General features: G+C 33.1%; 1 protein-coding gene and 1 pseudogene across 2 annotated transcripts; both read right to left on the bottom strand.

The window, feature by feature from the left end:
• Positions 1-43376: 43376 nt before the first annotated feature.
• On the bottom strand, positions 43377-137170 carry LOC145254787 (coiled-coil alpha-helical rod protein 1-like). 2 transcript variants are annotated; one of them, XM_080113573.1, is made up of 21 exons: positions 137096-137170; positions 133647-133770; positions 132954-132987; positions 125997-126404; positions 119719-119894; positions 116471-116606; positions 110918-111025; positions 106125-106177; positions 98524-98611; positions 95862-95972; positions 91808-91914; positions 88567-88679; positions 85534-85642; positions 78528-78649; positions 72757-72827; positions 68107-68224; positions 61275-61376; positions 58922-59073; positions 58007-58145; positions 56053-56139; positions 43377-43618 (listed from the first exon to the last, which is right to left on the bottom strand). In XM_080113573.1, exons 1-20 carry the CDS (start codon positions 137118-137120, stop codon positions 56054-56056), a joined length of 2382 nt encoding a protein of 793 aa, XP_079969699.1. In that variant the 5' UTR covers positions 137121-137170; the 3' UTR covers positions 43377-43618; position 56053. The 2 variants fall into 2 exon arrangements, with proteins under 2 accessions (XP_079969699.1, XP_079969700.1); XM_080113574.1 differs by lacking the exon at positions 43377-43618 and having other exon boundaries at positions 55916-56139.
• LOC145254944 (5S ribosomal RNA) lies at positions 60984-61102 on the bottom strand (annotated as a pseudogene).
• Positions 137171-144179: the final 7009 nt, after the last annotated feature.

The following is a 144179-nucleotide window of genomic DNA, read 5'->3' as shown; positions in this document are numbered from 1 at the left end:
GAAATTAGGGGTGGGGGACTGAAAATGATAATATAATGGATTGATTATACAATATTTAAGATCAACTTGGTAGATAAACATTTATGGACGAGAAAAAAAAAAAAAAAAAAAAAAAATTAAAGCTAGCATTTAATACAACAGAAATACATAAATTAAATACTGAAATAAAATGTTATTAATATTTGAATCTTAAAATAAAAAGTGCGAATTAATAGAGAAAATCACTTATCACAACAAAGCATTCCGTCTCCAAACTAGTGAAGAATTTAACTTTTAATAGCGTTCAGAAGATTTTTTTTTTAAATTAACCGTTAAGAGAAAGCGTGATTTTATTCTGAACTTTAACTAATCACGTTTTAAGTAACTTATGATATAAAACAAAATCGGATGGGGGGGGGGGGTTCTTCCGAAGTTCGTTGGTGACGTTATAAGTAATTGCGAGATAAGATGGGAGCCAGAAATTAGGGGTGGGGGACTGAAAATGATAATATAATGGATTGATTATACAATATTTAAGATCAACTTGGTAGATAAACATTTATGGACGAGAAAAAAAAAAAAAAAAAAAAAAAAAAAAAAAAATTAAAGCTAGCATTTAATACAACAGAAATACATAAATTAAATACTGAAATAAAATGTTATTAATATTTGAATCTTAAAATAAAAAGTGCGAATTAATAGAGAAAATCACTTATCACAACAACGCATTCCGTCTCCAAACTAGTGAAGAATTTAACTTTTAATAGCGTTCAGAAGATTTTTTTTTTAAATTAACCGTTAAGAGAAAGCGTGATTTTATTCTGAACTTTAACTAATCACGTTTTAAGTAACTTATGATATAAAACAAAATCGGATGGGGGGGGGTTCTTCCGAAGTTCGTTGGTGACGTTATAAGTAATTGCGAGATAAGATGGGAGCCAGAAATTAGGGGTGGGGGACTGAAAATGATAATATAATGGATTGATTATACAATATTTAAGATCAACTTGGTAGATAAACATTTATGGACGAGAAAAAAAAAAAAAAAAAAAAAAAAAAAAAAAAAAAATTAAAGCTAGCATTTAATACAACAGAAATACATAAATTAAATACTGAAATAAAATGTTATTAATATTTGAATCTTAAAATAAAAAGTGCGAATTAATAGAGAAAATCACTTATCACAACAAAGCATTCCGTCTCCAAACTAGTGAAGAATTTAACTTTTAATAGCGTTCAGAAGATTTTTTTTTTAAATTAACCGTTAAGAGAAAGCGTGATTTTATTCTGAACTTTAACTAATCACGTTTTAAGTAACTTATGATATAAAACAAAATCGGATGGGGGGGGGTTCTTCCGAAGTTCGTTGGTGACGTTATAAGTAATTGCGAGATAAGATGGGAGCCAGAAATTAGGGGTGGGGGACTGAAAATGATAATATAATGGATTGATTATACAATATTTAAGATCAACTTGGTAGATAAACATTTATGGACGAGAAAAAAAAAAAAAAAAAAAAAAATTAAAGCTAGCATTTAATACAACAGAAATACATAAATTAAATACTGAAATAAAATGTTATTAATATTTGAATCTTAAAATAAAAAGTGCGAATTAATAGAGAAAATCACTTATCACAACAACGCATTCCGTCTCCAAACTAGTGAAGAATTTAACTTTTAATAGCGTTCAGAAGATTTTTTTTTTAAATTAACCGTTAAGAGAAAGCGTGATTTTATTCTGAACTTTAACTAATCACGTTTTAAGTAACTTATGATATAAAACAAAATCGGATGGGGGGGGGTTCTTCCGAAGTTCGTTGGTGACGTTATAAGTAATTGCGAGATAAGATGGGAGCCAGAAATTAGGGGTGGGGGACTGAAAATGATAATATAATGGATTGATTATACAATATTTAAGATCAACTTGGTAGATAAACATTTATGGACGAGAAAAAAAAAAAAAAAAAAAAAAATTAAAGCTAGCATTTAATACAACAGAAATACATAAATTAAATACTGAAATAAAATGTTATTAATATTTGAATCTTAAAATAAAAAGTGCGAATTAATAGAGAAAATCACTTATCACAACAAAGCATTCCGTCTCCAAACTAGTGAAGAATTTAACTTTTAATAGCGTTCAGAAGATTTTTTTTTTAAATTAACCGTTAAGAGAAAGCGTGATTTTATTCTGAACTTTAACTAATCACGTTTTAAGTAACTTATGATATAAAACAAAATCGGATGGGGGGGGGGTTCTTCCGAAGTTCGTTGGTGACGTTATAAGTAATTGCGAGATAAGATGGGAGCCAGAAATTAGGGGTGGGGGACTGAAAATGATAATATAATGGATTGATTATACAATATTTAAGATCAACTTGGTAGATAAACATTTATGGACGAGAAAAAAAAAAAAAAAAAAAAAATTAAAGCTAGCATTTAATACAACAGAAATACATAAATTAAATACTGAAATAAAATGTTATTAATATTTGAATCTTAAAATAAAAAGTGCGAATTAATAGAGAAAATCACTTATCACAACAACGCATTCCGTCTCCAAACTAGTGAAGAATTTAACTTTTAATAGCGTTCAGAAGATTTTTTTTTTAAATTAACCGTTAAGAGAAAGCGTGATTTTATTCTGAACTTTAACTAATCACGTTTTAAGTAACTTATGATATAAAACAAAATCGGATGGGGGGGGGGTTCTTCCGAAGTTCGTTGGTGACGTTATAAGTAATTGCGAGATAAGATGGGAGCCAGAAATTAGGGGTGGGGGACTGAAAATGATAATATAATGGATTGATTATACAATATTTAAGATCAACTTGGTAGATAAACATTTATGGACGAGAAAAAAAAAAAAAAAAAAAAAAAAAAAAAAATTAAAGCTAGCATTTAATACAACAGAAATACATAAATTAAATACTGAAATAAAATGTTATTAATATTTGAATCTTAAAATAAAAAGTGCGAATTAATAGAGAAAATCACTTATCACAACAAAGCATTCCGTCTCCAAACTAGTGAAGAATTTAACTTTTAATAGCGTTCAGAAGATTTTTTTTTTAAATTAACCGTTAAGAGAAAGCGTGATTTTATTCTGAACTTTAACTAATCACGTTTTAAGTAACTTATGATATAAAACAAAATCGGATGGGGGGGGGGTTCTTCCGAAGTTCGTTGGTGACGTTATAAGTAATTGCGAGATAAGATGGGAGCCAGAAATTAGGGGTGGGGGACTGAAAATGATAATATAATGGATTGATTATACAATATTTAAGATCAACTTGGTAGATAAACATTTATGGACGAGAAAAAAAAAAAAAAAAAAAAAAAAAAAAAAAAAAAATTAAAGCTAGCATTTAATACAACAGAAATACATAAATTAAATACTGAAATAAAATGTTATTAATATTTGAATCTTAAAATAAAAAGTGCGAATTAATAGAGAAAATCACTTATCACAACAACGCATTCCGTCTCCAAACTAGTGAAGAATTTAACTTTTAATAGCGTTCAGAAGATTTTTTTTTTAAATTAACCGTTAAGAGAAAGCGTGATTTTATTCTGAACTTTAACTAATCACGTTTTAAGTAACTTATGATATAAAACAAAATCGGATGGGGGGGGGGTTCTTCCGAAGTTCGTTGGTGACGTTATAAGTAATTGCGAGATAAGATGGGAGCCAGAAATTAGGGGTGGGGGACTGAAAATGATAATATAATGGATTGATTATACAATATTTAAGAACAACTTGGTAGATAAACATTTATGGACGAGAAAAAAAAAAAAAAAAAAAAAAAAAAAAAAAATTAAAGCTAGCATTTAATACAACAGAAATACATAAATTAAATACTGAAATAAAATGTTATTAATATTTGAATCTTAAAATAAAAAGTGCGAATTAATAGAGAAAATCACTTATCACAACAAAGCATTCCGTCTCCAAACTAGTGAAGAATTTAACTTTTAATAGCGTTCAGAAGATTTTTTTTTTAAATTAACCGTTAAGAGAAAGCGTGATTTTATTCTGAACTTTAACTAATCACGTTTTAAGTAACTTATGATATAAAACAAAATCGGATGGGGGGGGGGTTCTTCCGAAGTTCGTTGGTGACGTTATAAGTAATTGCGAGATAAGATGGGAGCCAGAAATTAGGGGTGGGGGACTGAAAATGATAATATAATGGATTGATTATACAATATTTAAGATCAACTTGGTAGATAAACATTTATGGACGAGAAAAAAAAAAAAAAAAAAAAAAAAATTAAAGCTAGCATTTAATACAACAGAAATACATAAATTAAATACTGAAATAAAATGTTATTAATATTTGAATCTTAAAATAAAAAGTGCGAATTAATAGAGAAAATCACTTATCACAACAACGCATTCCGTCTCCAAACTAGTGAAGAATTTAACTTTTAATAGCGTTCAGAAGATTTTTTTTTTAAATTAACCGTTAAGAGAAAGCGTGATTTTATTCTGAACTTTAACTAATCACGTTTTAAGTAACTTATGATATAAAACAAAATCGGATGGGGGGGGGGGTTCTTCCGAAGTTCGTTGGTGACGTTATAAGTAATTGCGAGATAAGATGGGAGCCAGAAATTAGGGGTGGGGGACTGAAAATGATAATATAATGGATTGATTATACAATATTTAAGATCAACTTGGTAGATAAACATTTATGGACGAGAAAAAAAAAAAAAAAAAAAAAAAAAAAAAAAAAAATTAAAGCTAGCATTTAATACAACAGAAATACATAAATTAAATACTGAAATAAAATGTTATTAATATTTGAATCTTAAAATAAAAAGTGCGAATTAATAGAGAAAATCACTTATCACAACAACGCATTCCGTCTCCAAACTAGTGAAGAATTTAACTTTTAATAGCGTTCAGAAGATTTTTTTTTTAAATTAACCGTTAAGAGAAAGCGTGATTTTATTCTGAACTTTAACTAATCACGTTTTAAGTAACTTATGATATAAAACAAAATCGGATGGGGGGGGGGTTCTTCCGAAGTTCGTTGGTGACGTTATAAGTAATTGCGAGATAAGATGGGAGCCAGAAATTAGGGGTGGGGGACTGAAAATGATAATATAATGGATTGATTATACAATATTTAAGATCAACTTGGTAGATAAACATTTATGGACGAGAAAAAAAAAAAAAAAAAAAAAAAAAAAAATTAAAGCTAGCATTTAATACAACAGAAATACATAAATTAAATACTGAAATAAAATGTTATTAATATTTGAATCTTAAAATAAAAAGTGCGAATTAATAGAGAAAATCACTTATCACAACAACGCATTCCGTCTCCAAACTAGTGAAGAATTTAACTTTTAATAGCGTTCAGAAGATTTTTTTTTTAAATTAACCGTTAAGAGAAAGCGTGATTTTATTCTGAACTTTAACTAATCACGTTTTAAGTAACTTATGATATAAAACAAAATCGGATGGGGGGGGGTTCTTCCGAAGTTCGTTGGTGACGTTATAAGTAATTGCGAGATAAGATGGGAGCCAGAAATTAGGGGTGGGGGACTGAAAATGATAATATAATGGATTGATTATACAATATTTAAGATCAACTTGGTAGATAAACATTTATGGACGAGAAAAAAAAAAAAAAAAAAAAAAAAAAAAAAAAATTAAAGCTAGCATTTAATACAACAGAAATACATAAATTAAATACTGAAATAAAATGTTATTAATATTTGAATCTTAAAATAAAAAGTGCGAATTAATAGAGAAAATCACTTATCACAACAAAGCATTCCGTCTCCAAACTAGTGAAGAATTTAACTTTTAATAGCGTTCAGAAGATTTTTTTTTTAAATTAACCGTTAAGAGAAAGCGTGATTTTATTCTGAACTTTAACTAATCACGTTTTAAGTAACTTATGATATAAAACAAAATCGGATGGGGGGGGGGGGTTCTTCCGAAGTTCGTTGGTGACGTTATAAGTAATTGCGAGATAAGATGGGAGCCAGAAATTAGGGGTGGGGGACTGAAAATGATAATATAATGGATTGATTATACAATATTTAAGATCAACTTGGTAGATAAACATTTATGGACGAGAAAAAAAAAAAAAAAAAAAAAAAAAAAAAAAAAATTAAAGCTAGCATTTAATACAACAGAAATACATAAATTAAATACTGAAATAAAATGTTATTTATATTTGAATCTTAAAATAAAAAGTGCGAATTAATAGAGAAAATCACTTATCACAACAACGCATTCCGTCTCCAAACTAGTGAAGAATTTAACTTTTGAAATCATATTATATATTAGGTACAATATAATAATCAATAGAGAATTAGCTCTGTAATAATAAATCCACAATCTGCATAAATTAAAATATCATATTTAAGCGTATATTACAATTGAGCCACAGTGGGGGTGGGCTATTACTACATGTTGGGTACAAAATAATAATCAATAGATAATTAACTCTAAAATTTAAATATCATATTTAGGTGTATTTTACAACTGGGCGACGCCTAGCGGCCTGCTATATTTATAATTTTAATTCTTTATTACTCACCGAGTTGCTGAGATTATATATTACAAAAAAAATTTTATGATTGATTCATAAAAATGTTAAATATTTTTATCTATTGACAACTCCTAAAATGTTAACATTTACAGAAAAAATGTTTATATGCGTTTTGTTTTTTCATTTTTTTTTTTTTCATTGCTTCGATATATAATTAAATTATGTGGCTTCCTACAGTCTTGACAAACTATGGATACCCACTGTAAGGGTGTCTGCACGTGAAATTTGTGTGGCAAGAGTTGCGCAGTCTCAAACCACGCCTCTCCTGAATAATCATTGTTGCATACCAGTGGCAAGTTGAGGTACAGGATGGCTGGAAACAATGCCGAGATGAGCGGAGAGCACATACAGCGCCTAGAATTCCCAAATGGTCACCCGTCTGGTACTAGCCAAGCTCAACGTTGCTTAACTTCGGTGATCTGGCGAGAACCGGTGTGTCAACACGATTGTGTCGTATATAATTAAATTATAGACAAGATAAAATGAATATAGGTATTTATGAATGTATTTGTCAGTTCAATATTAAGTGAAAAACCTCAGTGTCCTTTATAACCTAGACATTTCGAAGTCTAATGTTTCTCATTAAAAGATTAGAAGGGGGCTAGGTTACAGATATAGGAAAATGTGACCTCTAGCTTAGGTTACATTAGGAAGGAAATCTAGAATAAACATAAGAATAAAAATGAAACGTACGTCCTTGTTTGTTTTATAATCTTACGTCATCACCTGGGACCCTAAAGTGTTTCTATGTGTTTTTTTATTTTTTATTTTTTGTTTTTTGTTTGTTTGTTTTTTGTTTCCTCCCTATTCCTCAATCCGCTGTGCCATGTAATATATTTTTACCATTGTCGTTATTTTCACTTCGATACTTACCTCCCCGTGCATTTATCTTTTAAAATTCACTCCATTTTAGTCACCTCCATCTTTCCCCTCTAAACTTAAAATAAACACTTACTTATATAACAGCCTCGCCATCTCCCTACACTTTGCTTTATTTTATTCATCCTTATGTTCTATACTTCATCTTCCTTCAAAGTTTTAATTTTATTCTACATTTTCCGCCTAATATTTTATTCCTAATATTATTATTAATATGTATATGTATATATATATATATATATATATATATATATATATATATATATATATATATATATAGAGAGAGAGAGAGAGAGAGAGGGGGGGGGGAGAACCCATAAAATGCTTATATTTACAAATACAATGTATCTATGTAACTTATTGCTTGTCAAGAATATATATTTTAAAATTCATAATAATCCGTTCATTAGTCTAGGAAACTATATATATATATTTTTTTTTTCTTTATTACATTTTCACCCCAAACAAGGCACATTGCCACTTTAATGTAGGGAGCTACTATCAGGGGAAACATCTACTGGGGTACTATGTAGGGATTAGGGCAGCGAGATGTTGGTTCACGTTGCACTTGAACTTATGCATGTCAGTACAGTTGGGGAAGCAGTGATCTGGAATGGAATTCCAAAGTCTAGCAGTTCTGGGGAAGAAACTACTGGAGTAGAAAGATCTTTTACATCTAGGGATCTCTACAGTGTGGGGGTGGGATTTTGCAACTTGTCGGGTCTGTCGAGGGTGGTCACGTCGTGGGGGCACCAGTGCTTGCAGTTCTTCAGAGCATTCACCATTATAATACTTGTAGAATAGGCAGAGGGATGCAACGTTTCGACGATGGGACAGAGGCTGAAGTTTAGATGCCAGTTTAGGGCCTATCAGATTGGCGACTCTCTTTTGAACCCTGTCAAGGAGCGAGAGACTAGTAGCCGATGCACCGGCCCAAATATGACAGCAATACTCCATACATGGGCGAATAGTGGCCTTATAGAGGTACAGGATACTTTCGGGTGTTAGAAGTTTTCTAGCACGGTAGAGAGAGCCCACCTTCCTCGCAGCGACCCTGGCAATGCCCTCGATGTAATTGTTCCAACTCATGTTTCCTGTGAACGTTAGGCCAAGGAGCTTGAAAGACATACTCTCAGATAAAGAGTTGTTGGCCATTGCTATTGGTGGTAGAGAAGGTTTCTTGTAATTATTGAATGAAACCAGTTTTGTCTTGGTGGCATTGAACGTTACCATTCATTTTTGTCCCCATTCCACTACTGATTGGAGGTCATCCTCTAGTGTTTCTGCCATTACTTTAGATATATGTTCATTTGTTTTCCTGTCATGCCTGCTATAGAGTGTGGTGTCATAAGCATATATACCCATCTCAGAGGCAATTTTGTCAGGGAGGTCATTTATGAATATCAGGAACAGCAGAGGACCAAGGATAGATCCCTGGGGCACTCCCGCATTTATATCATATTGTTTAGATGTACGACCGTCGAGGACAACCTGGATTTTTCTCTTATCTAAGAAGGATTTAATTATGTTAAGTATTCTACCAGTGATACCGTAAGATCTAATCTTCCTGAGGAGACCCTCATGCCATACCCTGTCAAAAGCCTTAGATATATCTAGAGCTACCGCTCTGCCCTCTCCCGCTTTGTCCAGTGAATGGTATATGCGTTCAGAGATTACAGTGAGGATGTCTGCCGTGGAACGGCCTTGTCTAAATCCATATTGATGGTCGGTCAGAAGTTTAGCATCTGTAAGGTGCTGGACTAGAGCATGGTTAATTAAGGTCTCAAATATTTTGGCAAAAAGTGGGAGGAGGCTAATAGGGCGATAATTTAATGGGTCAGTTCTTTCGCCAGAATTCTTGAATACTGGTACCACAGAAGCAGTTTTCCAACAGCTCGGAAAGCAAGATTCATTAAGGCATTTGTTGTAGAGTTTGGAGAGAACTGGAGCTACTTCGGCTGAGCACTTTTTTAATAGCACAGCTGGGATGAGGTCGGGTCCACATGCTTTGGAAGTGTCAAGGTTTTTTATGATAGCATGCACCTGAGCAGGGGTTATTTCCAGATCGTCTAGCGTGGCGTCTGTCCGCATAGGAAATTGAGGTAGGGGGTGATTTAGAGGGTCCAGTGTGGAGTTTGAGGCAAACCGACTGGCAAGCATGTTAGCCTTCTCGGTTGCTGAGCAAAGAACCTCGTGATTGTTGGTTAGTGGGGGAATTGTTGATTGCCCATTATTTACTACACTGTTACTACACTATATATATATATATATATATATATATATATATATATATATATATATATATGCGGCTGTTTGTGTGTCTGTGTGTAAATATTTTTAAACTCTATAAATTAGGACTTATAAACAATTTATTACTTATCTAAATGTTCATTGTGTGTTCCTTCCTTATCGAGTGCACTTACTATCCTTAAGAGTATATCTGAGAAAATTGACCACATCCTGTCTGCTCATCCTTCGGCTTCTTCGGGCCACGGTCACAGTGTGTTATCTGTTCTGATGTTACACTTCACTTTTTTTTTGTCCTCGGTCAGTGGAGGGGAAATCCTTCATGACTGAGACAATTTTTATTTTTGTTCCTTTTGGGGGGAGCTAGATTTTCTCCACATTAAAACCGACCTTATTTCTAACTCTGCCCTCGTGTGGAGGCAAGTAAATAGGTACACTTCACCTTTTTGTCCTCGGTCAGTGGATGAGAAATCTTTCATGACTGATACAACTTTTATTTTCGTTCATATCTAGAGTGCTCCTTTTTGGGGGAGCTTGATTTTCTCCACATTAAAAACCGACTTTGTGTCTCATTCTGTCCACGAAGAGAGGCTAGTACCTATTTACTATGCCTCCCCACGGGACAGAGTTAGACACCAGGGTCGTTTTTTAACGTGGAGAAAAGGTACAAAAATAAAAAATTGTCTCAGTCGTGAAGGACTGATCCTCCACCGAAACAGAACAAAAAATAGAAGTGCGGCATCTGAAGAACAGATATTACACTTTGATCTTGACCAAAAGGCCAAGAGAGGCTAGTAAATAGCTACACTTTTCAGTCCTCGGTCAGTGGGGGAGAAATCCTTCATGACTTAGACAATTTTAATTTTTGCTCCTATCCAAAGTGCCCCTTTTTGGAAGCTGGATTTTCCCCACATTAAAAACCGATCCTACATCTAACTCTTCCCTCGTGGGGAGGCAAGTAAATAGGAACATTCACGTCTATGGAAATTGCAATGTTCACAATGTGGAATGATTAGTCCACTCAAACAAGACAGATGATGAGGGGAGGTTCTGTCACGATTTCTCAATTGCTTATGACCTAACTCAGATTGTTCACGAACCCACCCGTGCGCCCGACACTGACAGTCAGTATACAAGTCTCCTAGACCTTTTTCTCACAACTTGTCCTGGGCTATGTTCATCCTCCGTTCTGTCTGTCTCCACTAGGATCTTCCCAACCACTCAGTTGTTTTAGTTAAAATGAAAATTAAATGTAAGAAGTCCTCAAACGTACCTCTTCATCACACTCTATATCGATACTCTATAGCTGACTGGGATAGTTTTCAAACATTTATAACAGATATACCTCTGCGTTCCATGTTTAAAAAGGATGTGTCCTCTATAGTATGAGACCTGACAGAATGGTTAATTGTAGGTATAGATCGCTTCATTCCCATCAAAAACTTCCAGCAAAAGCCTAACAGCCAACCGTGGTTCCCTCTAAAATGTGCTGCTATCATTGCGCACAGAAATCACTTTTTCAATTTCTTCCAATGTAATAGATGTACTGAAACTAAAGCCGCCTTCAAGATTGCGAGAAACCATGGTAAAAAAGTAATAAATAACGCAAGAGAATTGTATGCTCAGTCCGTCAAGTCCAAAGTAGCTGAACAGCGGCTTGGTTTCCACCAGTTTTGGCAAATAACAAAGTCCTGAACAGAAGGGAGTGCTCTATCCCAACCATCATGGTCCTGAGGTAATCTCGTCAGCATCGGACAAAACCAAACTTTTTGCCAAGAATTTTACAGCTAATTCTATCCTATGCAATTAGGTCCGCCAAACCCGCATATTTCCTCCTGTGTCTGAAAACACACTATGTTGCATACAAATAACTGCGTGTGATGTTATCAAGCTAATCAAAAACTTTGATGCCAAGGAAGCAACTGGCCCTGACGGCATTCCAATTATAGTGCTGAAAAAGCTTCAACCAGAACTTACAAAGCTGTTTAAATGTTGTCTTAAGGAGAATTACTTCCCAACACCCTGGAAAACAGTATCAGTATGCCCCTGTATTTAAAAATTCAGGTGATCGCTCATCTCCCTCTCAGTATAGACTAATAAGTTCACTATATGTCATGAGTAAGTTGCTGAAATCTGTGTTCAATAGAGAAATAGTCAATTACCTCATCAAAAATAACCTCCTCAGTGATATGCAATATGGTTTCCATTCTGCTAGATCTACAGCAGATGTGCTAACAGTTATATCTCATAGGATTAGCGAATATCTCGACGGAGGCTTCCTTTCTAGAGCAATTGCTCTTGACATATCAAAGGCCTTTGATAGGGTATGGCATAAAGGTCTACTCCACTAAATATCCAGCTAAGGTATAGCTCGAAATGTTTTCTCAATTATTAAATCATTTCTCTCTGAGAGGTTCATAAGAGTAGTGGTTAATGAGCAGAAATCAGAAGCTCACAATATTAATGTTTGAGTCCCTCAGAGTTCCATCCTGGGCCCATCTCTCTTCCTGAGATGCATCAATAATCTTCCAAATCACATTCTAATATCATTTGTAGACATTTATGCTGACGACATTACCATCTATGGCAACACTTCAAAGGCAGTAAATTATCAAGTTCTCTATATTCTCTCTCCTCTGATTTTGAGCATATGGTGCAATGGGGAAAGGGGTGGCTGGTTAATTTTAATGCATCTAAAATCAAGCTTCAATCTTTCCATCACCAACGCTCTGATCTTCATCTGGCATCAATTGAAATAAATGGCTCTTATCTCGGGGAGGCTCCATGTTTTGACAAGTTTCTGGTTCTGACCTTTACTCCTGATCTGAAATGGAACGCATACATCAAATCCGTTCCAAGGTCGTTGAAAAAAATGGTAGAATCATTCTACTGCTCCAGTAGATATCTCACTGTCAATGCAATTTTCTACCAGTATAAGAGCCAAGTACGTCCTAGAACGGCGTACTGTTGCCACATCTAGGCATGAGCTGTTGGTAGCAGCTTATCCTGCCTTGACAGAGTTCAAAATAGACTTCATAGCCTAGTAGGGGACACCCTTTTCTCTTCCCTGCAACCTCTTTCCCCACGGAAGAAATGCTGCAAGCCTGTCTCTGCTTCGTGCTCGTCTGAGCTCCAATCTATGGTTCCCCCTTGGAAACTTTCACAAAAAATACCAGTGGCAAATGGAGGTTTAGGACACGATAAGCAGAGAGCACATACAGGGCCTTAAATTCCTAAATGGTTACCCATCTGGTACTAGCCAGGCTCAACGTTGCTTCACTTTGGTGATCTGATGAGAACCGGTGTGTCAACATGATTATGTTATATATATATATATATATATATATATGTATACATAATTAATACAATAATAATTTTTATATATATATATATATTATATATATATAATATATATATATATTTATATATATATATATATATATATATATATATATATACATACATAATTAATACAATAATAATTTTTAAATGCCTACAAACACTAGTGTTTCATTCTTAAGGGAATCATCAGTGCAAGGTTTCACAATTACAGTCAGGAGATTCGAACCCGGCCAAGAAGCCATCTTCGACTCCATTAGCAAGGAAAAAACTCACCGCCAACTTTAACCGCAAGAAATATCGTTGAAATTTAAACATTTATTTTTAAATGTTGAGATGTCCGTCCATAGTGATCTAATGATTATAACATCATGATCTGCACATGTGGTCTTAAGTGATCGACTTTTCATTTCAACAATAAGAATATATATATATATATATATATATATATATTGATAATTATATACGCAGACACTCTTACAGAGGGTATCCATTGTGCCTCAAGACCAAAAAGAGGCTATGAAATATATATACGTGTGTGTGTGTGTGTGTGTGTGTGTGTGTGTGTGTGTGTGTGTGTGTGTGTGTGTTTAAATACACATTGACCATTATTTGGAGTGGGGTATATCGTTACATCCGTGTTTCAACATCGGTTTTAACAATGACAGCTTGTGCGTTCTCAGCTTCTTCGACTTCCATTAAAATTGGTTGATGAAAAAAAAAAGCACACACATCAGAACAACAGATGCAACTCCGTTGTTTAATATGTGCTACCCGGTGGCCCTAAAGCTACCCATCCCCACCCGCTATGGGGTCGTACATCTATTATTATTTTTGTTTCCATTTTAACGATTTCTAACAACTTGCCTCCGGCTTTCAATTAATCCTTGAACTGTAGCGTTATGAGAGAAAACAGGTCAATGGTTGTTAAGTGGCATTCTGGACTGTCCATCCAGAAACTCTGCCATTCTGAGTGTACACTGTTTTTGAATGCGTCAAGACATCGTTAAGTGAGGCTCGGTCAGTGAGTATGTGATATGATCGACGTCCCCCCCCCCTTAAGTTTAAGGAAAATGAGGAAAAAGAGAAAGCGAAATATGGCTAAAAAAGAGGAAATAGGTTTATCAGCAGAACAAAGGTATAGGAAATTGTTCACAAAGGAACACAAAAGAAAGCTAAAATGAGATTGTTAATCAAGGGGTGGCAATAACGTAAACAAAAGATCGGTTAATATATTTTAGGTTTAGTTTTACAAGTGGTAGTGGGTTTTGCAATAGTTTACGATGGTTGGGAACAATTTTCGACGGTCTTGAGTTTGCAATGGTTGATGACAGTTAGAATTGATACAGTAGAAGACAGGTCATAGCTCAGAACAAATAAGGAAAGGATTTGATCAACCGACGACAAAGAGGCCTCGACAAATGACTAGTAAGATGTGGACCCTAGCGTTCAGTGAGTCAGTGGTGTAACACACGCGCACCCAGAACACAATTGATATTTGTTTTGTTTTATTTATTTTTTTTTTGTACTTATGAACCCATGCTCTTCCACCCTTACTTTGAGGGGGTGGCTGATGAGGTCTTCCAGGGAGTCGGAAAGCACTTCTCCTTAAGACAGCGCTTAAATAGTTTCGTAAGTATGAGAGCAAGTTCTGGTTGAAGCTTTTTTAACACTATAATTGGGATGCCATCAGGGCCAGTTGCTTTACTGGAATCTAGGTTCTTTATTAGCTTGGCGACCTCATGCACGGATATTTGTATGTTACCTAGCTTGTTCTGTGTTATAGGAGGAAATATGGGGAGTTGATGGCCTTCGTCGCATAGGGTAGAATTAGCTGCAAAGTTCTTTGCAAATAGTTTGGCCTTGTCTGACGCTGACGAGATGACCTCTGGTCCATTGATAATGGTTGGGATAGAACGCACACTTCTGTTCAGGATCCTATTTGTTATTTGCCAAAACTGGTGGGATCCAAGCCGCTGATCAGCTACCTTGGATTTAACAGACTGAGCATATAGCTCTCTTGCATTTTTTATTACTCTTTTACAGTGGTTGCTGGCAGACCTAAAAGCAGCTTTAGTCTCAGTGCATCTATTACGTTGGTAGCTATGGAAAAAGTGATTTCTGTGCGCGATAGCAGCAGCACATTCTGGGGAAAACCATGGCTGGCTGTTAGGTTTTTGTTGGAATTTTTTAGATGGTATGAATTGGTCTATGCCTGCAATTAATCATTCGGTCAGATCTGATACTATAGAGGACACATCCTTTTTAAACATGGAGTGCAGAGGTAAATCAGATATGAATGTACGGAAGCTATCCCAGTCGGCCATAGAGTATCGGTATACAGTACGGTGGAGGGGTACGTCTGGGGGCTTCTTACATTTCGTTTTTATCTTAACTGATACGACGGAGTGGTCGGAGGATCCTAGAGGATAATGAACGGAATATGAACATAGCTAGGTAGGCTCTCTCTACCGTGCTAGAAAACTACTAACACCCGAAAGTATCCTGTACCTCTATAAGGCCACCATTCGCCCATGTATGGAGTATTGCTGCCACATCTGGGCTGGTGCATCTGCTACTAGTCTCTCGCTCCTTGACAAGGTTCAAAAGAGAGTCGCAAATCTGATAGGCCCTGAACTGGCATCTAAGCTTCAGCCTCTGTCCCATCGACGAAATGTTGCATCCCTCTGCCTGTTCTACAAGTATTTTAGTGGTGAATGCTCTGATGAACTGCAATCACTTGTGCCCCCACGACGCGAGCACCCTCGACAAACCCGACAGGCTACTAGATCCCACCCCCACACTGTAGAGGTCCCTAGATGTAAAAGATCTTTTTACTCCAATAGTTTCTTCCCCAGAACCGCAAGACTCTGGAATTCCATTCCAGGTCCCTGCTTCCCCAACAGTACTGACGTGCAGAAGTTCAAGTGTAACGTGAACCGACACCTTGCTGCCCAAATCCCTACATAGTACCCCAGTAGTTGTTGCCCCTGATAGTAGCCCCCTACACCAAAGTGGCAATTTGCCTTGTTTGGGGTGAAAATGTAATAATAAAAAAAAAAATAAAATAAAAAAAGCTCAGGGGAAGTTGAGAGAAAAAGGTCTAAGAGGCTTGCATATTGACCGGGTGTATCGGGCACACGGGTGGGTTCGCGAACAATCTGAGTGAGATCATAAGCAATGGCAAAATCATGACAAAACCTCCCCTCATCGTCTGTCTTATTTGAATGGGTCAGCCATTCCACGTTATGGACGTTGAAATCACCACATATGTGAATGTTAGCCGAGGGATGTGAAGACAGTATGTGGTCTATTTTCTCAGATATGCTCTTAAAGATAGTAACTCCGCTGTTGTGGGGCCTATAGAGGGCAAATATAAATGCAGTGGTGTTAGCAAGTGCAACCCTGAAGCACATATAGGGTAAATTAGGATCTTCTCTAGAGATATCCCTGCCACACGGGAAGCCATCCTTAATGTAGGCACATATTCCATGCCCATGGCGATCTTGGGGGTCAGATTTAGCTGTTAAATTTGAGTATCCGTTAATTATGAACTCATCTAGGGAAGTGGTCGGCCCTATTCCAGTTTCACTTAGAAAGAATATGTCCGGTTTCGTCTCCTGTAATTGGGTTTCAACCTCTGGAAGGTTGGAACGTAGACCCCTGATGTTGGAGAAGGAGACCTGGTAGTAGGGGTCTACGTTGGAAGATGGGGTTCTAGGTTTAATCGAGTTTTTATTCTGGAGATATTTCATGTTGAGGTTTGGGGATTTGTGGAATAGGTCGGCATACTTGGTTAGAGTAGTACAGAGAGGGAAAGTAAGAGAGAAAAAGACAGGAAATTTATTTTTTTTTTGTAGCACACGAAAAGGTGAAGCCGTAACATCGAGAGGCCCCACCAGAGACTACTGCATGGTCCAGATCCACTCACCAAATGGCAATACAGCAGTCCCAGTACTTTGCGCCTGCTGATAGGACAGCCTCCTTAGTGGTTAATCCAAGGTTCGGGTCCCTGACTATCAGGCGGATAACGTCAGCCCAGACAAACGTTTACCTCCAGCACCCTTACTAGTGACATGGCTACAAGGACAGATAGAGACAGAAAAATTTCCGACATCTCAGACTACTGGTCACCAAGTACTACCGACCTTTAAGCAGCTTTTCTTCAGCCTTTGTCAGAAAAATCACTCATTGAATGAGGACTGGATGACAAAATGTTTAAAATATCATGTCAGCTGATATTTGTACTTGATGATGGAAAAGTCTTTTCTGGTTAATGTTTTTGAATGAGGACTGGATGACAAAATAGGAGAATAGTATTGCAGTACTAGATGGGTGACCACTTGGGACTTCCAAGTGCTGTATGTGGTCTCCGCTTATCTTGGCATTGCTTTCAGTTGTCACTCAAGCAGTGCCGATTCAGGAGGGGTGTGGTCAGGGGATTGCACAATTACATGCACAGCTGCCCCTATAGGGGTATCCTTTGCCTTTTGAGACTGAATGGAGTCATTGAATAGGCACAGATAGAGAGAGAGGAACATTGTTGACAGCGGTTGACAGTAGATGAGTGTTAAAGCATGATTTATTGTAATTGTCTATATTTTTGAGATGAGGTGTTTTCATTTATTGAGATTGTCAGACTGAGTTCCTCATCTTGGTTGTTATAGTCACAACGTTTCGGCCGTTTTGCCCTCCAGCCTTCACTTCATCAGGTGTTTTGTAGGAGTCTCGAACCAAACCCTTTATTGTTATTACGGGGTTACCGTGTTCGGACTCCAGCTAGGCTCTGGGACATAGTTGCTGACTCTCTGTTTTGAATGTTACTTTTCATTGCCTTCGTTCCGGATTGAACTCAGCACCTTTGGGTAATTGTAAACTTTGATACAACGTCTAGGACCACTCCGCCATATGTCACTAGGACAATTCTTAGTTGGTTTTTGTTAATGTTAAACCTATGTTGTTATTCAAGGATTTCCCTCTCTATTAGAGATGTCCAATTGCAATAGTAAACCATTAACTTATTGTCAAAAATGTAATGTAGTTTTTTGTGTGAACTGCTTTGTTTCTTACCATGTGTAAATTTTATTTTGAATGTATAGCATCTTGATTTATAAAATATTTTACATGTACCCTGTGTCCTATTTAAAAGAGTCAGTATTTTGCTTTCTTAATAAAATAATTTTCAATTTGTGTTTTCTAACCCATCTTTAGTCATTACACAAAGTTTTAACTCTATAGTAAAAACATTAAATACCCAGTTTTTTTTTGTTTTTTTTTTACAAGGTAGTCACCACTTATCAAGGCCCGGAAGCCACTCAGTGATAAGGGTTATTGCGTGTACAGTAATCAATGGGATAGTATCGTTGTAATCATTAGTATTGGAGATTTGATAAAGTGTCTTACTTAAGGGGGCGGTTCACCAGGAATTTGTTTATGTTGGACTTGAAGACATTCAGGTTGTAGGCAAACGGAAGAGAGTTCCCCAGGCGTGCACTTCTAATGTACCCTGTGTCTTATTTAAAAGAGAGTCAATACTTTACTTTCTAAATAAAATGGGTGATTCTTTTCAGTTTGTGTTTCCTAACCGATTTTTAGTCATTACATAAAATATTAACTCAATAGAAAAAAATCAGACAACATAAGACTTGATGGCTTAAACAGAGGAAGAAAGGAAAGTTTGTGGTTTGAAATACGTAATTTAAAACTTAACATGAACAAACAGCCGCTGTCACTGGTATCCTTCAAAACTCTTGATTCAACACTCTACCTATATTTGTGTATTCTAAACGATTTTTAGTCATTACACAGTTTTAACTCGATAGTAAAAAAAAATTAGATACCCAGGTTAATGAGGTCCTGGATATGACCTTAAACTATATCCGATGGTGAGGCCCTAGCTTGTGGGCTTTGGGGAGTGTGAAGCCCCCCTCCTTAATTGCCATTGCTCCCAGGTCCACTCTGACCCGGACTGGTAATACCTATTAGGGTCCCAACTATGGGTTAATTAGAAACCGACTTAAAAAACAAACAAAAAAAAACAAATATATTCTATTAAAAAATTGTTCATCAAAATCACTGGATTCGGCATTAAATAACATGAAAAGGGTTGATATGCTGTAAAACAAAAACAACCAACCAACCAACCAGGTTAATGAGTTAAGCATCCAGAGGAAAAAAGGAAAACTTACAAGCGTCTGAAATATGTAAAAAGGGAAGCGTTTGCGAACAACTGCTGTTGCGGGTATCCTTCAAGACTCCTGATTCAATACTCTACCTATATAGGAGTTGGATATGCCATGCCGTCATATCTGCGAAGTTGCTTTGAGAGTTCAAAACCAATTTCACAATCTAGCGGTAAATGATCTGTTTTGTTTTTCACAATCTCTTTCTTACAGAAACTTGTGCCACTTCGAAAGTAGATTGCGGTTTTGACAAGATAATTAAATCTGGAAATAAAATTAACGATATGCCGAGCGCTGATATACACAAAACTGCTGTTGACAGTTTAAGTCTACAATAGCATATACCCATATCACAGAGACACTGAGTGTCATTTATACATACATTTAGAGAGAGATGAGACTATATATACATATATATATATATATATCATTTCGGCCCGGCGTTGCCCGGGTGTTTGGATGTGTCTGTTGAGCAAAAAAAATGTGGAAGTAGGAAGGCAGGCTCGAACCCGTACCCCGAAGGAGGAAAAGAAGGGGGGTAAAAACCTAACGGCTATGCTGTTACGACCACCGCCAAACCGGAAGTGACATTTTTTTACAATTAAGGCTAGGCAATCTAAATGAGAGGATAATTTTCAAAAATAGCGGCGAAAAAAGTGATCCCCCCCCTCTAGAAAAGTGCCTAGTTGGAGGGGAAGATATTAATGTTTTTAGCCAATATTTCGATATTTGTCGTATGAAAGGTCGAACTTTAAAACGATACTGATCTTGGTAAAATCCGTCACCTCTATTGAAAGTTTAAGGCAGACATGCAAACATTTTCGACCCAAACCGATGAATACCCTTATGTAAAATTTCAAATATTTAGACCAGAAATTGTCTGAGTAATTTGGAAGAGACCGCAGAGGTCAATTTTTTTTTTAACTTTGACCCCTATTATGACCCTTAAAATTTATTGTTTTGGGCTCAAATCAAGTTATTAAGTTAGATCCATGTCCAAGGAACCTATATCTAAAATTTCAAGTGTGTAGACCCAAAATTGTCAGAGGAGTTCGGTAGAGTTCTCAAAGGTCAAATCGTTGAACTTTGACCCTTTAATCGCCAAATTTCTGGCCTAAAACCGATCACATCGATTTTTCCCAAATCTCAGTACCCTGTATATCAAATTTCGAGTCTGCAGACTAAAAATTGACAGAGTTATTGCATAGGGAAATGTACACAGATACACAGACACACACACAGACACTTTCACTTTTATAGATATATATATATATATAATATATATATATATATATATATATATATATATATATATATATATATATATATATATATATATATATATAGATGTTTTTATTTGTTTTTATGTGCGATACTTTCTGGAATGAATTCAAGTATTTATACGAAAGTGCATTTTTACCTAAATGCTTGTTGGGAATAACTTTCCCATTGACCAATCTGGTACCCCCTTTAATGGGGAGCGGCATATATATTATTTTTAAAATATAATTATCCACTGACACGTGTTTCGTCGTCCACGACTCATCGGATTCAGCCACTCTGATAAAAATAATATATATATATATATATATATATATATATATATACACTAGGGGCCTACAATAAGTTTCTAGACTTTTTCCGCGTGGACACTTTTATTGATAGTACACACATAAAACTCTAGTCCCATTCAAAGTAATCTCCTCCGTCTGCAATGCATTTGTTGTACCGTTCCAACAACTTCTGGAAAGACCCATGGAAGCCCTCTGGTGTGATCGTGTCAATGACCGTCATCACAACTCTTTCATCTCCTAAATTGTGTCATAACGACAGATTCTAAGGTTTTCCTTGAACTTACTGAATAGCCATAAATCACAAGGGGCAAGATGTAGACTATAGGGAGGTTGAGTAACTGTCTTGATGCCCGTCTGTGACAAGGATGGAGCACCATTGGAACAACCTGTAGCAAATCTTCTGCATCTTCAGTTTCTCGCAAATAATTACGTGCACAGTTCCCACACTGACATCAAACTGCACTTATTGTCTCTATAGATGCACGACAGTCCTTATCCATGAAATTCTTTATTTGGCCAATCAACTCTGATGTTCTTACTTCCTTACTCCTCCAACATCTTTCATCATCCCTCAAAGACTCCCTGCCTTCCTTGAATCTTTTATGCCACTCAAAAACTGATGCTTGATTCATGCAAGATGGTCCAAAAGCAGTCGGGCACGTTCCATACGTTTCTGTGGCATTTTTTCCAAGTTTAAAACAGAATTTTATTGCACATCATTCTTCTAAAGTGTACTCGCATCGAAATTGCATTTTTTAAATTCACCAGTTGTGACAATCGGGCTTTAGTAAGGTGTATTCCAATTCGTGCTGTAGCTGTTAATTTGAACCTTAAATCATAAAAATTAGTCAGTCAGTTCATAAGATGCATAGCAATAACATATTGAAATTTTCAAGTGTATATGACAATTTCAAATAACAATATAAAAATGTCTTAAGATTTATTTGAGGAACCTTGTACATGTATATATACACACAAGTATACAACACAACCACATTTACATGTATATATATACACAAGTATACAACACAATAACATGTACATGTATATATATACACAAGTATACAACACAATAACATGTACATGTATATATACACACAAGTATACAACACAACAACATTTACATGTATATATATACACAAGTATACAACACAATAACATGTACATGTATATATATACACAAGTATACAACACAACAACATTTACATGTATATATATACACAAGTATACAACACAATAACATGTACATGTATATATACACACAAGTATACAACACAACAACATTTACATGTATATATATACACAAGTATACAACACAACAACATGTACATGTATATATATACACAAGTATACAACACAATAACATGTACATGTATATATATACACAAGTATACAACACAACAACATGTACATGTATATATATACACAAGTATACAACACAACAACATTTACATGTATATATATACACAAGTATACAACACAATAACATGTACATGTATATATACACACAAGTATACAACACAATAACATGTACATGTATATATACACACAAGTATACAACACAACAACATATACATGTATATATACACACAAGTATACAACACAATAACATGTACATGTATATATACACACAAGTATACAACACAACATGTACATGTATATATACACACAATATACAACACAATAACATGTACATGTATATATGCACACAGGTATATAACACAATAACATGTACATGTATATATACACACAATATACAACACAACAACATGTACATGTATATATATACACAAGTATACAACACAATAACATGTACAGGTATATATACACACAAGTATATAACACAATAACATGTACATGTATATATACACACAAGTATACAACACAATAACATGTACATGTATATATACACACAAGTATACAACACAATAACATGTACATGCATATATATACACAAGTATACAACACAACATGTACAGGTATATATACACACAAGTATACAACACAATAACATGTACATGTATATATACACACAATTATACAACACAATTACATGTACATGTATATATGCACACAAGTATACAACACAACAACATGTACATGTATATATATACACAAGTATACAACACAATTACATGTACATGTATATATGCACACAAGTATACAACACAACAACATGTACATGTATATATATACACAAGTATACAACACAATTACATGTACATGTATATATGCACACAAGTATACAACACAACAACATGTACATGTATATATACACAAGTATACAACACAACAACATGTACATGTATATATACACACAAGTATACAACACAACATGTACATGTATATATACATGCAAGTATACAACACAATAACATGTACATGTATATATACACACAAGTATACAACACAATAACATGTACATGTATATATACACGCAAGTATACAACACAACAACATGTACATGTATATAGATACACAAGTATACAACACAATAACATGTACATGTATATATACACACAAGTATACCACACTATAACATGTACATAAATATATATACACACACAAGTATAACATTCTCGCATTTACGTTTTAAATAACATTTTCATCGGTTTGTCACATTTAAATTTGAAATCAAATTTTTGTCAGTCGACCATATTTATATCTGAAATAATATTTCAGTGTTTCAATTTTAAATAGTATTTTAATGTTTCAGCCTGAAATAATTGTTTGGCGTTTAAGTTAGTATTTTCGCGTTTTAATTAGAAATAGTATTTTCATCTTTTTTTTTTTTTTTTTTTTTTTGCAGAGAGCAGCCCTTGCTGGGGTGTATTAATTTTTACTGGATCTTTCAATTACTACATCCAGATAATTTGTGATTTAAAGAGTAGTCAGAGAGTTTCTACACATCCAAGAAGGAAGATGCACTCTCCTCTGCCAACTAGACTCCGACCATAACTATCTTCACTTGAAGATATACTCCTCCAAGAAACCTTTTAGCAAACAAACTTTATTTTCTTTTCATGTCCTTTTTAATTGTTTTAACTTCTAGCAACCTACACCCAACAGTGTGGGCCACTTAAATGAATTATTTGTTATTTATAGAATGGCTTCATTTTTCTTTCTTTGGTGACCCTTTTATTAGAGATTATTTTTTTAATTAAGAAAATCTAATTTATCAGGAAACGGGACGTTGTGTTTTGATCCGCCATGTTTTAATAAATAAAGAGAGACATCTAAATTCAAACTATCAAAATAAAAAACAGCTTTGTTATGGCTACGATTTACTATTAAAGTCGCTAAAAATCGTAAAAAATGATTTTATAGATAAAAAATAAAACTACTTGATCAATTTAGGATTTTTGGAATATGACATTTTCACTCAATGACGGGTACGTACATCATAAAGATGTTTCAGTATTTTTTTAATTAGGTTTTATCTGGACTTATATAGGAGTTGGTCTTACAGTTTATGTCAAGATTAGCTCCTGTATTTTTAGATTAAATACTTTTTTTCCGAATCAGAAATATAAAAATTTGTCTTAAGCTCATATTTTTTTTTTTTTTACAAAGGAGTCACTATTTATCAAGGCCCGGAAGCCACTCGAGGATAAGGGTTATAAGCATGCAGTTGTTAATGGGACAATGTCGTAATAATTGTTAGTAGTGGAAATTTGGTAAATTAGATTACTTAAGGGGAACGGCTCATCAAGAACTTGTTTACATTGGACTTGAAGACGACCATATTATAGTCAGCTGGAAAGCAGGCAAAAAGAAGAGAGTGCCACAGGTGTGCAGTTCTAAGAAAGAAACTTTGTTCATGGAATCTACGATTAGGTTTAGGCACAGATAAAGCGTTGGGGAAATTATTGATAGTATTTTCAGCTAGACGAATGTTTCTCGTGAAAGTTTGGCAGGGGGGAGGTGCATAGATTGGCGTTCAAACGAGCACTTGCCATGAAGATAACGATAAAGCAGAGACAGGCTCACAACGTCTCTTCTGTGGGAAAGAGGTTGCAGGGAAGAGAAAAGGGATTCCCCCACTAGTCTATGAAGTCTGTTTTGAAGTCTGTCAAGGTAGGATAAGGTCTTTCTAGCATTTCCTGCCCAGATGTGACAATAGTACCCCATTCATATTGATGGATTAGAGCTTCCATACAAGTAAAGTTCGACAGTTTCAAATTGTCAAACTGTTTCTTCGTACTTTGGGGAAGGGGAACTTCAATCGAAATTGAAGTTGAAATCGACAACGTTTGTTTCCAAATCAATCTGTTTTTGAAGCTATGCTGACTGTTCGAAATGTTTCTGGTGCCAATAATTGTTTTCAGATCCGAAGAGGCGGCTGGCAAACTCATCTTTTCCTGTGCTTTCAGTTAATGAAGATGGCAACCATCTCTGCCATCGAAAGAGGTAAAGATTGTGGGTTGGGGTAATTGGAAGGGTGAGGGTAGTGTTTGCCTAACTCGACAAGCATCAAACACGTTGGCCGCAACAGAGAAAAGATTGCGACTAACGAGAAAAGATTAAAAGTGTTGAGAATTGGAATTGTGACACAAGGGTGGGCGTATTGCTTTTCGTCATTTGAGAGTAACGAGGATTTTACAAGCAAACAGATGGTCCTGTTTACATAAACATTATGCGTATATGTTGATGCATTTGCATGGACAGGATTCACTCCTAAACTAATCAATTATGAATTTTAGAACACAGCTTCTATGTGTACGGAGTTCAAATGTGAACTATATTTAGTTTAGTTAATTTAAGATAAGGAGCGCAGGGGAAGTTTTTCGTGTAAATTCAGATGCGTTAACTGCAAAATAAACCTTACGTACATTTTAGACATTTTCTAGAATTAAAATCATGTAATGAATTTTGATCAATATTTGAATAAGGATTCTAGACATGAGATTTAGTGCCATTATTTCTTTGTTTTAATTTAGTTTTAAAGTAAAAAGAGATGGGCGATCTTCGTGAAATTTTAGATTCGTTTTTGTGAAATGTTAACAATATTATCATCAATTAATAAATATTACACAAATTTTAGTTTTTCTTTTGGGGGAAATTTTAAAAGGTTTTTTAGGAGTAAATATAGGCAAAATTTGTCATTTGAAAATTCAAATATTTCAGATTTGCATTAAATTTGCGTTGAATTTGATCCATAGTAAAAGCTGAAAAAAAAAATGAATCAACATTTGATGCCGAGATAATGACAAAACACAGGATTATCTCCATTTATATAAAGTTTTTATAGATTTCTATGTGAAAGGTATGAGGACGACAGCGAGAAACAGTCTGAACACCTGAGCAATATTAAAAACAATGAGCAACAATAAATTCATGAATACCTTGAAGGAGAGAGATAGATGGAGAGTCATAGCCGTCAATGTTTGTACCAGGCAAGACACGACTTGAATGAATGAATGTAAACGTTTACAAGCGACTAGAGACCACTTGTGGATGTGAAATTCCCATGAAACTTCCACTTTCGGAGAAAGTCAGTTGAACCTGCCTAGAAAATGGAAGACTTACATCAAATCTGTTGGCAATGTTGCTGGAAAAATGGTTGCGTCATTCTAGAGCTCCAAAACGTACCTCACTCCTGACACAATCCTTTATCTATATAAGAGCCAGATACGTCCTAAAATGGAGTACTGTTGCCACATCTGGGTGGGAGCTGCTCAGAGTACCCTATCCTGCCTTGATACAGTTTAAAACCGACTTCAAAACCCATTTTTCTTCTCTGCAACTTCTTTTCCACAAAAGAGACGTTGCTTGTCTCTGTTTTATCGTTTTTGGGGGGTTTTTTTCATGACAAATGCTCATCTGAGCTTCAATCTACGGACCCCTCTTCCAAACTTTTATAAAAAAAACACTCGTCTAACTGCAACCACTATCAATAATTTTCCTAATCTTTATCTATGCCTAAATCCAAACGCAAATGCCATGAATAAAGCTTCTTTCCTGTAACTTCTTGCTTGTGGATCTCTGTTTCGTTGGCATGCTTTTCAGCCAACTTCAACATAATCGTCTTCAAGTCCAATGTAAACAAGTTCTTGTTGAAGCGACCCTCTTGAATAGTCAAATTCTATCCAATTTCCACTAATGATCACTACACTGTTATCTCGCTGACCACCGTTCACTCATTAACCCTTATCCTCGAGTGGCCTTCATAAGTGACGACTTCCTTTGTAAAATAAAAAATAATAAAACAAAAAAAAATAATTTGTTTTGTTTTCTGTAAAATTCCATGAAAAAAACAAGTGAAGCATGCATGGCCCCTGCTCCTCGTGAGTGCACAGTGAACGAGGCATAAAAAAAAATGACAGAGTTCAGTATTTGCTCCCCCCTCCCCAAAAGTCCGCAGGGGACATCAAATCCTGGTGAAAATGAACAAACGGTGCAGTTTTAGGCCTAAGAAATAACTAAGTTAATCATTTGCCCCGCCCCCTCATTTAGCCCCAAAAGTCCCCAAGGTCTTAACATATTTAAATTTGAGTTCAGCACCATGCAAAACTGCTAAATAGACATACACAGAAAATTCTGAACAAATATAGTAAAATAGTCCCAAAAATGGAGTGTTTTTTATTAGCCCTAAAAGAGCCCCCAGGGCACACCCAAGAGTTATCGCGAAGCATAGACAAACAAAATTATATAGAAATCAGTTAGTTACAACTTTTTAGAAAGTTTTATAAAAATCCAAGGCATCAAATTTTTTTAATGAGCACAGAAGTTTTTTAGCCATTTTAACCCAAAAGCCATCCCGGGGGGGGGGGGGGGAGATTGACGCATATATAAAATATGGGTAGAGATAAAGTTATGTAAAACTAAACACCGGTAGTTTGTTAAATTCACTTGTGTCGGGTGGAAGAAAAAAGTCCAAGGAGTATGTAAAACTTTTAGTAGGACTTTCCCAAACCTCTTTAGGTGGCAGATTGTCCATTGTTTTCAGGCTTGATGAAGGCTGAAAACAAGTAGGTCGAGCCCTAAGGCGCTTGCAGAACTAAGTTTGGGACAAAATAAAAGATGGGGAGTTGGGAGGGGGATGTCACTCCAAGTTTAGTGTAATAGCCAGGGTTGAAAAAAAAAGGGTGGGAGAGTTCTCTATCAGGAGAGGAGAGGAAACCATTCACTCAGCTAACTAAGGGAAACAAGGTTTACCTTACTGAGACTGTGACCAGCAAGATTAGGAGCCACGTGTGCCATACCTAGGCAGGGAACACATACTCTGACTGGCTTCCTCTTCCTACACACAAGCTCGCTGCCTTAAGCCATCATCTTTCGAAAGCCACAGGATGTAATCTCTTTTAATCAGTCCTAATCCTGATCTGCCCTAGATTCAACCTCATTTAGTTTGACATCCAAACCATTCTGGCTACGTGCAGGATCATGAGAAACACCATTTGTTTCCCTCCATTCCACAGTGGTTTGGCATTGTACATCACCAGGGACACGTTAAGCAGGTGAGAATGCTCGCGATTGATACCAGCCATCACCTCGTTGACATACCTCCAATACTGACGGAGTTCGCTACAGTTGAAGAAGCCATGCTCCGGGGTTTCTTCTGCTGAGGTCCCACAGCGGGGGCACTCGGGCGAACTCACTAGTCTAGCACTATTTTGTATAGAGTTGAGGGGCAGCGCATTTTGGAATACTTGTCAGGTCAGGGAAAATTCGGAGTTGTTCATTATTCCTATGCCTGGCACCCAGCTCCTCCATCAACAGCCACAGACATTTGACTACCGGGTCTTTAGCAGCCCCCCCCCCCCTCTTGGACTAATTCTTTATGTAGCTGCTTTCTCAAAGCCTGCGAAAGGTCGCTGGACCTTGGTAGCCTCTTGAGCGCAGCTCGGCATTCTCTGAGGAACTGCGTGTCATTCCATGGCCTTTGACGTGCCTTGACCGTGTGATCAAGAATGAGGTTGGGTTCATGCCGATTCTTCCATCAAGGTTTGACTCAGGAAGGCCAGTCTTTCACGATGGCACTTCAAATCCAGGATTCCTAAGTACTCCTTACAAGGAGGTTGGATACAGACCTGTCTGCAAACCCAATGCCTCCCTTTGTTCCAAAGCAGCTTGGATAGGAGGTACTGCAAGAAGGGGAAGTATGGCCAGCCAGTAGAGGATGAGAGAAAAGGCATGTGGTGCACACCTCTGCTCTATCCTTTAAAGAAAGTTTCCTTCGCTGCCACAAGGTGACCGTAGCAGCAACCTTTGACTGTACCTCCAACCAATTCTTTTCCAGCTGGAGATTCTGTCTGAACCACACGCTGAGGATCCAAACTGGGCCATCTGTCCAGCTGAAGGGTGCAGGAAGGGTGGTGACTTCTCTCCATGCACCCAACCATAGGCCGACTGATTTGCTGCTGTTGATTTTGGCCCCTGTAAACGTTTTGTAGTGAGTGAGCGCCTCTATCACCTTTTCAATGTCTTGGAAGCACAACACAAAGACGGTGACGTAATCTGCAAACATGGATACTATGGTCGGCAGGTAGAGCTATTCCACAAAAAAACAAACTTGCTTCCTCACTCCTCTGCTTGTGAAGTAGCAGCTCCAATGCAAGGATGTAGAACAGGGGGGACATCATAATGCTCGCTAGCCTCACTCCAGAGATCCTGCTTAGCTAGTTCTTGACTTTTGCTCTCACTATTTTCTCTTCTAGGTGCTTCTTTGTCTGGGCCTTATCTAGAGCAAGGCATGAGTATATCTGATGGAGAAAGTCTCTAATCTTAGCCTTAAGGCTAATCCACTATCTACTCCCTGTAACTGCCCCCCACTAAAGCCCTCTGTATGAATAGAACTAGCTGTTCCTGGAAGTCTTGTATCTCCAGTAGGGAGCTATTCAACTTCCAGTACCCTGTTAGCTTAGGCCTATGTTAATTTTAGACAGGCCATAACTATTTTATGGTCTAAATAACCTAGCCAGTGGAACTTTGCACATGTTATGAAGTCTAAGTTGCCTCTTCAAACTAGCATCCTATTTAGGTGTTTGGGTAGGAAGATACGTCCATGTCCATATCTCCTGCTCCATTTCCTTGATTCAAAATTTGTCATCAAGTTCCCTACTAGAACTACCTGCTTTGGACACATGATGAATGCATCGAGTCCACAGGAAAAGGAGACCCTCTCCTGAGCGGTGTTGGGTGCATGAACTGTGATTACCCAAAACACACATTGTTTGAAGCCAACATCCACCATGATCAGCCTACCCTCCTCGTCCTTATGCACAATGCTGACCGCAGCAGACAGGATGCATTTCACAAGGGGGCATCTTTAAAGTTTGTGAGGACTTTGATGTCTTTTCCCCCTATTTGATGGAGATTCGACAGAGGTTTAAGACTGGCCCTCTGGCGGGATACCAAGTCCTTGCTGACAGGCAGGGGTTTTCGATTTTGCAAAGGTCCTCCCCAGTTTTGTAGAGGAGGATTTTTGTGTTCTTTCCTCTGTGAGAAGGGGAGGTTGACTGGCATCTCCTCCTCCTGAGTTCAACTATAGTGGGTGTGTGAATAATGCTAGTGTCTGTTTTTGGTGTGCTGTGGTGACTTGTTTCGTGTCGGATGTGTACGAAGTTGGTGTATGTGTTTTTGTTGTTTTGTTTTTTTTTAGTAGGGCAACGTTGGTTGTGTGTGTGCGTTCGCTTACTTTGTTTGGGAGGGTGCATGTTCATGGAGGGCATAGGCCACCTTATCTACTCCCCCGTTTTCACTTCTTTTTTTGTCTTTTTTGGTTGAGCCCAGGAGAGGAGTGGTTTTGATTACAATTTCTATGTTAGCCATTTCTTCCTCGTTGGAAGAGCTCTCTGTCTTTCTCTTCTTCCCTTGCATGTTGAATGCGGGAATATTTTGTACTTTCTCCTGCTGTTGTTTTAGTTACTTTGGTAGCTGCTGCGTCTGCTTCGGCAGTTGCTGTTGCTGCATCTGCTGCTGTGGTGGCTGCTGCTTCAGCAGCTGGTGTGTCTGTTTCGGTAGCTGCTGTTGCTGCATCCGTTGCTGCTGCTTCTGCGGCTGCTGCTCTTGCTGCGGCTGCTGCTCTTGCTGCAGCTGCTGTTGTTGTTACTGCCTTGGTTGTTGAGCTGGTGGCAGTACGGGGTCAGAAGGGGTTGTGGGCTTTCGTTTCTTGCCTATTCCTCCTTTCTGGTTTCTTCTGCTGCTTTGGGTTCCCTCGGAGCTGGGGTTGGTGTGGAGGTTGCAGGAGTGGCAGTAGCTTGCTTGGTGTTTGGAGCTGGAGCTGTCTTGGGAGCTGGGGCTAATTTTGGCATTGGTTGCTCAGAACTGACCTTTGGGGGCAGTTCTTTCCATGTGGCCCTGCTTTTGGCAGAACCCGCAGTGCAGATGACGGCCCTTGTATGTCAGCACTACCGGTATTGCCAGGAAGCCTTCTTTATACAGCCTCATTGCCACTGTGCAGCAGCTCAGGCGCATGCTGGTTTTTGACCATGCCGGGGGCACTTGCTCTACCTCACCAAACTGGCTGAAGAGAGCTCCCAGGAGTTCTGAAGTTACCTGAGGATGCATGTTGAACACCTGTACCCAATTCCTTCTCTTGCCCTGGTATACGGGCATTAGCTTTACCCTCCCACACTTCATGTCTTTGAGGGAGAGTCTCTCTGCATCCTCTCTGGTGGGAAAGAGGATGTCCCACATTGTGAAGCTCTTCTGGTACACGTATAGTGCTGGGATGTTTAATTTGTGGAGGAGCCTTGCTATATCTATGACCTTCACCTTCACTGAGGTTCACGACTTATATGATCTTCACCGAGGTGCGCGACTTGACACACAAAAAAAAAAAACAGCCTCTTAATCACCTGCTAACGCATGCGTCACTGTAACGTCCAATGACAACAACAACGACAACCTTCTCACTCGACCTGCCTTTTATACCACTATCTCAATCCCTTCTCTTGCGCATGCGCCTGTAGATTCCTGACAACCTCGAGACTTCCGCTTATAAAAACCCAAGTTTTGTTGTCACGCATGCCTATACAAGGCACAAACATGAGGGCGTTTGTTGTGTTGGTAAGTACTACAATATCTTCCCTTTTCAGCCTCAAAGAAAATATGGGGCATATTTAGGGTACATCGTCCGTAAGAATGTCATTTGATTGGCTATAAGAATTTTAAAACTAAAATAAAACAATATTGAAATTGATGTAATAAAATTAAATTGAAACAATGTTACAAAACAGAATATTTTTTATTAAATGAGTTTTATTGTTACGGCGAGGGACAAGATTAGCGGAGAGTGTCACCAGTGCTACGAAGGTGAATGTGATAACGTTTTTCAGTACTTGAAAAAGCTCTCTGGATGTGTGAATAATGCTAGTGTCTGTTTTTGGTGTGCTGTGGTGACTTGTTTGGTGTCGGATGTGTGCAAAGTTGGTGTATGGGTTTTTGTTGTTTTTTCTGGTAGGGCGACGTTGGTTGTGTGGAGGATTTTTGTGTTCTTTCCTCTGTGAGAAGGGGAGCTTGTACATCAAAGAATTAGAAATTTATTAAAAATAAAGAAAAAATGATTGACAATGCATACTTGTCCATATGTCATTTGGGTAAATGTTATCTTATATCGAAATTTTGTGGTCGTTAACAAAATTCGACTTTGGTATAACAAAGCGAAAGAAATGGAAAAAGCAAAAGCGACTTAACGATTTTTTAAAACCTTTGTTTGTCTTCTTCAAACTGCAAGACATAAAAAAATGAAAATATCAAAAAAAAAGGTTATATTGTACGCATCCGTTTTTGGACTGATGATCTCCAAAAAAAAAATTTCACTCAATTTGATCGAATAGATTTTTTTTTTTTACAGCGGAAAAACACATTTTTATGAGAGCGTGTTGAAGTCGGCCATTATGAAATTTATTGAACACACCACGGGGAGATAACTCCAGTTAAAGCGCCAACACCCTCCCCATCTTTAATACTAGCTTTTCTTCCTAAACATCGAACTTTTTTCTCGGTATCAGAACAAATTGTTTTATCGCTGTAAAAAAAAAAAAACTACTTGATGAAATTAAGTGAAATTTTTTTTTCAGAGAACTTCGTTCCATAACGGACTTTTTTCGATATTTCATTTTTTAATGCCTTGGTTAAACTGCACAAGTACCCGTTTTTCTAGTACCTCGACGTAAACAAAAACATTAAAAAGTGTCAGAATCAGCATAATGGCGAAAACAAATTTTAACATTTATAATGAAATTTTATGTAACAATAAGATACATCATTTTGTTTTGTTGTTTTTGTTTTATTATGAGTGTGGCGATTTAACATGCGGGAGAAAGATTAAATCATCCATTGTTTAGCAATACGTGGAAATGCCCTTGTAAAGAGTGTTCTGGAAATATAGGGTCTGCCAAACGATTGTGAAAAATGGACCGCATGTTTCCGTGACGTCAGATTTGTGTTAACTATACGAACCATGGAAAAGCAGAAGCGGCTTAATGATTTTTTAAAACCTTTGTTTATCTTCTTCAAACTGCAATTAATAATTAATCTTTGTTATAATTTTTTTTAGGTTTTAAGATTTACCCAGTTTAACGATTAATAATATAAACATTTGTATATTAAATATGAAATACGGTTTTACTAAATATTCTTTTGGTTACCTACGGGCTTCCATATTTTGTCCGATAAAAAGAGACAAATAAAATATGAGGGGGAGGCTACAAAATGCTTAATATTTGTGCAATAATATTTTCAAATTGGTTTTAATCTGGCGATAAAATAGCTGACAAGAGTCATGTTTATATTAAAACTTAATATTTAAAAAATTTAAACACAATTAATTAAAAATCTATGTTGTAACCGAACATTTTGAAATAATGGAATTTTAATCGTTTTAATCTTTTAGATATTAATAAATTTTTACGAAGTTTCTTTTTCTTGGCAATTTAACTGATTATAGTATATATTAATTCGAAAAAAAAAACGCTATTTAAAAAAAAACATAATAATATTAAGTTTATATCAATTTTTTAATTGCAACTTCAAGGTAAATTTTTGTTCAATATGTGTGTTTAAATTTTTTAAAAATAAATATTTTTTTATTTATTTGAACTCTTATGTTTCATAATAAATAGAAATTTCGATAGATTTAAATATATTTTGTTTGAATTTCAAAAAAATAAATAGGGGGGGAACACGCACTAAAAAATATTTCCCCTCATATATTTTACGAAAACTGCATTTTATATGTAATTTCATTGTAAAATGGATAAGTATCGACAAATTCACGAAAATCTTACCATTAGTTGATTTTTGCTAGATTTATTAAACACGGGTATGTTTTCACGTTCGGAATATCTACTATATGGGAACGTTATTTTAAAGTGCCAATTATGTAAACACGATTTTCGTCTCGCAATTTCATTATTTTCGTTCGCTGAAAAACTTTTTTTAAATTATTACTGGTTTATTTTGCCCTTCTTTTAAATAGTGCAAAAATTATACTAATAATATTAATTTATAATAAAGTTACATCGTGTTACATATAGGGTGGGGTAATTCTGTGGTGAATTTTGGCAGTCCCTATGGAAATAATTGTTAGTATTTTAGAAGTATGTACAGTTGCAAAGACTATATATTTTTCTTGAATAAAGTCTGATAGAACTGGAGGTAAAGAACTGTAGAAAAAAGGAGGAAAAAAGAAATTCTTCACCGACTGATGCAATCATGTTTTTTAGGTATGAATTGTTTTTTTTTTTTGTTTTTTTTTTTTTTTTGTTTTTTTGTCTTTACAAAAGGAAGTAAATCCGTTATATTACTTAGTTCCGTAAATGTGATAATTTTACTCCATACATGTCTGATGTGACACAAGGTTATTTTGGAGGAGGGGTGGGGAGATTTAATCCAGTGAGATTCGAACGTTAATATGAAAGAAAAAAAAAGGAAAATATTAATTCTCGCTGTGCTGTTTCTTATTTTATTTTTGTAAGATACACACACACACACACACACACATTAAAAATATATAAATTCATTTGCGCAGGAATTACAGCATTCACCCACACCAAACCTAAACCTCTTGGGTCGAAAATCAAGATGCTTTCCTTTTCTTTTTTTTTTTTCTTTTTTTTTTTTTTGTTAAAAATATGAATTTTTGACTAATCAGGACTCGATTTAAAAATTAGGGTCTAATGTGTTTTATATAAAAATAAATAATTTTTATAAATTTTTGTCTGTCAAATAATTTACGCCGCTGAAGTACACATTTGCCGAATTGTTTTTTAAATGTGCAACAACAATAAGACGTGCCCGTCTGTATGCTCTGTAAAATAAATAACTCACAAAATAGCTTGTACATCAAATAATTAGAAATTTATTAAAAATAAAGAAAAAAATGATTGACAATGCATAGTTGTCCAAATGTCATTTGGGTAAATGTTACCTGACCCTACAACAGAACACCGACCAATCTAATTTGGGTTTTTTTAGGAGTATTCGAGGTCGCTGACAATGAATTTGATAATCAAACCCGTCGCAAATTTACTGTTTGCATGGTATAGATCCCTGGAACCTGGGACTATTTTACGCTATTTCACCGCCTTCAGTAGCGTTTTCTTACATGATGCGTTCGCGTTCGCATGCGCACGCGCGTAGTGAAGTGATTTATCACATCGCGAAGGAATTTTGTAGCGGACATTTGAAATAATAAAGTTTTTTAAAAAAATATGGTTCACTTTTTTTTTTCTTTTTTTTTTTTTGCATAGTTTTTAATGCTTTTTAATTGATCTAAAAAAGTTTTCACTAGTTTCCAAAACAATATTTTTTTATGTTTTCCGTTCTTTGGGGGGGGGTGATCAATTATAGAATTGTGTAGTTTAACAGGTGTTTCTGCAGTTTAATTAGCCGTTTTTTTTCCCCGTAAGTAAGGTGCCGACATTTACCGAGTAGAATACCGTTTAACATTTCACAAAAATTCTGTTTACATTGGGGAAGGGGCAGGGGTGGTGGTGGCGGTCGCGGCAATACAATAATAATGGCTGTTGTTATTTTCTTTTGTGATCAGGTAAGACTTGTTGTCACTCATATTCTAGGGAACACCTCCTGTTGTTGTCAGTGAGTGATCACTGCAAATAACTCGTGTGCCGTGTTTAATTTGTGCACTGAACCGCTTAATGATTGGATATTTTTAAGTGAAAAGGAAACGATTACTAAGGACACCAATAATTGAAAGTAAAAAAAGGGAGAAATGTTTTGAAAAAATAAATGAATAAAAAGAAAAATAAAGAATGATAAAAGAAAACCAGGAAAGTAATTTGAGAAAACGGTTCTGTTTGATTTTTTAAAGTTTCCAAAAAAGGATCGTTATCTAAGAACTGCCGTAATTACTTTGATGAAAGCAAGAAGAGCAACCGAGCATGAGTTCGAAAACATGATTCCAACCATTGCAACTACTGTCATATAATGAGGTCTTGAACGTGGCGGGAATTAGTATAAGCTGTCAAAGAGATCAAAGTTCAAATGTGATATGCACTGGAGTGTATTGGAGCCAAAATCCGAAGAACCGTACGACCTCCAACCTTTCTGAAAGCTTAATAAAAGAATTTACTTAATAAGAGAGAATCGAAATAGACGTTTTGTGTTTGTATTACTGTACACATAGATTCGAAAAAGTTGTCAAAAAACAAATATATAACAAATAAATGTTATCAAAGGCATGATAAGTTACTCTACTACCAAACTGGATATATTTTTTGTGTCTTTATTCAATGTAACATGTTTATTCAGCTCGAAAACCATACAGTGTTTTCCGATGTATTGGAAAATTCAAGATGGCGTCTGACTCCCTCTTTAACACGGTAAGTTTGGGAAAAGGTGTTATAAATAAAAAACTGGATAAAATACTGTTAAAAACTCGCTCAATATATGTTACCGTGACATAGCTTGACATATATTCGGTGGTTTTTTAATAGTATTTTGTCTAGTTTATTATCTATAACACTTTTTCCAGAACTTACTGCATTAAACAGAGAGTCGGGCGCCATCTTGAATTTTCCAATACATCGGTAAACACAGTATGTTTTTCGAGCTGAATAAACATGTTACATTGAATAAAAACACAACAAATATATCCAGTTTTGTAGAAAAGTAACTTATCTTGACTTTGATAACATTTATTTGTTATATATTTGTTTTTTGACAACTTTTTCGAATCTATGTGTACAGTAATACAAACCCGACGTTTTAATATGTAAATATTCAAAATGACCAATAGTCAATTTATGCGTAAAATCATGCTACCCCCCCCCGCAACAGTTGATCCCCCCCTCCCAATGCTGCTTGTTATTGTTTTCTTTTCGTCTTTGTCTCTGACTTACAAATATAAAAAACAAATAAAACAATGCAAACTCACAAAAGAAACACAACTGTGTACATCTCATATTATGGTATCTGTTCGGTGCACAGTAAGAGATTAATAGGGATTAACAGAGATTAGCAAGCACAAGAAAGCAAAAAGTGAACCTTCCCTTAATGTGTCCTTTAGTTCTCACATTCCATGAGCAATGTTTCTGACAAAGGGGGAAGAATAGCTATTTTGGAGGTCAGAATCTATTCCATCTAACACTTAGCTAGTTTTTTTACTTTAAAGTAGTATTTTTTTAATTCTTAGCTCCTTACATCAAATAGCTTCATGCCTTGTCTGAAGCAATTTCCATGAAAAAAAATACATCTACTTCAGAAGTTTTCTAAGAAACTACTGAGTAGATCTGGCTGAATTTTTTTTTTTTTTAACCTTTATGATAAGAATCAGTGAACTAAGTATTATAGTATCCATTTGATGTACGGTTAAAGATTAATAGGTCTTAGTATTAATACAAAAATGAACCAAAATTTAACTATAGTTCAGATTGATATAAAGCACTCATTTTAAGTCAATGGGCTATAACTTTTGCAATTTTTAACAGGCTAAGTCTTTGTTTTGTTTTGTTTTTTTTGTGTAATTTGATGAAAAATAACAAGCGAAAAAATAGAAGTGTTAGATAAAGGAACTTGGAAATCATGCACACACACACAAATTCCAAGTTAGCAGAGAACAAAGAAAATACCAGGTCGGACTTTATACACACATATTGACCTCTGATGGAACAAAGAGATCCAGATTGGACTTTGTACACACATATTGACCTCTAATGGAACAAAGAGATTCAGGCCAGACGTGTACACACATATAGACCACTGATGGAACAAAGGAAGAAATTGTCAATAAAAGCAAGATATGATTCTATTTCCGTTTGATGACAATCGGTTTTCTTTTTTTGTTGCCGACTATCTACTAGTTGGCTAGTTGTGTACCAATCCCAAGAAGTTGTGTACCAATCCCAAGAAGTTGTGTACCAATCCCAAGAAGTTGTGTACCAATCCCAAGAGTGATTGGAGCCTTCTATCATATCTAAAATGGACACAATGTTCAACAAGCGCCGCTGTACAACTCATGCTCTCTACTGATCCAAGTTATGACAACGGGACCATTGCCAGCACCCTCAAAATGCATCACTGAATTGCCATGGTGCCAGGGTGATGAAAACAAAGTTTCCAACCACTTGATTCAACTTTTTAAATAGTAAGTAAACGTCATTTATCATTAGGACTTTATTTTTAAGCAATATACCAAATTTTACAAGTAAAATGCTCTCTCGTGAAAAAAAAAATTATCGCTAACCATAAAGAAAAAAGTCAATTTCAGAAATTTCCAATATGGTTCATAGGTCTAAAAGTGTTGTTCATTTTGTAATTAGCAGGTATGTATCTGCTGTATCATTATTTTCATGGCAAGTGCTCGTCTGAGCTCCAATCTGGCCCGACTTTCATGAAAAACTCTCGTCTAGCTGAAACCAGTATTAATAATTTCCCCCACTTCTATCTGTGCCTAAACCTAAACGTAGATTCTATGAACAAAGCTTCTTTTTTAGAATTGCATGCCTGTGGAACTGTGTTCCATTTTTCTGCTTTCCAACTGACTACAATATGGCCGTTCAAGTCCAACGTGAATAAGTTCTTGATGAGACATTCCCTTCAGTAATCCAATTTACCAAATTTCCACTACTAACGATTATTACAACATTTTCCCATCGACTACTGTACGCTCGTCGAGTAGCCTCCAGGCTTTTGATAAGTGGTGACTCCTTTGTAAAAAAAAAAAAAAAAAAAAAAAAAAATCGCTGAAACATTAGATGCAAAACCAAAACTCCAAAAACCATCTCAGAGAAAAGATGGAAGAGGAAAAATGTGTTGAAAGCAAAAAGCAAAGAAATGAAATAAGTAAAAAGAGGATGAAACCTTTTTGAAATCTTCAGACAAAAAGACACCTCATAGTCAGTGGTCAGTTTCTGAACAAATCAGACACTTTCTTTTTTAAATTTAATAAAAATGTGAATTTAAAAAAATATTTATCAAATATATTCCCAAAGTCATGTAAGTTGATCAAGCAATGTTATTTTTATAAAGTCTTTTTCTTCAAATGCAGTTTGAAGTCGATCTGACACTGTCCTGGTTTCTAAGATGTGTCCAACATCTCATAATGTTAGAAATGTCATCTGCATCATTTTTATTTAAATGTAATAAAAAATATGAATTTATAAAATGTTCACATTTTTTTTAAATGTTTGTGGCATGCATGTATATCATGAAAAAGACATTTTGTCACAAAAAAAAAATGAAGAAATAAAATTAAATGAAAAGATGAAAAATAAAATTATTGAATTTTTTATTTTAAAATTAAAAAATATAATTTACATATGTTCGCACTCTCTAGAATTTTTCCATTTAAATAAAAATTTTAAAAAAACGTGAAATCAAAATATAATATTATACATTTTTTTTTTAAGTTTCCATTTTTATTTTTTTTTTAAGTTCCATTTTTTTATGTAATCTGATTTCGTATTTAGGTTGAAATTTGTTTTTGTTTATTAAGACTTTTTCACCCCAAATAAGGAACAGTGTCAGTTTGACATAAGAGCTATTATTTGGGACAAATTTTGCAGGGATACTATGTATGGAGTTAAGTAGTATGATGTATATTCACATTACACTTGAACTTCTGCATGTTAGCACAGCCAGAGAAATAGGGACTCAGAAAAGAATTCCAAAGTCTAACAGTTCAAGGAAGAAACTATTTGAATAGAAGGCTTTCCAGCATCTAGGAATGTCTACAGTGTAGGGGTGGAATTTTGCTGCTTACTGTTGTTTTACTGCATTAAGATATACACAGCTGGAAAACCAAGGAGCATTCTGGACAGATAAAAATAAGTGAGAATTGACCTCTTGACAAAATCACCTCCCTCTCCCAACTCCCATCTCAAAAGAGGTTATAATGCTTGGGAGGATGCATCAACAAAGACTGAGCGGAATCATACCTCATTTCACACAAAAGAAAAGTTTCTATTTAGATAAAAGGTCGATTTTTAACTTAGAGAAAATTCAGAGACAAAAAAAAAGTATTAACCAAGGCCAAAAGGTAGGGGAAATCAGGAAACATGCAGGACAGGCACAAAAATAAACAAATTTTCGAAAGAGGATGTAATGCTGTAACGTTACACAAAAATTTACACATGGAACCCACACGTTGTAGCAAAGTACGTCGCAGGGAATAGAAGACAAGTAATAACTCAACTCCTTTTTTTTTTTTTACGGCAGCATTTATTTACGGGTACTTCCCAAATAAAATGTGATTCTGAATGTGCTTGTTTTCTCTGGCGCCTGTCCTTTCAAACATTGTTTTGAACATGCTCCCTAACGTGCTCTCGAATGTACTCTTCTGTTTGTGCACACATTCTTTCTTTATACTCTTCTTTTTTTTCCCCCCTACCGTGACGTAATTTGCACACCACTTGGCATTTGCATATGTGAGTTCACACTCTGATCCAATGCCAGGGAGGGTGAACTGAACTTCATTTTGTACAAAAGAAATGTCCCTCTTTAAACACAAGATCAGTTTTTTAATGAGGGGAAACTCTAACTCCCCAAAAGGGGAGCACTCTGTGTTAAATAATATCCTTTATATTGATATATAAATATTTAGTGCTTCTTTGTTATTGTAATCCCACAGCGAAAAATGAGTTTACATTAAAAAAAACAATAACTACTTATTATTTTTGTCAACTACAAAAATAAACAATCTTATCTACCTAATTGTCATATTACAACTAGTTAAATATTTCTGGAATAGTGCATAAAACACGTATTTCCATGATTCAACGAAAAAATGATTTTGGCCATGTTTGTTTTGTCACGTGCGACATAAACACAAGGGAAATAACTCATAGTATGATTTGGTCTAAGTTTTGGAAAGTTTTCAAAAAATGAATTACCTCCCCTACTAATGTGCGTGCTCTTTAGTTATTATTAGGGCTAGGACAACAGAATATTCTTTTCATTGTTTTGATACTCGAGTATATATCTGTTGATATCTTATTTGTTTTTATATAGAGTGATGTAGTTTTCGGTAGATTAATGGTGTCTGTGTCAGATATATACTTGAGAGTTAAAACAAGAAGGAGAATATTCTGTTGTCCTAGCTCTAGTTATTATATAAGCTAAAACTGGTCATTTCTTCGAAAACTATTTTCTTTAATAATTAATTTTTTACCTCATCATTTTTCATAATTTTTGGATATTTTCATTACTGGGACATGACAAAAGTAAATACCATTGGTTTCATTTGAAATTCAATTGTTCAATTTTCTAATTTCGCTACAATAACAAAGAAGAACGAAATATTGTAGTATGGAGTTTAGAATGATCTCCCTTGCATAGTGTTTATGTTTGCCCAGAACGAAAGATGGCAGATTGGACAAACACACTTGGTATCCATGACTGGATTTATATTACTAACAAACGAACAACCTGGATTGAAAAAAAAAAATAGAAATTGCCTCAGTCTAGAACGATTTAAAGTCACTGAACAAGGATAGAAAAGATGAAGTGTAGTATCAGAACAGTTACTACACTTTGCTTCTAGTCAAAAGGAAGAAAGGTCGGCTCTCCAGCATGGCAGCCCCTCTTTTCTAAAATGACGCTAAGGACATATTCTCAACTGCCATGAACATAGTCGGCAAACTAATTATGAACACAGGTGATTGGTAATCAGATTCCCCCATATTTGCAGAAACAATAGTACCTTCCAACGATGCTACCTTCTGACAACAAATGTGGCAACATTCTGTATGACAGAAACTTGCATGTTTTTTTTTTAAAGAATTCACTAGCAATTAAAATAAAATGTTCTTTTTTTTTTTGCGAATTCATTAATTTAGTTAAAATAATATATTTTTTAAGAATTCAGTAGCAATTATAATGAATTTTTTTTGAAGAATTCACTGGCAATTAAAATTAAAAAAGATTTTTAAGAATTCACTAACAATTAAAATAAAATGTTCTTTTTAAAATTCACTAGCAATTAAAATAAAATGTTCTTTTTAAAATTCACTAGCAATTAAAAGAAATTTTTTTGAAGAATTCACTGGCAATTAAAATAAAAAAATTGTTTTTAAGAATTCACTAGCAATTAAAAAATAAAATAATTTTTTAAGAATTCACTGGCAATTAAAATTTTTAAAAGGTTTAAGAATTCACTAACAATTAAAATAAATATTTTTAGAAGAATTCAGCGGCAATGAAAATTTTAAAAAGATTTTTTAGAATTCACAAGCAATTAAAATTTGTTTTTTTGCGAATTCACTAACGCAGTTAAAATAAGATGTTTTTTGAAAAATTTACTGGTAATTAAAATTTTAAAACATTTTTAAGAATTCACTAGCAATTAAAATAAAAAAAAATTTTTTTAAGAATTCACTAGTAATTAAAAGAAATTTTTTTTTAAGAATTCACTAGCAATTAAAATAAATATTTTTGGAAGAATTCACTGGTAATTCAAATTAAAAATAGATTTTAAGAATTCACTAGGAATTAAAAAAATTTTTTCCTTTGCGAATTCACTAATTCAGCTAGAATAAGATGTTTTTTTAAGAATTCACTATCAATTAAAATAAAAAAATCTTTAAGAATTCATTAGCACTTAAAAGTAAATGTTTTTTAAGAATTCACTAGCAATTAAAATAAAATGTTTTTTAAGAATTCACTGACAATTAAAACAAAAATTTTTTTTAAGAATTCGCTGGCAATTAAAATAAAAAAAATTTTTTTAAGAATTTGCTGACAATTAAAATAAGATGTTTTTTTAAGAATTCGCTGGCAATTAAAATAAAAAATATTTTTTAAGAATTCGCTGGCTATTAAAATAAAAAAAAATTTTTAACAATTCGCTGGCTATTAAAATAAGATGTTTTTTTGTTTTTGCTTTTGATTATAATTGATGCCATCATTTATGTAGGTTGAAGAGCACTTAAGAATAAGGGTTAATTGGATGGAATGATATCTTGTTGAAAGGTGAAGGATTTTAAGAAACGATTTGAAGAATTAATAGTTGGTTGTTTTGTTTTATGGCATATCAACTCTTTTCATTCATTTATATCACTCCTCTTTTTTTAATTCACCACTTATGAAGTTTGAAAGCCACTTGAGGATGATGGTTAATGAGATGGAATGATAGTTAAAAGGTGAAGAATCTCGTGAGTTGGTTGAGGATTATTAACGGAATGAACTAAGTTGTGGGACGGTATTTGACACAAATCTATTGATATAGGATTTGAAGATGACCATGTTGTAGTCGCCAAGGAAGCATTTCATATTCAATGTGTTTCACACATGGGAAGCGCTTGCAACAAAACTCTGTTGAAAATTTGCCCAATGCTAGACGCACAAAGAAAAAGAAAAACAGCCAAAGAGATGCTTCAGCAGTCGGACTGATCCATCTGGATAAGGAACGTATGCTTTATTCGGTGTCCAAATCACTGCAAATAGAAACAAAAAAAACAATCCTTCCATTACATTTTTGTAAATCTTTTCCAACAAATTACAAACTACTTATAAAACTGAAATATCTACGGTCTATTAATACATATAATAATATGTAGTCTATAAATATATACAATATATAGTCTATTAACATATATAATAATATGTAGTCTATTAACATATATAACAATATATAGTCTATTAATATATACAATATATAGTCTATTAACATATATAATAATATATAGTCTATTAATATATACAATATATAGTCTATTAACATATATAATAATATATAGTCTATTAACATATATAATAATATATAGTCTATTAACATATATAATAATATGTAGTCTATTAACATATATAATAATATATAGTCTATTAACATATATAATAATATATAGTCTATTAATATATATAATAATATATAGTCTATTAACATATATAATAATATGTAGTCTATTAACATATATAATAATATATAGTCTATTAACATATATAATAATATGTAGTCTATTAACATATATAATAATATGTAGTCTATTAACATATATAATAATATGTAGTCTATTAATATATATAATAATATATAGTCTATTAATATATATAATAATATATAGTCTATTAACATATATAATAATATGTAGTCTATTAACATATATAATAATATGTAGTCTATTAACATATATGATAATATATAGTCTATTAACATATATAATAATATGTAGTCTATTAATATATATAATAATATATAGTCTATTAACATATATAATAATATGTAGTCTATTAACATATATAATAATATATAGTCTATTAACATATATAATAATATATAGGCTATTAATATATACAATATATAGTCTATTAACATATATAATAATATATAGTCTATTAATATATACAATATATAGTCTATTAACATATATAGTAATATATAGGCTATAATATATACAATATATAGTCTATTAACATATATAATAATATGTAGTCTATTAACATATATAATAATATATAGTCTATTAATATATACAATATATAGTCTATTAACATATATAATAATATGTAGTCTATTAACATATATAATAATATATAGTCTATTAATATAAACAATATATAGTCTATTAACATATATAATAATATATAGTCTATTAACATATATAATAATATATAGTCTATTAATATATACAATATATAGTCTATTAACATATATAATATGTAGTCTATTAACATATATAATAATATATAGTCTATTAATATATATAATAATATATAGTCTATTAACATATATAATAATATATAGTCTATTAATATATATAATAATATATAGTCTATTAACATATATAATAATATATAGTCTATTAACATATATAATATGTAGTCTATTAACATATATAATAATATATAGTCTATTAATATATATAATAATATATAGTCTATTAACATATATAATAATATGTAGTCTATTAATATATATAATAATATGTAGTCTATTAACATATATAATAATATGTAGTCTATTAACATATATAATAATATATAGTCTATTAACATATATAATAATATATAGTCTATTAATATATATAATAATATATAGTCTATTAACATATATAATAATATGTAGTCTATTAACATATATAATAATATATAGTCTATTAACATATATAATAATATGTAGTCTATTAACATATATAATAATATGTAGTCTATTAACATATATAATAATATATAGTCTATTAATATATATAATAATATATAGTCTATTAACATATATAATAATATATAGTCTATTAACATATATAATAATATGTAGTCTATTAACATATATAATAATATATAGTCTATTAATATATACAATATATAGTCTATTAACATATATAATAATATGTAGTCTATTAACATATATAATAATATGTAGTCTATTAATATATATAATAATATATAGTGTATTAACATATATAATAATATATAGGCTATTAATATATACAATATATAGTCTATTAACATATATAATAATATGTAGTTCATTAACATATATAATAATATATAGTCTATTAATATATACAATATATAGTCTATTAACATATATAATAATATATAGGCTATTAATATATACAATATATAGTCTATTAACATATATAATAATATGTAGTCTATTAACATATATAATAATATGTAGTCTATTAACATATATAATAATATATAGGCTATTAATATATACAATATATAGTCTATTAACATATATAATAATATAGAGTCTATTAATATATACAATATATAGTCTATTAACATATATAGTAATATATAGGCTATTAATATATACAATATATAGTCTATTAACATATATAATAATATGTAGTCTATTAACATATATAATAATATATAGTCTATTAATATATACAATATATAGTCTATTAACATATATAATAATATGTAGTCTATTAACATATATAATAATATATAGTCTATTAATATAAACAATATATAGTCTATTAACATATATAATAATATATAGTCTATTAACATATATAATAATATATAGTCTATTAATATATACAATATATAGTCTATTAACATATATAATAATATGTAGTCTATTAACATATATAATAATATATAGTCTATTAATATATATAATAATATATAGTCTATTAACATATATAATAATATGTAGTCTATTAATATATATAATAATATATAGTCTATTAACATATATAATAATATGTAGTCTATTAACATATATAATAATATATAGTCTATTAATATATATAATAATATATAGTCTATTAACATATATAATAATATATAGTCTATTAATATATATAATAATATATAGTCTATTAACATATATAATAATATATAGTCTATTAACATATATAATAATATGTAGTCTATTAACATATATAATAATATATAGTCTATTAATATATATAATAATATATAGTCTATTAACATATATAATAATATGTAGTCTATTAATATATATAATAATATGTAGTCTATTAACATATATAATAATATGTAGTCTATTAACATATATAATAATATATAGTCTATTAACATATATAATAATATGTAGTCTATTAACATATATAATAATATATAGTCTATTAACATATATAATAATATATAGTCTATTAATATATATAATAATATATAGTCTATTAACATATATAATAATATATAGTCTATTAACATATATAATAATATGTAGTCTATTAACATATATAATAATATATAGTCTATTAATATATACAATATATAGTCTATTAACATATATAATAATATGTAGTCTATTAACATATATAATAATATGTAGTCTATTAATATATATAATAATATATAGTGTATTAACATATATAATAATATATAGGCTATTAATATATACAATATATAGTCTATTAACATATATAATAATATGTAGTTCATTAACATATATAATAATATATAGTCTATTAATATATACAATATATAGTCTATTAACATATATAATAATATATAGGCTATTAATATATACAATATATAGTCTATTAACATATATAATAATATGTAGTCTATTAACATATATAATAATATATAGTCTATTAATATATACAATATATAGTCTATTAACATATATAAAAATATGTAGTCTATTAACATATATAATAATATATAGTCTATTAATATATACAACATATAGTCTATTAACATATATAATAATATATAGGCTATTAATATATACAATATATAGTCTATTAACATATATAATAATATGTAGTCTATTAACATATATAATAATATATAGTCTATTAACATATACAATATATAGTCTATTAACATATATAATAATATGTAGTCTATTAATATATATAATAATATATAGTCTATTAACATATATAATAATATGTAGTCTATTAATATATATAATAATATATAGTCTATTAACATATATAATAATATGTAGTCTATTAACATATATAATAATATATAGTCTATTAATATATATAATAATATATAGTCTATTAACATATATAATAATATATAGTCTATTAATATATATAATAATATATAGTCTATTAACATATATAATAATATATAGTCTATTAACATATATAATAATATGTAGTCTATTAACATATATAATAATATGTAGTCTATTAACATATATAATAATATATAGTCTATTAACATATATAATAATATATAGTCTATTAACATATATAATAATATATAGTCTATTAACATATATAATAATATGTAGTCTATTAACATATAGATTAATATATAGTCTATTAATATATACAATATATAGTCTATTAACATATATAATAATATGTAGTCTGTTAACATATATAATAATATGTAGTCTGTTAACATATATAATAATATGTAGTCTATTAATATATATAATAATATATAGTCTATTAACATATATAATAATATATAGTCTATTAATATATACAATATATAGTCTATTAACATATATAATAATATATAGTCTATTAACATATATAATAATATATAGTCTATTAATATATACAATATATAGTCTATTAACATGTATAATAATATGTAGTCTATTAACATATATCATAATATGTAGCCTATTAACATATACAATAATATATAGTCTATTAACATATATAATAATATGTAGTCTATTAATATATATAATAATATATAGTCTATTAATACATACAATATATAGTCTATTAACATATATAATAATATGTTGTCTATTAACATATATAATAATATGTTGTCTATTAACATATATAATAATATATAGTCTATTAACATATATAATAATATATAGTCTATTAACATATATAATAATATGTAGTCTATTAATATATATAATAATATATAGTCTATTAATACATACAATATATAGTCTATTAACATATATAATAATATGTAGTCTATTAACATATATAATAATATGTAGCCTATTAACATATACAATAATATATAGTCTATTAACATATATAATAATATGTAGTCTATTAATATATATAATAATATATAGTCTATTAATACATACAATATATAGTCTATTAACATATATAATAATATGTAGTCTATTAACATATATAATAATATATAGTCTATTAATATATACAATATATAGTCTATTAACATATATAATAATATGTTGTCTATTAACATATATAATAATATATAGTCTATTAATATATACAATATATAGTCTATTTACATATATAATAATATGTAGTCGATTAACATATATAATAATATATAGTCTATTAATATATACAATATATAGTCTATTAACATATATAATATATAGGCTATTAACATATACAATAATATATAGTCTATTAACATATATAATAATATGTAGTCTATTAATATATACAATATATAGTCTATTAACATATATAATAATATATAGTCTATTAATATATAAAATATATAGTCTATTGACATATATAATAATATGTAGTCTATTAACATATATAATAATATATAGTCTATTAATATATACAATATATAGTCTATTAACATATATAATAATATGTAGTCTATTAACATAAATAATAATATGTAGTCTATTAACATATATAATAATATGTAGTTTATTAATATATACAATATATAGTCTATTAACATATATAATAATATATAGTCTATTAATATATACAATATATTGTCTATTAAAATATATAATAATATGTAGTCTATTAACATATATAATAATATATAGTCTATTAATATATACAATATATAGTCTATTAACATATATATTAATATGTAGTCTATTAACATATATAATAATATATAGTCTATTAACATATATAATAATATGTAGTCTATTAACATATATAATAATATATAGTCTATTAATATATATATAATATATAGTCTATTAACATATATAATTATATGTAGTCTATTAACATATATAATAATATGTAGTCTATTAATATATACAATATATAGTCTATTAACATATATAATAATATATAGGCTATTAATATATACAATATATAGTCTATTAACATATATAATAATATGTAGTCTACTAACATAAATAATAATATATAGTCTATTAATATATACAATATATAGTCTATTAACATATATAATAATATGTAGTCTATTAACATATATAATAATATATAGTCTATTAATATATACAATATATAGTCTATTAACATATATAATAATATGTAGTCTATTAACATATATAATAATATATAGTCTATTAACATATATAATAATATGTAGTCTATTAAAATATATAATAATATATAGTCTATTAATATATACAATATATAGTCTATTAACATATATAATAATCTGTAGTTTATTAACATATATAATAATATATAGTCTATTAATATATATAATAATATATAGTCTATTAATATATACAATATATAGTCTATTAACATATATAATAATATGTAGTCTATTAACATATATAATAATATATAGTCTATTAACATATATAATAATATATAGTCTATTAATATATATAATAATATATAGTCTATTAATATATACAATATATAGTCTATTAACATATATAATAATATGTAGTCTATTAACATATATAATAATATATAGTCTATTAATATATACTATATATAGTCTATTAACATATATAATAATATGTAGTCTATTAACATATATAATAATATGTAGTCTATTAACATATATAATAATATATAGTCTATTAATATATACAATATATAGTCTATTAACATATATAATAATATGTAGTCTATTAACATATATAATAATATATAGTCTATTAATATATACAATATATAGTCTATTAACATATATAATAATATATAGTCTATTAACATATATAATAATATGTAGTCTATTAACATATATAATAATATATAGTCTATTAATATATATAATAATATATAATCTATTAATATATATAATATAGAATCTATTAATATATATAATATAGAATCTATTACTATATATAATATATAGTCTATTAATATATATAATATGTAATCTATTAATATACATAATATGTAGCCTATTAATATATATAATATGTAATCTATTAATATATATAATAATATGCAATCTATTAACATATATAATAATATATAGTCTATTTATATTTATAATAATATATAATCTATTAATATATATAATAATATATAATCTATTAATATATATAATATATAGTCTATTAATATATATAATATGTAGTCTATTAATATATATAATAATATATAGTCCATTAATACATATAATAATATTTAGTTTATTAACATATATAATAATATATAATCTATTAATATATATAATATATAGTCTATTTATATATATAATAATATATAGTCTATTAATATATATAATAATATGTAGTCTATTAACATATATAATAATATGTAGTCTATTAATATATACAATATATAGTCTATTAACATATATAATTATATATAGTCTATTAACATATATAATAATATGTAGTCTATTAACATATATAATAGTATATAGTCTATTAACATATATAATAATATATAGTCTATTAATATATACAATATATAGTCTATTAACATATATAATAATATGTAGTCTATTAACATATATAATAATATATAGTCTATTAATATATATAATAATATATAGTCTATTAATATATATAATAATATATAGTCTATTAATATATACAATATATAGTCTATTAACATATATAATAATATGTAGTCTATTAACATATATAATAATATATAGTCTATTAATATATACAATATATAGTCTATTAACATATATAATAATATGTAGTCTATTAACATATATAATAATATGTAGTCTATTAACATATATAATAATATGTAGTCTATTAACATATATAATAATATATAGTCTATTAATATATACAATATATAGTCTATTAACATATATAATAATATGTAGTCTATTAACATATATAATAATATATAGTCTATTAACATATATAATAATATATAGTCTATTAATATATACAATATATAGTCTATTAACATATATAATAATATATAGTCTATTAACATATATAATAATATGTAGTCTATTAACATAAATAATAATATATTGTCTATTAACATATATAATAATATATTGTCTATTAATATATATAATAATATATAATCTATTAATATATATAATATAGAATCTATTACTATATATAATATATAGTCTATTAATATATATAATATGTTATCTATTAATATATATAATATATAGTCTATTAATATACATAATATGTAATCTATTAATATATATAATAATATGCAATCTATTAACATATATAATAATATATAGTCTATTAATATTTATAATAATATATAATCTATTAATATATATAATATATAGTCTATTAATATATATAATATGTAGTCTATTAATATATATAATAATATATAGTCCATTAATACATACAATAATATGTAGTTTATTAACATATATAATAATATATAATCTATTAATATATATAATATATAGTCTATTTATATATATAATAATATATAGTCTATTAATATATATAATAATATGTAGTCTATTAACATATATAATAATATGTAGTCTATTAACATATATAATAATATATAGTCTATTAACATATATAATAATATATAGTTTATTAATATATACAATATATAGTCTATTAACATATATAATAATATATAGTCTATTAACATATATAATAATATGTAGTCTATTAACATATATAATAATATATAGTCTATTAATATATAAAATATATAGTCTATTAACATATATAATAATATGTAGTCTATTAACATATATAATAGTATATAGTCTATTAACATATATAATAATATATAGTCTATTAATATATATAATAATATATAGTCTATTAATATATACAATATATAGTCTATTAACATATATAATAATATGTAGTCTATTAACATATATAATAATATATAGTCTATTAATATATATAATAATATATAATCTATTAATATATATAATATAGAATCTATTACTATATATAATATATAGTCTATTAATATACATAATATGTAATCTATTAATATATATAATATATAGTCTATTAATATACATAATATGTAGCCTATTAATATATATAATATGTAATCTATTAATATATATAATAATATGCAATCTATTAACATATATAATAATATATAGTCTATTAATATTTATAATAATATATAATCTATTAATATATAATAATATATAATCTATTAATATATATAATATATAGTCTATTAACATATATAATAATATGTTGTTTATTAACATATATAATAATATATAGTCTATTAATATATATAATAATATATAATCTATTAATATATATAATATATAATCTATTAATATATATAATATATAATCTATTAATATATATAATATATAGTCTATTAATATATATATGTAGTCTATTAATATATATAATAATATATAGTCCATTAATACATATAATAATATGTAGTTTATTAACATATATAATAATATATAATCTATTTATACATATAATAGTCTATTAATATATATAATAATATATAGTCTATTAACATATATAATAATATATAGTCTATTAATATTTATAATAATATATAATCTATTAATATATATAATAATATATAATCTATTAATATATATAATATATAGTCTATTAATATATATAATATGTAGTCTATTAATATATATAATAATTTATAGTCCATTAATACATATAATAATATGTAGTTTATTAACATATATAATAATATATAATCTATTAATATATATAATATATAGTCTATTAATATATATAATAATATGTAGTCTATTAACATATATAATATATAATCTATTAACATATATAATATATAACCTATTAATATATATAATATATAACCTATTATATATATTATATGTAGTCTGTTAATATTAAGTTGAGAAGAAAGTCCTTTCAGAACATTTAATTTTGATTTCAAATAAGTTTTCATTATGATACCTTTACTTTTACTTAATATATCGTCTTTCGCTCTATCTAATTGTTTGAATTTAAAAGCTAAAAACCTCAAGAACTTTCTTGTCAACCAGATATATATAATAGTCTCTGTCATTCTCTCTCTATATATATATATATATATATCCCCCTCTCGTAAAAAAAAGTTAAAGAACCCTAAAAAAAAAAAAAAAGTCTACACGTATGCTGGTTTTTCTGTTTTGTCTATACTTATTTGTAGACAACGGATTTTCTTAATTATATATATTTTGTTTTTCTCGACTTCATCTCCTCCCCTTTTTCCATTCTCATTCGTTAATTTAATGCAACTTACCGACGAGATCTATTGAAAAGTGTCGGTCGAAAGGTTAACCTCTAGATCCCTTAATTTTTTTACATGAAATTTCATATGGATCCTTTTTTATTCGATGTTTTTTTTTTACCTATAATTCTTTTTTAGTCGATCTGTCTCTATACAATTTCCCGTTTCTCTTTTTTTTTTTTTTCTTTCTCACCCATGATGACTCCATTGATACTTTTCAAAGCAATATATATATATATATATATATATATATATATATATATACACACACTTATTTGAGTGGATTAAAGAAATATTGAAGGAATTCTTTAGAGACATCAAGATAAATGAAGCTCAACATGTAGGGTGGAGCTTATAAACCCCTCCTCCCATCAATGTTTTTTTCCTTATTGAACTGACAAATAAATTTATATACACGAATATATGCGTTTTATATATATAATTTTCTTGACATGAAAAAACTATAACTTTTCCATTTCCATTAATTCATTGTAGTTCTTCTCTCTAATAAGATTAGAAAAAACTTTCTTATGAAAGGAATAAATCTTGAATTTGGTTTTGAGAAAGAATTTTTGGTCTGATGACAGTCTCTCTGAAAAAAGGCACTACAGAAATATGTAGCCAATAGTACTTATCAGTAGACATACTATATATATATATATATATATATAGTAAGTTATGAAATATATATGGCAATTAAGCTACACAGAATATTCCGAGTTTCATATGAATCCTAGCTTGGATGAAACACGGAATATTCTGTGTAGCTTAATTGCCATATATATTTTATAACTTATTACCTAGCTCTACCTACGTATTGAGCACTGTTGAAGTAAATACTTAAAGTTTACGCATAAATTTATACTTTCATATATTAATTCATGTGATTAAATGAAGTAATCATATATATATATATATATATATATATATATATATATATATATATATATATACTATTATATAAAAAAAATCTTTGTGTGTGTAAATTCGCTCCCTATAGACTCCATAATGACTGAGCTGATTTTTATGAAATTTTACACACATGTACTTTATGTATCAGGCAGTGTTCTTAGATAGGTTTCAAATCAGGATGTCTTCGATAAGTATCAATAATCAATAATCGGATAGAAGGAACGGATAATTTTCACCAAAGTTAACACCTTATAAAGCCTTACATCACAAGTGCATTTGAGGAAGTTTGATTACCACACAAGCAGAAAGGCTGGGCATATAAAATCAACGGTAGGTTCTTTGATATGACAGAGGTGCATTTGAAATGAATATTTCTATTTTAAGCCCAATTGAACCATGATATTTGACTTTTGCATTTAAAGCTTTAATTCAAACAATTATATATAAAAATAATTTTATAAAATCAACAATAGGTTCTCTACAGTGCAATGTAGACTATAATGTATTGTGGAGGACTAAAAAAAAAAAAGAAACAAAAGAATCTTGGAATGCAACTAACAGGAAAACATATCTGGCATGAAGGCTGTGTGTAGAAGAAATAAACAACTGACTCTATTGCTAAAAAAACATCAAGTTCAAGAGGGAATTACCGATGCAAGAGCAACCAACATCAAAGACTGTTCAATGGAATTAGTCTTGCCCTGATTTAACTGGCAATTTAATATTTTGCTAACATTCATAACTAACTTTAATCTTGGTCAACAAAGCTGAAACACTTCGGCTCTTATTCAGTGTTATTTCTGAAATTATAGAAATGAATTTCTTACTGTTTACACATTTAATTGATTTTTTTTTTTCATCATGTTAAAATGTTGTCTTTAAATATTCAGAAATAAACGTTAAAATCCCTTTTAAGAAAAAAGGGAAATTCTGAGAAAAGGAAAAGGAAATAGACAAACAAAACTATACACCAAGACATTTTATTTTTATTTATTTATTTACGTTTTTTTTTATTTTTTGTTTGAACTTTTTTTTATAGAGTTTCTTTTTTTATTACCTCTTCGCATAAGATTGGAACGTATGAAGGCGTATGAATTTTATTAATGTCGCCACAGGTATCAATAAATAAGATAAAATAACTCATGTGAACAATATTCTTCTGGTTACATAAATTAATTTTTCAAAATGGCTATAAATTATTATTATTTATATATAAAAACAATAAGAAATCAATAAAAATTTGTTGCCTTAAGAGAGTGACTCATCCGAGGAATCTTCAAGAATGGCAGTGGATATCTGTTTCATGTCTTTCAGTAGCACATCTATTGGAGTGTCTGCAATTAATATATTTTAGATCCAATTTAATTGACAATCAGTGGCAATTTTGATTTAGTGGCGGGCAATGTTGCCTTTTATAATTTGTATTATTTGGATTCTTCGGATTACTGTTCTCATCTTAAGTATTATTTTCACAATGTTTCAACCAATGCAACCTTTGACTTTCTTCAGGTATATCTTGTTGATGTTGGGAATCTTTTGGCCAAACTTAGAGATCTGTACAAAATTTTGAATGGTAGTTGAAATAATCTAAATGATATCAATACAATGTTTCAACCAATGCAACCTTTGACTTTCTTTAGATGTATGTTGTAAAATTCAGGAATCTTTTAGTCCAACTCAGAGATCTTCATGGAATTTCAAATAGTCCGAATAATCCAAACAATGCAAATCCTCATCTCAAAATTTGTACTTTCAAGCATTTCCTTTCAATTAAAAATATTGCTTTGGTTTGTATTCAAAAATAGCTATATTAAACAAGAAAGCAACGTTAATATGTGTACTAACAAGAAAGCAACATGTATTAAGAAAATTGCCTCATATTATTGTAACATATCTGCATGAAATTAAAATATTTTAGCTTTAGTTTATTTAGGAATTAATCATGACTTGCGCTTTTGGGGGAATGTGAGCCACATTGTGTTAAAAATGTTGCTTTGGTGAGCATTTTATTATGTTATTTTTATTATATTTTATTATGTTGTATTTTTTAGCATTTACTTTGGATTAAAAATTGCTTCAGGTTGTACTGTAACAATTGTTACATCAACATTCATTAAAAAAATTGCTTCCGATAGTATTGTAATGGTTGCTATATTAACATTTATTCTCAAAATTGCTTCAGATTGTACTATAACAATTACTACATCACCATTCATAAAAAAATTGCTTTAGGTTGTATTGTAATAGTTGTTATGTTGAAATTAATCAAAAAATTGCTTTGGACACTCTTGTAAGGGTGGCTACACCAACATGCATAAATAAAATTGCTTCAGATTGTATTGTAACAATTGCTACGTTAGCAAGATAATGTTGCTTTCTTGTTTTCTTTTGTTCATTTTTTTTTTATTTTACAAGGGAATCACCACTTATAAAGGCTTAGAAGCCACTCGAGGATAAGGGTTAAAGTGTACAGTGGTCCAGAGAACAATATAGTAATCGTTAGAAATGTAAATTTGGTAAATTGGATTACTTAAGGGGAACAGCTCACCAAGAACTTGTTTACATTGGACTTTAAGATGGCCATATTGGAAAGCAGGGAAACGGAAGAGAGTTCCACAGGTGTGCAGTTCAAAGAAAGAAGCTTTGCTCATGGAATCTACATTTAGGTTTAAGTACAGATAAAGAGTGGGGGAAATTATTGATAGTGTTTTCAGCCAGACAAGTGTTTCTTGTGAATGTTTGGCGCGAGAAGGACCATAGATTGGACCTCAGACGAGCACTTGCCATGAAAATAATGATAAAACAGAGACAGGCTCGCAATATCTCTTCTGTGAGAAAGAGGTTGCAGGGAAGAGAAACGAGCATTTCCCACTAGGCTACGAAGTCTATTCTGGACTCTGTCAAGGCAGGATAAGGTCTTAGAAGTGGTTGGGAGAGGACAATAAAGGGAAAGAGTTGGCAGCAACATAAAACAAGAAGATTAAGAGGATGGTATAAATAATTAACATAAATAAAGAAGAAAGCAAAAATATGAAAACATAGAATATAATAAAAATGATAATATAGGGTTCAGAGCTGGGAGCGGAGTGAATAGGGGGTGCTCATTCATTGCTGAGACGCACCGGGTCGACTTGCTAGTATTGTTTAAATCAATATTGTTACAATGTTTGTTCAGAGGAGTTGAATTTTAGATATGCTAACCTTCATCTTCTAAATTCCTGCTGGAAACATCTGGAACCGATGCTGCAGGTTGTCTGTCCGCAATAGGGATTGGATCTTGTAGCGTTGAAGGATGATCAAACCTTAGTTTTCCTATGAGACCTTCTTGCCTTAAAGTGGCCTAAAAAAGAACAAAACAACATTGTTGCAATATACTTAGATCGTCATTTAAAAATATTGACAGAATATATTTATCACCAGTAAAACCATTTTATTCCGACAAAAAAAGAATTAATTATTATTGTTAATATTATGTATTCACTAGTAGTTTTCACACAGGTTATCATGACAACGGAAAAAGTCAACACTAAACTTGGATGTACAAACATGGTTATTTATAAGGTGTTCACAGATGGCTGATCCATAGATATTATTCAAAACATCACAGAGAACAATAAGGTAGAAAAAAATTACTAACGAAAAACTTTTTTCAACAAAGTTTAGATGAAGAAAAAAAACATTGTCCAACATTTCGAATTACGTTCGTCACGTGACCTAAGCAAGAGAACTTAATTATCTCCCCTGTCAACTTTCACTTTTTTTAGTAAGCATAATATAGTGATTTTGCTTTCTTTTAGAAATTTCTTTTTTCATCAATAATTATTTTTCTACCTGATCGTTTTTCATAATGTTTTGGATATGTTACTATTTGAGACCTCACAATTATATAGGCACCATTTATTTTACTTGAAATTCAATATTTTTTTTCATTATTATAATATAGAAGCACCAAAAATTAATTTCTTTTTCTGTATAAGTTTAAAAAATGGGCAAACAAAATAAAAATGCTAAACTAAAATGACTTCACTGATTCCCGGGCAACACCGGTTAAGTACAACTATTTGGGAATATAAAATGCAATCAAATAAAAAAAAAAAAAAAAGAAGAACAAGTTACCATCATAAGATTTCTTTCTGATTCCACGAGCCGGAGTTGGTTGCGCGTTTCCATTAATTGGCTCTGAAAATGTTCCTCCATTGTTTTCTGCTGCTCAGCATGGCATGTTTGTTGACGTTCTTGTTGCCGTTCCGCATGTCGTAATGAAATCTCTATTATAAAAAAACAAAAAAAAAAGCAATATAATAAATCTGATAAAATTATTCAAGATTAGTGTGGTGATGTATGGGAGTGAAACCATGTCAGTGAAGGTTGAGGACATGCGTTGCATGGAGAGGAATGATATGTGAATAATACAGTGGATATGTAATGCGAGTCTTAAAGACAGGCTCAGAGCTAAAAGTGATTAACTGCCGAAAGGGATTTACATGTAATGCAAAAATGAACACAAATATAACCAAATTAATTGTCATTTTTTTTTTACATGGGAAGTCACCACTTATCAAGGCCTGAAGGCCATTCAAGGATAAGGGTTAATGAGTGTAAAGAATTCTGACTATAAAAATATTGGGGAAACCAGTGCCAACAATAGAATCTTTGGAGATGATGATGATGATGATGATGATGATGATGATGCCCTTTTTATTCCAGTTGATAGCAGTAACAATGACCGCCATGTTGACAATAATGCAATCAATTTTGGACCTCAATTCTGTGTGTCAACAAGGTCTTATTGTTAATCATGACTAGGGCTGTGACAACAGCATATTCTTTTCATTGTTTTGACTCTTGAGTATATATCCATCAATATCTTATATGTTTTTATATAGACGGGTGTGATTCTTGGTTGATTAAGTGTGTCTAGCTGCGTCGGATATATACCAGAGAGTCAAAAGAATGAAAAGAATAATCTGTTGTCACAACCTTCATCATGACATTTGCAAAAATTATTTTTTGTTTGAATAAAATGATTTGACAGGGAGCGATTTGGTGTTTGCTTGCTGAAGTTGGGGTTAATGCTGAAAAAAAAAATTGGCAAAAAGCATTCATTCTTACTCAACAGGCTAAAACGTTTAGTTCTTTATATCTTTTTTCTGATATTTTTTTTTATTATTAGCTGCTCTCCTTTAACAACTACAAGATGCTCCTCCAACCACAGATATCCATGACAAATAACACCTTTATTGAGAGCTGCTTTCTGTTGTTGCGTTCGCCATTTTTACTTGAGTTTTCTTTCTTTTTATTTTGCATTTTGTTCTTCTTCATGCACAAGACAAAAACAGATGTACATAAGTCTAAAACAATGGCAGAATCGTTAGGAAATCACCTTCAGACTGTAGTGGAATTTTGGGCCACAAATGGATTGTAACATTCAATGCTAGTAAGACTAAGCTGCTCTCCTTTAACAATTACAAGAAGCCTCTCCAACCATCGATATCCATGACAAATAGCACCCTACCTGAGAATTCTTCAAACTCCTCGACCTAACATTCACAGGCAATATGAACTGGAGGAAATACATTGAGGACATTGGGAAGGCTGCTGCAAAGAAGGTGGGTGGGTACCTTGAAGACGGAGAGTATTCTGTACTTCTACAAGGTCATCATTCGCCCATGCATCAAGGCTGGTACATCTACCACTAAACTCTCCCTCTTGAATAAGGTCCAAAAAAAGAGTCTTCAATCTAATAGATCCCACTGTGTCAACTAAGCTCTAACCCCTGTCCCATCACCACAATGTTGCATCTTTGTGCCTATTTTACAAATATTTTAATGGAATGCGCTCTGATGAACTCATTGCACTTGTGCCTCCTCGACGTACATATCTCCGACAAACCTACTCACCCCTTCACTGTTGAGGTCCCTAAATGCCAGAATGATTTCTACTTTAATAATTTCTCCCTCGAACAGCTAGACTTTGGAATTCCCTTCCTGCTTCCCTGACTGTACTGATATGTGTACAGTCAGCACTAACCCTATATAGGGTTTAACCGGTTTCCTCCAAAGGAGGAAGTTTCATGGGAGTTTGAAATTCACAAGCAGTCCCCAGTCGCATGTATATCCTCGTTAGGGGAGATGACGACGTTTTTGCAACTTTTTGCAGGGAGGTGTCGACGTCCTCCTACATACAGCACCTGGACTTCCCAAATTGGTCACCGATTTTAGCAATGACCAGGCTCAACGTTGCTTAACTTTGGTGATCTGATGGGAACCGGTGTTTCAACGTGATTATGCCATATGCTGTACTGATATGCAGAAGTTTAAATGTAACATAAACCAACGTCTTGTTAATCTTTCCTAGGCATGGTCCCAAATAGTAGCCTCTTATGTCCAAGTGGCGATATGCCTTGTTAGGCGTGGGCGGGAGAAAAAAAAAACGAAAATTATTGTCCGATGTTTCAATATTTTATTACCTGCTTTTATGTGTTGCCGCTGCATATCGTTGACCTTTCGATCCATTTCTGCAAATTGTGTCGCAAGTGCTTCGTTATGTTTCTGCTCAAGTTGATCCAAAGCTAAAAATCAAAAAGGAAAAAAATTAGTAAATCAACAAAGTAATCCAAACAAAAAAACTAATTTCTATTATTTGGATTTTTCGGACTATTGTTCTCATGTTGAGTGTTATTTTCACAAGACTCCAGACAATGTAACCTCTGAACTTCTTCAGATGTAGCTTGTCAAACTCAGGGACTTTTCTGTTAAACTTGGGAATTGGCATAAAATTTCAAACAAAACGCTTTATTTAATCCATGGGGGTAGCATGCTTTCATTCCATTGGCATAACTGGGTAGAAGTTTGGTGCTTCTATACTATACAAACGAAAAAATATTGAATTTCAAGTGAAAGAAATGGTACATACATAATTGTCAGGTCTCAAAAAGTAACATATCCAAAAATTAGTGATGGGACGTGCAATGAAAAATAAAGACCTTTTAAGATATTAGAAAGGTTTTATTCAACATAAAATTCTGCAAGTACAACAACATGGTCGGTAACGAACGACTAAGCTGGGAAAAGGCGCCAATTTCGTTCTATTTGTAGACATCTGGAGCGCATGCGCACTAGCGCTCTAAACTCACAACACTCTCCACCACATTTTATTTATATTTCGGGTTGCAGGTGATCTTCCTTCCCCTTTTTGTTGCTTCTGGAAGAAATTTGAAAACGCCCTTCTTCAAGTCAGACTGTTGCTGCTGCTCTTCTATTTCTAAACACTTTGTTTTGTCGGCTGAAGAGAAAGATTCTCCATTTGGTGAGGTATTATTCTTTGGGGTCTCCTGTTGATCAATCAACTCTGGTTCGCGGATGTTTGATGGAGTAGTAGAATCTGGTGATGTACCATGATCAGGGGAAACAGGAGATTCCAAGTTTGTAGAGGAGGGGTCAGTGACAGGAGAGGGGGCTAGGTCTTCTGTTGAGACTGTTGACTGACGGCCGTCAGGGAAACGAATTCTGGCAAAATTGGGAGTTGCAGATATTATATCTACTGGTTCCACTAGGGGATCTGACTTGTGTTGGCGGACAAACTTCCTAAGGAGGGCCGGTCCTCCTTGCAGCCACTCGGGTAAAGTATATCCGGTGCCCGACCTTCTGAAAAAGTTAAACATTCTCTCGTGTGGGGTTGAGTTAGTTGCTGTACAAAGTAGCGATCGAATAGAGTGCAAAGCTATGTCGAGTACTTCATGCCAGTGACGTTCGTCCAATTGCCTGGTTTTGAGTGCAAGTTTGATCGTTTTCCAAATTGTGCCATTTACTCTCTCGCATTGTCCCTTGCCAATTGGGTGGTATGGAGTTGAGTGGGTAATCACCACTCCATGTTGCCAGAGAAACTCTTTTAGTTCACATGAAATAAACTGACTTCTTCGATCACTATGGATGGAATCTGGGCAGCCAAAAAAGGTAAATAAATTCTGGAGACAATTCATAACAGTTTTTGTTGATATGTCCTGACATGGATAGACAAAAGGATAGCGTGAATATTCATCTACAATCACGAGTAGGTATTTGAGATTATTCGTAGATGGTTTCGGTCCCATGAAATCTATTGAAAGACGTTCAAAGGGGGATCGAGAATGGATTAATCGACCTGATGGAGGTTTGAAGAACCTTGGTTTTAGTTCAGCACATATTTGACATTCAGCGCAGGTGCACTTAGCATCTTCCATGGAGAATGGTAGATTCTTCTGCCTCACAAAGTGATAGAGTCTCGCTACTCCAGGATGACAAAGTGCTGCGTGCAGGTCCTTTAGTGATAATGAGCGCGAAGCAGAGCATGATCAAGAAAGGGTATCTGCAGAGTTATTAAGAGAACCTGGTCTATATACTATCTCATAAGAATAGTTTGAAAGTTCAAGTCTCCACCGAAGCAGCTTATCGTTTTTAATACGATTTGGTGTCTGCGTGTTGAACATAAATGATGCAGCCTGTTGATCAGTAATAATGGTAAAGTGTCGACCGAGTAAGAGGTCACGCCATTTACGCACAGATTCTACAATGGCTGCCAATTCACGTTCCACTGCTGAATGTCGACGCTCTGACTGCGTTAGGGTTCTGGAAAAATATGCTACTGGACGTCCATTCTGGGAAAGGCAGGCTGCTAATGCTGTCGCAGATGCATCAGTTTCTATCGTAAAAGGAACTTCATCCTCGATGGCTGCAACCGAAGCCTTGCAAATTTCATCTTTCATGGCTTGAAATTGATTTTTGAGTTTCTCAGTGATAGGAAAGGACGTAATGTTTAATAAAGGTGAAATCCGATCTGAGAAATTCTCTATCCATGGTGAATAGTATGAGAAAAGACCTAGAGCCCGCCTGAGTGACTTACTGCAGTTCGGAATCGGTAATTCTTTTAGTGGTGTAAGTCTGTCTGGATCAGGACTGATTGTTCCATTTTCCAATAAGTGCCCTAGAAACTTTAGTTTGGTTATACCATATTCACATTTTACAGGGTTTAGTTGCAAGTTAAGACGGTTGATAACCTTTCTAAAAGCTTCCATATTTTCGTTTAATTCTTTATTAGTTTTTCCTCCAATGACAATGTCATCAATGTAGGCAAATGTATCTTGGAGTTCATGTTCTTGAATCAGATTATGCATAATACGTTGAAACACAGCTACTGAGTTCGTTAGCCCAAAAGGTAACCTAGAAAACTCGTATAGTCCTCCGTCAGCTTCAAATGCTGTGTAAATTCTCTCGTCTCTACGTATAGGGCATTGATAATATGCAGACTTCAGGTCCAACTTATTGAAAATTTTGTACTGTGATAGTTGGCGTATGATATCCGAAATTTTGGGAAGCGGAAAAGCATCCAAAAGTGTAAACCGATTTATAGTTGCAGCATAGTCAACGACCATGCGACGCTTATGTCTTTCATTTCTAGTTACTAGTACTTGGGCTCTCCATGGGGAATTCGATTTGATTATGATACCTTCTTTTAATAATTTTTGTATCTCATTCCGGATAAATTCGCAGTCCGATGCTGAGTAGTTTCTGCTTTTTGTTGCGATGGGTTTACAATTCTTTGCTAAATTAGCAAAAAGAGACAGTGGCTCGATTTTCATCTGAGTGACGTTACAAATCTGTAAAGATGGTATCTTTCCGTTATAACGGAATTCCACCCGGTTATGCAATTGCATGAATTCTTGTCCTAGTATAATTGGAGCACACAAGTTGGGAAGGATAGATAGACGCATATTAGTGTAAATTTGTCCATTAACAGCGATGGACGCAACACAGTGTCCTAAGGTTTTGCTCGTGAGATTCGAGGAAGCCATGCTTAGCGTATCATTAGAAGGTAATATACTAAGGCCGAGTGATCTCACGATGTTCATTCGTATAAAGTTATGAGTGCTTCCACTGTCTACCATAGCTTTCAAACAGGTACTATTAATTGTTGCATTTACTACAGAATATTGTGTGCATGGAGTGCATTAGGATGACGCAGTGAGGGCAATATATGCAGAACTAGTCCTGGTATTATAAGTTGTTTGTTTTATTTTAGATCAGCAGACTTTAGAGAAGTGGCCCCTCTTTCCACATTTAAGGCAGTCAGCATTCCGAGCTGGGCAAATATTTCGAGAATGATTTTTTCGTCCACAGAATTGGCATCTGGCGAAGTGAGTCGCCTGATTATTTCTGGAAACAGCAGCACATTCATTAGTTAGTTCCAAACTAGAGTTATTTTCAGATTCATCTCCATGAATAGATGCCTTTGCTACAATTGATGTGTCATAAGCTGCTGCATTATGTTGGGCCATTTCTAGACTTCGTGCAGTTGCTACGGCATGATCTAGGTTAATTTCAAAACTTTCAAGTAATCTCTGCCTAATAGTTGAGGAAGTGAGACCTGTGATAAATGCGTCACGTATCGCTAGCTCCGCATGTTGAGAGGCAGTAACATCTTCAAATTTACAATCCTTAGAAAGATTCTTTAGTTTTAGGAGAAACTGATCAATAGATTCACCTTGATTTTGTTTCCTAGTGGCGAGAAGGTGACGAGCAAACACAGAATTTACCGGTTTTACATAGGTTGCTTGAAGGATGCTAATAGCCCTCTCGAATGTTGAACAGTGAGAGATAAGAGAATAGACCTTCGGTGAGATGAAATTAATCAGAATACTTAACTTATTCGGAGGATTTTGAGGATGAGCGACTGTGAGAGAGTCGATGCAGTTGATGAGGGTATGATACCAATGATTCCATTCGTCAGCGGTTGTATCTGACGATCCTTCGAATTTACCAGGTCTCAGTATAGCATCCATTGTTGCTGTTAATTTTTAATTTTATGTTGAATAAATTATAATGAAAAATAAAGACCTTTTAAGATATTAGAAAGGTTTTATTCAACATAAAATTCAGCAGGTACAACAACATGGTCGGTAACGAATGACTAAACTGGGAAAAGGCGCCAATTTCGTTCTATTTGTAAACATCTGGAGCGCATGCGCACTAGCGCTCTAAACTCACAACAGGACGATTCCAATATTTTTCGGATTCCGATACAATTACTGATTCCATACTAAATTCCCGATTCTGATACAATTACCGATTCCGATTCTTTATAAATCTCTAAATATTTGACTATAAAATTTTTATTTTGTCCCGATTACTGTAAAAACGCATCATAAATGTGAATATATTTTCTCAAACGTAAAAACACATTTGTAGGGATGATCTAGAGATTTTTATCTTACTGGAAGTTTAAATCAATAAATATTTATTATTTTATTATTACTACAAGCAGTGGAAGATTTTTCTTAAACAAAAATCAAATAAAAAAAGATCATTAAATGGAATCGGTTTTGGCATCGGAAAATAGGGTAAAATTTTTCTAATTCCGATATCCAATTCCAATTCTGATTTATTGTCTCAACGCTACCAAAAATTATGAAAAAACAATAAGGTAGAAAAATAATTATTCATGAAAAACAGTTCCGATGTCTAAAAACAGTTCCAATCAGGTTACATGCTGGGTTGGACATATTAGGTCACATGACATAAGCAAAAGGGAAAGTAACCCAGTTGATGAAACACAATGGGTAGCAGACAGAATTTATTCAGAAAACAAAAATAAGCATATATACATAATTTGTTTTTTTTAAATAATTTTTTTTAACTAACAAAAAAAAAAAAAAATATCACTTTGATACAATCTCCTCAGGTCCATTTCAAAACTTTTCAAAATTACTTTTCTGAAATTGCCATAAGATTTATGCAAAATTGAAAACTTAATTACCTCCCTTGTAAACTCTCCAATTCAAATTGGTAGATTTTAAAACCAAATCGCTAGCTTTTACAAATGTCTTTCTTCATGAATAATCATTTTTCTACTTTATCGTATTTTGTAATTTTTAGATATATTACGATTTGAGACCTGACAATTACGTAGGTACAACTTCAAATTCAATATATTTTTAAGTAATTCTGTTTCCAAATTCAACAGAAAGATTACTGAGTTTGATAAGATACACCTGAAGAAGGTTGTAACTTACATCGGCTTAAAAAGTTGTGAAAATAGCACTCAAGATGTAAATAGTAGCTCAAAGAATCTAAAATAATCCTCATTTAAAATTATTCTGACCTTTACTCCTGATCTGAAATGTTGCCACGGTCACCGGAAAAATGGCTGCGTCATTTTATTGCTCTAGAAGGTATCTAACTCCCGATGCAATCCTCTAAGTGTATAAGAGCCAGATACACCCTAAATAGAGTATTGTTGCCATATTTGGGCAGGAACTGCTTGGAACAGTCTATCCTGCCTTGACAAAGTTCAAAACCGGCTTCGAAACCTAGGAGGTGATGCCCTTTTCTCTTCTATGCAATCTCTTTCACACAAAGAGACGTTGAGAGCCTGTCTGTTATGTTATTTTCATGACAAGTGCTCATCTGGGCTTCAATATATGGTCCCCTCCTTGCAAAACTTTCACAAAAAACACTTGTCTAGATACAACAACAAGAAGGAAAGGAGAAAAAGAAAGGAAAAACAGATCAAACGAACAGAGGTCTTACCGCGTGTGTGTCGGGTGAGGTTGGGCGAAAGAGAGAGAGAAATCAAGATGGCGCCCATAGTTTTAAAAGGTGTGCTCTGGTGGAAATCACGTGAAATCACGTGGGAGACATGTATAAAAGGAGTTGACAGGTTAGGTTGGGGGAGGCAGACAGACGAAGGTTGGTGACAGTGGTGATCTCAAACCCAGCGGTTGTTGGCTTGCAAAGACGAATTCTTTTTTTTTTCTTTATTTCTTCAATTTTGTTGTCCTAAACCAGAAACACTTCAACAACTATCAACAGTTTCCTCCCATCTGTACCTAAACCTAAACGCAAATTCCATGAACAAAGTTTCTTTCCTAAAACTGCCTGCCTGTGGTAATCTGTTCAGTTTTCCAGCTGACTACAATATGGTCGTTTTCAAATTCAATATAAACAAATTCTTGTTCAGCTTCCCCCCCCACTAAATAATCCATTTCTACCCCCATTTCCACCACCAACTAATAGTACACTGTAAACTCATTGACTACTATGCATTTATTAACCCTTATCCTTGAGTGGCGTTTGGGCCTTAATACATGGGGACTCCCATGTAAAAAAAAAAAAAAACTAAAGATTAGCAAGAAAACAATAAGAGGAGGAAGAAAATCAAACTGTTGGGAAAGAGAGAGAGAAACAACAAAAAATATAGCTTATAACAAGAAGATATTCAGATCGACTAATTTCTGAGAAATCTTTTTGATTTAAAACTCATCTTACTTTGTTTTGCAGTTTCTTTTTGCTCGGCCAAATTCGTTTTTAACGACTCCACTTCCTTATTCTTTTCTTCGTACTTTGCTTGCATCTCTTCAAGTTGTAGTATCACCGATTGGCATTTCTGAAGATGGCAAAAACAGTCAGACAAACACAAGAGAATGACAAAATTCTTGCACGTAACTGCATCAGTGATTTGAGTGGATAATAGAAGAAAAAAAAAAAAAAAAAGCTGAAACTCAGAAGAATTTCCCAACCTGGGTGGGCAACCATCCCCACCAACACCCCACCCACCCAATTTCCCAACCTACTCCCACCCTACAAAAATACACCAATTTCTCAACATTACATAGCCTTATACCTGGCAATTGTTTTCCGAAATTCATAATGATCAGTTAATTAGTTTATGAGTGAATCTTGCACATAAAAAAAGAATCAAAAACATGTAATGGGTTTTCATCAGTTTTTTTTTTTTTTTTACATGGAGGTCACCACTTATCAAGGCCTGAAGGCCACTCAGGGATAAGGGTTATTGTGTGTACAGTAATCAATGAGATAGTATTGTAGTAATCACTAGTATTGGGGGTTTTAATAGAGTGGCTTACTTAAGGGGGCAGTTTGTCAGGAGTTTGTTTATGTTGGACTTGAAGACGTCCAAGTTGTAGTCAGGTGGGAAACAGGCAAGCGGCAGAGAGTTCCACTGGCGTGCAGTTCTAAGAAGCTTTGCTCATGGAATCTACGTTTGGATTTAGGCACAGATAAAGAGTGGGGAAAATTATTGACAGTAGTTTCAGCCAGACGGGGGTTTATCGTGAAAGATTGGCGAGGGGGAACGAGGGATTGGAGCTCAGATGAGCACCTGTCATGGAAGTAACGATAAAACAAAGACAGGCTCGCAACGTCTCTTCTGTGAGAGAGAGGTTGCAGGGAAGAGAAAAGGGCATCCCCCACTAAACCCTACCAAAGTTTGATCGTCACAGCTGGTAAATTTCAAAAATACAATCTGGATGTAAAGACATTTTAAAAGAACGATACGCAATAAAATTCTGTTTTAAACTTGGAAAAAAAAATGCCACAGAAATATATGAAATGCTTCAGACTGCTTTTGGACCATCTTGCATGAATCGAGGATCAGTTTTTGAGTGGCATAAGAGATTCAAGGAAGGTAAGGATGATGAGATATATGGAACGAATATGGAAGTCAGAACATCAGAGTTGATTGGCCAAATAAAGAACTTCATAACTAAGAACTGTCGTGTGTCTATATAGACAATAAGTGCACAGTTTGACGTCAGTGTGGGAACTGTACACACAAATATTTGCGAGGAAATAAAGATGCAGAAGATTTGCGCCAAGTTTGTCCACAACTCCTTCCTTGTTTACAGACTATTTGATGAAGATGGGAATCAAAACAGTTCTTCACCCTCCCTATAGTTCAAACCTTGCATCCTGTGACTTTTGGTTATTCCCAAAGCTCACGGAAAACCTTAAAGACTGTCGTTATAGACAATTATTGAGGAGATGAAAGAGGTTGTGACAAGGGTCATTGATACGCTTATACAAGCTTTCCAATAGTTGTTGGAATGGTACAACAAGTGCATTGCAGCGGGAGGAGATTACTTTGAAAGGGACTAGAGTTTCATGTGTCTACTATCATTAAAAGTACCAATATGAAAAAAGTCTGGAAAATTCTTGAAGGAACCTCGTATATATAGATCTTAATCTTTGTATGAGGTTATGATATAAAACGGGTGCAAAGCTGTTCTGTTCAGGGAATTTGTTTTACCCATCCTGGGACAGGTATTCTTTTTGTCACATACAAGATTATTATTATCAGCTTTAGTTTATTTATTTATTGAGATCAAATTGTAATTAATAAGAACGTGTGTTTAATCATCATTTAAAACTGTTTTTGATTATTTTAAAACTATAAATTTGTACTTTGTGCCGGACGGATGTTAGAAGCAATGCGATACAATGTAACCCTTTTTTTTTTATTACATTTTCACCTCAAACAAGGCACATTGCCACTTTGGTGTAGGGGGCTACTATCAGGGACATGAGCTACTGGGATACTATGTAGGGAGTTGGCCAGCAAGATGTCAGTTCACGTTACACTTGAACTTCTGCATGTCAGTACAGTTGGGGAAGCAGGGACCCGGAAGGGAATTCTAAAGTCTAGCAGTTCTGGGGAAGAAACTACTGGAGTAGAAAGCTCTTTTACATCTAGGGATCTCTACTGTGTAGGGGTGGGATTTAGCTGCTTGTCAGGTTTGTCGAGGGTATTTACGTCGTGGGGGCACAAGTGCTTGCAGTTCGTCGAAGCATTCACCATTAAAATACTTGTAGAATGGGCAGAAGGATGCAACATTTCGTCGGTGGGACAGAGGCTGAAGCTAAGATTACAGTTCAGGACCTATCAGGTTGGAGACTCTCTTTTGGACCTTGTCTAGGAGCCAGAGACTAGCAGTAAATGCACCAGCCCAAATGTGACAACAATACTCTATACATGAGCGAATGGTGGCCTTACAGAGGTACAGGATACTTTCGGGCGTTAGTAGCTTTCTAGCACGGTAGAGAGAGCCTACCTTCCTCGCAGCATTCCTGGCAATGCTCTCAATGTAATTGTTCCAACTCATGTTCCCTGTGAACGTTAGGCCGAGGAGTTTAAAAGAAGTACTTTTAGTTAATGAATCTTTGGCCATTGCTATTGGTAGTAAAGAAGGTTTCTTGTAATTATTGAAGGAAACAAGTTTAGTCTTGGCAGTACTGAATGTGACCATTCATTTGTGCCTATTGGGGATCCATAAAAAAAGTTTAGCTATCTGAAGGGTAAGTTAGCGCCGAACTACAACTTCAAGTGTAGGAGATGCATAGGACAGGCATATCCTATTAGCGGTCATTCCACAAAGAGATAGTGTTAAATAATAATCCTAGAGGTCATAGGAGATATGCTGAGTGCAGGTGTTGGATGTGAAGTATGGCTACAACAGTGAAGGTAGCTTGGGCAGGGAAAAAACATGAGCTGAAGATCAAGGTTTTGAGATGTGGCTCTAGTCTACAATCCCTAAACGGTTCATATAAGTATCCTTATTCTGTGTGCTAGAAGGATATTAAAAACAATGTGGCACAATGTAGCCTGTATCTATTGTAGGTCTACAAAAATTGCAGTGACCTGAAGGGTAAGTTAGTCCCAAAGTGTAGAAGATGTATCCTACTGACAGTTATTCCCACAAAAAAAATGGTACTAGATGGCAATACTCTGAAAGCAGTTAACTCTCTTTACCATTTAGAAAGTGTGTTGAGTGCAGGTGATGAATGTGGACTCAGTACAACCACAAGAGTGAAGGCAGCTTGGGCAACATTTTGTAAGTTGTCTCTTATAATATTGCAAGCTGTACCTCTCTACATCCAGGATAGGTCATATAGCAGCCGTGTCAGGATCGTCATGAAATATAGCAGCGAAGATCAGCTAACGTACTTCCTGATTTCAGACATGGCTGCTACCGAAAGCAGTTACAAGGCAAATCAGTTCTTTCTCTCACGCCTGTATCTCCCCTGTGCATCTACTCTGTTTTTTTATTATATTTTTCTGATCATTCTTTTTTTATTTAATAATCATTGAAAAGTATTTTCAGTCTTATTTTGATTAATTCTTATTTTGAAATTATTTTATTTTTTTAATGAAAACACTTTTTTGCACTCTTTTGCTTTAAAAGAATTATTGAAATTATTTTGGGGACATTATGTATTGGATATGTTTTTTTATGATGTTTGAAATTTTGTTATTTTGATTTCAATAATTTTATTTTTATACTTCCATAATCATATATTTATTATATAAAATCAAATAAAAAATTTTTTCTTTTTAAAATTGCAAAAAAGTCATATATTTATAATTTCATAAACATATATTTCTTATAAAATATCCAATAAAATAAAAACTTTTATTTTTTAATTTTGTTATTAAAAGTGCAAATTGTGTAATTTTTATCTATAATTTTGTTAATTTTTATTGTATATTTTTCAATAATGTCTTTTTCTTATATTTTATTTCAATAAATCGCTTCACAATAGAAATACTGAAGAACAATACAAGTGAAGGAACTGATTTGTATTGTCATCGCTTCCGGTAGCAGCCACGCCAGTAGTTAGGAAGTACCTTAGCTGACTATAACCCAGTGAATGCTGAACCTTCAACTTCTCTCGCCCAACTGCAGCGCGACGACAAATTTATGATCAGATGGATTTGCAAAGTGAAATCTGACCAAATCCAGAACATCAGGTCAGAATATTTCTTAAAAGTGCCACATTGTAGGATATTCGCTTATTTTTCATTATTGCAGTGAAATTTGGAAATTGAAATAATGAATTTCAGTGGAAATCAATGGTATTTACTGAATTGCCATAGCACAGTAATGAAAATATCCAAAAATTACAGAAAAATGATTAGGTAGAAAATTAATTATTAATGAAAACAGTTTTCGAAGACAATTACCAAAAGTTAAGTTTTTCTAAATTGGACAAAGATTTTCAGTTTTCATAAAATATTTACCTCCTTTTTGCTACAGTTAGAACTCTCTAGTTTCTTTTCTTTTTTTTTTTTTGCAAAACTCATACACTTCATAAGTTTCTTAAAAATTAAAAATAACTTACATCTGATGCTGCTTGAAGAGAGTTGTGGGTTTCTTCCAATTCTTTCTTCAAGTAAATTTCTTGTTCTTTATCTGAAGAGTATGAAGGAAAAAAGGCATTAAAAATGGATAAAATTTCTACATAAAAAAAATTTCTTGTAGCAAAGTATGTAAGTCTATACCAAACGACATGGTACAACAATAACAATGAAAGTGGATCAAATGAGAAAATATTGTTTAGACTTCAGTAGATGCAAAATTTTCAAGTGAATTATCGTTTTTTTTTATTGATTATGTTTTTATTTACCACAAAATGACATTTATATTTGTAAGAATGCTTCAGAATTTTTTTTTTTTTTCACTTGTGAAAATTGAATTTTTTTTGCTTTACTACTAAAATAAAAACCTAGCTTAATCTGTACTGTGTTATGAATCATATTATGAAGATTCAATGTGTTAGCTGTTGTAATGAATCTTGTATGGATTGTCATAATTGTGCCATTTTTGTAAATTTTTTTTCAAAGGATTTTTCCTCAGGCTGATTTGATCTAATAATTATTGCTTCCTTCACGATAAATTTTAATTTATCACAAGGTGATGTGAGATTTGTTCAAAACCTTAATTTTTATAAAATTTGATCCATGTCATTTTTGTACATTTTTTCAAGAGGTAATGGGATTTACCAACAATCAAGTTGCCTTGATTTAATAATTATCAATAATCATTGCTTCTTACATTTCTGAATCTTTTAGATAAGAATTGGTTATTCGTATTATTTGGATTCTTCAAACTACTGTTCTCATCTTGAGTGTCATTTTCACAACATTTCGGTCGATCTAACCTCCGACCTTTTTCAGGTGTATCTTGTTGAACTCGGGAATGTTTCTGTCGAACTTGGGTTGGTTGGTTGTTTTTGTTTTATGGCTATTAACCCTTTCCAGGTTATTTAATGCTGAATCCGGTGATTTTGAAGAAATTTTTTTTAATAGAATATATTTGTTTTTTGCAAGTCGGTTTCTATTTAACCCATAGTTGGGACTCTAACAGGTACTACCACTCCGAGTCAGAGTGGACCTGGGAGCAATGGCAATTAAAGGGTTGCTTCACACTCCCCAAAGTTCGCAAGCTGGGGCCTCACCATCGGATATAGTTTAAGGTCATATCCAGGACCGTAAAACTTGGGAATGTGGACATAATTTCAAACATAACTCTTTATTGAATCCACAGGGGTAGAATACTTTCGTTCCATCAGTCACGACTCGATAGAGATCCTAAGTAATTCTTGTCACATTTGGGCTGGTGCATCTGCTACTAGTCTCTCACTCCTGGACAGAGTTCAAAAGAGAGTCGCCAACCTGATAGGTCTTGAACTGCTATCTAAGTTTCAACCTCTGTCGCATCAATGAAATGTTGCATCCTTCTGCCTATTCTACAAGTAATTTAATGGTGGATGCGTCGACGAACTACAAGCCTTTGTACTCCCTCAACATGACAAACCTGACAAGCAGCAAAGTTCCACCTCTACACAGTAGAGATCCCAAGATGTAAGAAAGCTTTCTACTCTAATAATTTCTTCCCCAGAACTGCTAGATTTTGGAATTCCCTTCTGGGTTCCTGCTTTCCTTACTGTACTGACATGCATAAGTTCAAGTGTAATATAAACAGACATCTTGCTGCTCAACTCCCTACATAGTACCCCTGCAACTTATGTCCCTGATAGTAGTCCCCTACATCAAAGTGGCACTGTACCTTGTTTGAGGTGAAAATGTAATAAAAAAATTTAAAAAACACACAACTGTATTTTTCAGTCATATAAAGCATATGAAGCCTCCCCCCTAACTTTGACCTTATCAATCAATCTCCTTTCCCTTCTGCTTTTGAATTCTTCTCATTCACTCTTTTATGATTTGCATTGGTCATGGAAGGTTGTTTTGCCAATGTTGTTCTGCTTCATATCTAGTTCCTTACTTTTTATCTCTCTTCCATATGAACTATATATATTTAAAAAAAAAAAGAAAAAAGGCTTCATATTCCTTATATAAAACTATTAATTCCATACATGGGATTTTACTCCTGTTCTGATTCTTCAACATGAACTTTTCATCGCTTCACTAACTTTGGATACTTTTTTTTTAAAGAGATTCCAAAGGATATCTTACTGAACTTCTCTTGGACTCACTAATCACGCTACCTATTGCGAACTTTTGAATCTTGCTGGATATTTACAACCATACTCATTCGACTTTGCCGAGTATTCCTTTTCATTTTTTCCTATAAATTTTTATTTTTCTTTCAATTTTCTTTCTCAATTTTTTTTTTAAAATTGAGCTCCCCAGCAAAAAATTTATTTATTTATCTATACTTACCTTTTGCTAAAGATTTTTTTCCTCTGAGGAGAAGAGCCATTCTTTGAAACTCCATGGAATATTAACTCAGTGTTTGAGAGATAAAAGAAGAACTTGGAATGTTTGAATGTTTATGTATCTCATACAGAGATCAAATGTCAGCCCCAGAAAGGAGTCATTCCTTGATCTTTAAGAACTTTGACTTCGACTACTCAAGTAACAGCACAAAGCTGGATCCTCCACCAGACTAGAGGAATTCTTATTCTGGAATCCAGTAAGACACAAGAAACCACAAGAAATGTATAACATATTGAAATGTTTGAGAGATAAAGGAGAATTTTACTGGACTATTAAATTATCTGTTCTGTATATCTATATATATATAAAAGTGAATGTGTCTGTGTGTGTGTGTGTCTGTGTACATTTCCCTATGCAATAACTCTGTCAATTTTTAGTCTACAGACTCAAAATTTGATATACAAGGTACTGAGATTTGGGAAAATCGGTGTGATCAGTTTTTGGCCAAAAATTTGGCGATTAAAGGGTCAAAGTTCAACGATTTGACCTTTGAGAACTCTACCAAACTCCTCCGACAATTTTGGGTCTATGCACTTGAAATTTTAGATATAGGCTCCTTGGACATGGATCTAACTTAATAACTTGATTTGAGCCCAAAACAATAAATTTTAAGGGTCATAATAGGGGTCAAAGTTAAAAAAAAAATTGACCTCTCCAAATTACTCAGACAATTTCTGGTCTAAACATTTGAAATTTTACATAAAGGGTATTCAGAGATAGGACAAGCTTTTTCATCAGTTTGGGTCGCAAATTTTTAGTTACCAATTTATAAATGTATGTATGTCTGTCTGCCTTAAACTTTCAATAGAGGTGACAGATTTTATCAAGATCAGTATCGTTTAAAAGATCGATCTTTCATACGACAAATATCGAAAAATTGGCTAAAAACATTAATATCTTCCCCTTCAACTAGGCACTTTTCTACAAGGGGGGGTGTCACTTTTTTCGCCGATATTTTTTAAAGTTATCCTCACCTTTAGATTGTCCGCCCTTAATTTAAAAAAATGTTGCTTCCGGTTTGGCGGTGGTCGTAACATCATAAACGTTAGGTTTTACCCCGTTTTTTTCCTGCTTTGCGGTACGGGTTCGAGCCTGCCTTCCTACTACCACTTTTTTTTTTTTGCTCAACATACACATCCAAACACCCGGGCAACGATGGGCTGAAATGCTAGTCTCTTATAGAGATCAAGTGTTCGCCTCCTGGAAAGAGACCCTTAATTTTTGAAAATTTTGACTGAAGTAAATTAAAAAATATTAAATCATCAGTGATATTCTTTTGTGGATGCCAAAATAGAGATGTGATTCAGTTGGGGATATCAGACGGAATCTATGCCAGGCAACTCGCAAATGTCACACAATTCACCTACAAAAACCTAGATATGTGATGGATAATAGAGATGGTGTGAGAAAGTCAGGAGGATCTGTGATATTAATACAATTAGATGATCATAATGATGACTTTTTTCTTTTTTTTTGGGGGGGGGGCGGGGGTTACCACTAATCAAGGCCCGAAGGCCACACAAGGATAAGGGTTAATGATACAGACTGGAGAGAACTTGAATGCCTACTAAACACTATCCTCAGTTTTCTAAGGTCTCTCTGTACACGGATTTGTTAGGACAACCTAGCTTGAGGATACTTTTCCCTACAAGTAAAACAACGAATAAATATTCAAAATGTCAGAGTATTCGCAGAACAAATACGATCTTCTGTGTATGGATGTATAACAATGGCTTTTACAAAGAATGACGCACTTTTTCCAATTGGTGTTACCTCAAGTAACAGCACCAAACTGGATACTCCACCAGACAAGAGGAATTCTTATCCTGGAATCCACCAGAAATCTATACAATAACATATTGAAATGATCAACTGGAGAGAAGAAAATTATGTTCCCAACTTCATTTTTAATTTTACTGGAATATTTGAATATCTGTTCTGTGTATCTCTTGATTTTTGAGAACTCTGTATTTTTGCATTTTCTGGTTTAAACTCAACTTGCTACTCATATTTCTACGTTTCCGTTCTCTTCTATTCTGATTTGATTTTGTTCATCGCTTTTACATCTTCTTTCGTTGTTTATCTAGATTAACAGCCTAGATCCCATTCAGGTTATTTTTGGTCCATTTTCTTTCCCTGCATTATTCTAGCTGTAACCAGAGAATAAAAATTACTACCGGAACAGTAGTAGAAACTCGCTATAAAGCAAAGAACAACAGAAGATGTTATATTTGAGAGAAACAGCTTACCTTATAGGCTTTTATATACTGATGATTATTAGTTGTTTTCTTTTCGGATAAAGTTAATGTCAAGAGAAAGATAAAAGCGTCTTCCTAGGACTTTCCTCGTCTAAGTTTTATAGGATGGTGCTTTTTGGGAAGGTATTTCATAGCATATTTTAAAACTTTATAGTCATGTATATTGTGTATTTCGTCTTATAGATAATATTGGGTCATCAGGAGAGAATATGGACCATTTTGGGGCCTTCCTCTCAGTACTTACTGCCATGAATGCTGCATAAAAAAAATAATAATAGTATTGGAATGGATGGGAAGACATATTCACATTCTTTGTCCTTCCTTTTAGTTTCTCCTACTTTTGATTAATCAAGGAATTTTTGAATGAAGTGAAATGAAAAAAAAACGATTAAATCATTAGCGAGGTGTTTTTTTGTGGATGTCAAAACAAGGATACAATTCAGTTGGGGAGACCAGACAGAACCTAAGCCAAGCAACTAGCAGACGACACACAATTCACCTACAAAAACCTGGAGATATGATGAATGATAAAAATGGTGTGAGAAAGTAAGAAGGATCTGCGACACTAATACAACTAGATGATGATGATTTTTTTTCTTTACTGGGGGGGGGGCACCACTTATCAAGGCCCGAAAATAATTGACAATGCAATTATCAGTAATGATGAAACTTTGGTAGGTTTTGTATATTTAATAGGATGGCTCAATAGAAACTTATTTACATTAGACTTGAAAACTGTTATGTTATAGTTAGCTGGGAAGCAGCCCAGTGGTATTGTATTCTTGGAAAGAAACTTTGTTCATGGAATTTACATTTAGTTTTAGTCACAGATAGATAATAAGAGATATTGTTGTCAGTTGTTGCAGCTAGACGAGTGTCTGCTGCGAATGTTCTGGGGGGGAGGGGGAGGCAAAGATAGAATCTCAGTTGATCACCTGATGATGATTTTTAAGACACAAACAAATTAGGTTCAACTCAATACAGCATTAACCGCGTTATTGCCACACAACAGCCTGATGATGATTTTTAAGATCGATATGCCCACACAAAAAAGTTTTTAGATAAAATTTTGGTTTGGAATAACTTTACTTTATCTATAAGAAGTAACTTACATTTGGTTTCTGCTGTTTTGATTCTTTCCTCCACACTCTGCGTCATTTCAGTAAGTTGCGCAGCCAGTAAATCTCTTTCAGTTTGCAGTCGCGCAAGCTCCGTCTTTGCATACACGGGAACTCTTTCAGAAAACAAAAAATGAAAATAAAATTACAAGTTTGCATTTTTACATTAAAAATCAATCACAAGTTGTTTTTTTTTACATTACTGAATACTAGCAGAGACAAGCGGTGTTGCCAGGGAATGAAAATAGTCTTAATATATAATGTTGTATAGTGGAGGATGGTCAAAATTAATTCAGACTCTGCTTTGACTTAGCTCTTGTCTAATTTCAAACATGATGAACATGGTGAATTATCATTAACTAGCACAGTTATCCAGCATTGCCCGGGGCAAAAGTGTAACCTATTTCTATAAAATCTTCTATCTTTCTACCTCTCTCTATCCGTCCGTCTCTCTACACTACTATCTTTTTCCTTCCCCATTTTCCTTTCCTCCTCTCTCTAACCCCCATTCCTCCATGAACATACACACAGACTGTCACACTGTCATATGAGGACATCTTTCCCTGTTAAAATATGAAGAAATTACAATTTCTTGCACAAAAGAATGCAATTAACCAAACATACTAATTAATAAATATAATATATAATGAAAATATTTATTAATATAATTAAATATTATAATAAAATAATAATACTTGAAATATTATATAATAAAATGAAATATAAAATATAATAAAAACCAAATATTAATATTATATAAATTAAAATAGTATATATTCTAGAGAGACTTTTAAAATATAACTGACAAAAGTATTCTTTTTTCATTGGTTCCAGAAGGTTCCTGGAACATTCTCCAGCATTTACTATAAGCATATGCATTTGTAAAACCAGTTATTGATTCGTAAACCAAATGAAAGGGACGCAAAAAACTGGAGGCGACCGTTTAGGTAAAAAATCAATTTAACTTTGATAGGGTATGGCATAAAGGTTTACTTCATAAGATCGCTAGCTATGGTATAGCTGGAAAAGTCTTCTCAATTATTAAATCATTTCTTTCTGATAGATTCATAAGAGTAGTAGTTGAGGGGCAAAAATCAGAAGCTCACAGTATTAATGCCGGTGTCCCTCAGGGGTCCATCCTGGGCCCGACTCTTTTCCTGATCTACATTAATGATCTTCCAAATCACATCCTTACATCATTTGTAGACATTTATGCTGACGACACTACCATTTATGGTACCACATCTAAGACAGTAAACGACCAAGTTCTCTCCAATTCTCTCTCCTCTGATCTTGAGCACGTAGTACAATGGGGAAAGGAGTGGCTGGTTACTTTTAATGCATCTAAAACCAAGCTTCTCTCTTTACATCATCAACATTCTAATCCACATCTGGCATCAATTGAAATGAATGGCTCTCGTCTTCAGGAGGCCTCAAGTTTTGACAAGCTTCTGGGCTTGACCATTACTCCTGATCTTAAATGGAATACGTACATCAAATCTGTTGCCAAGGCCGCTGGAAAAATGGTGGGATCTTTCTATCGATCTGGTAAATATCTCACTGCTGATGCTATTCTCTATCTATATAAGAGCCAGGTACGTCCAAGGATGGAATACTGTTGCCACATCTGGGCAGGAGCTGCTAGAAAGGACTTGTCCTGCCTTGATAGAGTTCAAAATAGACTTCGTAGCCTCGTAGGAGATGTCCTTTTCTCTTCGCTGCAACCTCTATCTCACAGAAGAGATGTTGCGAGTTTGTCTCTGATGTATCGTTATTTTCATGGAAAGTGTTCAACTGAGCTTCAATCTATGGTCCCCCCTCGCCAAACTTTCACAAGAAACACTCGTCTAGCTGTAAACACTATCAATAATTCCCCCCACTCTTTATCTGTGCCTAAACCTAAACGTAGATTCCATGAACAAAGCTTCTTTCTTATAACTGCACGCCTGTGGAATTGTCTTCGGTTTTCCTGCTTTCCGGCTGACTACGATATGGTTGTCCTCAAGTCTAACGTAAATAAGTTCTTGATGAGCCGTTCCATATAAGTTATCAAATTTACCAAATTTTCATTACTAATGATTACTATATTGTCCAATTTCTACTGTACACTCTTTAACCCTTATCCTTGAGTGGCCTCTTGGCCTTGATAATGTGGTGATGCCTATGTAAAAAAAAAAAAAAAAACTCCAGCCACAATCGAGAATTGAAATAATCCCTGGTCGTAAAAATAAGCAAACTGAACATCAAGTAGCATTACAAGTTGATTTTTTTCTTTTTAGATAATTGTTATTTTATCAACTTGCATGAAAAGAGATATGTAAAAGATGCTTAAAACCGTTTGAATTATGCAAATACCAGTTTAAAAGTTATGAGAATTCTAAGTGTCAAAATTTATGCTTTTCCATGGACATTTTTCTTTAGAAAAAGTGGGCTAAATTACAAACCTCAACATTTCAAGAAATTCAGTAATTTTGCCACCATTTATATATATTTTCAAGCTATTCTGATAAAACTTGGCACTCTTATGTAAAATTGTGTGCTCTTTCTGATTATGCAGTCAAATCTGATGTATCTCTTTATCATAAACCATGAATTATAAATTAAGATGTACAAATTTCAATTTTTTTTAAACTGGCGCATGGTATCATACAGTGGGTGTCTGTTCATAAACAAAACTAAGTATTATACTGGTATTTAAATACAGCTTTATTAAGAGTAGGTATTTTTCTGCCTCCCAACAAAAGGAGAGCTTAATCTGGGGTGTAGCCATTGAATGCCTAAAATGCATTCATGGCCAGTAAAAGAAAAAAATTGAGTCAATATGAATTAATCTCAGAAATAAATCGAAGAAAATTTTTCATATAAATTTTGGATTTCTGTAAAAGATGGAAATTCCCATAGTCAACCAGAACTTATGTATTTTGGGACCAGTCGAATTTTCAAATTTATAATTCCTCTATCTGGCCCAAAATATACCCCTATTTTTTAAGATGCAACCATAAATCGTACTCTACATGAATCCTCGATGTAGCTTTCACAGTACCAAGACACCAGGAATCCTGATAAACAACAACTATATATTCACCAGTCGATGGTAATTTTCGTCATTTCTAATCTGTTGTTTTACTGAAAATTCAACTGTGTAAACAAAGAAATAAAAAGGTAATTTTTTACCTTGTTTCCACCTTAACATTTAAAATGATTACTTCTATCGGTTTTAGGGTATGCTGAAAACGAATATCGCATTTAAATTTTCTGCAAATAAGTAGTTTTCCGGCTATTAAGCAATGTCATTTATTATGTTATCACTAGTGGCCATCTTGGTATGCACAAGCGTGCAAACGCAACCCCGAGAGACTATGCGCAAACACATGTACCAAGATGCCCACCAGCAATAATATGACACTATTGGTGTCATGAATGCATGCAGCGAGGTGCATATTGCGGTGAGAGGGGGCGTTTGACCGGACGGGATGGAGTGAAGGAGTGCAGAGAAATGCAAAACCTTAGCTAGGAAAATGGGACCAGCCACCGATGTGTCATTGTGAGCTTGTTGGAGGCAAAGCAGATGTTGGTTTTTCAAATAGAGGAAGAGAGGGCAGAAGAGGGGGTGTGTCTGATAGGGAAAAAACAGAAATGTCTATGGGATTTTGTCAGAAAGAGAAAAAACAAATAATAATTGTTTTTATCTCATTGTCGTTATATATCTGCTAACATGAAAGGTTGTTTTTAAAACGTCTATTGAGAGGTATGAAGAAATCTAGAGATCCTTAGCTGATTAAGGCTGACAACTTAGAATGGGGGTCAAGGGTCGTCACCAAGCATTGTTCGACCTGGAATGACTAATCACTCCTAATTTTATAATAAGTAAAAACCTCAGTGCAAGTGGGGGTTGAAGTTTGGTAGAGATAAGCTCTAAGAGGGAGAAAGAAAGGATGTTTGTGACCATTCTCTGAAGGAGAGGTGGGGAAAAGGGGTTGGATTTAGAAAAAGGAATTCTAAAAAGAGGAGAGTCATAGCCAGCAAACTGAACGGCTGGGCTGGTAAAGCGCTCCCGATTTGGGAGCCCTCAGGGCCTGATGTTATGTTAACTAGCCTGTGTTAATGGGAAATCTGTGACTTTACTGGTCTGGTTTTACATCGTTTCACTGCTATAGTCAGTCACCTCAATTTAGACAGTAGCTGTTATGAAATAATGAAATTAATAGATAGTTTGTTATTGTTATAAACCGGAGTTCTGTTTGTTTGTGGTGAGGACTCTTCATTTTGCAGCAAGCCGCAAGGACCAGCGGAGTGATTGATGTACCCGGAGATTACCTACACAGGGTAGGAGACGATTCGATCAAGAGGCAAAGCGCCCCACCATGAAAACACAGTGGGTGAAGACGATCAACAGACCAACTTGTGATGGGACAATGTACGATCGAAAGAACATCTGTCATATCGGGTGAAATCCGACGAGTTTAAGGACACCTGGTGTGGTTGGTATGGCATCAGTGCACGTTATAAATAACATAAAAAATGACATAATATCCAGAAAGCTACTTATTTGCGGAAAAATTGAAATGCGATATTCTTTTTCAGCATACCCGAAAACCTTAGGAGGTAGTCATTTTAAAGAAAATGTTAAGGTGGAAACAAAGTAAAAATTTATAAATGCATCACAATGAAATTCTTTATTGAACCGCTTAATCATGTTATTATTGTTATTATTTAGATATCTTCAGGTTGTTTTACAGAATTGAAAAAATGATTTTGACAATGAGTTAAAAATAAAAAACTATACAAAATTAGAAACCCATTGTTTTAAAAGCGTTAAAAACAATAAAATAGCATTGTTTGAAAATAAAATTTGAAAAACTTGAAAATAACTTTTTTAAATTGACTCAGAATAAAAAATGACTAGTAAAACAAACACATTTTTAAGAGAATACTTTAGTCAGCTCAGCGTCGGTCAGTGCATTAGCGCACAGCAAGCCGTTTTCCCGTTAAGCGGATTTGAATTTCTATAAAAGATAACATTTTAAAGAAATTTCCGCACAACTAATAATTATCAAATATTTACATATTATACATGAAAATAATTCTGAAACTATTATCTATATAAAAATGGATGATACATGCCGATTTATCTGATCAATTTTGTCAACTTTGCTTGGTCGTAACTTTGCTTCCTGTGGTCGTAAAAATATAAATCAAAGTCCACTAGAGATGGACTTCTATGTTTATATAGCCTGTAAAATTTCAGCTATATCCAATCAAATTTGACCCCGCGCACATGTATCCAAACGTAACGTATGAAATGTAGACATTGAAAAAACAGTTTCCCTTTTTGCTGTTGTCATTTTTTACAGTTTTTTTTATTTTTAACTTGGGGAAGAATAAAAGAAAAATAAATTAACATCATTGGAATGCTTATTTCATTCTCTTTCCATCAATGTAGTTATTTTAAAAATTGATCCACAAATAAAAAAGATATGACTTGTTGAAGCACATTAGGTATGTAATATTGCCGATGTCCACGAAAATACAGCATATGCTTGTAATGCTACATCAAGCCAAACAAATCACTGCAAACAATCCACGACGGACAACATATTTTTTAATATAGATTTTCCTGAATTTTGATATTGACCAAAGTAAACTATATCTGTGAAAGTTATTTTAGTATTTCTAACTTATAGTAATTTATTATCTCCCTTAGATCATTTATTTTAATGTAAAATAGTCTTGTTACTTTACTTTTGTTTACAAATAAATTTATTTTCTTTTTATAACTGCATTCTGTTTTCCTTTCCACTCTTTTTTTTATTTAAATAATATATGTGTTGCTGTGAATATCTCTAGACACACAAACACATAACACAGGCAAATCTCCTTTATATAATATTCTTTGAGGAATGAGTTAGCATTTCCTTTACAAATTAATACATAAAATGGCTGAAAAACACGCCCCCCCTCCCACACGAAATCTGGCTCAATTGACCCTGAACAAATGAATATTTGTCTTTTTTTAATTTTTGATATTATTCATTAGGCAATGCTGATCAAGAAAATACCAACTTTGTGGGTGGTTGTTTTGTATTTTTTTTTTTTTACTTTTTGCTGGACATATGCACATACACAGACACAGAAACAGAAGATCGCTCCAGCTAAAAAGAGGGTCGCGCCACTATTATCAGGAGAGGATTATAAAGGCTTGATGACTAATGCTTTTAAGAACATGAGTGGTCTAAGCAATGATTGCAAGTGCAGATTCTGCCACACAGAAGCAGAGTATGTGAGCTATCCAACTGTAAGGTTCTGCTGCGCAATGGCAAGTACACAACGTGACACGATGAAGTGTGTAAATATCTCAACTGGACAATCTGTTAAAAAGTTGAATATCGAATGCAGCAGCAAGTCCTCGGAACATGTTTACCAGAAAGAACAGTTGGAAATAAGTCATGCACCATCCACTATAACTATGCAATCCATACAGCTATGTACCTAGAAAACAAAGCCATAAAACCTGACATAGTGACATGGGACAAGAAGGAGAAAGAAACAACCTTAGTAGAAGTTAGTGTCTCCAATGATGCTGGATTAAACAGAGCTGAGAGAGAAAAGATAACGAAATACCAAGGTCTTATGTATGACACGAAAAGAAACTGGAATCTTAGGAAGATCTCTATCATTCCAGTAATTATCAGAGCAACTGGACTCATGAAAAAGAATTTTAAAAACTACCTGGTAAATATAGCCAGCGAACCAAGTGCAAGAGAGATTCAAACAATTGCACTCAAAGGAACGGTCAGAATCCTAAAAAGATCTCTCGGTTGGAATATATAAGATAACAGGTGAATGTTTGCATCTAGTAGGATGCCCCATCCCCAGCTTGAACAAACTAAGAAAATTAAAAAAAAAAAAAAGACAATTGTTCTTTATATAATTGAAAAACAAAAAAAAAATGTAGGCCAATTATGTTTGATGAAATAATAATGGCATCAATTTTACTGACTCATCATCTAATAATTGTGAAGATTCTTCCGTGCTCTCTTCCATGGCAACTTCTGTCGGCTGCTGCTTTTGATCAAGTTTCGACATATATTTCTGCCGAGCAATAATATCTGAAAAAAAAAAAAAAAAACATTTGAAAGAGCATGTTATCGGCAAATTTTCTTTAGAACATTTTTTTTTTTTTTTACTTGGGAATCACCACTTATAAAGGCCCAAAGCCACACGAAGATAAAGGTTAATGAATGTAAGATGGTGGTGTAGTAATCGTTAATGGTGTAAACAGGGTAGAATTTGGTTATTTATGGTGACGTGTTAACACAAACGTGTTTATATTGGATTTGAAGGCTATCATGTTGTATTCAACCAGGTGGCAGGCCAGCAGAACAGAGTTCCACAGGGCAGAAGTTCTGGGGAAGAAGCTTTGTTCATGGAATCTGCGTTTAGATTTAGGCACAGATAGACAATGGGGAAAACTGTCAATAGTGGTCAAGTGTTTTTGGCAAGGGGAGATCATAGGTTGGCGTTCAGTTGAGCCCTTGCCATGAAAATAAAGATCGAGCAGAGACAGATTCGCAACGTCTCTTCTGTGGGAAAGAGGTTGCAGGAAATTGTGCCAGTCTAAAGTTGTTGTTCACTTCCGATGCTAGTCACAGTATCAGTCACATTATTTTAATTAGTGTTGTACCACAAGAATAAAATTGCAATTTCAGTTGAAAAACAATTAACAAAGGTTTATTCATTTTTTAGTTAAAATCATTTTCTTAGGTTGAACAGCAGACTTGAAAAATGAGATTTTGGGGCCAACCAAATTAAAACATAAGTCCAATAAACAATACTTTAGCTAAACGATCCAAGGACTAATTTTGCCCTGAGAGACGCACACTTGATCACCAACTCCCAAAAATAAAATCAACTGCCTGCATCACGCCCAGAGGGTCAGCTCTATCCTGTTCATAGGCTGGAATATATGTACTTTCGACCAGAAATTCTAAAGTTTTGGTCTTTTTCTTAGTCACTCTAGACTGGTCAGCTCATTCTCAATCAACCACTCTGAGATGGACCACTTAATATGATGGCTAGCCTTATCCATGAACACCAAACGCACAGTACCTAGGGGGTTTTTATTTAAATGCTGCCCACATCAGCATTATTTGGCACAAGGCCTGGAAAGTGGGATACCCGCAGGCTCCCCTAAAGGAGGGGCACTCCTGCAATTTTAAAAATTGCCTGAGTAAACCCCGTTGGCATTCCCCGGTCGGGGCGCCTCAGGCAGCAAGCAATAAACTTGCCCCACTGATAAGAAATTTTATTTCAAGTAAATGTTTAAGAATTTGACAGAAAGATACACTTGAAGAAGATCAGAGGTTACATCTACTGAAACATATTATTTGGATTTATTGAACTACTATTCTTATCTTGAGTGTGAATTTTCATGTTTCGGTCGACATAACCTCCAACCTTCTTCAGGTATATCTTGTCCTAAGTAATTCGCAATTGTATTTTTCGGTCACCCACACTGAGAATTGAACCTTCAACCTTCAGGAGATTATGACTTTCAGAATTGATTTTTTCCAACTACTTTAACCACTATGCCACAAGTTCTGGCAGACAATTCTAGTATGAGTGTGTGACCTCTTCCCTTTGGTTACCTGCATGCAATTTATTTCCTCATCTTTCTATCACTCTTTGCTACACTGTATACACCTGTTAGCATTGTCCACCGATAACACCAATCAGTTATCTTTTAAAAGTCAAACGGCGCACACTTCATAACATCTCAAACGTTAGTTTCCTTTTAGTGATCCTTCTGATTGTTTACGTAACATGTCCGGATATGCTGACGATGATGCAATCCATATTTTGTTTTAAGTATCGGGTGGGGGTGGGGTTCAAATCTGTGCCAATCATATTCACTTACTTTGTAATACCATTCAGAAAGGTTATGGGTAAAATAACAACTTGTGTTCAATGAATCGATCCTGCTAAGTATTGTTTGTCGGCATTACATAACCCAAAAAGGGTTCACATGTCACAAAACAGACACACCCAACCAAATCGTACTGAGTTGATTTTGGTGACAATCGTTTTGAGAGCAATAAAACAATGAATACCTTCATATTTCTAAAGAAAAATGTTTTGGTTTTGTTTCTTGTAAATTTTGATTAGATTTTGTTATCTTATTTTTTATTAATTTGATATAATTGCTTTTTGTAGGTCTCACAAAGTTAAGCAACGTTGAGCCTGGCCAGTACCAGATGGGTGACTATTTGGGAAGGCTAGGCACTGTATGTACCTTCTGGGAAGGTTGGGTGTGGGACCAGCCCCCCTCCCCCCCCCCCCCCGTTAAAAAGAACTTCTCGCTACAAAAACATCTACAAAAGTTGTAGATGATCTATGCCCCCCCCCAGGGGCTCAAGGGCTATGGAATGGAATAAGATAATACCCAAGTTCTGTTTTTTTTTTCTTTATTTTTTTTTTCTTTTATTAAAATATCATATTTAACCATATTTTACAACCGAGCAACGCCGGGCGCATCCCTGCTAGTCTTTTTGAAAAGCAGAGTGTGTGACCTCTTCACTTTGGTTACCTGCATGCAATTTCTTTCTTCATCTTTCTATCACTCTTTGCTACACTGTATACACCTGTTAGCATTGTCCACCGATAACACCAATCAGTTATCATTTAAAGGTCCAAAGGCACACACTTATAACATCGCAAATGTTAGTTTCCTTTTTGCGATCCTCCAACTTTTAAAGCGTTACAATATTTAAATATTTAAAACTGAAATAAATGATATATATTTTACTATTCAAATTTTCGTATTTCATTCATCCAATCCATTTCTTTCCTTTCGCGAAAGATATGAAGAAAATAACATATGGATAGGTAGATATACATATGTACACTCACACACACGTGTATGTGTGTGTGAGTGTGACTCTTTAAGATAAGAACAGTATTTTCAAGAATCCAAATATCATATCAATCCTCATCTCAAAAATGGCAAAACATGACAATATTTATTATCACTTACTTTGTAAGAGTAACACTCGACTGGCCGCAAAACTGATCCTCTGCTCAAATGAAGCCACTTGTTTATTGATAGTTTCAAACTGATGAAATTGCTCCTGCAATTTGGAATTAACGCTGGAAACGATCAAATAAAAATTTGCTTTACGATGTGAGAAAAACACGTTAATAAATTTGGTGTTTATTTAGAATTAATCGAAAAAAAAAAAATTACAGAAAAATCTTTATGCTGTACATACTCGTCAGGGAACAAAGATGTCATATTCCAAAAATCATGTAAATTGACCAAGTAGATTTTTAATTAAGAAAATCAAATTTCATAATTTTCATCAATGAAAAAAGTTTTAATTATTTTGAATACAAACAAAATCTGTCATTGAATTGAATTGTTGCCCTTGAATTTCGGCAAATTTAAAACAATATAGGCACTCCCAGCACCCCCCCACCTTGTTTCCTCATAAAATTTGATTTTCTTAATTAGATAAAAAAAAAAAAAAACCTATAATTTATTTTTATTTAATTATTTATGGACTATAATCCTCATCTTCTAGTTGTCGTTGTTTCATGTTTCGGCCAGTTATCCCTCTGAACTTCGTCAGGTGGTTAATCACGACAGGATAGAAATGTCAAATCTCCAAACTGCATCCATAGCAATTACTGCCTTCCATAGTTGTTGTCGCCTCACCACGGACAACAACAACTATGGAAAGCAGTAATTGCTATGGATGAAGTTTGGAGATTCAACATTCCTATCCCATCGTAGTTAACCACCTGACGAAGGACAGAGGAATAACTGGCTGAAATGTTTGGAAACAAAAACAACAACTAAAAGATAAGAATAATAGTCCACAAATAATTAAAAATAAAATAAAATGATACAAATTACTCATCTCAAAAAGAATTCCAAATTAATTTCAATAAAAAAAACCTACTTGACCAATTTACATAATTTTTGGAATATGATATTTTCATTCTGTGATGAGTATGTATATCATAAGAATTTCTATGTATTTTTGTTTTTTTAATCAAGTGTAATTCGACATAAGCACTATAAATTTTTTAAAAACTGCATGCATAAAATCAGTTAAGTATACATCATGGAGGTGTGTGAATGCAAAAATAAAACAACAGAAAGAAAGCATAGATTAAGGTTTCAAATAGAATACATCAAAATATAAATAAAACAGAGTGTGCGTGTGTGAAAATATTTAACCAATAAACTCTTAAACTACTGGTCACATAACACTGAAATTAACAGGAAATAGTAATCACATACCAAGGAAGGTTTATAACAAGTAAAATTTTTGTTTGGATGGATGAATAATGCGCACAGAAATATGTCATCAACTTAAAATGCAAAATGTTCATTTCAACTTGGCAACATATTTCTATTACCTTGCACATACACAAATCTATATATATAAAAGCGAAAATGTGTGTATGTATGTTCGCTTTTGGTGTATGTCCAAGAAAGGCTTTTTTCAGAGAAGCGGTGGGTCGGCTCACAAGTTTTTAAAACTTTTTATATCACATACAAATCATAATATCTCCAAATTAACACGGAGCTTGCCTGTCTATTTAATTTGCTCGACTTCAGAAAGATAAATATTCAACAGTTTTCGCTCGCCGCATGTGGATTAGACTTTTTCGTATAATAAAAGCGACACTAATTCTGGAGGTATTTTTCCGGTCGCCATCACCGGAAATGTCCGAAAGCAATCAGCTTTGATCAATGTGGAAATATTTTCTTATATCAAACAATTGCTATTCAATTTGGACAAGGGAGCTGGTCCCCCACCCCTCCACCAACATCTTGGGAAAATAAAAATAAAAAAAGCGTTCCTGCAGTAAATGAGATACTATCCCGCAGTCAAAGTTGATCTCATTAAGTCATTAAAACGTGCACCTACCAAATCTAAGTAATTAAATAAATTCAAACATGTTTGCATTAGTATCTCGCGGTGGGCCAATGGTTAACGTCGCACGTTTTTTTTTCACATTTTAACTTCCAACTTCGCCTCAAGGGTTCGGGTTCAAACCTCATACTCACCTACCAAAACTTTTTTCTTTTATTTTAAACCCCCCCCCCCCCCGGAGTTTTGATTTACCTCCAAACACCAGGGCAACGCCGGGTACCCCCCGCTAGGTCATTCATAATTTGAAGTAGTTTAATTTTAAATCTTTCTTATCTCTGTCAATAGCTCATATGGTAGAGAATGCGAATGGAAAGCTAAATGTTTTGGTTTCGATTCTAGCTGATAGTACCCAAGTCATTTTTTTTAATTTTTGAAATTAGTACTACGTATTAGGTACAATATAATATTCAATAGAGAATTGGCTCTGTAATAATAAATACAAAATCTGCATGAATTAAAATATATTTAAGCATATTTTACACACATGCAATGCCGGGTGCCCCCCTGCTAGTTTTTAATATAGAGAGAATTCTGGACAAGTACCATATGTTTTACTAATAAATTTGATTTGGTAGCATATTATACTGAAGTATTTGTGAACTGAGAGTATCCTATACCTCTACAAGGCCACCATTCACCCATGTATGGAGTATTGTTGCTACATCTGGGCTGGTGCATCTACCATTAATCTCTGCCTCTTGGATAGGGTCCAAAAAAGGGTCTGCGATCTAATAGGTCCCACTTTGTCAACTAGGCCCCAACCCCTGTCCAATCACTGCAATGTTGCATCCCTGTGCCTGTTTTACGAGTATTTTAATGGAATGTGCTCTGATGAACTCATTGTAGTTATGCCTCCTCGACATACATATCCGCTTAGCAACAAACCCACTTAGCAACAAAATCACACCCCTTCACCGTTGAGGTCCCTAAATGTCAGAAAGTTTTCTACTCTAATAGCTTCTTCCCTAGAATGACTAGACTTTGGAATTCCCTTCCTGCTACCTGCTTCCCTGACTGTACTGATATGCATAAGTACAAATGTAATGTAAACCAACACCTTGTTAATCTTCTTTCTTCGGCATGGTCCCAATTAGTAACCCCCCTTATATCTAAGTGGTGATATGCCTTATTCGAAGTGAAGGTGTTTAAAAAAAAAAAAAAAAGAAAGCATCTTCAGGGCTATATTGTTTTTTTTACTTTTTACTTTGAAGATTTTGTTTTCTTTCCATATATATAGCTACTCATTTAATACTCGCCAAGCACAATATCACTTAACTTTCATGATGCGCCAACATAATTATGTTGTATATATTTCTGGATAGGATTTACCTTAAAGTAAAATTCTTTAAACTCAACACCATTCCTTGATTTTTTGTTGCCTGATTGCTGAGTAAATCCAGCTGTTGTTTTGTGACCAGCAATTCATTTTCAAGTCTCTAAAAAATAAACGATAAAACATTATTTAATAATGCAAATCAATAACATCAGAGATGTTGATATCAACACATCCTGTGTTAGGGATACGTAAAAAAAATTTTTTAAACATACAGTAAGATCATATCCATGTATTCAAAAGACGTAGATCAAATGTTTTCATAAAAACAATACCTTACAATGCATACAGTTAAAGATGTGGATTCTCTGCGATGTTTCTTTGTTATTAGAATGAAATTGGAAAATCAAAATCTTGATTGGTTGGTTGGTTGTTTTTGTTTTACGGCATATCAACCCTTTTCGGGTTATTTAATGCCGAATCCAAAGATTTTGAAGAAAAAATTTTTGATAGAATATATTTGTTGTTTTCAAGTCTGTTTCTATTTAACCCATAGTTGGAACCCTAACAGGTACTACCACTCTGGGTTAGAGTGGACCTGGGAGCAATGGCAATTAAAGGGTGGCTCCACACTCCCTAAAGCCCACAAGCTGGGGCCTTACCATTGGATATAGTTTAAGGTCATATCCAGGACCCCCATTGAGGGACTTTTACCCTCTGCAGGGGGGCAGTCAGTGTATTCTAATGCCCCACCGACAGAGCCCAAAATCTTGAATTTCAAGTAGAACAAATGGTATCTAATTAATTGTCATGTCACAATAATGAACATATCCAAAAATTACGAAAAACGATAAGGTTAAAAATTAATTTTTAATGAAAATACTTTTCAAAGACAATTAGCAAAAATTGAGTTTTACTAAAAAAGGAAACTGAGGAATTCAACTCAGAAGAAGGGAGGTAAATGTTTTCTGAAAACTTTTAAAATGTTAGCATAACTCAATTTTTAGCTAATTGTTTTCAAAAACTGTTTTCATTAATAATTATTGGTTTTGGTAATTTTGGGATATGTTCATTACTGTGACATGACAATTAAGTAAAAACCGTTGGTTTTACTTTTACTTTACTTTTATTGTTCTCCAGTGTTTCTATTGTGAAGTGATTTATTTAAATGAAATATCGGAAAAGGACATTATTGAAAAGTATGCAATAAAAATTTACGAAATTATACAGTTAAAAATAACACAATTAGTCTTTATTTACACTTTAAAAAACAACATTTAAAAAAAATAAACGTTTTTATTTACATGTGAAATTTTTTCATATAAAATAAAAAATAAAAAATGATTAGAAAAACGTAATAAAATAAATAAAAAAGAGTACATGCACAGGGGAGATATAGACGTGAGAGAAAAAAACCAAAGGAACTGATTTGCCTTGTCATCACTTCTGGTGGCGCTGCACCAGAAGGTGTGAAATACATTATAACCAAATTATTATAATTATTATAACCAAATTTTTATAATTATTATAATTATTATAACCAAATTTTTATAATTATTATAATTATTATAACCAAATTTTTATAATTATTATAACCAAATTATTATAATTATTATAACCAAATTATTATAATTATTATAACCAAATTTTTATAATTACTATAATTATTATAACCAAATTTTTATAATTATTATAATTATTATAACCAAATTTTTATAATTATTATAATTATTATAACCAAATTTTTATAATTATTATAATTATTATAACCAAATTTTTATAATTATTATAACCAAATTATTATAATTATTATAACCAAATTATTATAATTATTATAACCAAATTTTTATAATTACTATAATTATTATAACCAAATTTTTATAATTATTATAATTATTATAACCAAATTTTTATAATTATTATAATTATTATAACCAAATTTTTATAATTATTATAATTATTATAACCAAATTTACTTATTATTGTATGACAACAAAAAAGAATCAGTGAAAAGTGCTCAATATTCTCCTAAATTAGATTGCATGAAGTACAAGGTAGATGTTAAAGGTTCTAATTCATTTAAAAAAATACTTTCACATCCCTTTAGCTTCCCCCGGTATCTTTTATGGAAATCACTCCATACAAGGCATGAAGCCACTGGATATAAAGAGCTAAAAAATATACTATTTCAAAATCAAAAACTAGATTATAACCCAGAAAACAGCAATTTGTCCCCCTTTGGAGCCTCTATGTAAATTTGCACAGTGTTGGTTTTGGTTGAATCTTTTTAGATCTGATTTTAGAATAAAAGCACATCATGTTTATATAGTTTCAAATCAGTCAGCAAACAGGGAGTAGAAAAGTGAATTTGTCACATAACATTTTTTTTTTTAGTTTTTTTAGATTTTTAAATTCTTGCAATTTCTCATCTTCAACCATCAATCCATAAAATAAAAACCATGGCATTAATTTCCAGAGGACAGTTAAAATTTTCCATAAAATCAAATCTATGAGTGCCAGAACATATTTAAATAAAAAAAATAAAAATACTATCCACATCACTATTTGTTGGTTTATCCTCTGTTGCCTGGTTGCTAAGTAACAATTGCTTTGTAACCAACATATTCATTTTGAAGTGTTTAGAAAAGAAAAAGACCAAATAAAAAGATATAACACCATTTAGGATTACAGATAAATCATTAAGATATAAAATATGCTACAAATATTTCGGATATTTCACGACTTTTTGGATATTTCACGACTTTTCAGATATTTCACGACTTTTCAGATATTTCATGACTTTTCAGATATTTCACGACTTTTCAGATATTTCACGACTTTTCGGATAATGTCTTCAGATGAATCTTATTGAAATCAGGAATCTTTACATCAAACTCAAGAACAGAACAGAAATTTCAAACAGAACCTTTATGGAATCCACAAAGTAGACTGTTCTTGTTTCATCACGCACAAAGAAGACTTACATAATTCTTAATTACATTCTTAAATCAGGTCCTGAACTGTCATCTAAGCTTCAGCCTCTGTCGCACCGACGAAATGTTGCATCCCTCTGCTTGTTCTACAGGTATTTTAGTGGTGAATGCTCTGACGAACTGCAAGCACTTGTGCCCCCACGACGTAAATACCCTCGACAAACTCAACAAGCAGCTAAATCCCACCCCTACACAATAGAGATCCCTAGATGTAAAAGAGCTTTCTACTCCAGTAGTTTCTTCCCCAGAACCGCTAGACTTTGAAATTCCCTTCCAGGTCCCTGCTTCCCCAACTGTACTGACATGCAGAAGTTCAAGTGTAACGTGAACCGACATCTTGCTGCCCAACTCCCTACATAGTACCCCAGTAGCTTATGTCCCTGATAGTAGCCCCCTACACCAAAGTGGCAATGTGCCTTGTTTGAGGTGAAAATGTAATAAAAATAATTTTTTAAAAATCTGTACTGGGGATTGAATCTTCAACCTCTAAGAGATTGTCACTTACAACTGATTATTATTTAACTGTGGTGCCCCGGTTCCATATCATTTTATTTTATCCATTTTCACACGCTAAGCTGTTTTTTTTTTTTTTTTTTTTTTTTTTTTTATTACATTTTCACCCCAAACAAGGAAAATTGCCACTTTGGTGTAGGGGGCTACTATCAGGGGCAACAACTACTGGGGTACTATGTAGGGATTTGGGCAGCAAGATGTCGGTTCACGTTACACTTGAACTTCTGCACGTCAGTACTGTTGGGGAAGCAGGGACCTGGAATGGAATTCCAGAATCTAGCGGTTCTGGGGAAGAAACTATTGGAGTAAAAAGATCTTTATATCTAGGGATCTCTACAGTGGGGGGGGGGGATTTAGCAGCCTGTCGGGTTTGTCAAGGGTGCTCACGTCGTGGGGGAACAAGTGATTGCAGTTCGTCAGAGCATTCACCACTAAAATACTTGTAGAAAAGGCAGAGGGATGCAACATTTCGTCGATGGGACAGAGGCTGAAGCTTAGATGCCAGTTCAGGGCCTATCAGGTTTGCGATTCTCTTTTGAACCTTGTCAAGGTGCCTAATATAAGTTATGCATTTGTTTTAGAATTAAAGAAAATGAATTCTTACATTGTTGTTATTGCTTGCAATATCTAATTGTGCCTGTTTGTCTGAGAGAGAATGACAAAGAATTTGGATCTGATTTTCAGCTGATTGTAACTGACCCTGCATACTTGACATCTGGAAATAGAAAAATAAAAAAATACAATTCACATATGATTAGAGAAATTGGTCACAGTTTTTTGGTAACATTATTTTTACAAGTTTAATTTGAAAATTTAGAAAAACCGGATAATGTATCATTTTTTTTATTAAATGATTAAATGCTTTTTTTCTTTTCTGGGACTTTTGTTTTGAAAACAACTTATTCCGAGAAGAAGGCTTAATGTTGTTTTCTTTTCATTTTGTTGATGATATTAAGTTGAATGTTAGTTGAATGATGAATATCATGAGAGGATTGAAACCGAATGAATTGAACAAACACTGATTACTTAAGAGACAAGTATTTTGTTCACATTGAATTTAAATAATCTGCAGGGAAACATTTCTGTTATACTGGGCTACACAGATGAGAAAAAAATAGTCCATGAAAATTCTGTTTGATGTAGTTGAGGTCGAAGATGAGTTCTTGCTGTAAATGTAGTAAAAATTGGATCTTAGTCAAGCGCCTTATATGGAATTAATTCATGTTTACTTTTAAAAGAAGAATATAACATAATGAAATGTAATACAAATAATTCCAAAAGAAAAACTTCAATGAATCCTGTATTCAAAACTTTAGGCATAACAGAAAAAATTCTAACTTGAACTCAGCAAAAAAAAAAAAACAGTGTGAGGCCAAAGTAGGTTCCAGATATGAAATACTTCCTATTACTTCCGATTTGGGTTAAAAATACAAGTTTACAATACAGAAGAAAAGTATTCAAACAGTTTCTATGATTTTGGAGGAATTGGTACCTATATTTTCTTTTTACAAAAATAATATTTTTTTCATTATAACAAATATTTAATGCAATTGTTTATTTCAGAAATATAAGATTTTTTTTGTAAAACAATTTTCTTTCACAAAAATAATTACTCACCAAGGTGATTTGATATTATTTAGAAAATATGAAAAGTTTAAATATTTAATGAAATTGTCAATTATAAAAATCACATATTTAAAACTATCACTAGAAGTTATATATGAAACTTGATTATTATAATCAATTTCATTAAATAATTTTAAGATAAAAATCACTTTCATTAAATATTTTCATAATTAAATGAAAAACATTTGAAAAAAAAAAAAAGGATATACTTAAAATAACAATTTTTCCAAAATAAAAAAATCATACAATTCGCAAACTTATTTTTAGTAAAAGAACTTCTGTTTGTAACCAAAATGGACTCCTTCTCTCGATTTTGACATATGAACTTGACATAACAACTAAGTTGTCCGAAATCCACACAGATGATATATTTATAGCAATGAAGGCTTTCTGTAGAACCAACCATACGTTCCGGAACCACTGCTAATTTCAGTCAGTGCAACTGATTGTCACAGACAGAACGGACAGTAGATCTCCAGTTTTACATCAGTTTCCTTCTCCTAGATGCATGTCTGAATGAAGACTGAGGGTGCATCTCTCCCAGTAGTTTAAACATACCCTAGCTACTAACCTGGAAATTTCTATATCCCAGTACAATGCCAAGTATTCCTAAATGATCACCCATCTGGCACTAGCCAGGTTCATCATTGCTTAACTTTGGTGATCTAACAAGAGTCACTATGTCAACATGATCATGCTGTACATTTGTAATCAAAACCGGAAGTAACAGAAAGTATTTTATATTTGGAACCTATTTTGGCCTAATACCGTTTTCTGCTATTCCGTTACGTCAAATTTTATAACCTGTTTTAAGTAGTTTTGGAAGACTAAGGGATAGAGTATGCTTATTTTCAAAGGGTTATATGTCCTTTTTTTTTACAAGGTAGTCACCACTTATCAAGGCCCAGAAGCCACTCAGGGATAAGGGTTATTGCGTGTACAGTAATCAATGGGATAGCATCATAATAATCGTTAGCATTGGAGATTTGATAAAATGTCTTACTTAAGGGGGCGGTTCATCAGGAATTTGTTTATATTGGACTTGAAGACATCCAAATGTAGTCAGGTGGGAAACAGGCAGACGGAAGAGAGTTCCACTGGTGTGCACTTCTAAGAAAGAAGCTTTGTTCGTGGAATCTACGTTTTGATTTTGGCACAGATAAAGAGTGGGGAAAATTATTGACAGTGGTTTCAGCTAGACGGGTGTTTATCGTGAAAGATTAGTGAGGGGGGGGACCAGAGATTAGAGCTCAGATGAGCACTTGCTATGGAAGTAACGATAAAACAAAGACAGGCTTGCAACATCTCTTTTGTGGGAGACAGGTTGCAGGAAAGAGAAAAGGATCCCCCACTAAGTCACAAAATCTATTTTGTACTTTGTCAAGGCAGGATAGGCTGTTTTTAGCAGCTTCTGCCCAGAAGTGGCAGCAGTACTCCATCCTTGGACATAGTTGGCTTTTATATAGATAGAGAATTGCATCAGCAGTGAGATATCTTCTGGAACGATAGAAGGATCCTACCATTTTTCTTCTAAAAAATAAATAAATAAAACATTACATTCGCTTTTATGTCTGCTATTTTTCAAATTTCACATGCATTTTCTCCATCAAAGAAATCGTTAAAAAACAAATAACACTAACTTTATTCTTCCAGTCATTTTCATCATGTTTCAAAACAATTCTTGTCGATTTCTGCTGGACAAGAAGAGCAAATACTTTTTCTCTCCACCTGAAATTGACGAATATTACAAAAAAAATTTTTTTTAAATTATATAACTTTAATATAGTAATATATAGTAATAAGTAGAAATATAGTAAACAGAAAATGTTTATCTTATTTTGTTCTTTTTCATATGTTCACTACCATATTAAATTGAAATTCTGAACCTGATATATATATATATATATATATATATATATATATATATATATATATATATATATATTAGTGGTGGGACGATTAATCAGAATCGGAATCGTTAATCGTAAGAATCGTGTATTTTGGGAGGCATCGGAATCGGAATCGCATCGTTAAAAAATACCTTAATTTTCCGATTCCTTCATTACGATTCTTTTAGTCTGATGTTGAAAAAAAGAAAAAAAATTCCTGATATTTCTAACTGCAAGAGAGAAATGTAGCATGTTATAAAAAGAAACCAAAGAAATTCATTATTAACAGGGCAATGCTTAGTGCCCCTCCCTTACAAGGTTCATTCATTCAGATCTATTGTGATCAAAACTACAAAAGAGTTAACTTGAAAAGAAGTATGCAGAGCTCTACATTGCGAGTAAAAATTTAAAAAAAAACGCTTATCTTTTTGGCGACTGTTTTTTTTACTGACAAATCTTCTAATAGTAAATGAAAATGCTTTTTCAACTTATATTTTCTTAAAACGAGCAAAGTCAAATTATTTAAACAGTAAAAGTTTTAATAGAACAATATACTTTTTTTTCTTTTTTTAAAAGAAGGCTTTTGAAAGAAATATCTCTAAAATGAAATTGATTACGTTGTATTATTTCGCAAAATTTGGACAGTAGTCGGCTTCTTTTGAAGTTTCAAAAAAACCGACCCCATACCTATCTCTTTCAAACCTAAAGTTATTAAATAACCCCTTCGTTGATTTAAGGGTAATTAATTCAATTCAGTCAAGTTGTTTTTTTTTAAATTTCATTGAAATAAAATCCATTTTTTAAATTTTTTTCTCCAGAAAGATAAAACCCTGAATTTGATTATATTAAAAGCAGAATAATATAATCTTTTTTCTAGAATTTTAAATTGAAAATTAAAAAAACAGTGTTTGACGCAGTTTTTTGCCGAACGAAAAAGAAATTAATATATATTTTTTAAAAGGTGTTGTAATCAATTAATTTTTATGTCTAAATAATATTTACGATTAATTAAATAATTTCATTCTAAAAAGTATTTATAAATAGAATTTTACTTAAGACTTATAGTTTAGCAATATTGAACCGCATGAACCATGTGTGAATTGAACACAGTCAACCAAAAAAAAAAAAAATTCAAAAGAAATGCATATTTGCATTTCATTATGTAAACTTTTATACATTGGTTTCAAAAATTAAATTCTATAAGTTTTTTTTTTGTTTTGTTTGTTAACTACTGGTTGGTACAATTTACCGCTCCATGCCTTTATATTTTTTCTTTTTGTCTTTTTTAGCGGATTATTTTCAATTAATTATCCAAATAAGTGACTAGCTTTAAAACAAAATTTAATAGTAATTTATTTGTTTACAGATAAACTGAATTTTCTAATATGGCCTCAAAGTCCAAAAAGTCTAGCATGGAAACTTTTTGAAGTTGATGAAGATCATGAGTTGAAAGCCATTTGCAAAGTCTGTCAAATTAAAATATCGCGAGGAACAAAACCATCTAACATGACCACAATAAACATGTTAAAACATTTAACTATGAAGCATCCAAATGAATTGGAGGAGCAAAATAAAAAAGAAAAGGAACAAAAAATTACCAACTAGTCACTCAGAGCAGTTTTATTAATGAGGGTCGAAATCGCAGTGTCTTTTTTCTTTTGGCCTAAGTCACCAATTTTTTTAACCTTCCTTAACTTCAAAGAGTAAATACAATATATACAACTAAAAAAATAATTTTTAAAAATGCTGATTCTATTCATGAAAAATTCTTTTAACTAGAAATTAAAACTTAGGTAAAGATAGCTGACTGACAGCAACAGGAGCACTGGTTAACTACTGAACCACGTGGAAAGGTGTAGGAGGGGGAGGAAAAAAAAGGAAATTAAATGATGATAATAAATTATGATAACCGTCTTTGAAAGGCACTAAACTCCTAAAATTTACTTCTTTAAATTTTTAGGCGGCATTCCCCGGCGATTTTAAAGCACTCTCTCTCCAAAAAATAAAAAAAAAGATTTAATTTTTAAGTTTGGGAAAGATATATTTATTATAACCGAATTCCTGTATGAAGACTGGATCTACTTTATTGGACGTTAATTTGTGAGATAAGTAATTTTTCAATGTTTAATGTTTTTAAAGTTTCAATTATCAATTAAATTTTTTTAATTGCGTTTTTTTTTTCAATTTATTTATAAAAAAAAAACAGGGTTTAAAATGTATTTTTCAAGGTAACAAGCTTCAAAATAAGTCTAATTAAAAAAAATCACTTAATTTTAATTTCGACAACCCTAAGAATTTAATTATTAAAAAAATATTGAAATGTGACATTTTTTTATTTAACATTTCTATTAGTTCAATTAATTTTCTTTCAATAATTCATTTCACTCAACAAACTTCACCATTTTTTGTTTTGTTCTATCTTTTTCTGTAATTTTGGTAACTATTTTTGCTCAATTTTATCTAGTATTTCATTTGTTTTTTATAGTGGTATCATTTTTAAAAGTAAGAAAAAACAATAGGTGTTAACTACTCTTTGTGAATTATGGAGGTCTGAAGAACTGCCGTCACAAATACAACTATCAATAGCCAAACAAAAAATCGTTTTTGAAATTCCTTTACTTGTAACTTTTCGCTATACCTACCTTTTGGTATAAAACACAAAAACTTTTGATTAATGGTATTTCTCAAATATGGTCGTTAACTTTGGAAGGGTTATTTTGTATCTGCAGCGCCATGTCACGTGGTATATTATTTTTTTCATTACGCACGTTCATTTATAAATTATTAAATTAAATATTTATCTTTGTTTATATTTAATTAGTATATATTTTCTTTCTCTTCCGCTATATATTTTTTTATTTAATTCATTAAATCTGTAAATTATGAGGACCAAAATAATGAATCATGTTAATTTATTCTGTAATTTTCTTATTTTTATTCTGTTATATAAATTCTATTTTATTTGTTTTTTCTCTGAAGGATAAATTCTATTTTCTTTGAGTTTTTTTTTCTGTATTCCAATTAAGTAAAATAAATTTTCTCTAAAATAAATTTTGCTAATTTTTCCGTTTAGTTTACTATATAATAATTTTATTTAAACCAAAACAGGACGGTGTAGACATAAAATATCTCTTCCAAAGTTAGGGAACATATTTGGGAACTACCGACCATAAGTATAAAACTACCTGGTATATTTCAAAACAATAATTCCCTAGGAATCGGAATCGGAATCATACTTGGTATCGGAATCGTTAATCAATATTTTCCTGGAATCGGAATCGTATAAAAATTAGGAATCGTCCCAACACTAATATATATACACAGGGTGTCCACAAAGTCTGGCTACATTATATAGCCAGACTTTGTGGACACCCTATAGATTATGTAGTCAGACTTTGTGGGCATCGTGTAGATTATGCAGCCAAACTTTGTGGACACCCTGTATATATATATATACATCTTTTTTCACTCAGAAAAAACGTTCGGAAAATGGTCCGACAAAGAGAAAAGGAGGATTACAAGAAAAACAAGCAAGAGTTATCTGTGCTATTTAATGAAACCTGCATATATATATATATATATATATATATATATATTTTCAAGCAAATATTATTAAATGCAATGGAGACACTTTGCCTTATGATTCTTTTTTTTAATTTTTCGATTTTCCGTATACTTTTTTTTGTATCGAAATCAAAAATATGAATAAAAGTTCCCCAGTTGTTGTTGTCACGAGCGCTTTCGATTTGTCCACGAATCATCTTCAGGTGTTGAAGTCAAAGTGCGAAAGAGTAAAAATGAGAATTAAAAGTGAAATCTAAAATATACAGTAAACGGCGTTAGGTGATGATAAGTTAAAATATATAGAGTCAATTAAAAGTTGATTAAAAATATAGGTTGATTTAATTATTTAAAATTAAAAAAAAAAAGAATCATAAAGCAAAAACGTCTCCGTTGCATTTAATAATATTTGCTTGAATGAAAAAATGCTGCCTAAATATACCAATTTCAAATATATATATATATATTTTTTTTTTTAAATTTACTACACTTATAGATCTCCATGAAAGGAATTGAATGACACCCGTTACACATATCAAGGTCAAAGGGTTTGAGATATGACCTTGATCTTTTTTTACAAAAATGTGGATTTTTATGGAGAGGTGACTAACTTTAAAAGACGATATCTCTGTTATTTATGGACCTACAAAGTTCATTCATATATCATTCTAAAGTACTTGGATAGATCTACAATTTTATCTGGGGATACTTTTTTTCAAGGTCAAATTAAAAAAAGTTGACCTTAACCTTTTACCTGAATTATCTCAGAAAAGGTCATTTTAATTTTTTTGTAAATCCATATAAAAAAATTTATGTTGCTGAAACTGAATTTTCTCCATTTTTTTTTTTAATGCAACACACATTTTGTTATGGAAAAAATTTATATAATAAAAAAGAATTTTGAAAGGTGTTAAGGGTTAATTAAATTATAACATAAAACATATGCGATCCCACTAGTGAACCATTTTTTCTCAATGATTGATATTCTAAATCAAAAAAACGAATATCACATTTAAAATTGGGGCCGGCTACTAATTTTCACGATAGTGAAAAGATACTTTTCCACAAGTTTGATGCAATAAAAAGATACGTGCGCACTTGCATGTACAACAATGACCACCACTTATAGAAAATATCGCATTTAAATTTCCCACAAATAAGTAGTTTTCTGGATATTAATGCTACATGTTATGAGTGGTGGCTGTTGTTACATGTGCATATTTTTGCCAAAAACAAACAAAAACAAAAGCACTAATACTTTCATAAATATTGGCAAACCAGAAAAGTACCCAATTCAAAGTTAGCAACACACATTATATATATATATATATATATATATATATATAAAGGAACTAACCGTAGTATGTGTTAATCAACGTTTCGTCTTTATTTCAAAATGAAACTTTGATAAACACATAATACGGTTTGTTCCTTTTTATTTCTCTATTTTGTCGGAATACTATTTCCATTATTTTCATCATATATATATATATATATATATATATATATATAAAATAAAAATTACAATCAAATTTACCAAAATGATCCAAGATGGTAAAATTAAAGTATATTATAAATATTACAGAATTAATATTTATAAAGTTATCTCAGCCAGATGTAAAAGCTCGATAAAACCAAATAGGAGATAGAGCTTATAATACGAGCAAACAGTTAATAAAACATGTTAAAAAAACACTTTGAAATGAGTTAAAAACATATTTAATCTGAAAAGGAAAAACTAGATAAGTAGATAGTCCTTAATCCGCAGAGTTTTGAAGAAATACTTTCCTTCTCATCAGAGGGTAGGAATTAGCAAAATGCGAGATCGGATTTTGCATGCAAAAGTATTTGATGAAACAACAAGTAAGTCAAAGATCTTACTTGAAAACAAAAAAAGTGAAGCAGAGGGAATATGGTGAAGAAAAAGGTGATTACACATGAATGGATAGTCTGGTGAAAGGTAAAGTAATCAATTCATGTATAATCACCTTTTTCTTAATCATATTTTGGGGTTTGTTTTGTTTATTAAATTGTTAGGTGAAATAGAGAATGGTCTCATAAAAAATAATTAAATTTATCGTTATTTTATGTTTCCAATGTAATTCCCGTCCCTCCCCCACCAGAAAAAAACAAATTGTATTTGTCAGATTTTGTTCTCCCCCTCAATTGCCAAACTTGAAAAGGTGACATGTCTCATTGAACGCTTGGTGGCCAAAACGTGGGTGCTGATTTTACGTTAAATTTATATAGTAAAGTGATTCCCCACTCTAACATGTTATTTTATTTATTTATTTTTTTTTTAATTTCTTCTCTCATATTTATAAAGGCTGTTTAAATGCATTAGGCTGAAAAAAGTAGATCTCCATTTTTTTAGGGGTTAAACGCCGCTGGGTCACGTCATATAAAGTTATCTTTTTAATTGGAAAATTAAGTTTGTAATCGATGATATTAACACGAAAAAAGAAAAAAAAATGTAAATTGTGGAATTTAGAGGGGGGGGCAGTAGATCTTCATATTTTTAGGTATTAAACGATGCTCCGTTTAAGGAATAAAATAAAACAAACAAATGAAATCTTTTCAGTTTTTTTTCCTGTTTTTTTTTTTTTAATATTTAAAAAAAAAACAATAAAAGCTAAACATTTTTCTATCTACACGGAATTATTTTCCAACTAGAAACTTAATGAAATTACCAAATGATATTTGGTGAATGTTTGTTTTTTTATGGATAGCATCTAGGGGAAAATAACTCTAAAAAAGTTTTTTAAAAAAAATGTCGCTGTTTGAAATATTAATTCCAAAATAAATTAAATTAAATATATTATCAATATAATTGTTGTTTAAAATTTATTAAATAACAATTTTAAATAGAATACTTAAAATAATTCTCTTGTTAAAAACATTAACTAAAATACTGCTATTTAGTAAAATCGATTTTTCTTAATGTCATATGCAAATAAGGTGATCTCTTAATTGTATATTTTTCCAAGTATCATACTATATATAGAAATAAATGAAAGATTAAAATAAGACATGTTTTGTATATATTAATCAAATTGTGAACAAACAAACAAACAAACAGACAGGAATATGAATTTATATATATAGATTAGAAACTGGTGCTCATGTTTTTACATTAGAATTTATTAGCAAAGGCAGATTGTTTGTTTATAAAAAAGTGTCATAACAAAATTAGAGAGACGGGTCAAACAAGCAGAGAACTCATTGACATGGCATGATGTGGATCGGCGCATCACAGAAGGAAGGGGAGATGATTCATACAAATTAGCAAAAGAGTCTGTTTCGGAAAGTCAGAGACAGCAGATCAGAAAAAGTCCGTCTCTGATTCCCTGAGAATATGGATTGGCAGAGTTCTCATGGAGGTAATGAGATAGAAATAAATGGCAGCTGAAACTATAGCAAAATAAGGACCCCACCTTTTAAAGACGAGAAACAATGATGCAATTTCGATTGTGGAAAACTATGGTGACTAAATAAAACCCATTTGTCCAGAAAGAAATGAAACTTGCGTCTGTTGCTTTGCATTGATAGAACTTTTGTTTCAGATGCGATGAACGGTGAGACACAAACATCTGGGCATGAGAACAGGATATAAAAGGTATGTTCGGTTTCGTTTTTACAACCCCTCCTCCCCCCAAAAAAAAAATGGCTGATGTGCCGTAATTGTGAACATTGATGCAATACAACAAACATATTTGAGAAATGACAAAAACAAAATTTGAGAAATGACCTTTCAATTAAAAGAAAGAAAAAGAAATGACCCGAACCCAAACCTTTTAAGAAGAGCATTTTCTTGCTTCTCTTTCTTTCGTTCACCAAATGAATCCTGAAAAATATACAAACACAATCAAAATGTTACTGGAAAATGCATTTTGAAAACAAAATTTTTTTTTCACGATTATTTTGAAAAATGGTATAACATTACTATTCCAATGTACCATTATTCGTGCTCACACTATTAAAACTTTTAGCACTAGTCCATGACTCCCGCCTCCTGCCTCCCAAGAAAAACAAAAATAAAAAAATCTTTATGATGTACACATCCATGGAAGAAACAAAATATGCTGCAATACTACACTATAGCAAAATTTGGAAAATGAAAAATCGATTTTAAAAAAAACAAAAAAAAACAATGGTATCTAATGACTTTTTGTGTCAATTTAATCTAAAAGCAATGATATCTACTTAATTGGCATGCTAGAAATACTTAAATATTACCGCATTATTTTTAACAAAACATGAGTTTTCAATCTTTATCGTAAAAAATCTTCACCATATTTCTTTGGGAAGATGTGATATTATGACACTATTGGTGTCATGAATGCATGCAGCGAGGTGCATATTGAGGTGAGAGGGGGTGTTTGACCAGACGGGATAGAGGAAGAGAGGGCGTTGATGTCTGATTGGGACAAAACAGAAATGTCTATGGGATTTTGTCAGAAAGAGAAAAACAAATAATAATTGCTTTTATCTCATTGTCATTATATATCTGTTAACATGAAAGGTTGTTTTTAAAACCTCTGTTGAGAGGTATGAAGAGATCCAGAGATACTTAGCTGATTAAGGCTGACAACTTAGAATGGGGGTCAAGGGTAAGGGTTGCCGCCAAGCATTGTTCGACCTGGAATGACTAATCACTCCTAATTTGATAATAAGTAAAAACCTCAGTGCAAATGAGGATTAAAATTTGGTAGAGATAAGTTCAAAGAGGAGGAGTAGAAATTAGGGGAACAGAGAGAGAGAGGTGTTGAGTGGACAAGACGATGGGTAAGCTCTAAGATGAAGAAAGAAACAGTGTTTGTAACCACTCTCTGAAACAGAGGTGGGGAAAAGAGGTTGAATTTTTAGAAAAAGGAATTCTAAAAAGAGTAGAGTCATAGCCAGCAAACTGAACGGCTGGGCTGGTCAAGCGCTCCCAATTTGGGGGCCCTTAGGGCCTGATGTCATGATGTTAACTAGCCTGTGTTAATGGGAAATCTGTGACTTTACTGGTCTGGTCTTACATCGTTTCACTGCTATAGTCAGTCACCTCAATTTAGACAGTAGCTGTTATGAAGTAATGGAATTAATAAATAGTTTGTTATTGTTATAAACCGGAGTTCTGTTTGTTTGTGATGAGGACTCTTCATTTTGCAGCAAGCCGCAAGGACCAGCAGAGTGACTGATGTACCCAGAGACTACCTACACAGAGTAGGAGACGATTCGATCGAAAGGCAAAGCGCCCCACCATGAAAACACAGTGGGTGAAGACGATCAACAGGCCAACTTGTGACAGGACAATGTACGATCGAAAGAACACCTGTCATATCAGGTGGAGTCCGACAAGGTTAAGGGCACCCAGTGTGGTTGGTGCAGTACCGGTCTCGTTATAATATAATAATAAGTGAAAAACTCAGTTAAGGCAAAATGCACAATTCATTTAAAAAATCGGCAATAGTTACATATTTACTTCCCTTTGGAACTCTCCGGAGTTTTATCAGCCAAACATTTTATTTTTCAATAATTTTCATCAAAAAATGTTTTCTTTGATAATTTTTTTTTCTACCTCATCGTTTATCGTAATTTTTCCACATATTCATTACTTTAACATGACAATTAAATGGAGGCCATTGGTTTGCCTAAAACTTCAATATTAAAAATTTTGATGTGCAATGATTTATATCTCTGTGGGTTATGTGTAAAATAACAGCTCTGAACTAATAGTGCTTTGTGATTTAATGGTGTTTGTTGAGTGTTGCACAATGATGCAGTATTTTTTATTTGAAAAGACACACTACAGGAGAATTTTGATGAAATAAAAGAAACATATTATTTAATTGGAATTCATTGAGTTGAGTATTATATGATGAGATCCCTGGCAACACCAGATGATCTTGCTTTTCAAATAGAGGAAGAGAAGATGGGAGAGGATGAGGTATGGTTAGGGGGGTCATGCTGACACTTGGTCAAGGAAAAACAGATGCTTATGAGATTCCTGTCCCCAGAGAAGAAATAAAATATTTCAATGGGAAATAAATAGTTATCGCTTATCACATCAGTGCCGGAGTGGGGTTTTTAAGAGAAAGACAACGAGAATTGTCCTATATCACGGCTGAATTCTAATGATGATGATGATGATGGTTTGATGTTGCTTAAACAGAAATGTCTATGGGATTTTGTCAGAAAGGAAAAAAACACAAATGATGATTATTTTATCTCATTTGCTGTTATATATCTGTTAACAACGAAAAGGTTGTTTTTAAAAACCTCTGTTGATAGGTATGAAGAATGGGGGTCAAAGGGTGAGGGGTCGCCGCCAGGCATTGTTCGAAACCTCATAAGAGCTAAGTTGAAAAGCTCTTGTTCTTAGCTGGGAAATTGATTAGTGGAACTTAAGTATACAACCTGCATCATGAAGCTTGAATCAAAGAACTCGACTAAACAAGTGTAAAACGATTTATGAATAATTATTTTGTTTCGTTATATAAAAATGTCCCAGAGTTTTTCCTTGTTTCTCGATTGCCAGCCTGAATGAAGATGCAGTTTATTTCAGGTATGCCCTGACGCCAGATGATGAAAGAGATAGACTGGATCCAGCACGAAGCCAGAGTGATGACCAAAATCGACAATGTTGCCACACGGACTTAGGGTCATGCACATTTTGCGTGCCCTGAGCAGCAGAAAGATATTTTCCAGTGACCAGTGAGAGTCTGGTCACCTTTGAGGGGTCCACCACTAGACAAGTAAGAATGTAGCCCTGCTGGGTTGCATCTATGGTCCTGTGAGCTGGGAGCGACGAACACGGCCAGAAGTACATCACAAGTATGCTCCAGTGAACCAGGATAGCGACGGATGCGGCCCGGCCCTCGGACAGAGAGGGTGTTAGGGTTATATTATTTATTAATTTTTTTTTTACTGACTATTATCCTCATCTTTTCTTTTTTGTTGTTGTTTCACAACGTTTCAGCCAACTATTCCTCTGGCCTTTGTCTTCTTTGGATCCGATCCAAGAGGGAGAGACTAGCGGTAGATGCACCAGCCCAGATGTGGCAGCAAATATCTATGCATGGATCAATGGTGGCTGTGTAGAGGTTCAAGATACTCTAAGATACTCTCCAGTGTGAGTAATCTTCTAGCACGATAAAGGGAACCCACCTTCTTTGCAGTAGACTTTGCAATGTCCTCAGTGTATTTGTTCTAGTTCATATTGCCTGTGAATGTAAAGCCGAGGAGTTTAAAGGAAGAATTCTCAGCTAGGGTGTTATTAATCATGGCTATCGTTGGGAAGACATCTTATAATTGTTAAAGGAAAGCAGCTTAGTCTTAGTAGCATAATAATATAATTCAACGGGAAATATTACTCAGGGTTCATACAGATTTTCGATGTTCATTTTCAAGGCTTTTGAAAGTTTTTTTACAACCTTCTCCAGACAAAATTCAAGTTTGCAAAACAAAATGTAATAAATAAACAATGATATAATCTATATATCTATAAAAGTGAACGTGTCTGTCTGTCTGTGTGCGTGTGTGTCTGTGTACATTTCCCTATGCAATAACTCTGTCAATTTTAAGTCTACAGACTCGAAATTTGATATACAGGGTACTGAGATTTGGGAAAATCTTTGTAATCCGGTTTCGGACAGAAATTTGGCTGTTAAAGGGTCAAAATTCCACAATTTGACCTTTGAGAATTCTACCAAACTCCTCCGCCAATTTTGGGTCTAAACACTTGAAATTTTAGATAGAGGTTCCTTAGAAATGGATCTAACTTAATAACTTGATTTGAGCCCAAAACAATAAATTTTAAGGGGTCATAATAGGGGTCAAAGTTAAAAAAATTGACTGCTTTTTTTTTTGTTTTGCTCAACATACATCTCCAAACACCCGGGCAACGCCGGGCTGAAATGCTAGTAAACCAAAAAAGTTAATAATTGTCAACAGGAAAAGTTATTTTCATTTACATTTTGAAAGTCAGCCCCTCTTTTCGATTGACTAGTCTTAAATAAAACCTTCGCCACTTCCAGTTTGGCGATGGATGCAACAGCAAAGATGTCACTTTTTTTTTTTATATTCTTTTCCTCCTTCGCGGTACAGGTTCGAGCCTGCTTGCCTACTAACACTTTTTTTTTTGTTTTTTGCTCAACACCCGGGCAACGCCGGGCACCCAGGCTAGGTGTGGATAAAAGAGTTATGTCCCTTTATCACGAAACTACCCAATGTTATTATATGGAAAACATCAGATAGTTTTGTGATAAAAGGATGTTGCTGTTGTATCCACAATAATACAATGTAATCTCAGAATAATGTATTTCAGTTATATTTTCAATATTTATAAAATATTTCAAATTGTATTTTTATCAATGCTTAAAAAATAATTTAATAATATTTATTTAGATTTTTACTGGATATAAAGAATATGATTTTCAAGACATTTTCCATATTTTCAAGGAATTTTCAAGGTAATAATAGAAATAAGACCCTGTCAAAGCAAAATTCAAGGATTTTTTAAGTTTGTGCAAACCATTTTACCTTTTTAGGCATGAAAGATAGAAAAAAGTTTGACAGAAGTGAAAATTGTTTTTATTACCTGCAATAATTCAGCTTCTTGTAAACTCAGAATTTCTGCCATTGACGACAGGCGAATATTAAGAAGCTCAACATTTGACTGAACATGTTCTTTCTCAACAGTACAAACCTGAAACATTAAACAAGAAATATATTCAAGTGAAAGTAGAATGTTATAGTTTGCTTGAAGCATTGTGCATAGTGTACAAAGAGTTGTATTTAAAGTTGTGTATGACAAATGCAGTTACTTCCCTTTAATCTTAATTACAAAAAACAAAACAGAAGGAAAGATAATCTGCGTATGCACGTGCGCATAAGTAATTAAATAAGTGAAACGCATAATAATAAAATCATTACTGACAAATATTGTAACAATATTTAATAATAACAGGCATAAATGCCAACCTGCATTTCAAAAGTAATTTAAGAACCTTGTGAGCCTCTTCTACTGCGCTGCTGCTGCTGTTTCTGGTTTCCGGCATAGACATACCTCTATCAAGTGATTGTACATATTTTTTCTTTTTCTTCTTTCTGAAGATAAGATGTACCTTGAAAATTTAAAAAACTAAGCTCTACAATACCATCATGGTTTGACACAACGGTAAATAAATATTTTATTCATGTTATTTGGATTCTTCGGACTACTGTTCTCATCTTGAGTCCCATTTTCACGTTTCTTCTCTTCGCTATGGCACAGTGGTTAGAGTACTCGAAAAAATCAATCGTTACTTCCACGGCAAGTGCTCCAATCCCTGGTCTCCCCCTCGCCAATCTTTCATGAAAAACACCCGTCTAGCTGAAACCACTGTCAAAATTTTTCCCCACTCTTTATCTGTGCCAAAACCAAAACATAGATTCCATGAACAAAGCTTATTCCTTAGGAGTGCACACGTGTGGAACTTTGTTCCGTTTGCCTGTTTCCCACCTGACTACAACCTGGATGTCTTCAAGTCCAACATAAACAAATTCCTGATGAACTGCCCCCTTAAGTAAGACACTTTATCAAATATCAACACTAACGTACTGTACACGCAATAACCTTTATCCCCGAGTGGCTTCCGGGCCTTGATGAGTGGTGAACACCTTGTAAAAAAAAAAAGTGAAAAAAAAAAGTTGAAGGTTCAATTTTCAGTGTGGGTAACCAAAAAATACAATTGTAAATTACTTAGGATCTCTATCCAGTCATGGCTGAAAGAACGAGAGCATGCTACCCCCATGAAGTAAATAAAAGGGTTTGTTCGAAATTCCGTCCAAATTCCAGAGTTTGATAGAAACGTTCCAGAGTTCGGTAAAATACAACTGAAGAAGATTGGAGGTTCCATTGACCGAAACGTTGTGAAAATGACACTCAAGATGAGAACTGTTGCCTGAAGAATCCAAATAATACGAATGACTAATCCTCATCTTAAAAATTCAGGAACAAAATACTTTATAATTGAAAATTATTGAAATCTTTCAATATTGTTATTATTCTGTTTACCTTGTCTTGTACACAATTGTTTTTCTATAAAACTGCATTGTTATAGCCTTCAGACACAACTTCTTCCATATATGACTTTATCATCATTTCTATGTTTCTAAATTTTTTAGATGAAGATCAATTATTTCTATCATTCGGACTACTGTTCTCATCTTAAATGTTATTTACACAATGTTTCAAATGATGTAATCTCTGACCTTCTTCAGCAAATCCATGGTGTAACAGATAAAGTACTAGATAAAATTCAGTTGGAAGTGACACTCTTCTAGAGGTTGAAGGTTCAACCCTTAGTGCAGCCAATACAAAGAATAAAATTGTGAATTACTGAAGACTTCTACACAGGCATGATGGAACTACAGCATGCTGTGCCTATAGATTAAACAATGGGTTTCATTTGAAATTCTGTGCAGATTGCCAAGGTGGACAGAGAGATTCCTGAGTTCAACAAGATACACCTGAAGAAGGTTGGCGGTTACATCGGCCGAAACGTTGTGTGAATAACAATCAAGATGAGAAGAGTAGTTTGAATAATCCAAATAATACAGAATTTATCGTAACAAAGAAAATCATTTTACAGCAATATCAGCAAATAAACAAAACTCAAATACAAAGAAAAATTGAAAAAAAATGAAAACTTATAATGATTAAATAATTTCAACGTGTGATAAATAAAAAAAAATTAAAATTAAAAAAAAAAACAGATAAGATCTTAAAATTGGATTGATAAGATCCATGGCATAATGGATAGAGGATTTATAAGGCCTATAGCACAATGGATAGAGAAGTTGAGTCTCTATGGTTCCAGGTGCGCATTGTCTGAAGATAGCGGTTTCAATCCTACCCAAAGCAGGGCAGAAGATTAGTTGATCAAAATGCGGTAAGACAACAACTACAGAAGGCGTTAATTACTGAGGACACAGTTACAAAATAGCATTCTTAGGCCATTGCGTTAACGACCTGAAGAAGGCCAGAGAATAACTTGCCCGAAACATGATGAAACAATTGGGCTGGTGCATCTGCTGCTAGTCTCTTGCTCCTAGACAAGGTTCAAAAGAGAGTCGCCAATCTGATAGGCCCTGAACTGGCATCTAAGCTTCAGTCTCTGTCCCATCGACGAAACGTTGCATCCCTCTGCCTGTTCTACAAGTATTTTAATGGGGAATGCTCTGACGAACTGCAGACACTTGTGCCCCCACAACGTAGACACCCTCGACAAACCCGACAGGCAGATAAATCCCACCCCCATGCAGTAGAGATCGCTAGATGTAAAAGATCTTTCTACTCCAGTAGTTTCTTCCCCAGAACCGCTAGACTCTGGAATTCCATTCCAGGTCCCTGCTTCCCCAGCTGTACTGACATGCAGAAGTTCAAGTGTAATGTGAATCAACATCTTGCTGCCCAAATCCCAAATCCCAAAGCAGGGCTTGATCAAAATGTGGTGAAGCAACAACAACTATGAAGATGAGGATAACAGTCCGCAAAAACATGAAGACACAAATTATGAAGTCGGCTGGGAAGCAGGCCAAAAAATAAAAATAAAAATGATATATAAGAAACACAAAGTGTAAAACTATTCTATTCAGAGGAATTAAGTTTACCTGTCCTCGGATGGATATATTTCTAGTATATATAAAATCTTTTAACAGGCGTTCTTGAAATAAACTACTAATAATAGACTAGCGGGACTTATGATAATTCCTTTTTCATATGTAATATATTGATGATGGCATTCTGTGGATGTTCAGCATAAATGGAGATGCCCTGATATTATTGTAGCTCTTTTGTTAAAACTGCAAAAGTATTTGTCTAAACTAGCAGGGACATCCGGCGTAGCCCAATCATAAAATACGCTTAAATATGATATTTTAATTTATGCAGATTTCGTATATATTCTTATAGAGTCAAATTTCTATTGATTTTTATATTATAAACTTGTGATTAAAAAAAATATATATCCATATGACTTGGGTGCATCAGCTTGAATTGAAACCGAAACCAAAACTTATGTAGAATCCTTGGTAAAATTATTTATAAAAAAAGGGAGGTCATAAAAATTAAACCACAGTCACTCGGAAGAAAAATATGCAAGTATGACATACAAAATAACACACGCTATCATATTAAAATATATATAATAAAATATATATATATTTATGTGGAAATATATTTTATTTCCTTATAATATATACTAATCCTTATTTAAGAAGCTCAATATAATTACAGAGCAATATAGTGAATGAATGACTATATTCTATATAGCAGTCTATAAAGTCTATATTCCAAAGTTCATGATGCTGACCATCTTATAATTTATTCCTTTAATTCACTTGACATTTACAATTCTTGACAGTATCTGTTTCGTAGCGCAAAATCAATCACTTAATTATTTTATCAATAAGTGAATCTATTTTGCCCTTAACTCATCAGAAGAAACAGCAACAATCAATCCATCAAAAGGAAATAAAGTGCGTTTTGACATGATTAAAATCCGAAAAATGGAAGAGAAGCTGTAAATACCTTATAATATCTTTTCATTATGCTATTTTGAATAAGACAATAAAATACTTATTTTGTTTATTTCAATTACTATAGGGGAATGATTTCTTTTACCGAATCTATTCTGATTGTGCCATATTTCGACTGGGAAATGCCAGTACACAGGTCCTGCTAGTAAATAATAAACTACTTACTTTGATGATTTCGACTACTATTCTCATCTTGGTTGTTGCATCCACATTTATACTTAGTCAGTGTAAATTTCTAGTCAATATATATACAACATAATCACGTTGACATAGAGGTTTTGTTAGATTACAAAGTTAAGACACGCTGATCCTTGTCAGTATTAGATGGGTAATCATATGGGAATATCAAATACTATATGTGGGAGGACGGTGATTCCTTCTTCAAAAAAAACAAAAGACTGCAAAACATAACGCCGTCATCTTCTCAGAAACTGCTTGTGAAGTTAATGTTGCCTAGCAACCTCTCCAAGACGAATACTACATCGGTTACAGAGACATGATGTAATCTCTTAAATTTCTAATGCATATCCTGTTGAACTTCGGAATAGATAGAAAGCGGGGGAAAAATGTTAATAGTGGTTGTAGCTAGTCGATTGTTTTTTGTGAAAGTTTAGCAAGAACATAAAAAAGTTTCATCAGGTTCAAAACAATGCACCTAAAAAAGATTGGAAGATACATCGGCCGAAACGTTGTGACTGTCACAACCAAAATCACAATCACCCAGATTATCAATCTTCACAATACTAATTTACAATAAAATAAAAATCACTCAAGATTTCTACCTGGTTATGGCTGACAGAATGGGAACAATCTATCCCCATGAGTTAAATAAATAAAAAATTCAGTTCTAAATTCCACATAGATTCCTGGGTTTGTTATGAAGATTCTCAAATTTAATAAAACGCATCTGAAGAAGGCCAAAGGTTACATCCGCCGAAACATTGTGAGAATAATACCCAAGACTACAGTTCAAATAATCCAAATAATACAAATATAAATCCTATTTAAAAAAAATAAAACCTATTAATTTGGAATAAAATAGGAGAATAGAAGGTGGATTTTCAGTTTACTTTCGGCAACCCCACAATTCTAATTTCTCTATTTTGTCCTTTAGTCCTCACATTCCATCAGTGATGTTTCTGACAAAGAGGGAAGAATCGCTGTTATCTGAATCAAAATCCATCCACCTAACACTTATCATAGATTAGTTTTTGGCCTCAAAGTAGTTTTTTTGTTTTCTTTTTTTAAGCTCCTTACATCAAATGGCTTCATGCATTGTCTGGAGCAATTTCTAAAAAAAAAAAAAGAAAGCAATTAAAATAAAAATAACTTAACACTTCTACTTAGTCATGGCTGACAGAATTAGAACAATCCACCCTTGTGGATTAAATGAAAAATTCAGTTCAACATTTCATTTAGATTCCTAAATTTGACAAGATACATATGAAGGTTGGAGATTATGTCGACCGAAACGTTATGAGAATAACGTGCAAGATGAGAATGTAGTCAGAAAAATCTAAATCATTAACGCTCATCTGAAAAATTCTGAAACATAATAAAAAAATCTTACGTTTAATTTGTTTCTTAAAGTGTCGTTCTCCGTTTTTAGAATCTCCGCAGACTTGGGAATGTTTTCTGATTGCCCAATGTACATCTTAAGCTGTGTAACCTGCTTCAATTGGTTTTCACATTCAACGGTTTTTAAACTGAAATTGAAACAAAAACAATCGGCAAAATTTATTAGAAAAGCAAACTAAAGCTTCACTTGAAAGAACGGAGTGCTTGGTTTAGTAGATGAACGAGATGCCTTCAATAAGTTTCCAGACTTTTTTTTTTTTCCAGCATTTAAAACTTTGGTTATTTCTTAAGCTCAAAGAAAACCTTAGAGGCTGTCGTTATGAAACAATTGAGGGGCTGAAAGGATCATTGACACACTCACACAAGAGGACATCCAAGGAGTTTTCCAGGAGTTGTTGGAACGGTACAAGTGAATTACTGTCGGGGGGGGGGGGGGGATTACTCCGAAGGAGACTAGGGTTTAATATGTGTACTATCAGCAAAAGAGTCACAGTTTGATGTCAGTGTGGGATATGTTCTCAAAACATGACGATTCAAATCTGTTGTCCACTCATCGCTAGATAGATAGATAGATATACAGATAACAGACAATTAAATATTCCTATTATTTAACACTAATTTTTAAATTTTTACCCCTTAGCAGCCATTTTTTCTGAATGAAAACTGATTAAAAAGTTTTCCACGTGTCTGAATACCCTATATACCAAATTTCAAGTCTGTAGATAAAAAAATTGCTATCATTAATTCTCAGTAATTTCTATTATTTATAAGCAGGTCTTTTTTAAGTACTAACAAATCATCGCCTATCAAGGCCCAAAAGCGACTTGAGGATAAGGATTAATGAGTTTATCAAGTAGGCAGCAAGACAATATCATGATGATTTGTAATGATAATTGAAACTGGGCAGAACTTGATTATTTAAAAGGACGGCTTGACATGAACTTGTTAACGTTGGACAAAATACGATCATGTTATAGTCAGCTAGGAAGCAATCTTGAGGTATTGTAAAAGTTCTGTTCAGTTTTAGGTACACAAAAGAAAAGGAGAAATTTATTTACAGTGGTTATCGATTACAGTGGGGAAAAACTATGGCTTGACTGAGCTCCAATCTGTGGTACTCCCAGGACAGAGTTTCTTTCTATTTGGCCTACAACAACCAATAACATCATTTGGAAGGACAAAGCAATCAAGCTCAACTCAAAGATAAGACTCGTGCATTCCCTTGTCCACTCAGTTTTCCTGTATGCTTGTGAAACATGGACCCTTACAGCAGAATTAGAGAATAGGATTCAGGCCACAGAAATGAGATGCTTCAGAAAACTGCTTGGTATCTTTTACAAAGACCACATAACCAATGATGAAGTCAAAAACAGAATAAGACAAGCCATGGGTCCTTATGAAGATCTTCTCACCACAATCAGGAGGCGCAAACTAAAATGGTTCGGCCACGTAACAAGAGAAGAGAGGGATTACCAAGACAGTGCTCCAGGGAATAGTCAGAGGAGGAAGAAAGAGATGAAGACAGAAGAAAAGATGGGAAGAGAACATCACAGAATGGACAGGTTTGAAGCTGAGCAAGGAGGTCAAACGTGCAGAGGACAAGGAAGGATGAAGAGAATTGGTTGAGAGGTCATTTGTAGTGCCCCAATGGCAACTGCCAATGGGTAGGTGAAGGTGAAGGTGAACCAAGTAGAACAGATGCGAAACGTAATTCTCTCGGCCTGTTTCAGCAGAAAAGTAGGGATAGTGTATACTGGTGGCTAAAAGTCAGTCTAAATATGTAAGTGGTCTCCCTCACTCCAATTGATTCCTTCTGAATTTCCTCCCCATCTCTCTCTCTCTCTCTTTCTTCTACAATACGCATTTCAGTTTTCTGTCTTTGTTCTGTTTAAATAAAACACTTAAATGCAAACTAGTATCTGCATCGTTCTCAATCAACACCTGAATTCAACAGCATTGATGAAACCTGGGTTACAACCAAAGATGTATGGGTGTATAATGTTTATGTACCTGTAATGGTTAGGGTATATAATAGGGTTACCTACTCATTTGTGATGTATTGTTGTTAAAAATAAAATTTCATATTAATAGAAAATATAAGCATAACTGAAGTAACCTTTAGTATTGGTCATTAGTAAATAACCATCTTTCAACCATGTTATTACTCTCAGAAGTAAAGTATGCAAACGAACCAGAAGGGATTAGACTTCCACATTTTAAAATTTAATTCAAGCCATTAACCTTTAATTCAAGTTATCTTCTATATATATATAAAAGGCAAAATGTGTGTGACTATTTCGTATAAATAAATGTGCTCTTTGGTTTAGGAGTATATATGAACCATAATACTTGGCTTCAACATTTTAAACTTTAATTCAAGCCATTAAATTAAAAAGAAAATTAAATTAAGTGACCCTGCCATACCAAAGAACCCACTTTTGATTTGATAAAATCCATAACTCTTTCTCCTCTCTACATGCAAAGATAAAAACATCAAATTTTAAATAATTCAAACTTTTGTGAGATTTTAGAAAAACATTCTTAATATAGTGAGGAGGGGAAGGGGGATATTGGAAAAACTCAAATTCACTTAAAAATGGTTCTCTTTATAAAAATAAAACTGCTTAATCAATTTAGATGATTTTTGGTGTGTGATATTTTCTTTTTATCATGGGTACGTATATCATAAAAATTTTAGTGATTGCCCAGAGTTCCCTCTATAAAAAACAAAAATATGGAAAAATCTTTATAATGCATGTATGTACTCATACTCATGAAAAAACGAAAAGATAATATTCCAAAGATCACACAAATTGATCAAGTAGTTTTATTTTTATCAAGAAAATCATTTTTAAACAACTTAAAACGATTAATGGGAAATTGTAAACATTACAAAGCTGATCTTGCAAATTTGAATTATTCTTGAGTTATCTTTCCTTGTTTCTTCAAATGTCAACACAAAACAGTCCTTTTTTGCTTACTTATAAAAGCTGATTAGTTGAAAATGAAATTACTTGATCAATTTACATGATTTTTGGAATATGATATTTTCATTCCATCATACAGGTTTGTTTTACTTTTGCTTTTTAAAATAGAGGAACTTTTGGAACAGAACAAAGATTTTTCATTATTTTTGTTTGGGAGTTAGACTAGCACCAATATTTTGTACCAAACACATCATTCATACTAATACGGTGTAACTGGAATGACTACAAGACATGATGCAGAATTATTTCTTACTGCAGATCTCGTTGAAGTTGAAGTATTTGATGTTCTGAATTTGTCTTCAAATCATCCAAGTTCTGTTGCAGGATTTCTCCTTTGCTCCTCTTCTCGTCCAATTCTTTCTTCAGGTCATCATTCTCTTTGTGAAGAATTTCTATTTTGGATTGATAATCTTCTCTCAAATTTGCAACCTTTAAAAAAGAAATCAACGTGTTCAGTCAAATAATATTTAAACAGATGAGCAAATTTATCTTTAGTTGACCTTTGATAACTAAATATAACCAAATAAAAAAGTTACTAGCCAAACCCATGTGATTTTTAGAATATGACATTTTCATTCCCTGACAAGTATATACAGCAAAGAGTTTTCTGTATTTTTTTTTAAATAAGTGTAATTCTAAATATGCACTGGATTTCATGTTGAGATTTGAATATATAAACATTAAAATTTATTCAGATGTTTTTTTAAAACAACCTTTGTTAAAAAAAAAAGTATGTTGTTCTATTAAACCTTTTATTGTTTAAATAATTTGACTTTGCTTGTTTTATTTAAAAAAAAAACAAATAAGGGTCAAAAAGACATTTTACATTAAGTAATGAGTTTTGGAAGATTGTCTGTGAAAAAATATAATCACCAAAAGATAAGCGTTTTATTATTTCTAGTCGCCACTTGGAAAAAATCATTCGTAAATACGACTTTCACTCACAACATAAAGCCCTGTCAGCATCGGAAATACCCAATGAGCTTCGATTATATGTTTCTTCTTAACCCTACCAGATCTGAGCTACTGAACCTAATTTGCCCCTGTGCTTGGCCTCCTGGGAAAAATTGTGAGAAAAATTTAAACTCGTTGGTAATTTTTGGCCTTTCATCTACTGCCAGTTTCAGCCTTCATGTGCCAATCCACCCAATAGGTAGAGCCCTTCTTGATGCACAGGTACTTTGTGCAATGGGTTCACCAGAACCTTGTTTTCACCTTATTTGGGGGGGGGGTAGGATACTCCAGGGTGCTGTCTGTTATATCTCAGGTGTTTCTCCATGCACACAGCACAGACGTGGCCAGATGATGTGCCAGGGGGAATTTCCCAAAAGTGTTTGCCTGGCTTCAGGTGTTGAGCACAGGGTTCTTGTTCTCTGTGAACGGCTGTAGAATGGTAGTTTCCTACCAGTTCCAGACACAGTGTTTGAATGTATCTTGTAAAATACAGAGGTTTTCTGGCAGTTCCTTGTGTAGAAAGGTACAACACATAGAAGTTGTAGCAAGCCCACATGAAGAATTTGATGAAGAGGCATCAGGTCCAGCGGTAGTGGCATCATGAATGGTGAAAGCAGGTCATCTGATCGTTCTTGTCACCACTGCCCATGTACTTGTTGTAGTCCAAGGCAAGCCGTGGAATGCTCACTTGATGAAAATACCATCCTTCTCCTTCCTGTTGACAGTTCCCATCTTTACAGGATCATGGTAACTGGAGATGAAGGTGATGGGCTTGCTTTCCTGCCATACCATACATGATGCTGTCCTGACACAGGTAGCGACTTTTAACTCGAGGGAGTTTCTTGACTGCCTTGGGAGACTTTGGAAAAAACTTTCTGTTCTGTAGGAGAGTTCCAACAACCCAACTTTGTAGGTTATTCACAGCATATTTGGCCCGAGTTACTGAGTTGTAGAAGTGGTTCATGATCAGAATGTGGGAGCTGCCCTTCATCTCAGCTGATGTCAAAAGACGAACAACAGTGTTCTCGACCGCACCTAATTCTTTAACTGGTATTGGTGCTGCCCCAGTGTAGACTTCTGCATCGAGAATATATCCAGTCTCTGCTTCATAAAAAAGAAATGATTTGATGCCCCATTTTCTGAGCTTGTCTTTTATGTACTGTTTTATCACCAGGTGAGTTTCCCTAGGAATCATTCCCTCATTCAGGCTCAGGTGTTGCCTGGACTGGTAGTAGTGTTGAAACTTGGGAAGTAGATACTCCAGAACAGGCCTGATTCTGTCTCTATTGTCAATGCCAGCATCCTCCTCATCAACCACATGCAGGAAAGTTCATATGGCCAAGAATCTGTCTTGTGTCATGATGTTGCGGAACCCGAGAGTATATCCAATGAAGTAACTTCCACCACTTAACCAGTAAGCCTAATAGCTAGGTTTCACACATATATTCCATGTAGATCCTCAGCCCAACAAAGGCTTTCGTTTCCTCAACAGAAACATCCTTGAAATTCTTGTAGTAGTAGTAGTAGTAGTAGTAGTAGTAGTTGGGCCTTTCTGCACACATTTGAGTATAGCTGGAAATGCCTTTTCAATTATTACATTATTTCTCTCTGATAGGGTCATAAGAGTAATGGTTGATGGGCAGAAATCAGAAGCTCACAGTTGGGCCCAACTCTATTCCTGATCTACATCAATGATCTTCCAAATCACACCCTAAGATCATTTGTAGACATTTATGCTGATGACACTACCATCTATGGCAACACATTAAAGGCCGTAAACAACCAAGTTCTCTCTGATTCTCTCTCCTCTGATATGGATTACATGGTGCAATGGGGAAAGAGGTGGCTGGTTAATTTTAATGCATCTAAAACCAAGCTTCTATTTTTCCATCATCAATGCTCTGATCCCATCTGGCATCATGCGAAATGAATGGTGCTTATCTTGGGGAGGCTCCATGTTTTAACAGACTTCTAATTCTGACCTTTACTCCTGATCTGAGATGGAACACGTACATCAAATCCGTTGCCAGGGCTGCTGGGAAAATGGTGGAAATGTTCTACCACTCCAGTAGATATCTCACTGCTGATGCAATTCTCTACCTGTATAAGAGCCAAGTACGTCCAAGGACGGAGTACTGTTGCCACATCTGGGCAGGAGCTGCTAGAGGCAGTTTATCTTGCCTTGACAGAGTTCAAAATAGATTTTGTAGTCTGCAGGGGGAGGGGTCCCTTTTCTCTTCCCTGCAACCTCTTTCCCACAGAAGAGACGTTGCGAGTCTATCTCTGCTTTATCGTTATTTTCATGGCAAGTGATTGTCTGAGCTCCAATTTATGCCCCCCACCCTCCCTCCGCTGTCCTGACTTTCACGAAAAATAGTTGTCTAACTGAAACCACTATCAATAATTTCCCCTACTCTTTATCTGTGCCTAAACCTAAATGTAGATTCCATGAACAAAGCTTCTTTCTTAGAACTGCACGCCTGTGGAACTCTGCTCCGTTTTCCTGCCTTCCAACTGACTACAATATGGTTGTCTTCAAGTCCAATGTGAACAAATTCTTGATGAGCCATCCTCTTAAGTAATCCAATTTACCGAATTTCCACCACTAAAAATGACTAGAACATGTTTCCCTAGACTACTGTATACTCATTAACCCTTATCCTCAAGTGGCCTCCAGGTCTTGATAAATGGTGACTTTGCAGCGGTGTCGGACAGCGTGTAAGTCCGAAAGGTTTGAACACAATAATAGTTGGAAAGTAATGGCCACGTTACACAGAGACCACATTAAAAAGAAAATGAACATAAGGTTTCGCAGCCTATCAAAATTAACTGTCTGATGATTGGTCAAAGTGAATGGTCTCAATTGTGGCGGCCATCATGTTTGTCCATGAGGAAAATGAGCAAGAATCGCATAGTGTGACATCCATCATGAATTGGACGCAAAGCATGTTGCTTACAAGATAGAAACTTTTGTTTTTGTTTTTGTTTTTTAGTGCAATAACGCAGAGGTTCTCAAACACGGGTAAATTTACCCCTAAGGGGTAAAAAGTTATATAGTCGGAAGTAAATAATTGAAGTACCTGATGATCTAAAAATAATTATTTCTTTTCAGACTATATCATGTCTAAGCAACGTAATACCTGGATTCATATGTTCAATATGATTTTGACTATTGTTGTGTTGTGTATAATACTCCTTTTTATAAAAAACCTCAAGTCCTAAACAATAAAAAGGTTCTTTTTAACCTTCTTGTTTTTTCTGTCAATCTATAATGGCTACGATTTTTTTTTATGGGAGTTGGAGGTAAACGGAGAAAAGGTTGAGAATAGCTGACTTATGCAAATGAGCAGTTTTGCATGTGAAAATTCTTGTTAAAATGAAAAGAATATGAACTTTCAGTTCTTGTCCAGAATTCCTCCTATATTAAAAAACAAAAATAGAGAAAAAAAAATCTTTATAATGTATGTATCCATGATGAAACAAAATTATCATATTCCAAAAATCACGTAAATTGATCAAACAGTTTTATTTTTAGAAAGAAAATCATTTTTAGGTAATTCATGACAGTTCATAGGTATTACAACATAAATCTAGTAAGCATGAATTATTGTTGAGTTATCTTTCTTTGTTTCTTGAAATATTTTTCAAAATCGCAAGCATCACAGTCACTCCTCAGATACTCATAAAATTTGATTTTCTTCCGTAAAAATACAACTACTTAATCAATTTATGTGATTTTTGGAATATGATATATTTTTTCTGTCACAGATATGTACATCATACAGAATTTTCTTTATTTTTTTAATATAGGGGGAATTCTGGACACAAACCAAACTTTCCTCTCAGTGAGCATCAAAAGTTTGTACCATATTGAATGTTCAATAAGAGTGAAACGGAAAGATATTGTTGAGTTATCTCCCTTTGTTTCTTTTAAATTGTTTTCAAAATGGCGAACTAAACAACCACTCTATGTTACTTATAAAATTTAAGTTTATCAATACTATTAATAAAATTCTAAATGTTTATTTATTTATGTATGTGTATATATACCAATAAAACTTTTGAACAGATGCACTGAATTGTAAAATTCTTTTTTTTCTGAAAGGTGTGAGTCCCTAGATTGTCCCTATCTATATATGGTTTATAACGAACAATGCCAAGTCACACAAAAAGCCTGAAATAAGGGTTTTTGGACCATTTCCTTTTTGTCAAAAAAGTTACCTGCCCATGTCAACGGAATTTAGCACTGTCTGTATACAGTCGCGGTAACATTTTTCGGCATACGGATAGGACTTATGGCACAATGGATAATGCGTCTGACTACGGATCAGAAGATTTCAGGTTCAAATCCTGGCAAGTTCGTAATAATTTTAACCATCATTTTATCCAACATTTACTCATTATCCTTACCCTTAGTTAGGGTATTTTTGTTTTTTTCAGTGATTTTGTTTTGTGCATATGGGAATTTCCCATACTCCGAGTTCACAGGGTAAGCGTTGATGGTAAGACGATGTTTAGTGTACTCGATTTTGTGTTTGACTCGGCATTATGTGTGCTGATGCGGCACAGCCGCTAGTTTCAAAATAAAACTACTTAATCAATTTATGTGATTTTTGGAATATGATATTTTTATTTCATCACATGTACATACAGATTTTTTTAAAAAATTTGTTTTTCAATATAAGGGAAATTCTGGTCAAGTATATGTTTTTATTTTACATGTTGCTGTATACAGAGATCATCCCTTCTTGGACAACATTGGATGTGCTTGCTTGTTTAATATAAATACCTATGGGTATGGGAACGAACAAAAATCGTGGTAAAATGGTAAAATAAGGACTGAGATTTGCCATTTTCTGCAGTCAGCAGTGAATTGAGAAAGTCCGTTCCTGTTAGATTACGTTCCAGTCAGGGCTTTGTTAACTATTTTTATTTTTGGACGAAAGCATATTCCTTTTTCTTAAATTGTTAGGTGAAAGTACAGTACTTTATTCCTTACACCATGTATGTCCAGCTACTTGATAAATTTACATGATTTTTGGAATATGATATTTTCGTTTTGTCATAGGTATGTACATCATATAGAATTTTCTTTACTTTTGTTTTTTTAATATAGTAGGAATTTTGGATACAAACCAAAGTGGACGTGAAAAGTTATCATGACAAGTTTAGACCATGTTGAACGCTCAATAAGAGATGTGAAAACAAATACACTGACCAATAAGATACAAACTTTTGCCTAGAAACAAAATGTTGTATCTGTTCTGATATGACACTTTATCTTTTCTGTCCCAGGTTAGTAAAAGAAGAAAACCTCCTAGTGTGAGGCATTTTGAAAAAGTTTTTCCTAAACAGACTGTTCCTTTTTGAAGAGCTGAATTTTTCCCACATTAAAATCTGACTTTATGTACGGGGAAGCAAGTAAATACGAACCAATCAGATGGGGCTATTTTGGAATACAAGGGAGGTAATTCATTGTCACAACAAACAAAAGGAGACAATTATTTTAGGAGAAAAGGGGAGGTAACTTATATAGACAACAAAAAGTGAATTGATTTCTGATCAAAGTAGACTTACCAGCGTTTCATAATAATTTGACTTTTGTTTCAGCTCAGACTCCAGATTTAAGATCACGCGTTCATTCTGCTGATTCGTTAGAAGAGCATCTTGTTCCAGTTTGTTTTTCTCTTCATGCTGATTGTATTTCAGGTTGCTCACTTCACTCCAATGTTCATCGAAAATTTTCTGTTTTTCCTGTTGATGTCGCTCTTCAATCAATTTCAATTCCATGCTGTGATCAGCAGTAAGTTGACATATTTTCTGTCTTAATTCTGCAATCTCGGTGGCTTGTCGAGTGAACAAACCATCAATGGATAATTGAGGTTGAGTGTGAGAAAAGACCTGGCGACCATAGGATTCAAAATTGAGATGAGCGCCTGTTTGAAGAGAATCTTGATTGGCTTGTTGGATTGAAGAAATATTATTCTGCATATAAATAAAAATAATTAACATTAAAAATAATTAACATAAGCATGATTAACATTAAAAATGAGTAATATTAAAAATAATCACCATTAAAAATAATATTAAAAATAATTAACATTAAAAATACTTAATATTAAAAATAATTAGCATTAAAAATAATTAATATTAAAAATGATTAATATTAAAAATAATTAACATTAATAAATATTAAAATAATTAGCATTAAAAATAATTAACATTAAAAATGATAAATATTAAAAATGATAAATATTAAAAATATTAAAAATAATTACCATTAAAAATAATTGACATTAAAAATAATTGCTTGTTTATAAAATAATATACAGGTGAAATGCAGCAGATTAAAACCATAAAATGAACGTTAGCAATAAAAACATCCAAAACCTGTAGGAAAATATTTGAATGCAGAAAGTAACAAACATAAAGGATGAACGATAACCAACCATCCATAATTTGAAATACAAATAAAAAAAAAAATTCCTTGCATTAACCAAAAATAAGAATATAATAGACGTATACCAAAGAATATGTAATAACGTGGAAATTTTAGAGATAAAAAGAAAAATTCTCTTTGCATACCAAATGCATGAAATAATGTAAAACTCACGGACACAAGATAAATAAGAAAACGTCATTAAAAAAGAAAAAAAACGTGAATACAAGTGTTCGTTTTACTTAAAGAAATGTGAAGAAAATCCAAACGAAAATAAATTGCATTGAAAAAAAAATCTGTATCTGATGTTCAGGTGTTTATAAAAGTTGGTGTTTATTCACAACAATATACAAGTGAAATACATCAGTTTCAAATAAATTAACAGAAAAACTCTTGATAAATTTGTTACATATTTGGGTGCCTACATCAATAGCGATTAAGTCAGTTAGTGTGAATTTTGACAATGATCACATTCGGTGCATAATGATAAAACAGGATTGTTGCCAGGATTGAATGAAAGATGGGTGACAAGGCAGGGTGAAGAGGTCAAAACACGGTAGACAAAACAAAGTCAAACAATAATGAATGGCATCATGTTTTTCGCAAAGGTTTTTCAGATTAGTTCTCTCCAGGAAGTTGTACGAACGAAACGGGACCAAATGATGTAGAAAACTAATGATCTCATCAGATGTTACTCTGATGTTTGTCCGTCTGCATAGGTTGGTTGGTTGTTTTTGTTTTACAGCATATCAACCCTTTTCAGGTTATTTAATGCCAAATTCAGTGATTTTGAAGAAAATTTTTTTAATAGAATATATTTGTTTTTTTTTTTCAAGCTGGTTTCTATTTAACTCATAGTTGGGAACCTAACAGGTACTACCACTCCAGGTCAGAGTGGACCTGGGAGCAATGGCAATTAAAGGGGGACTCCACACTCCCCAAAGCCCGCAAGCTGAGGCCTCACCATCGGATATAGCTTAAGGTCATATCCAGGACCACCAAATGACATAGAAAACTAATAATCTCATCCGATGTTTGCCCGTTTGCGTCATTTCTTCAGTTAGAAAGTCAAGTTTAAATAAAGAACCATTTAAGAAAACATTAGCAGGGCTTTATATTGCGAGTAAAACAGTCGCATTTGTGAGTGATTTTTCAAATTGCCGACTAGAAATAATGAAACGCTTATCTTTTGGCGATTGTGTTTCTTTCACTGACAATCTTCCAAAGCTCATTACTGAGTGAAAAATATCTTTTCATTTTTTTTTAATAAAACGGATAAAGTTAAATTATTAAAATAATAAAAGTTTAATGGAACAATATAGACTTTTTTTACGAAGGCTGTTTAAAAAAAACATCTGAAGAAATTAGAATGTTTATAGCTTCAAGTATCAACATAAAATTTGTTTTAAGATTTTATTCCTTAGAATAAAATTTGTTGTATACTTAAATTACACTTATTAAAAAAAAAAATACAGAAAAATCTTTATAATGTACATACTCATCACAGAACGAACATGTCATATTCTAAAAATCATATGGGTGTGTGACTAGTAACTTTTCTATTTGGCTAGTAAACGAAAATATTTAGTTGTCGAAGGTCAACTAAAGAAAAAATTGTCCAAAGAGCCCTGATTAGTCTCTCTTCTTTTAGTAAATTAATAAAACCTTGGAGAAAACTCAGTGAACATCTCCTTTGGTTCTTTTTTGTTTTTGTAAAAGAGTCACTATTCGAGGATAAGGGTTAATGAGTGTATGATGATCACCAGGACAACAGCGTAGTAATCATAAGTGGTGGAAATTAGGGTTTAATTCGATTATTTAAAGGTATGGCCCAACAAGAACAATATGTATTAAGGCACAGATATAGAGTGGGGAAAATTGTTGATAGTGGTTGTATCTAGACAAGTGTTTTTGTGCAAGTTTGGCAAGGGGAATTATAGATTGAAACTCAGACAAACACTTACTATGAAAATAATGATAGAGTAGAGACAGGTTTGCATCGTCTACGTTGGAAAGCGGCTGCAGGGAAAAGAAAAGGACATCACCAACTAGGTTTAGGTATATCCTGCATGAGAAGTTTTATTTTCCTTGCATAAGACGATCATGGTCACTTATGAAATACGAGAAAGAGAAACAGCGACGATGGAGCGAATAACAAAACCCTGTATAAACACAGCTACACGTATGCATAAAGATGTTTATTTGGTTTATTGATTACTCATTGATGAAAACATTACATATTTACATATCAAGCAAATTAGGTATCTATGCTAAAAATTATGGAAAATTATCAAGTAGAATTTTAATTAAAAATTTAAATCAGTTTTATCGGATTTTTCTGATTCGTCATTGATAAGGGCACAAATATATGTAAAACAGGGGAGATAAGTCAGTTTGTCATTTTAACAGGCCATAATGTCGGAAAAAAAAAAAAAAACGAAAGAAAGACTGAGTTTCAATTTTAACCTGAAGTACTCGCATATCTATCAACATGTAAAACAGTTTGTCATTTTGCCAAGTTATAAAAACAAAAGACTGGGTTTCAATCTTAACCTGACGTACCGGCATATTTATCAATACTGAAGAGCTGTGAGCCTATCCTTGTTTTATCGTTATTTCCATGGCAGGTGCTCCTCTGAACTCCAATCTCTGGTCCCCCCTCGCCAATCTTTCACGAAAAACACCCGTCTAGCTGAATCTACTGTGAAAAATTTTCCCCACTCTTTATCTGTGCCTAAATCAAAACGTAAATTCCATGAACAAAGCTTCTTTCTTAAAACTGCACGCCTGTGGAACTCTGTTCCGTCTGCCTGCTTCCCACCTGACTACAACCTGGATGTCTTCAAGTCCAACGTAAACAAATTCCTGATGAACCGCCCCCCCCCCTTAAGTGAACACTTCATTAAATCTCCACACTAACGTACTGTACTTGCAATAACCCTTATCCCTGAGTAGCTTCCAGGCTTTGATAAGTGGTGACCACCGTGTAAAAAAAAAAAAAAAAAAAAAAAAAAAGATTAACACAGAAATGCTTTTATTCAAAGTAAAATAAGGTATAATGGCTTAAATTATGAATTTCCTTACACTTGAAAAATATAAACATAGTCCAATGAAAAACATGAAAGCAGTGTAAGATGTTTTTATGTATCGGACATTCCTCTGTTCTTTATCAAAAATATTTTTGCTAGGTAAAAACAAATAGACAACTTGGTGTTTATCCATAAAAATGCGCATGTGAGATACAGCAGTTCCAAATAAATCATCAGTAAAACTGTTTGATAAACTTATGTATCACACAAATAAAAAGATCTCGGACAAACACAGTCACACATATGTATACAGACGTTTATTTGGTTTACTGATTCCTCATTAATGAAAACATTACATACTTACGTATCACACAAAAGTAAGTACCTACACAAAAAGATTAGCAGAAATTAAGTAAAATTTGAATGAAAGATTAAAAAAAATCAATTTTATTGTATTTCTTAGGTTCATCATTGATTATGACTTGGAAAATAACTGACCTGATTATCTCCCTTGATTTACGTGTTTACGTGTACTTGCATCCATATCAATGGTGAATCAGAAAATCAAACCAAAATGCTAAAAAAACGCTTTATTCATAAGATGTTTTCCATTTTATAAAAAACTGTTAGCAGAGGTTGGAGGGGAGGGGGGGATAAGATGAAATAAATGTTGAGAGACAGATGGTATCGGGAATTAGAAAGTTCTATACAAGATTAATTTAATATCGGTTGACTCATCCTAAGTTTCAAGGAATGAATATCTCAGAAGGTTTTATACAATAGACTACACTACAACCAGTGGTGGGATTCAAATTTTTCAAGAATAGGTTCTAAGAAAATGTTAATAAGAATAAAGAATCTACTATAATGTAGTTATGAATAGGGGTTTACGTAATTTTAACAACCGATCCGCTGAACTCATAATATTTTAAGCACCGGTTCATACGAACTGGTGCGAACCAGCTGAATCCCATCACTGAATACATCCCAATCAAACTCAACAAATATGTATTATTTCAACCTGTTTTACTTCAGTTTTTTTTTTTTAAGTTGGCATAAAGTTGATCAAAACAAGAGATGCCCAAAGATACTTAATCTATCTATATATATATATATATATATATATAAAAGTGAACGTGTGTGTGTGTGTCTGTGTGTCTGTGTGTCGGTGTACATTTCCCTACGCAATAACTCTGTCAATTTTTAGTCTACAGACTCGAAATTTGATATATAGGGTACTGAGATTTGGGGAAATCGATGTGGTCGGTTTTGGGCCAGAAATTTGGTGATTAAGGGGTCAAAGTTCAACGATTTGACCTTTGAAAACTCTACCAAACTCCTCTGTCAATTTTGAGTCTAAACACTTGAAATTTTAGATGTAGGTGACTTGGATATGGATCAAACTTTTTAATTTGATTTGAGCCAAAAACAATAAATGTTAAGGGGTTAAAATTGGGGTCAAAGTTTAAAAAATTTTACCTCTGCGGTCTCTCCCAAATTACTCAGCCAATTTTTGGTCTAAATATTTTAAATTTTACATAAAGGGTATTCAGACATGCAGCAAGCTTTTTAATCAGTTTTTGGATGAAAATTTGGCTGCCAAGAGGTCAAAATTGAAAGAGTTGACCTTTGCAGACTCTATAAAACTCCTCTGCCAATTTTGGGTCTGAATACTTGAAATTTTAGATGTAGGTTACCTGGACATGAGTCAAATTTTTTTATATATATATATATATATATATACATGCGCACATAAAGTTATAAACAGTAAATAGGGCCCAAGTAAAGTCGGGCTAAACTGCTAGTAAATAAATAAATCAGTAAATATTAAGTTTCTGAATTTTGGAGATGACGCGTGATAATTTGTATTTAAATTATTCGGACTACTTTTTTCATCTTGACAGCATTTCAGCCAATATACCTCCAACCTTCATCAGGTGTATCTTTGAAATCTTTCTGTCAAACTCAGAAATCTGCACAGAATTTCAAACAGAACTCAGCAAGGTAGTAGTATGTTCAAGAGATGCCCAAAGACGCTTCATTAATCAATAAATCAATAACTAAATCAATAGATATTACGTTTCTGAATTTTTGAGATGCGGATTGATAATTCATATTATTCAAATTATTCAGACTACTGTTTTCATCTTGAGTGCTATTTTGACAGCATTTCAGCCGATGTACCCCCAACCTTCATTAGGTATATGCTGTCAAACTTTGGAATCTTTCTGTCAAACTAAGAAATCTGCAGGAATTTCAAACACAATCCTTCATTTAATCCACAAGGGTAGCATGCTCTTGTCCCCTCTTAAATAATTCACAACTGTATTCTGAGTATCGCCCACACCGAGGACTGAACCTTGGGTAGGATTGAAACCAGTTTCAATCCTACCGAAAACGTGCCAGAGGTTTACTTGGCCAAAACGTGGTGAGACGACAACAACTATGAATGGCAGTGATTGCTGAGAATGCAGTTAGGAGATTCAAAGTTCCTATCCGTTGCGGTTACCACCTGACGAAGGCCAGAGGAATAGTTGGCCGAAACGTCGTGAAAAACAACAACTAATAAAGATGAAAACAACAGCTAATAAATATGAGAATAATAGTCCAAAATAAAAATAAATTAATATATATAATGCTCATCTCAAAAATGAATTCTAATTAAGGAATAATATGTATTCTGAGTATTGCCCACACTGAGGACTGAACCTTCATTGTCCAGAAGAGTGTAATTTATGATTGAATTATACCAAGTAATTTAAACATTACGCCATGGGTCCTTGTGGACAATTCTAGTATGAATTTTCGGAGCCTTAAAGCTAGTCTTATACATCTACAAACAAGATTTCCGAGTTTGACAAGATTACCAGAAGAAAGTTAAAGGTTACAACGGCCGAGACATTATGAAAATAACGCTCAAGATGAGTCTAAATAATCCACATAAATGTCATTATTTTCTTTTATTTCTTATCAATGAAGTATTGAAAAGTATTGAAAAGTATTGAAAATATTGAAAAGTATTGAAAAGTATTGAAAGTATTGAAAGTCGTACAAGAACTGACTCACCCCTTTTTCAACTTGCATTTTATTCTGCTTTTGCCTGAAAAAGAAAACAAAACTTCTATATAAATAAAACGATAAATATAGGTACGTGTGTGTGTGTGTGTGTGTGTAAATGTTTAACTGATAAACTCTTAAACTATTGGTCACATAACACTGAAATTAACAGGAAATAGTAATCATACACCAAGGATGTTTTATAATAATATATATAGAAAACTGTTTAACGGTACAAAGAAAACAGCCACCAAAACCCTAGGGGTCCCTTTCATCAACAAACTCATCAGGAATTAATCGTTGGACTGTGCAAAAAGAAATAAATAAATAAAAATATCACGTAAGAGCAGAGACTTAATGGGTTGTGTGTATAAATTTTATTGAGGGAGGAAAAAAAAGGAAGGACTGGTGGGAATAGGAATAAAATAAAATATTTACAATTATGTAAAATATATGTACAAGTGGGGACAAAGGGGAGAGTTAAAATATATCCCTAAATAAGTCTTATGACTTGACAAATTCTTTCTGTTGAGAGAGAGGGGGCCTACATGAGAGAATGGAGACATATAATATTCAATAGAGATTTGGCTCTGTAATAATAAAAATTAAATCTGCATAAATTAAAATATATTTAAGCATATTTTCCGACACAGCAAGGCCGAACATGTTCCCGCTAGTATAAACTAAATGTGTATCACTTACAGCAATTCATTTTCCTGTTGTAATTTTGTGATTTTATCGAGAGCATCTGATAATTGTTTGCTGACATCTGGAGGTTTTGGAACTTCAAATGCATTTGGTGCCAGTAGCTGATAAGTGTTGCTACCTAATGTGGAAGAAAAAAAAAGGAAACAAAGTTTTAGAACATTGTAATGTAACATCTAATAATTGTTCTATCATTATGCTAAAGAAGATAAGTGAAGACTGTGTGGAGGTCCAGCACTCACATCCATACAGCATTACACTCGGCTGCTATACACCTTCCCACTGGTAATGAGAGGTTAACTCAAGATGTCCAACTGACAAGATGTGGGTGACATCAGAGCCATAACAATGAGGAAATAAATGTTGTTGTTGAACAAGTGAGTTGAAATTCTTTCCTATGCTTTGCCTCCTTTGTGACTGGGCATAACATGAACTGATAAGTGTTACTACCTAATGTAGAAGAAAAAAGGAAACAAAGTTTTAGAACATTGTAATGTGTTTCATTTATTCTAATTCACCTCAAACAAGGCACTTTGAATTTGGGGTCATACCGACAGAGCAATCCTAAGTGGGGAGTTGAGCAGCGAGATGCTTGTTTACAGTACATTTTAGTTTATCCATGTTGATGCAGTCAGGAAAACAGGGGCAAAAGCGATGAACATAATTAAATGAAAATTAAGAAAATCACATTTATTATAGACGACATGTCCCTTAAACTTCCGGGGTCGGGGGGGGGGGCACTGTATTATTGCATGTAGCGTATCTTAAACAAGTCTAGCCTGGCAGCGCCCATCCCTTTCCAGGCTCAGAGCATCTACAGCGCTTGGTATGACCAAATGGACATCCATTTTATGATGAGCCAAGCTCAACATCGCTTAATTTCTTTCTGACCAATAGTCATCTCTGCATGCATCTACCATGTACAAGATGATATAACAGAGCGCGTATGGGTGCATGTAAGAAAATCAGCAGCAGTCAAAGGATAGCTAGCTAATGAAAATATTAGTAGCAGCAGCCGTTAAAGCATGTATGCAAATTAGTAAGTGTGCATGAACTAGTATCACAAGAAAAGGAGAGAGAAATACTCCATGTGGTCGAAAGAGAAGTAAAGTACATGCTGGGTAAGGTGGATGTGCAAACATGATGGCTGACGCCAGCATTAGCTGGCGAGGAGACAGAGACTTTTAAAAAGCACATGTGTGCGTGTGAAAGGACTTCGGATATATAATGAAGTGCGTTGTTTTGGAAGAACCCCGAATAAATGCAATTGATTTGCACTTTAAAAAAATGCTGAGTCGGATTTTTGGTTTTTTTTCTATTTTTGTTTTATTTGTTTGATTTTTTGTGGCAGTACCAGACAGTGTGTGGGTCCAAAAGGTTTGAAACATAATCATACAAATAAAAAATAACAACCACGTTACAATAAGAAAAATGAAGCCAGGGTAGTAATGCTTGATATTGTCAAGGTGCACTTACATCGTGGTGTATACTTTCACTTTGTAAACAATCTCATATACGCCACCTAGCGGCAAACAGCTATCATTACTGCCGGGTGCTAAAAATAGAAAACACCCTTTTTCTCACTTTGAACTGAAAAGAAGATTGCGAACAAACACAATAAATTTATATTTGAAACTCTTTTGATTGTGATTGATTCGGTGGAGGGTTAATCATTTGTTTTTCTTTTTGCTGAGAGCGGCGCCTGTTGTAACAATGCTATCGCATAAATACAGCGTGTCTGCGGCCAAAAAGAATAACACAGCCAGGAAGCAGGAAGCCTCCTGAATGCAACTTTGACGTTCCCAAAACAAGTTGACCAGCCCAGCAGCCAAAGGGTCTCATCATCAGCAGCAGCAGTTCAAACAGCCCTTTTCAGAGCTATATTTTTAACAACACTTATGCATACAGCAAACTACTCCTACGCGAACCACAAACTACTACTATGCAACTACTAGTGTCTACCTGCTCCCTGAGATTACCCTTCTTCTACCTGCGATCTCCAGCGCCTCCTGAAGCCTTCAGCACCTCCTGCAGCCTTCCAGCACCTGCCGCAGCTTCCAACAGCCTTTTCCAGCTAACTCCTACTGCCCTCAGCAACTTTCCAATGCCAAGCGACATCAGACTACTACCCACTCCAGAACCTGTCAACGTCCGGCTGCCCATTCTAGTACCAGTAGTCATCAAGCTACCCTTTCTAGTGCCGGTCAACGTCAGGTAACCCACTCTAGAGTCTGTTAACATCTGGTTACCTATACAAGAGCCCATTGACGGCTAGTTCAGCAACCCACTGACACTCACCTTCCAGTGTCCTACTGACATCAGGCTGGTCTTTATTAATTGGACTTACCAAAATCTCCAGGCCTTTCGAATTTCCCATTTGCACTTATTTCTTTTTCAAAAATAAAACAATTCGTCTTTAAACATACTTCAGCTTTTTGCCATTCTTTCTTTTGCTATTTGCCGTTCTCTTTTTTCCTCTGTGTCCTACTATTCATCGTTGTACAGTTGATTGGTTCTATGACCTTTCGCTCCCCTCTGCAACAATATATCCAAAGCCTTGACAAGGTTTGGCATAAATGTATTGAAAATTAATTTGTCAGGAATTATTGTACAAATATTTGATATACCCAGATTCTTTTAGACAGGAAAGGGTGGCTATGCACTTTTGTTACCGCTTTATTTTTAAATAGTTTTTTTTTCAGGTTAAATTCAATATCTTTTTTTTATTAAATTGTTAAGTGGAAGCACAGAATAGTGGAAAATTTTAAATGGCACCCGACTCTCTCTTTGAGGCGGTAAGTTTGGAAAAATGAGTTATAAATTAAAAAAAAAAAAAACAGACAAAATACTGTTAGAAACTCGTTCAACATATGTTACCGTGACAATGTGACATAGGCTGACATATATTCAGCGGGTTTTTAACAGTATTTTGACTGTTTTTTTTATTTATAACTCCTTTTCCCAAACTTACCGTCTCCGAGAGAGAGTCGGCCGCCATTTTAAATTTTCCAATACATCGGTAAACACTGTATGTTTTTCGAGCTGAATAAACATGTTACATTAAATATAAACACTAAAAACGTATCCAGTTAGGTAGAAAAGTAACTTACCTTGCGTTTGATAACATTTATTTGTTCTATATTTGTTTTGTGACAACTTTTACGAATCTATGTGTACAGTAAAACAAACCCCGTTTTTTTTTGTTTTTGTTTTTTTAAAGTCAAATTTTGAGTTGAGATCATTTTCGTTGTCATTGCTGCTATTTTCGATAATAGCGCCAATCTCAAAAGAAAACGGGTCGCACAAGAAACAAAGGCTGAATAAAAAATGTGCATGGTTTTGAAATGTGATTATTTTGTCTGAAATATTTAAAAAAATAAAACAAATGAGAATTAAAAAAAAAAAAATGAAATGAAATCAGAAGAGAATAAACAAAATAACTTAACTGTTGTTTGGACCAAAATGCGCCATGATTGTTTTGTATGTGAGAGTTATCTCCCTTACAAGATCGCGTTCAGACATGCTTAGATAAACTGGATAATAACAAAACGGATACATGACAATACGGACAAATATAAAACGGACAAATAACAACACGGACAAAAACTTACGATTAAGACACTTTTATCGTTATACAATTTAGATTTTTGAGAAACAGTAACTACAGATTAAAAAAAAATGTTTTTCGTACTTTATGACTGGTTCTCTCGTGGTCCTCATAAAATAAGGAGGCCTGTGTGATTGAACGTGACGTCATACGCTTTGGTACAGGCGAAACATGCCAAAAAATCAGTTGTTGATAGTGAATGATAGTTTTTCTCATAAATATTAAAAAAGTTGTTTTTTTTAATCGCATTAAAAATAAATAAAAGAAAGAAACATAATCTGAAACTGAACTTTATTCAATACTAGGGGGGGTACCTGGCGTTGCATAGGTCTTTGGAGGTTAAAAAAAAACGTTGGTCGGGTATTTGGAGGTGTAAAAGAAAAAAACAGTTTTAGTAGAAAGGTAGGATTGAACCCCGAAGCCTTGATGCGAAGGTGGAAACAAAAGGGAAAAAAAGCCAGGCACCTAACCATCTCGGCCACAAAGGGAGAAGAATTGATAAGAGTATTCAGTTAAGGCTTATAAAGCGAAATATACATGCGCGAGGAAGTGGCGTGGTCTTTGACCTAGTTTTGCGTTGCAAGCCAGTTAGTTTCCCCCGCTTTTCACTTTTCGAAGACACGGCGAGCTGGTAAAAATCAGGCAAATTAAATAGAAAGGTGCCCCCCATTGTTAATTCGTAGATATTATCATTTAGACGTGATATAAAAAGTTTTAAGAATGAGTGACACTCCCCCCACCGAGAAGGCCTTGAAAAAAGCCTTTTGCAGACATACACAAAAAGCGAACATACATACATACACACATTTTCGCTTTTATATATATAGAAGAAGATTAATTTAAAGAGAAAAAGAAAGCAATTCAAAGAGAACAGTCGACGTGCGTTTGTTCCTATGTTAAAGTTGTAGCGGCCGATGTTTACACAAAATCAAAATGCATACACTCATTTGTACACACATCGTCTGTGCACACATTATCCTGAATGAAAACAAATAATTATATTTTGAACCAATCAGAAAACTTTCTGAATTTATTCAAAATGGATCCTAAAACCTTTAAAAGCCAGATTTTTCTTCAAATAAACCAGTAGAGCACAGTTGACCAGAGACCACAAATTGGTGTCGCTGAACGCCCTTCTGTTGGGTGATCATCTCTGTAACATACCTTTCCAGTTATACACACACAAACATTTTTACGGAGTTGAGTTGGTGTTTTTCGAGCACTCCCTAATAAAATAAATAATTTGACACAAGCTACTGAATAAACGAACAAACAACTTCGTAAAACTTAACAAGAAAAAGGTTTATTGAAGCAAGTCAGGGTAAGATGCCAAAAAGATATAACTCGGATAAAACTTGTAGTTATTCCCAAGTGGGAATCGTCGATACCGGTGTAGGCAGAGAGGGAGAGTGAGGAAACAGGTCTGCTCTCTTTTGCGTCTGGCTGGAAAAGAAGGAGTTTTTCTCGTCCGGAACGGAAGCAGTTAGAGTTCCTTAGAGGGTAAGGAAGGTCCCTGCGCTGTGCCTCTGATTGGTCAGTATGTGCTATATCGCACAGACAGGGGAGGCACTGACGCACAAGAAAAAGAGTTCTATTTGTTTCTGCTACACATTTGTGAACTCAGACACACACAACTTTTTAACTCATTAACATCTGCCAATCTGTATAAACTTTATTTGTTAAAATATTTCCAATCTTTCTCACTGAACTCCCTTCCTAATATGAAATCAAATGAACATTGACTCTTTATAAACAATTGAATGAATTATATAATTTATAAATAAATCTGATGAAAGAAGGGACAGGCGATTTTAACAAAAGTTAACACCTTACAAAGCCTAATATCACAAGTGTATTTGGGAAGTTTTATTACCAGACATGCTGACAGGTCCGACATATAAAATCAACAGTAGGTTCCTTGGTATGAAATGGGCACATTTGAAATGATTATTCTTGTTTAAAGCACAAGTAAACCATGATACTTGACTTTTTCATTTTAAACAAAAATTCATCTTTCATTGAATTATAATTTATATAAATGAGCAGAGAAGTTCTGATTACGATTTTTATGACCAATCAGAACTTTCTGAATTTAGTTGAAATGGTCTTTCTGGGAGCAACCTACATCCTTAGAAAGGCTTAATTTTTCAATAAACCGGTAGAACCCAGTTGATCTGAGTCTAAAGATCAGTGTCACCGGGCGCTCATCTCTGGAACATCTTCCCACTCACACACACAAACATTAGTGAACACACAGATACACACAACTCATTAACTCATTATCATCTGGCAATCTGTGTAAACTTTATTCATTGAAATATTTCCAACCTTTATCACTGAACTACTTTTCTAATATGAAATCAAATGAACATTAAGTGTTATAAACAACTTTATATGAATTATAATTTATATAAATGAGCAGAGACGTTTTGATTACTATTTTCCTGACACCTGTAAATGAAAGGTTCTTAATTAATCGATTCAGACTTCCTCAATGTCTCAGCTAATGAATCCCCTTTGTTTTATCAAGAAGTTTAAAAATGTTCATGAACATTCTGTTTTTCCTATAGCTGTAAACTTCCATTTTGAAACAGATATAAAATATTTATTTTTGAACTCATTATTTTGCTTTGATTACCATCATAACATCTCTCATTTTTTTCTCACAATCTAGTATATCTATAAAAGTGAGAATGTGTGTGTGCGAGGACACTTCTCAACCTATATACTCAACGAATTTTTTATCTACAGACTTGAAGTTTGGTATATAGGTCACTCAGACATGTGGAAAAGTTTTTAAATCTGTTTTCATCCGGAGAAAAGGGCTGCTAAGGGGTTAAAATTGAAAAATTAGTACGTTAGAGCCATCGGATTTTCATTTTTTTTCTAACTGTTACACGAATGCGCATGCGTGAATAGTTCACATTACTGTTTTATTATGTTAAGAATAAGTAGGTTTGAAAACACTTTGTAAGGATCGTATCAAGCTGGCCTAATGGTTATCGTACTTGACTCACTGTGTTTAGGTTTTGGTTTCGATCTCAACTCGAATGTTTTTTTTTTACTTACAAGAAGTGAACTGTTTAGAAAAAATATAATACTCGTATGCACATGTTTCAGTTTCTGTATTAATTAAAATATAATTATGTGTATTTTACCACTGGGCAATGCCAGGTGGCCTGCTATTTGACTACAAGCCTATAAACTTTTTTCACTGAAAATATTTCTCAGACTCTGACTTTTCTCAAAAATACCTCTCCTATTACTAAAGGTCTTGGATATGACCTTAAACTATATCCAGGCTTTGGGGAGTGTGGAGCCACCCTTTAATTACCATTGCTCCCAGGTCCACTCTGACCCGGAGTGGTAGTATCTGTTAGGGTCCCAACTATGGGTTAAATAGAAACCGACTTGAAAAAAACAAATATATTCTATTAAAAAGTTTTTCTGCAAAATCTTTGGATTCGGCATTAAATAACCCGAAAAGTGTTGATATGCCGTAAAGCAAAAACAACCAAACCAAACCAAACCAACCTATTACTAAACACTTAAAGTAATACTCTAGAAAACAGAACCATAAAACCTGACATAGTGATATGGGACAAGAAGGAGAAAGAAGCAACCTTAGTAGAAGTCCATGCCCCCAGGGAAAGGGAAACGATAACGAAATACCAAGGTTTTATGTATAGCATGAAAAGAAACTGGAATCTTAGGAAGATCTCCATCATTTTAGTTATTATAGGAGCAACTGAACTCATGAAAAACAATTTCCAAAAGCACCTGGAATAATTTTATCAAGAATTCTTTGGTTTCGGTTTCAATTATAGCTGATGGCACTCCATTAATCTATTATATTATAAATAATTTTATCAAGAATTCTTCAGTAAGTTCTTGTGGGAGCCTTTTGAATGGCGGTGTCACCACTTTGTAGGGAGCTTGGTCGACATTCACTGATGCCTTGTATCACGGTCGTGATGTGAGCATAGGTAAACATTTCCCAATCCCCAACAAAAATATGAAAATATAAGGTTTTCAGAAATTGCATTAAGACAAACGCGAATTTTTAAAGTTCAATATGATTTTTATTTAACAATATAAGAAAGGCGAATGATGTTATTGTGTTGATGTACTTTTATTTGTGCGTATGCTGGTTTAGCACGAGAGTCATGAAAGTGATAAAGCTGAAATGTTCAAGAAAGGAATATTTTGGCAATAAAGTTAATGTTTTTAACTTCTTGTATGGTCGCTAGGACTCTATATATATATTTGTATTTAATCTGATAAGTTTCGTGAAGAAAGAAAAGTGTTCCATGTATTTAAAGATAGAAGTAACACATTGCCGACCGGCTGAAGGAGACGATAGTTTTGTATTTGTGCACGCACGTGCTTACATCAGTAGTCGTCGAAACAAAAGAGAAAGAAAATGCAAAGTCGCATTGACGTGGGTGAGTACGAGTTGTATTGATGTATGTTCCTCAGCGTGATAAAGAATGTTCGTTTCAGGGTATCACACGCGGAAACAAATAGCAGTTAGAAGAGAAGTTTGTTTTGTATTCACGTTAGGCCTGGGGCCAAAGCCCCCCCCCCCGGCATGTCCTCCGCCAGGCAGACCAGCTAGCAAAAGGGTCAATCGTTTCCGGTTTTGCCTTTTATATACTCTGTCACGTGATAGAGAGCTAGTTAGTTTATAGGATTAGACAGACATTAAAAATAAGTTATCTGTCCCTAAAAGTTAGAATATCCTAGAAATGAGGGATTATTTTAATAAACATTTATTTGAAAAAATACCCCCCACTTTAAATTCTAAAATATTTTTCGGCATATTCACATGTAATCGCTTAAAAAAGCAGAATCTCATTTATTGAATGGGGGGATAGGTAAGGGTCCTTATCTGCTTTTAAATATAGATATAATTAATTTTTTAATTTGACAAACTACTTAATGTTTTCCCTTTGTATATATTCTCAAAGATTTTCATCTTGTGCTAGATTTCCCAGTTATATATTTGTGCCATTTTTACATCCCCTCCCCAGTTTTCCCTTCAGAATGGTTCTAAAATTTATCGATTAATTTATGTATAAATGTGGTGCCGGTGTTTTGTGGATTTCATTTTTAATTTTTATTTTGCAAATATTAATTTTCCTGATATTTGAGGAGTCGGCAATGATTTAGGTACCCCGTTATTGTGATGTTTAATTTGTAATATATTTCAATTTAATTTTTATTATATTAAACACGCTGTTTTTTTGTTGTTGTTGTTGTTGTTTGTTTGGTTTTTTTTAACTCTTTACTCTTTTGTCTCCCAATTTTTCGTCTGCTAATATTTTAGTCACGTGATACCATATTAAAAATCACTTTATTGATACTGTACGAGCCTTTTTCAAGTCTCACACAAAAACACACATTCAGATTTCAAGCTATGTCATATACATACGCGCGCACAAACATACACGCCCACGTCACATATGTACACATATTCACGTTCGCATACATACACTCACATTCACGTGTATATACACACGCGCTAACGCACACATATGTACTCACACACGCGCACACGAACGCACACATGGACGACGTCACTTCCGCTTTCTGGGGAAATATACACATGCGCAAAACACCACTGGAAACGAGTATAAAACAAAGAGCAACAACCGGCTTCTTCCCTTTTCGAGACTAGCCTCCTAGGTAGCTGGTCGGCACGCTACAACACCAACCCCACAACGAACACTGGTTACACACGCGCGGACATGAACACATGTTATAACTAAAACGTTCATACTTTCAACAGCAAATAAACGACGTTTATCTTATCCATCAATTGAGTCTTTGTTTCCTTCAATTCCATTTGTTTCATTATTTTCTTGTGGCGAGCTAGGGTATTATATACTCTGGTCCGCTACAATACTAATGCATTTATGTTACTGGGCTGGCGGGCGTATTGTAACTATTCTGTACTTTTTTTTTATTTTTTTTTTTTATTACATTTTCACCCCAAACACGGCACATTGTCACTTTGGTGTAGGGGACTACTATCAGGGGAAACATCTACTGGGGTACTATGTAGGGATTAGGGCAGCGAGATGTTGGTTCACGTTGCACTTGAACTTATGCATGTCAGTACAGTTGGGGAAGCAGTGACCTGGAATGGAATTCCAAAGTCTAGCGGTTCTGGGGAAGAAACTACTGGAGTAGAAAGATCTTTTACATCTAGGGATCTCTACAGTGTGGGGTGGGATTTTGCAGCTTGTCGGGTCTGTCGAGGGTGTTTACGTCGTGGGGGCACAAGTGCTTGCAGTTCATCAGAGCATTCACCATTATAATACTTGTAGAACAGGCAGAGGGATGCAACGTTTCGATGATGGGACAGAGGCTGAAGCTTAGATGCCAGTTTAGGGCCTATCAGATTTGCGACTCTCTTTTGAACCCTGTCAAGGAGCGAGAGACTAGTAGCTGATACACCAGCCCAAATATGACAGCAATACTCCATACATGCGCGAATAGTGGCCTTGTAGAGGTACAGGATACTTTCGGGTGTTAGAAGTTTTCTAGCACCGTAGAGAGAGCCCACCTTCCTCGCAGCGGCCCTGGCAATGCTCTCGATGTAATTGTTCCAACTCATGTTTCCTGTGAACGTTAGGCCAAGGAGCTTGAGAGACGTACTCTCAGATAAAGAGTCGTTGGCCATTGCTATAGGTGGTAGAGAAGGTTTCTTGTAATTATTGAATGAAACCAGTTTTGTCTTGGCGGCATTGAACGTGACCATCCATTTTTGTCCCCATTCCACTACTGATTGGAGGTCATCCTCTAGTGTTTCTGCCATTACTGTAGATATATGTTCATTTGTTTTCCTGTCGTGCCTGCTATAGAGTGTGGTGTCATCAGCATATATACCCATCTCAGAGGCAATTTTGTCGGGGAGG

The sequence above is a fragment of the Euprymna scolopes genome, chromosome 30 (genome assembly GCF_053919585.1).
Source record: "Euprymna scolopes isolate OS-2025 chromosome 30, ASM5391958v1, whole genome shotgun sequence".
Taxonomy (NCBI): domain Eukaryota; kingdom Metazoa; phylum Mollusca; class Cephalopoda; order Sepiida; family Sepiolidae; genus Euprymna; species Euprymna scolopes.
The sequence above is the reverse complement of the archived record's forward strand: the minus strand, read 5'-3'. Positions and strand labels throughout refer to the sequence as shown.

Excerpts from the sequence above, each read along its gene's own strand:
- LOC145254787 (XM_080113573.1), bottom strand. The coding sequence starts at position 137,120 with ATGGCGCATTTTGGTCCAAACAACA. Across the intron at positions 132,988-133,646 it reads CAACAGGAAAATGAATTGCT|GCAAAAGCAGAATAAAATGC; the intron begins GTAAGTGATACA and ends TTTCTTTTTCAG. Across the intron at positions 116,607-119,718 it reads CAACTTCAACGAGATCTGCA|TTTAAAAACCGTTGAATGTG; the intron begins GTAAGAAATAAT and ends TTTCAATTTCAG.